This window comes from Gobio gobio (assembly GCF_949357685.1).
Source record: "Gobio gobio genome assembly, chromosome: 3".
NCBI lineage: Eukaryota > Metazoa > Chordata > Actinopteri > Cypriniformes > Gobionidae > Gobio > Gobio gobio.
In genome coordinates, this window is record NC_137099.1 from 70274108 (window position 1) to 70418286 (window position 144179).

Consider the following 144179-nt stretch of genomic DNA (forward strand, 5'->3'; position numbering starts at 1 on the left):
GGATCCAACAGCAGCTCTGCTTTCTGGTCGGGTGTCAGGGTTTCCAAAACTGCCAGCTAATGTAAACAAAACACCAAGGAAATAGCACTTGACTGTCAGAGCTTTGCTTTCTGCCCAAAACTAAGCACAAGTACTGGTGCCAATCAAAGGCTCTCTTAAAGCTGTGTGACAACAGAAACATAACAGAAGGTAGGTATTTTACCCCGCTGACGTTCAAGTCCTTTAGGTCTGAGTAGCTGGCCACTTTGGTGAACGGGCCCAAGTTGACTTGAAGCCATTCAGCATCGCTGCTAACGTTCTGTCTGCAATCTGTTTATAAAGATAGGAGTGGAGGAAGATCAGTCTGCATCCCTGCACTGTTATGAAGTTGACACAAAACTATGGTGAGCTGTCAGCTGGAACAAAATACGATACTGCAACGCACTCTATTCTGGCAATAGAGGGATGCTGGCAAAGCGTGCTCCGGGAGGGCCTACCTGGACTGCTAAATTGGGAGGCAAATATCTTCAGGTGCTCCACCAGAACTTTGGTTATCTCCTGCGTCCTGATGAGTGTCATGTTGAGGAACACAGATCCCAGTCCTTTAACGCTGCAACAGAAAGCCACCAAGGGTGATTATGTGGACGTATTGGTGCAGATCTACAAACTTCCTGTCTCCAAATTCAGGCACTCACATCACATGGTAGTTGGTGCAATTGATGTCAGCCGTGACTGTGACCAGCATTTCTGCTGTGAAACTGGGGAGGATAGGGATGAGCTTCACAGTGAACCACACAACCCAGTCAGGGGTCTCAAATTCCTGGATCTTCAAACTGATTATTACGAAGGTTCGGTTCATCATCACGTCTCTCACAGCAGGGCTGATATCGGGAATCTGCAGACACAAATCCAGAGTTGTGAACGGTACTGTAAGTGAGCATCGTGCTCTGGCTTATTCTCCATGGCATCATTGCCATCTCTGTCAGACACTTTGACTTATCCACTTGCCTCATGATTTGGGCTCAGCGCTGTCAAAAACTCCTCTACGTTCTTGAGAGCGTTGCCTTCCTCCAGTCGGTTGAACACATCGCTGATCTGTTTGGTGTTGTTCAGTACTCCAGAGCTCAGTGTGAGTTCAGCTACTTGGGTAGGGGTCAGCAGTGCCAATGATTCAAACTGAAGCACATCACGGACAACAGAAGTTATCACAAATTAATAGTTTATTAAAAAACAAGAAATAAAACAAAATAATGTCAGTTCACATAAGCAACTGGAGCAAGCCAAAAGTTACTCACACTGGAGAAATTTTCATTCAGGGACCGCAAATCGTCCAAGGTAGCATAGCTGGAGAAATTGCCCAAGTTCTTCTCAAGCCAGTCAGCACTGCTCGTGGTTTTGGAAAGGCAGGCAGGATCTGGATTAAAAAAAAGAGCATTGGGGGAATTCATCAGAACACCAGTGAATTTTGAGCAAGCTGAAATAACTGTGACAAGCTGAGCCGTAGAAGGATGTTTAGAGAAGTTCAGCATGAAAGATGACAACTCAAGACAGCGATAGCATTAAAAAGTACCTGGTAGGTCATCTCTCGACAGGAAGGGATGGACAAATTGAGTGAAGACGGCCTGTTTTTGCTCCTCCTCCATGAGGAAGGCTTGATGCCCGAGAGCCTGCACCCTGAATTGGGAAAGATCAGCGGCCGTTACGGATTGCCCCAACTTTTTCTCTGCTAAACACAACTCGAGGATTTCCACAGCACTGAGCATACTTACACAACTTGGTAGGTGTTGCAACTGAAGTTCTTGGAGCTAAGGCAGGACAGAAAGTCCCTGGAGACTGCTGGCAAAAAGGGCCTCAGCCTGTCCTGGAACCAGGCGGCAACGAAGCTGGCATCCGTCAGCTGTTCAGCGCTGAAGTTGTTGACTTTCACCTCTCCAATGGCATCGAGAACATGGGACTGAGGCTGACCGTTGCTTAGGGTCTGTGAAAGTAATGGGGCGTGTCAATTCAGAGCTCCGAGGCAGCACTGTATTTTCTGTCCCAGAGAAATCAGGGGTGTCGCCTACCTTGTCGGAGATCTTTGACAGAGCATCCTCCAGGACTCCTGCGACTCTCTGGAAGAACAGCTTCCACGTCTCTGTGCTGTCGCTCATGCCGCTTGGTACCTTGCAGGTCAGCAGTGTGGAGACGTCATCAGAGGATAGAGATGATGCAACCTTGAAATAGGTAGAGAGATTTATGCAGTCAGAAACACAGGACACTTTGCAAAGGGGCAGACAGTCGGGTGCAAAGCTCATCAAGGAATTACCGAAGAGCAGGCATATTCAGAAATGCTGAAGTCGCACAGCCGAGCCGAGAAATTTGCAGAAGAACGCTGAGCCTCAAGTTGAACACTGCAAGGCACAAAAGAATGATTCACATTTAGACCACTTTCTGAAGCCTACCTCTGCTTTCAGTAGACACCAAACCGATACTCACCGGTCAACATCTTGACACAGCCTCGTTTCTGTAAAGGAAGACCAAATAATAATAAAAAAGATCAGATGGAGAACTTTCATGCTAAATTATCTCATGAGTTTCTTGCAAAATGACTAAATTCTATCAATCACAAGCTACCGTTGTGTGTTCTGACTTACCATCTACTAATGTTTCGTTGCACTATTGCCAGAGAAGATGAAGCAAGAAGAGAAGAGAAATCAATTGTGATAGATTTCCTTAGGATTTAACACAACTCATAAGCCATCTAAAACAATAATGCACTTACCAAACCCACGGGGCGAGGAGGCTTGCAATCTGAAGAGATGCCAAGAATAAAGAGACTTCTGTCAATAGGAGGCCACTGGCATATGGCGTACATTCACATACATTTTGTCAGAATTCTTTTGTTTTCCTTTGGTCATGCCATACCTTCTGGTCGTGACTGTAGAAGTCGGTCTACACTTGACTTGAGCTCCCCTTCAAGTCCAGATGGGAGAACTGCCAAAGCCGTCTCCAGGCCTTTCAATCTGAAGAAACAAACAAAATGTAGGTTTTCAACGCTTATTTCTACAGACTGCGCAAAAACATCAAACCAAAGGAACCAGATTTCTCACATTGCTTTGTAAGAGTCACAGGTGAGGTTGGTGGGGATCACCACCAGAACTGAAGGACGGAAGCTGGCCAACAGGACCACGAGATTGATTTGAAACCACAGCTCGTAGTCACTCGTTTGGAAGAAGGGGAATTTCGGAGCAAGAGCAGACAAAGTTAGGTTCAGCATTTTGTCTCGGACCTCCACGTTTGTGATATAGGTTACGTTTCGCTGGGGGAGGGAGGGAAAGAGACACTTTCAGCATCAAGATGGGAACTTCTAACATGGCCTTCTTGTTCAAAAGCATTACATTCATGGCCATTGAGGATAATCATGTTCATCAAGGAAAAAAAAACAACAACAAAAACGCTCACCTCTTTGCTGACCTCCACTAATTTTTCAAAGAATTTCTCAAGCTGCTCCTCATCTGAGGATTTTAGGACGCTGCTTAACACCTCCTTCACCACGGTCACATTTTCAAGAGCACCGGTGGACGGATCCAACAGCAGCTCTGCTTTCTGGTCGGGTGTCAGGGTTTCCAAAACTGCCAGCTAATGTAAACAAAACACCAAGGAAATAGCACTTGACTGTCAGAGCTCTGCTTTCTGCCCAAAACTAAGCACAAGTACTGGTGCCAATCAAAGGCTCTCTTAAAGCTGTGCGACAACAGAAACATAACAGAAGGTAGGTATTTTACCCCGCTGACGTTCAAGTCCTTTAGGTCTGAGTAGCTGGCCACTTTGGTGAACGGGCCCAAGTTGACTTGAAGCCATTCAGCATCGCTGCTAACGTTCTGTCTGCAATCTGTTTATAAAGATAGGAGTGGAGGAAGATCAGTCTGCATCCCTGCACTGTTATGAAGTTGACACAAAACTATGGTGAGCTGTCAGCTGGAACAAAATACGATTCTGCAACGCACTCTATTCTGGCAATAGAGGGATGCTGGCAAAGCGTGCTCCGGGAGGGCCTACCTGGACTGCTAAATTGGGAGGCAAATATCTTCAGGTGCTCCACCAGAACTTTGGTTATCTCCTGCGTCCTGATGAGTGTCATGTTGAGGAACACAGATCCCAGTCCTTTAACGCTGCAACAGAAAGCCACCAAGGGTGATTATGTGGACGTATTGGTGCAGATCTACAAACTTCCTGTCTCCAAATTCAGGCACTCACATCACATGGTAGTTGGTGCAGTTGATGTCAGCCGTGACTGTGACCAGCATTTCTGCTGTGAAACTGGGGAGGATAGGGATGAGCTTCACAGTGAACCACACAACCCAGTCAGGGGTCTCAAATTCCTGGATCTTCAAACTGATTATTACGAAGGTTCGGTTCATCATCACGTCTCTCACAGCAGGGCTGATATCGGGAATCTGCAGACACAAATCCAGAGTTGTGAACGGTACTGTAAGTGAGCATCGTGCTCTGGCTTATTCTCCATGGCATCATTGCCATCTCTGTCAGACACTTTGACTTATCCACTTGCCTCATGATTTGGGCTCAGCGCTGTCAAAAACTCCTCTACGTTCTTGAGAGCGTTGCCTTCCTCCAGTCGGTTGAACACATCGCTGATCTGTTTGGTGTTGTTCAGTACTCCAGAGCTCAGTGTGAGTTCAGCTACTTGGGTAGGGGTCAGCAGTGCCAATGATTCAAACTGAAGCACATCACGGACAACAGAAGTTATCACAAATTAATAGTTTATTAAAAAACAAGAAATAAAACAAAATAATGTCAGTTCACATGAGCAACTGGAGCAAGCCAAAAGTTACTCACACTGGAGAAATTTTCATTCAGGGACCGCAAATCGTCCAAGGTAGCATAGCTGGAGAAATTGCCCAAGTTCTTCTCAAGCCAGTCAGCACTGCTCGTGGTTTTGGAAAGGCAGGCAGGATCTGGATTAAAAAAAAGAGCATTGGGGGAATTCATCAGAACACCAGTGAATTTTGAGCAAGCTGAAATAACTGTGACAAGCTGAGCCGTAGAAGGATGTTTAGAGAAGTACAGCATGAAAGATGACAACTCAAGACAGCGATAGCATTAAAAAGTACCTGGTAGGTCATCTCTCGACAGGAAGGGATGGACAAATTGAGTGAAGACGGCCTGTTTTTGCTCCTCCTCCATGAGGAAGGCTTGATGCCCGAGAGCCTGCACCCTGAATTGGGAAAGATCAGCGGCCGTTACGGATTGCCCCGACTTTTTCTCTGCTAAACACAACTCGAGGATTTCCACAGCACTGAGCATACTTACACAACTTGGTAGGTGTTGCAACTGAAGTTCTTGGAGCTAAGGCAGGACAGAAAGTCCCTGGAGACTGCTGGCAAAAAGGGCCTCAGCCTGTCCTGGAACCAGGCGGCAACGAAGCTGGCATCCGTCAGCTGTTCAGCGCTGAAGTTGTTGACTTTCACCTCTCCAATGGCATCGAGAACATGGGACTGAGGCTGACCGTTGCTTAGGGTCTGTGAAAGTAATGGGGCGTGTCAATTCAGAGCTCCGAGGCAGCACTGTATTTTCTGTCCCAGAGAAATCAGTGGTGTCGCCTACCTTGTCGGAGATCTTTGACAGAGCATCCTCCAGGACTCCTGCGACTCTCTGGAAGAACAGCTTCCACGTCTCTGTGCTGTCGCTCATGCCGCTTGGTACCTTGCAGGTCAGCAGTGTGGAGACGTCATCAGAGGATAGAGATGATGCAACCTTGAAATAGGTAGAGAGATTTATGCAGTCAGAAACACAGGACACTTTGCAAAGGGGCAGACAGTCGGGTGCAAAGCTCATCAAGGAATTACCGAAGAGCAGGCATATTCAGAAACGCTGAAGTCGCACAGCCGAGCCGAGAAATTTGCAGAAGAACGCTGAGCCTCAAGTTGAACACTGCAAGGCACAAAAGAATGATTCACATTTAGACCACTTTCTGAAGCCTACCTCTGCTTTCAGTAGACACCAAACCGATACTCACCGGTCAACATCTTGACACAGCCTCGTTTCTGTAAAGGAAGACCAAATAATGATAAAAAAGATCAGATGGAGAACTTTCATGCTACATTATGTCATGAGTTTCTTGCAAAATGACTAAATTCTATCAATCACAAGCTACCGTTGTGTGTTCTGACTTACCATCTACTAATGTTTCGTTGCACTATTGCCAGAGAAGATGAAGCAAGAAGAGAAGAGAAATCAATTGTGACAGATTTCCTTAGGATTTAACACAACTCATAAGCCATCTAAAACAATAATGCACTTACCAAACCCACGGGGCGAGGAGGCTTGCAATCTGAAGAGATGCCAAGAATAAAGAGACTTCTGTCAATAGGAGGCCACTGGCATATGGCGTACATTCACATACATTTTGTCAGAATTCTTTTGTTTTCCTTTGGTCATGCCATACCTTCTGGTCGTGACTGTAGAAGTCGGTCTACACTTGACTTGAGCTCCCCTTCAAGTCCAGATGGGAGAACTGCCAAAGCCGTCTCCAGGCCTTTCAATCTGAAGAAACAAACAAAATGTAGGTTTTCAACGCTTATTTCTACAGACTGCGCAAAAACATCAAACCAAAGGAACCAGATTTCTCACATTGCTTTGTAAGAGTCACAGGTGAGGTTGGTGGGGATCACCACCAGAACTGAAGGACGGAAGCTGGCCAGCAGGACCACGAGATTGATTTGAAACCACAGCTCGTAGTCACTCGTTTGGAAGAAGGGGAATTTCGGAGCAAGAGCAGACAAAGTCAGGTTCAGCATTGTGTCTCGGACCTCCACGTTTGTGATATAGGTTACGTTTCGCTGGGGGAGGGAGGGAAAGAGACACTTTCAGCATCAAGATGGGAACTTCTAACATGGCCTTCTTGTTCAAAAGCATTACATTCATGGCCATTGAGGATAATCATGTTCATCAAGGAAAAAAAAACAACAACAAAAACGCTCACCTCTTTGCTGACCTCCACTAATTTTTCAAAGAATTTCTCAAGCTGCTCCTCATCTGAGGATTTTAGGACGCTGCTTAACACCTCCTTCACCACGGTCACATTTTCAAGAGCACCGGTGGACGGATCCAACAGCAGCTCTGCTTTCTGGTCGGGTGTCAGGGTTTCCAAAACTGCCAGCTAATGTAAACAAAACACCAAGGAAATAGCACTTGACTGTCAGAGCTTTGCTTTCTGCCCAAAACTAAGCACAAGTACTGGTGCCAATCAAAGGCTCTCTTAAAGCTGTGTGACAACAGAAACATAACAGAAGGTAGGTATTTTACCCCGCTGACGTTCAAGTCCTTTAGGTCTGAGTAGCTGGCCACTTTGGTGAACGGGCCCAAGTTGACTTGAAGCCATTCAGCATCGCTGCTAACGTTCTGTCTGCAATCTGTTTATAAAGATAGGAGTGGAGGAAGATCAGTCTGCATCCCTGCACTGTTATGAAGTTGACACAAAACTATGGTGAGCTGTCAGCTGGAACAAAATACGATACTGCAACGCACTCTATTCTGGCAATAGAGGGATGCTGGCAAAGCGTGCTCCGGGAGGGCCTACCTGGACTGCTAAATTGGGAGGCAAATATCTTCAGGTGCTCCACCAGAACTTTGGTTATCTCCTGCGTCCTGATGAGTGTCATGTTGAGGAACACAGATCCCAGTCCTTTAACGCTGCAACAGAAAGCCACCAAGGGTGATTATGTGGACGTATTGGTGCAGATCTACAAACTTCCTGTCTCCAAATTCAGGCACTCACATCACATGGTAGTTGGTGCAATTGATGTCAGCCGTGACTGTGACCAGCATTTCTGCTGTGAAACTGGGGAGGATAGGGATGAGCTTCACAGTGAACCACACAACCCAGTCAGGGGTCTCAAATTCCTGGATCTTCAAACTGATTATTACGAAGGTTCGGTTCATCATCACGTCTCTCACAGCAGGGCTGATATCGGGAATCTGCAGACACAAATCCAGAGTTGTGAACGGTACTGTAAGTGAGCATCGTGCTCTGGCTTATTCTCCATGGCATCATTGCCATCTCTGTCAGACACTTTGACTTATCCACTTGCCTCATGATTTGGGCTCAGCGCTGTCAAAAACTCCTCTACGTTCTTGAGAGCGTTGCCTTCCTCCAGTCGGTTGAACACATCGCTGATCTGTTTGGTGTTGTTCAGTACTCCAGAGCTCAGTGTGAGTTCAGCTACTTGGGTAGGGGTCAGCAGTGCCAATGATTCAAACTGAAGCACATCACGGACAACAGAAGTTATCACAAATTAATAGTTTATTAAAAAACAAGAAATAAAACAAAATAATGTCAGTTCACATAAGCAACTGGAGCAAGCCAAAAGTTACTCACACTGGAGAAATTTTCATTCAGGGACCGCAAATCGTCCAAGGTAGCATAGCTGGAGAAATTGCCCAAGTTCTTCTCAAGCCAGTCAGCACTGCTCGTGGTTTTGGAAAGGCAGGCAGGATCTGGATTAAAAAAAAGAGCATTGGGGGAATTCATCAGAACACCAGTGAATTTTGAGCAAGCTGAAATAACTGTGACAAGCTGAGCCGTAGAAGGATGTTTAGAGAAGTTCAGCATGAAAGATGACAACTCAAGACAGCGATAGCATTAAAAAGTACCTGGTAGGTCATCTCTCGACAGGAAGGGATGGACAAATTGAGTGAAGACGGCCTGTTTTTGCTCCTCCTCCATGAGGAAGGCTTGATGCCCGAGAGCCTGCACCCTGAATTGGGAAAGATCAGCGGCCGTTACGGATTGCCCCAACTTTTTCTCTGCTAAACACAACTCGAGGATTTCCACAGCACTGAGCATACTTACACAACTTGGTAGGTGTTGCAACTGAAGTTCTTGGAGCTAAGGCAGGACAGAAAGTCCCTGGAGACTGCTGGCAAAAAGGGCCTCAGCCTGTCCTGGAACCAGGCGGCAACGAAGCTGGCATCCGTCAGCTGTTCAGCGCTGAAGTTGTTGACTTTCACCTCTCCAATGGCATCGAGAACATGGGACTGAGGCTGACCGTTGCTTAGGGTCTGTGAAAGTAATGGGGCGTGTCAATTCAGAGCTCCGAGGCAGCACTGTATTTTCTGTCCCAGAGAAATCAGGGGTGTCGCCTACCTTGTCGGAGATCTTTGACAGAGCATCCTCCAGGACTCCTGCGACTCTCTGGAAGAACAGCTTCCACGTCTCTGTGCTGTCGCTCATGCCGCTTGGTACCTTGCAGGTCAGCAGTGTGGAGACGTCATCAGAGGATAGAGATGATGCAACCTTGAAATAGGTAGAGAGATTTATGCAGTCAGAAACACAGGACACTTTGCAAAGGGGCAGACAGTCGGGTGCAAAGCTCATCAAGGAATTACCGAAGAGCAGGCATATTCAGAAATGCTGAAGTCGCACAGCCGAGCCGAGAAATTTGCAGAAGAACGCTGAGCCTCAAGTTGAACACTGCAAGGCACAAAAGAATGATTCACATTTAGACCACTTTCTGAAGCCTACCTCTGCTTTCAGTAGACACCAAACCGATACTCACCGGTCAACATCTTGACACAGCCTCGTTTCTGTAAAGGAAGACCAAATAATAATAAAAAAGATCAGATGGAGAACTTTCATGCTAAATTATCTCATGAGTTTCTTGCAAAATGACTAAATTCTATCAATCACAAGCTACCGTTGTGTGTTCTGACTTACCATCTACTAATGTTTCGTTGCACTATTGCCAGAGAAGATGAAGCAAGAAGAGAAGAGAAATCAATTGTGATAGATTTCCTTAGGATTTAACACAACTCATAAGCCATCTAAAACAATAATGCACTTACCAAACCCACGGGGCGAGGAGGCTTGCAATCTGAAGAGATGCCAAGAATAAAGAGACTTCTGTCAATAGGAGGCCACTGGCATATGGCGTACATTCACATACATTTTGTCAGAATTCTTTTGTTTTCCTTTGGTCATGCCATACCTTCTGGTCGTGACTGTAGAAGTCGGTCTACACTTGACTTGAGCTCCCCTTCAAGTCCAGATGGGAGAACTGCCAAAGCCGTCTCCAGGCCTTTCAATCTGAAGAAACAAACAAAATGTAGGTTTTCAACGCTTATTTCTACAGACTGCGCAAAAACATCAAACCAAAGGAACCAGATTTCTCACATTGCTTTGTAAGAGTCACAGGTGAGGTTGGTGGGGATCACCACCAGAACTGAAGGACGGAAGCTGGCCAACAGGACCACGAGATTGATTTGAAACCACAGCTCGTAGTCACTCGTTTGGAAGAAGGGGAATTTCGGAGCAAGAGCAGACAAAGTCAGGTTCAGCATTTTGTCTCGGACCTCCACGTTTGTGATATAGGTTACGTTTCGCTGGGGGAGGGAGGGAAAGAGACACTTTCAGCATCAAGATGGGAACTTCTAACATGGCCTTCTTGTTCAAAAGCATTACATTCATGGCCATTGAGGATAATCATGTTCATCAAGGAAAAAAAAACAACAACAAAAACGCTCACCTCTTTGCTGACCTCCACTAATTTTTCAAAGAATTTCTCAAGCTGCTCCTCATCTGAGGATTTTAGGACGCTGCTTAACACCTCCTTCACCACGGTCACATTTTCAAGAGCACCGGTGGACGGATCCAACAGCAGCTCTGCTTTCTGGTCGGGTGTCAGGGTTTCCAAAACTGCCAGCTAATGTAAACAAAACACCAAGGAAATAGCACTTGACTGTCAGAGCTCTGCTTTCTGCCCAAAACTAAGCACAAGTACTGGTGCCAATCAAAGGCTCTCTTAAAGCTGTGCGACAACAGAAACATAACAGAAGGTAGGTATTTTACCCCGCTGACGTTCAAGTCCTTTAGGTCTGAGTAGCTGGCCACTTTGGTGAACGGGCCCAAGTTGACTTGAAGCCATTCAGCATCGCTGCTAACGTTCTGTCTGCAATCTGTTTATAAAGATAGGAGTGGAGGAAGATCAGTCTGCATCCCTGCACTGTTATGAAGTTGACACAAAACTATGGTGAGCTGTCAGCTGGAACAAAATACGATTCTGCAACGCACTCTATTCTGGCAATAGAGGGATGCTGGCAAAGCGTGCTCCGGGAGGGCCTACCTGGACTGCTAAATTGGGAGGCAAATATCTTCAGGTGCTCCACCAGAACTTTGGTTATCTCCTGCGTCCTGATGAGTGTCATGTTGAGGAACACAGATCCCAGTCCTTTAACGCTGCAACAGAAAGCCACCAAGGGTGATTATGTGGACGTATTGGTGCAGATCTACAAACTTCCTGTCTCCAAATTCAGGCACTCACATCACATGGTAGTTGGTGCAGTTGATGTCAGCCGTGACTGTGACCAGCATTTCTGCTGTGAAACTGGGGAGGATAGGGATGAGCTTCACAGTGAACCACACAACCCAGTCAGGGGTCTCAAATTCCTGGATCTTCAAACTGATTATTACGAAGGTTCGGTTCATCATCACGTCTCTCACAGCAGGGCTGATATCGGGAATCTGCAGACACAAATCCAGAGTTGTGAACGGTACTGTAAGTGAGCATCGTGCTCTGGCTTATTCTCCATGGCATCATTGCCATCTCTGTCAGACACTTTGACTTATCCACTTGCCTCATGATTTGGGCTCAGCGCTGTCAAAAACTCCTCTACGTTCTTGAGAGCGTTGCCTTCCTCCAGTCGGTTGAACACATCGCTGATCTGTTTGGTGTTGTTCAGTACTCCAGAGCTCAGTGTGAGTTCAGCTACTTGGGTAGGGGTCAGCAGTGCCAATGAAACAAACTGAAGCACATCACGGACAACAGAAGTTATCACAAATTAATAGTTTATTAAAAAACAAGAAATAAAACAAAATAATGTCAGTTCACATGAGCAACTGGAGCAAGCCAAAAGTTACTCACACTGGAGAAATTTTCATTCAGGGACCGCAAATCGTCCAAGGTAGCATAGCTGGAGAAATTGCCCAAGTTCTTCTCAAGCCAGTCAGCACTGCTCGTGGTTTTGGAAAGGCAGGCAGGATCTGGATTAAAAAAAAGAGCATTGGGGGAATTCATCAGAACACCAGTGAATTTTGAGCAAGCTGAAATAACTGTGACAAGCTGAGCCGTAGAAGGATGTTTAGAGAAGTACAGCATGAAAGATGACAACTCAAGACAGCGATAGCATTAAAAAGTACCTGGTAGGTCATCTCTCGACAGGAAGGGATGGACAAATTGAGTGAAGACGGCCTGTTTTTGCTCCTCCTCCATGAGGAAGGCTTGATGCCCGAGAGCCTGCACCCTGAATTGGGAAAGATCAGCGGCCGTTACGGATTGCCCCGACTTTTTCTCTGCTAAACACAACTCGAGGATTTCCACAGCACTGAGCATACTTACACAACTTGGTAGGTGTTGCAACTGAAGTTCTTGGAGCTAAGGCAGGACAGAAAGTCCCTGGAGACTGCTGGCAAAAAGGGCCTCAGCCTGTCCTGGAACCAGGCGGCAACGAAGCTGGCATCCGTCAGCTGTTCAGCGCTGAAGTTGTTGACTTTCACCTCTCCAATGGCATCGAGAACATGGGACTGAGGCTGACCGTTGCTTAGGGTCTGTGAAAGTAATGGGGCGTGTCAATTCAGAGCTCCGAGGCAGCACTGTATTTTCTGTCCCAGAGAAATCAGTGGTGTCGCCTACCTTGTCGGAGATCTTTGACAGAGCATCCTCCAGGACTCCTGCGACTCTCTGGAAGAACAGCTTCCACGTCTCTGTGCTGTCGCTCATGCCGCTTGGTACCTTGCAGGTCAGCAGTGTGGAGACGTCATCAGAGGATAGAGATGATGCAACCTTGAAATAGGTAGAGAGATTTATGCAGTCAGAAACACAGGACACTTTGCAAAGGGGCAGACAGTCGGGTGCAAAGCTCATCAAGGAATTACCGAAGAGCAGGCATATTCAGAAACGCTGAAGTCGCACAGCCGAGCCGAGAAATTTGCAGAAGAACGCTGAGCCTCAAGTTGAACACTGCAAGGCACAAAAGAATGATTCACATTTAGACCACTTTCTGAAGCCTACCTCTGCTTTCAGTAGACACCAAACCGATACTCACCGGTCAACATCTTGACACAGCCTCGTTTCTGTAAAGGAAGACCAAATAATGATAAAAAAGATCAGATGGAGAACTTTCATGCTACATTATGTCATGAGTTTCTTGCAAAATGACTAAATTCTATCAATCACAAGCTACCGTTGTGTGTTCTGACTTACCATCTACTAATGTTTCGTTGCACTATTGCCAGAGAAGATGAAGCAAGAAGAGAAGAGAAATCAATTGTGACAGATTTCCTTAGGATTTAACACAACTCATAAGCCATCTAAAACAATAATGCACTTACCAAACCCACGGGGCGAGGAGGCTTGCAATCTGAAGAGATGCCAAGAATAAAGAGACTTCTGTCAATAGGAGGCCACTGGCATATGGCGTACATTCACATACATTTTGTCAGAATTCTTTTGTTTTCCTTTGGTCATGCCATACCTTCTGGTCGTGACTGTAGAAGTCGGTCTACACTTGACTTGAGCTCCCCTTCAAGTCCAGATGGGAGAACTGCCAAAGCCGTCTCCAGGCCTTTCAATCTGAAGAAACAAACAAAATGTAGGTTTTCAACGCTTATTTCTACAGACTGCGCAAAAACATCAAACCAAAGGAACCAGATTTCTCACATTGCTTTGTAAGAGTCACAGGTGAGGTTGGTGGGGATCACCACCAGAACTGAAGGACGGAAGCTGGCCAGCAGGACCACGAGATTGATTTGAAACCACAGCTCGTAGTCACTCGTTTGGAAGAAGGGGAATTTCGGAGCAAGAGCAGACAAAGTCAGGTTCAGCATTGTGTCTCGGACCTCCACGTTTGTGATATAGGTTACGCTTCGCTGGGGGAGGGAGGGAAAGAGACACTTTCAGCATCAAGATGGGAACTTCTAACATGGCCTTCTTGTTCAAAAGCATTACATTCATGGCCATTGAGGATAATCATGTTCATCAAGGAAAAAACAACAACAACAAAAACGCTCACCTCTTTGCTGACCTCCACTAATTTTTCAAAGAATTTCTCAAGCTGCTCCTCATCTGAGGATTTTAGGACGCTGCTTAACACCTCCTTCACCACGGTCACATTTTCAAGAGCACCGGTGGACGGATCCAACAGCAGCTCTGCTTTCTGGTCGGGTGTCAGGGTTTCCAAAACTGCCAGCTAATGTAAACAAAACACCAAGGAAATAGCACTTGACTGTCAGAGCTTTGCTTTCTGCCCAAAACTAAGCACAAGTACTGGTGCCAATCAAAGGCTCTCTTAAAGCTGTGTGACAACAGAAACATAACAGAAGGTAGGTATTTTACCCCGCTGACGTTCAAGTCCTTTAGGTCTGAGTAGCTGGCCACTTTGGTGAACGGGCCCAAGTTGACTTGAAGCCATTCAGCATCGCTGCTAACGTTCTGTCTGCAATCTGTTTATAAAGATAGGAGTGGAGGAAGATCAGTCTGCATCCCTGCACTGTTATGAAGTTGACACAAAACTATGGTGAGCTGTCAGCTGGAACAAAATACGATACTGCAACGCACTCTATTCTGGCAATAGAGGGATGCTGGCAAAGCGTGCTCCGGGAGGGCCTACCTGGACTGCTAAATTGGGAGGCAAATATCTTCAGGTGCTCCACCAGAACTTTGGTTATCTCCTGCGTCCTGATGAGTGTCATGTTGAGGAACACAGATCCCAGTCCTTTAACGCTGCAACAGAAAGCCACCAAGGGTGATTATGTGGACGTATTGGTGCAGATCTACAAACTTCCTGTCTCCAAATTCAGGCACTCACATCACATGGTAGTTGGTGCAATTGATGTCAGCCGTGACTGTGACCAGCATTTCTGCTGTGAAACTGGGGAGGATAGGGATGAGCTTCACAGTGAACCACACAACCCAGTCAGGGGTCTCAAATTCCTGGATCTTCAAACTGATTATTACGAAGGTTCGGTTCATCATCACGTCTCTCACAGCAGGGCTGATATCGGGAATCTGCAGACACAAATCCAGAGTTGTGAACGGTACTGTAAGTGAGCATCGTGCTCTGGCTTATTCTCCATGGCATCATTGCCATCTCTGTCAGACACTTTGACTTATCCACTTGCCTCATGATTTGGGCTCAGCGCTGTCAAAAACTCCTCTACGTTCTTGAGAGCGTTGCCTTCCTCCAGTCGGTTGAACACATCGCTGATCTGTTTGGTGTTGTTCAGTACTCCAGAGCTCAGTGTGAGTTCAGCTACTTGGGTAGGGGTCAGCAGTGCCAATGATTCAAACTGAAGCACATCACGGACAACAGAAGTTATCACAAATTAATAGTTTATTAAAAAACAAGAAATAAAACTAAATAATGTCAGTTCACATAAGCAACTGGAGCAAGCCAAAAGTTACTCACACTGGAGAAATTTTCATTCAGGGACCGCAAATCGTCCAAGGTAGCATAGCTGGAGAAATTGCCCAAGTTCTTCTCAAGCCAGTCAGCACTGCTCGTGGTTTTGGAAAGGCAGGCAGGATCTGGATTAAAAAAAAGAGCATTGGGGGAATTCATCAGAACACCAGTGAATTTTGAGCAAGCTGAAATAACTGTGACAAGCTGAGCCGTAGAAGGATGTTTAGAGAAGTTCAGCATGAAAGATGACAACTCAAGACAGCGATAGCATTAAAAAGTACCTGGTAGGTCATCTCTCGACAGGAAGGGATGGACAAATTGAGTGAAGACGGCCTGTTTTTGCTCCTCCTCCATGAGGAAGGCTTGATGCCCGAGAGCCTGCACCCTGAATTGGGAAAGATCAGCGGCCGTTACGGATTGCCCCAACTTTTTCTCTGCTAAACACAACTCGAGGATTTCCACAGCACTGAGCATACTTACACAACTTGGTAGGTGTTGCAACTGAAGTTCTTGGAGCTAAGGCAGGACAGAAAGTCCCTGGAGACTGCTGGCAAAAAGGGCCTCAGCCTGTCCTGGAACCAGGCGGCAACGAAGCTGGCATCCGTCAGCTGTTCAGCGCTGAAGTTGTTGACTTTCACCTCTCCAATGGCATCGAGAACATGGGACTGAGGCTGACCGTTGCTTAGGGTCTGTGAAAGTAATGGGGCGTGTCAATTCAGAGCTCCGAGGCAGCACTGTATTTTCTGTCCCAGAGAAATCAGGGGTGTCGCCTACCTTGTCGGAGATCTTTGACAGAGCATCCTCCAGGACTCCTGCGACTCTCTGGAAGAACAGCTTCCACGTCTCTGTGCTGTCGCTCATGCCGCTTGGTACCTTGCAGGTCAGCAGTGTGGAGACGTCATCAGAGGATAGAGATGATGCAACCTTGAAATAGGTAGAGAGATTTATGCAGTCAGAAACACAGGACACTTTGCAAAGGGGCAGACAGTCGGGTGCAAAGCTCATCAAGGAATTACCGAAGAGCAGGCATATTCAGAAATGCTGAAGTCGCACAGCCGAGCCGAGAAATTTGCAGAAGAACGCTGAGCCTCAAGTTGAACACTGCAAGGCACAAAAGAATGATTCACATTTAGACCACTTTCTGAAGCCTACCTCTGCTTTCAGTAGACACCAAACCGATACTCACCGGTCAACATCTTGACACAGCCTCGTTTCTGTAAAGGAAGACCAAATAATAATAAAAATGATCAGATGGAGAACTTTCATGCTACATTATCTCATGAGTTTCTTGCAAAATGACTAAATTCTATCAATCACAAGCTACCGTTGTGTGTTCTGACTTACCATCTACTAATGTTTCGTTGCACTATTGCCAGAGAAGATGAAGCAAGAAGAGAAGAGAAATCAATTGTGATAGATTTCCTTAGGATTTAACACAACTCATAAGCCATCTAAAACAATAATGCACTTACCAAACCCACGGGGCGAGGAGGCTTGCAATCTGAAGAGATGCCAAGAATAAAGAGACTTCTGTCAATAGGAGGCCACTGGCATATGGCGTACATTCACATACATTTTGTCAGAATTCTTTTGTTTTCCTTTGGTCATGCCATACCTTCTGGTCGTGACTGTAGAAGTCGGTCTACACTTGACTTGAGCTCCCCTTCAAGTCCAGATGGGAGAACTGCCAAAGCCGTCTCCAGGCCTTTCAATCTGAAGAAACAAACAAAATGTAGGTTTTCAACGCTTATTTCTACAGACTGCGCAAAAACATCAAACCAAAGGAACCAGATTTCTCACATTGCTTTGTAAGAGTCACAGGTGAGGTTGGTGGGGATCACCACCAGAACTGAAGGACGGAAGCTGGCCAACAGGACCACGAGATTGATTTGAAACCACAGCTCGTAGTCACTCGTTTGGAAGAAGGGGAATTTCGGAGCAAGAGCAGACAAAGTCAGGTTCAGCATTTTGTCTCGGACCTCCACGTTTGTGATATAGGTTACGTTTCGCTGGGGGAGGGAGGGAAAGAGACACTTTCAGCATCAAGATGGGAACTTCTAACATGGCCTTCTTGTTCAAAAGCATTACATTCATGGCCATTGAGGATAATCATGTTCATCAAGGAAAAAAAAACAACAACAAAAACGCTCACCTCTTTGCTGACCTCCACTAATTTTTCAAAGAATTTCTCAAGCTGCTCCTCATCTGAGGATTTTAGGACGCTGCTTAACACCTCCTTCACCACGGTCACATTTTCAAGAGCACCGGTGGACGGATCCAACAGCAGCTCTGCTTTCTGGTCGGGTGTCAGGGTTTCCAAAACTGCCAGCTAATGTAAACAAAACACCAAGGAAATAGCACTTGACTGTCAGAGCTCTGCTTTCTGCCCAAAACTAAGCACAAGTACTGGTGCCAATCAAAGGCTCTCTTAAAGCTGTGCGAAAACAGAAACATAACAGAAGGTAGGTATTTTACCCCGCTGACGTTCAAGTCCTTTAGGTCTGAGTAGCTGGCCACTTTGGTGAACGGGCCCAAGTTGACTTGAAGCCATTCAGCATCACTGCTAACGTTCTGTCTGCAATCTGTTTATAAAGATAGGAGTGGAGGAAGATCAGTCTGCATCCCTGCACTGTTATGAAGTTGACACAAAACTATGGTGAGCTGTCAGCTGGAACAAAATACGATTCTGCAACGCACTCTATTCTGGCAATAGAGGGATGCTGGCAAAGCGTGCTCCGGGAGGGCCTACCTGGACTGCTAAATTGGGAGGCAAATATCTTCAGGTGCTCCACCAGAACTTTGGTTATCTCCTGCGTCCTGATGAGTGTCATGTTGAGGAACACAGATCCCAGTCCTTTAACGCTGCAACAGAAAGCCACCAAGGGTGATTATGTGGACGTATTGGTGCAGATCTACAAACTTCCTGTCTCCAAATTCAGGCACTCACATCACATGGTAGTTGGTGCAGTTGATGTCAGCCGTGACTGTGACCAGCATTTCTGCTGTGAAACTGGGGAGGATAGGGATGAGCTTCACAGTGAACCACACAACCCAGTCAGGGGTCTCAAATTCCTGGATCTTCAAACTGATTATTACGAAGGTTCGGTTCATCATCACGTCTCTCACAGCAGGGCTGATATCGGGAATCTGCAGACACAAATCCAGAGTTGTGAACGGTACTGTAAGTGAGCATCGTGCTCTGGCTTATTCTCCATGGCATCATTGCCATCTCTGTCAGACACTTTGACTTATCCACTTGCCTCATGATTTGGGCTCAGCGCTGTCAAAAACTCCTCTACGTTCTTGAGAGCGTTGCCTTCCTCCAGTCGGTTGAACACATCGCTGATCTGTTTGGTGTTGTTCAGTACTCCAGAGCTCAGTGTGAGTTCAGCTACTTGGGTAGGGGTCAGCAGTGCCAATGATTCAAACTGAAGCACATCACGGACAACAGAAGTTATCACAAATTAATAGTTTATTAAAAAACAAGAAATAAAACAAAATAATGTCAGTTCACATGAGCAACTGGAGCAAGCCAAAAGTTACTCACACTGGAGAAATTTTCATTCAGGGACCGCAAATCGTCCAAGGTAGCATAGCTGGAGAAATTGCCCAAGTTCTTCTCAAGCCAGTCAGCACTGCTCGTGGTTTTGGAAAGGCAGGCAGGATCTGGATTAAAAAAAAGAGCATTGGGGGAATTCATCAGAACACCAGTGAATTTTGAGCAAGCTGAAATAACTGTGACAAGCTGAGCCGTAGAAGGATGTTTAGAGAAGTACAGCATGAAAGATGACAACTCAAGACAGCGATAGCATTAAAAAGTACCTGGTAGGTCATCTCTCGACAGGAAGGGATGGACAAATTGAGTGAAGACGGCCTGTTTTTGCTCCTCCTCCATGAGGAAGGCTTGATGCCCGAGAGCCTGCACCCTGAATTGGGAAAGATCAGCGGCCGTTACGGATTGCCCCGACTTTTTCTCTGCTAAACACAACTCGAGGATTTCCACAGCACTGAGCATACTTACACAACTTGGTAGGTGTTGCAACTGAAGTTCTTGGAGCTAAGGCAGGACAGAAAGTCCCTGGAGACTGCTGGCAAAAAGGGCCTCAGCCTGTCCTGGAACCAGGCGGCAACGAAGCTGGCATCCGTCAGCTGTTCAGCGCTGAAGTTGTTGACTTTCACCTCTCCAATGGCATCGAGAACATGGGACTGAGGCTGACCGCTGCTTAGGGTCTGTGAAAGTAATGGGGCGTGTCAATTCAGAGCTCCGAGGCAGCACTGTATTTTCTGTCCCAGAGAAATCAGGGGTGTCGCCTACCTTGTCGGAGATCTTTGACAGAGCATCCTCCAGGACTCCTGCGACTCTCTGGAAGAACAGCTTCCACGTCTCTGTGCTGTCGCTCATGCCGCTTGGTACCTTGCAGGTCAGCAGTGTGGAGACGTCATCAGAGGATAGAGATGATGCAACCTTGAAATAGGTAGAGAGATTTATGCAGTCAGAAACACAGGACACTTTGCAAAGGGGCAGACAGTCGGGTGCAAAGCTCATCAAGGAATTACCGAAGAGCAGGCATATTCAGAAACGCTGAAGTCGCACAGCCGAGCCGAGAAATTTGCAGAAGAACGCTGAGCCTCAAGTTGAACACTGCAAGGCACAAAAGAATGATTCACATTTAGACCACTTTCTGAAGCCTACCTCTGCTTTCAGTAGACACCAAACCGATACTCACCGGTCAACATCTTGACACAGCCTCGTTTCTGTAAAGGAAGACCAAATAATGATAAAAAAGATCAGATGGAGAACTTTCATGCTACATTATCTCATGAGTTTCTTGCAAAATGACTAAATTCTATCAATCACAAGCTACCGTTGTGTGTTCTGACTTACCATCTACTAATGTTTCGTTGCACTATTGCCAGAGAAGATGAAGCAAGAAGAGAAGAGAAATCAATTGTGACAGATTTCCTTAGGATTTAACACAACTCATAAGCCATCTAAAACAATAATGCACTTACCAAACCCACGGGGCGAGGAGGCTTGCAATCTGAAGAGATGCCAAGAATAAAGAGACTTCTGTCAATAGGAGGCCACTGGCATATGGCGTACATTCACATACATTTTGTCAGAATTCTTTTGTTTTCCTTTGGTCATGCCATACCTTCTGGTCGTGACTGTAGAAGTCGGTCTACACTTGACTTGAGCTCCCCTTCAAGTCCAGATGGGAGAACTGCCAAAGCCGTCTCCAGGCCTTTCAATCTGAAGAAACAAACAAAATGTAGGTTTTCAACGCTTATTTCTACAGACTGCGCAAAAACATCAAACCAAAGGAACCAGATTTCTCACATTGCTTTGTAAGAGTCACAGGTGAGGTTGGTGGGGATCACCACCAGAACTGAAGGACGGAAGCTGGCCAGCAGGACCACGAGATTGATTTGAAACCACAGCTCGTAGTCACTCGTTTGGAAGAAGGGGAATTTCGGAGCAAGAGCAGACAAAGTCAGGTTCAGCATTGTGTCTCGGACCTCCACGTTTGTGATGTAGGTTACGTTTCGCTGGGGGAGGGAGGGAAAGAGACACTTTCAGCATCAAGATGGGAACTTCTAACATGGCCTTCTTGTTCAAAAGCATTACATTCATGGCCATTGAGGATAATCATGTTCATCAAGGAAAAAACAACAACAACAAAAACGCTCACCTCTTTGCTGACCTCCACTAATTTTTCAAAGAATTTCTCAAGCTGCTCCTCATCTGAGGATTTTAGGACGCTGCTTAACACCTCCTTCACCACGGTCACATTTTCAAGAGCACCGGTGGACGGATCCAACAGCAGCTCTGCTTTCTGGTCGGGTGTCAGGGTTTCCAAAACTGCCAGCTAATGTAAACAAAACACCAAGGAAATAGCACTTGACTGTCAGAGCTTTGCTTTCTGCCCAAAACTAAGCACAAGTACTGGTGCCAATCAAAGGCTCTCTTAAAGCTGTGTGACAACAGAAACATAACAGAAGGTAGGTATTTTACCCCGCTGACGTTCAAGTCCTTTAGGTCTGAGTAGCTGGCCACTTTGGTGAACGGGCCCAAGTTGACTTGAAGCCATTCAGCATCGCTGCTAACGTTCTGTCTGCAATCTGTTTATAAAGATAGGAGTGGAGGAAGATCAGTCTGCATCCCTGCACTGTTATGAAGTTGACACAAAACTATGGTGAGCTGTCAGCTGGAACAAAATACGATACTGCAACGCACTCTATTCTGGCAATAGAGGGATGCTGGCAAAGCGTGCTCCGGGAGGGCCTACCTGGACTGCTAAATTGGGAGGCAAATATCTTCAGGTGCTCCACCAGAACTTTGGTTATCTCCTGCGTCCTGATGAGTGTCATGTTGAGGAACACAGATCCCAGTCCTTTAACGCTGCAACAGAAAGCCACCAAGGGTGATTATGTGGACGTATTGGTGCAGATCTACAAACTTCCTGTCTCCAAATTCAGGCACTCACATCACATGGTAGTTGGTGCAATTGATGTCAGCCGTGACTGTGACCAGCATTTCTGCTGTGAAACTGGGGAGGATAGGGATGAGCTTCACAGTGAACCACACAACCCAGTCAGGGGTCTCAAATTCCTGGATCTTCAAACTGATTATTACGAAGGTTCGGTTCATCATCACGTCTCTCACAGCAGGGCTGATATCGGGAATCTGCAGACACAAATCCAGAGTTGTGAACGGTACTGTAAGTGAGCATCGTGCTCTGGCTTATTCTCCATGGCATCATTGCCATCTCTGTCAGACACTTTGACTTATCCACTTGCCTCATGATTTGGGCTCAGCGCTGTCAAAAACTCCTCTACGTTCTTGAGAGCGTTGCCTTCCTCCAGTCGGTTGAACACATCGCTGATCTGTTTGGTGTTGTTCAGTACTCCAGAGCTCAGTGTGAGTTCAGCTACTTGGGTAGGGGTCAGCAGTGCCAATGATTCAAACTGAAGCACATCACGGACAACAGAAGTTATCACAAATTAATAGTTTATTAAAAAACAAGAAATAAAACAAAATAATGTCAGTTCACATAAGCAACTGGAGCAAGCCAAAAGTTACTCACACTGGAGAAATTTTCATTCAGGGACCGCAAATCGTCCAAGGTAGCATAGCTGGAGAAATTGCCCAAGTTCTTCTCAAGCCAGTCAGCACTGCTCGTGGTTTTGGAAAGGCAGGCAGGATCTGGATTAAAAAAAAGAGCATTGGGGGAATTCATCAGAACACCAGTGAATTTTGAGCAAGCTGAAATAACTGTGACAAGCTGAGCCGTAGAAGGATGTTTAGAGAAGTTCAGCATGAAAGATGACAACTCAAGACAGCGATAGCATTAAAAAGTACCTGGTAGGTCATCTCTCGACAGGAAGGGATGGACAAATTGAGTGAAGACGGCCTGTTTTTGCTCCTCCTTCATGAGGAAGGCTTGATGCCCGAGAGCCTGCACCCTGAATTGGGAAAGATCAGCGGCCGTTACGGATTGCCCCAACTTTTTCTCTGCTAAACACAACTCGAGGATTTCCACAGCACTGAGCATACTTACACAACTTGGTAGGTGTTGCAACTGAAGTTCTTGGAGCTAAGGCAGGACAGAAAGTCCCTGGAGACTGCTGGCAAAAAGGGCCTCAGCCTGTCCTGGAACCAGGCGGCAACGAAGCTGGCATCCGTCAGCTGTTCAGCGCTGAAGTTGTTGACTTTCACCTCTCCAATGGCATCGAGAACATGGGACTGAGGCTGACCGTTGCTTAGGGTCTGTGAAAGTAATGGGGCGTGTCAATTCAGAGCTCCGAGGCAGCACTGTATTTTCTGTCCCAGAGAAATCAGGGGTGTCGCCTACCTTGTCGGAGATCTTTGACAGAGCATCCTCCAGGACTCCTGCGACTCTCTGGAAGAACAGCTTCCACGTCTCTGTGCTGTCGCTCATGCCGCTTGGTACCTTGCAGGTCAGCAGTGTGGAGACGTCATCAGAGGATAGAGATGATGCAACCTTGAAATAGGTAGAGAGATTTATGCAGTCAGAAACACAGGACACTTTGCAAAGGGGCAGACAGTCGGGTGCAAAGCTCATCAAGGAATTACCGAAGAGCAGGCATATTCAGAAATGCTGAAGTCGCACAGCCGAGCCGAGAAATTTGCAGAAGAACGCTGAGCCTCAAGTTGAACACTGCAAGGCACAAAAGAATGATTCACATTTAGACCACTTTCTGAAGCCTACCTCTGCTTTCAGTAGACACCAAACCGATACTCACCGGTCAACATCTTGACACAGCCTCGTTTCTGTAAAGGAAGACCAAATAATGATAAAAAAGATCAGATGGAGAACTTTCATGCTACATTATCTCATGAGTTTCTTGCAAAATGACTAAATTCTATCAATCACAAGCTACCGTTGTGTGTTCTGACTTACCATCTACTAATGTTTCGTTGCACTATTGCCAGAGAAGATGAAGCAAGAAGAGAAGAGAAATCAATTGTGACAGATTTCCTTAGGATTTAACACAACTCATAAGCCATCTAAAACAATAATGCACTTACCAAACCCACGGGGCGAGGAGGCTTGCAATCTGAAGAGATGCCAAGAATAAAGAGACTTCTGTCAATAGGAGGCCACTGGCATATGGCGTACATTCACATACATTTTGTCAGAATTCTTTTGTTTTCCTTTGGTCATGCCATACCTTCTGGTCGTGACTGTAGAAGTCGGTCTACACTTGACTTGAGCTCCCCTTCAAGTCCAGATGGGAGAACTGCCAAAGCCGTCTCCAGGCCTTTCAATCTGAAGAAACAAACAAAATGTAGGTTTTCAACGCTTATTTCTACAGACTGCGCAAAAACATCAAACCAAAGGAACCAGATTTCTCACATTGCTTTGTAAGAGTCACAGGTGAGGTTGGTGGGGATCACCACCAGAACTGAAGGACGGAAGCTGGCCAGCAGGACCACGAGATTGATTTGAAACCACAGCTCGTAGTCACTCGTTTGGAAGAAGGGGAATTTCGGAGCAAGAGCAGACAAAGTCAGGTTCAGCATTGTGTCTCGGACCTCCACGTTTGTGATATAGGTTACGTTTCGCTGGGGGAGGGAGGGAAAGAGACACTTTCAGCATCAAGATGGGAACTTCTAACATGGCCTTCTTGTTCAAAAGCATTACATTCATGGCCATTGAGGATAATCATGTTCATCAAGGAAAAAAAAACAACAACAAAAACGCTCACCTCTTTGCTGACCTCCACTAATTTTTCAAAGAATTTCTCAAGCTGCTCCTCATCTGAGGATTTTAGGACGCTGCTTAACACCTCCTTCACCACGGTCACATTTTCAAGAGCACCGGTGGACGGATCCAACAGCAGCTCTGCTTTCTGGTCGGGTGTCAGGGTTTCCAAAACTGCCAGCTAATGTAAACAAAACACCAAGGAAATAGCACTTGACTGTCAGAGCTCTGCTTTCTGCCCAAAACTAAGCACAAGTACTGCTGCCAATCAAAGGCTCTCTTAAAGCTGTGTGACAACAGAAACATAACAGAAGGTAGGTATTTTACCCCGCTGACGTTCAAGTCCTTTAGGTCTGAGTAGCTGGCCACTTTGGTGAACGGGCCCAAGTTGACTTGAAGCCATTCAGCATCGCTGCTAACGTTCTGTCTGCAATCTGTTTATAAAGATAGGAGTGGAGGAAGATCAGTCTGCATCCCTGCACTGTTATGAAGTTGACACAAAACTATGGTGAGCTGTCAGCTGGAACAAAATACGATACTGCAACGCACTCTATTCTGGCAATAGAGGGATGCTGGCAAAGCGTGCTCCGGGAGGGCCTACCTGGACTGCTAAATTGGGAGGCAAATATCTTCAGGTGCTCCACCAGAACTTTGGTTATCTCCTGCGTCCTGATGAGTGTCATGTTGAGGAACACAGATCCCAGTCCTTTAACGCTGCAACAGAAAGCCACCAAGGGTGATTATGTGGACGTATTGGTGCAGATCTACAAACTTCCTGTCTCCAAATTCAGGCACTCACATCACATGGTAGTTGGTGCAGTTGATGTCAGCCGTGACTGTGACCAGCATTTCTGCTGTGAAACTGGGGAGGATAGGGATGAGCTTCACAGTGAACCACACAACCCAGTCAGGGGTCTCAAATTCCTGGATCTTCAAACTGATTATTACGAAGGTTCGGTTCATCATCACGTCTCTCACAGCAGGGCTGATATCGGGAATCTGCAGACACAAATCCAGAGTTGTGAACGGTACTGTAAGTGAGCATCGTGCTCTGGCTTATTCTCCATGGCATCATTGCCATCTCTGTCAGACACTTTGACTTATCCACTTGCCTCATGATTTGGGCTCAGCGCTGTCAAAAACTCCTCTACGTTCTTGAGAGCGTTGCCTTCCTCCAGTCGGTTGAACACATCGCTGATCTGTTTGGTGTTGTTCAGTACTCCAGAGCTCAGTGTGAGTTCAGCTACTTGGGTAGGGGTCAGCAGTGCCAATGATTCAAACTGAAGCACATCACGGACAACAGAAGTTATCACAAATTAATAGTTTATTAAAAAACAAGAAATAAAACAAAATAATGTCAGTTCACATGAGCAACTGGAGCAAGCCAAAAGTTACTCACACTGGAGAAATTTTCATTCAGGGACCGCAAATCGTCCAAGGTAGCATAGCTGGAGAAATTGCCCAAGTTCTTCTCAAGCCAGTCAGCACTGCTCGTGGTTTTGGAAAGGCAGGCAGGATCTGGATTAAAAAAAAGAGCATTGGGGGAATTCATCAGAACACCAGTGAATTTTGAGCAAGCTGAAATGACTGTGACAAGCTGAGCCGTAGAAGGATGTTTAGAGAAGTACAGCATGAAAGATGACAACTCAAGACAGCGATAGCATTAAAAAGTACCTGGTAGGTCATCTCTCGACAGGAAGGGATGGACAAATTGAGTGAAGACGGCCTGTTTTTGCTCCTCCTCCATGAGGAAGGCTTGATGCCCGAGAGCCTGCACCCTGAATTGGGAAAGATCAGCGGCCGTTACGGATTGCCCCGACTTTTTCTCTGCTAAACACAACTCGAGGATTTCCACAGCACTGAGCATACTTACACAACTTGGTAGGTGTTGCAACTGAAGTTCTTGGAGCTAAGGCAGGACAGAAAGTCCCTGGAGACTGCTGGCAAAAAGGGCCTCAGCCTGTCCTGGAACCAGGCGGCAACGAAGCTGGCATCCGTCAGCTGTTCAGCGCTGAAGTTGTTGACTTTCACCTCTCCAATGGCATCGAGAACATGGGACTGAGGCTGACCGTTGCTTAGGGTCTGTGAAAGTAATGGGGCGTGTCAATTCAGAGCTCCGAGGCAGCACTGTATTTTCTGTCCCAGAGAAATCAGGGGTGTCGCCTACCTTGTCGGAGATCTTTGACAGAGCATCCTCCAGGACTCCTGCGACTCTCTGGAAGAACAGCTTCCACGTCTCTGTGCTGTCGCTCATGCCGCTTGGTACCTTGCAGGTCAGCAGTGTGGAGACGTCATCAGAGGATAGAGATGATGCAACCTTGAAATAGGTAGAGAGATTTATGCAGTCAGAAACACAGGACACTTTGCAAAGGGGCAGACAGTCGGGTGCAAAGCTCATCAAGGAATTACCGAAGAGCAGGCATATTCAGAAACGCTGAAGTCGCACAGCCGAGCCGAGAAATTTGCAGAAGAACGCTGAGCCTCAAGTTGAACACTGCAAGGCACAAAAGAATGATTCACATTTAGACCACTTTCTGAAGCCTACCTCTGCTTTCAGTAGACACCAAACCGATACTCACCGGTCAACATCTTGACACAGCCTCGTTTCTGTAAAGGAAGACCAAATAATAATAAAAAAGATCAGATGGAGAACTTTCATGCTACATTATCTCATGAGTTTCTTGCAAAATGACTAAATTCTATCAATCACAAGCTACCGTTGTGTGTTCTGACTTACCATCTACTAATGTTTCGTTGCACTATTGCCAGAGAAGATGAAGCAAGAAGAGAAGAGAAATCAATTGTGACAGATTTCCTTAGGATTTAACACAACTCATAAGCCATCTAAAACAATAATGCACTTACCAAACCCACGGGGCGAGGAGGCTTGCAATCTGAAGAGATGCCAAGAATAAAGAGACTTCTGTCAATAGGAGGCCACTGGCATATGGCGTACATTCACATACATTTTGTCAGAATTCTTTTGTTTTCCTTTGGTCATGCCATACCTTCTGGTCGTGACTGTAGAAGTCGGTCTACACTTGACTTGAGCTCCCCTTCAAGTCCAGATGGGAGAACTGCCAAAGCCGTCTCCAGGCCTTTCAATCTGAAGAAACAAACAAAATGTAGGTTCTCAACGCTTATTTCTACAGACTGCGCAAAAACATCAAACCAAAGGAACCAGATTTCTCACATTGCTTTGTAAGAGTCACAGGTGAGGTTGGTGGGGATCACCACCAGAACTGAAGGACGGAAGCTGGCCAGCAGGACCACGAGATTGATTTGAAACCACAGCTCGTAGTCACTCGTTTGGAAGAAGGGGAATTTCGGAGCAAGAGCAGACAAAGTCAGGTTCAGCATTGTGTCTCGGACCTCCACGTTTGTGATGTAGGTTACGTTTCCCTGGGGGAGGGAGGGAAAGAGACACTTTCAGCATCAAGATGGGAACTTCTAACATGGCCTTCTTGTTCAAAAGCATTACATTCATGGCCATTGAGGATAATCATGTTCATCAAGGAAAAAAAAACAACAACAAAAACGCTCACCTCTTTGCTGACCTCCACTAATTTTTCAAAGAATTTCTCAAGCTGCTCCTCATCTGAGGATTTTAGGACGCTGCTTAACACCTCCTTCACCACGGTCACATTTTCAAGAGCACCGGTGGACGGATCCAACAGCAGCTCTGCTTTCTGGTCGGGTGTCAGGGTTTCCAAAACTGCCAGCTAATGTAAACAAAACACCAAGGAAATAGCACTTGACTGTCAGAGCTCTGCTTTCTGCCCAAAACTAAGCACAAGTACTGGTGCCAATCAAAGGCTCTCTTAAAGCTGTGCGACAACAGAAACATGACAGAAGGTAGGTATTTTACCCCGCTGACGTTCAAGTCCTTTAGGTCTGAGTAGCTGGCCACTTTGGTGAACGGGCCCAAGTTGACTTGAAGCCATTCAGCATCGCTGCTAACGTTCTGTCTGCAATCTGTTTATAAAGATAGGAGTGGAGGAAGATCAGTCTGCATCCCTGCACTGTTATGAAGTTGACACAAAACTATGGTGAGCTGTCAGCTGGAACAAAATACGATACTGCAACGCACTCTATTCTGGCAATAGAGGGATGCTGGCAAAGCGTGCTCCGGGAGGGCCTACCTGGACTGCTAAATTGGGAGGCAAATATCTTCAGGTGCTCCACCAGAACTTTGGTTATCTCCTGCGTCCTGATGAGTGTCATGTTGAGGAACACAGATCCCAGTCCTTTAACGCTGCAACAGAAAGCCACCAAGGGTGATTATGTGGACGTATTGGTGCAGATCTACAAACTTCCTGTCTCCAAATTCAGGCACTCACATCACATGGTAGTTGGTGCAGTTGATGTCAGCCGTGACTGTGACCAGCATTTCTGCTGTGAAACTGGGGAGGATAGGGATGAGCTTCACAGTGAACCACACAACCCAGTCAGGGGTCTCAAATTCCTGGATCTTCAAACTGATTATTACGAAGGTTCGGTTCATCATCACGTCTCTCACAGCAGGGCTGATATCGGGAATCTGCAGACACAAATCCAGAGTTGTGAACGGTACTGTAAGTGAGCATCGTGCTCTGGCTTATTCTCCATGGCATCATTGCCATCTCTGTCAGACACTTTGACTTATCCACTTGCCTCATGATTTGGGCTCAGCGCTGTCAAAAACTCCTCTACGTTCTTGAGAGCGTTGCCTTCCTCCAGTCGGTTGAACACATCGCTGATCTGTTTGGTGTTGTTCAGTACTCCAGAGCTCAGTGTGAGTTCAGCTACTTGGGTAGGGGTCAGCAGTGCCAATGATTCAAACTGAAGCACATCACGGACAACAGAAGTTATCACAAATTAATAGTTTATTAAAAAACAAGAAATAAAACTAAATAATGTCAGTTCACATGAGCAACTGGAGCAAGCCAAAAGTTACTCACACTGGAGAAATTTTCATTCAGGGACCGCAAATCGTCCAAGGTAGCATAGCTGGAGAAATTGCCCAAGTTCTTCTCAAGCCAGTCAGCACTGCTCGTGGTTTTGGAAAGGCAGGCAGGATCTGGATTAAAAAAAAGAGCATTGGGGGAATTCATCAGAACACCAGTGAATTTTGAGCAAGCTGAAATAACTGTGACAAGCTGAGCCGTAGAAGGATGTTTAGAGAAGTACAGCATGAAAGATGACAACTCAAGACAGCGATAGCATTAAAAAGTACCTGGTAGGTCATCTCTCGACAGGAAGGGATGGACAAATTGAGTGAAGACGGCCTGTTTTTGCTCCTCCTCCATGAGGAAGGCTTGATGCCCGAGAGCCTGCACCCTGAATTGGGAAAGATCAGCGGCCGTTACGGATTGCCCCGACTTTTTCTCTGCTAAACACAACTCGAGGATTTCCACAGCACTGAGCATACTTACACAACTTGGTAGGTGTTGCAACTGAAGTTCTTGGAGCTAAGGCAGGACAGAAAGTCCCTGGAGACTGCTGGCAAAAAGGGCCTCAGCCTGTCCTGGAACCAGGCGGCAACGAAGCTGGCATCCGTCAGCTGTTCAGCGCTGAAGTTGTTGACTTTCACCTCTCCAATGGCATCGAGAACATGGGACTGAGGCTGACCGTTGCTTAGGGTCTGTGAAAGTAATGGGGCGTGTCAATTCAGAGCTCCGAGGCAGCACTGTATTTTCTGTCCCAGAGAAATCAGGGGTGTCGCCTACCTTGTCGGAGATCTTTGACAGAGCATCCTCCAGGACTCCTGCGACTCTCTGGAAGAACAGCTTCCACGTCTCTGTGCTGTCGCTCATGCCGCTTGGTACCTTGCAGGTCAGCAGTGTGGAGACGTCATCAGAGGATAGAGATGATGCAACCTTGAAATAGGTAGAGAGATTTATGCAGTCAGAAACACAGGACACTTTGCAAAGGGGCAGACAGTCGGGTGCAAAGCTCATCAAGGAATTACCGAAGAGCAGGCATATTCAGAAACGCTGAAGTCGCACAGCCGAGCCGAGAAATTTGCAGAAGAACGCTGAGCCTCAAGTTGAACACTGCAAGGCACAAAAGAATGATTCACATTTAGACCACTTTCTGAAGCCTACCTCTGCTTTCAGTAGACACCAAACCGATACTCACCGGTCAACATCTTGACACAGCCTCGTTTCTGTAAAGGAAGACCAAATAATAATAAAAAAGATCAGATGGAGAACTTTCATGCTACATTATGTCATGAGTTTCTTGCAAAATGACTAAATTCTATCAATCACAAGCTACCGTTGTGTGTTCTGACTTACCATCTACTAATGTTTCGTTGCACTATTGCCAGAGAAGATGAAGCAAGAAGAGAAGAGAAATCAATTGTGACAGATTTCCTTAGGATTTAACACAACTCATAAGCCATCTAAAACAATAATGCACTTACCAAACCCACGGGGCGAGGAGGCTTGCAATCTGAAGAGATGCCAAGAATAAAGAGACTTCTGTCAATAGGAGGCCACTGGCATATGGCGTACATTCACATACATTTTGTCAGAATTCTTTTGTTTTCCTTTGGTCATGCCATACCTTCTGGTCGTGACTGTAGAAGTCGGTCTACACTTGACTTGAGCTCCCCTTCAAGTCCAGATGGGAGAACTGCCAAAGCCGTCTCCAGGCCTTTCAATCTGAAGAAACAAACAAAATGTAGGTTTTCAACGCTTATTTCTACAGACTGCGCAAAAACATCAAACCAAAGGAACCAGATTTCTCACATTGCTTTGTAAGAGTCACAGGTGAGGTTGGTGGGGATCACCACCAGAACTGAAGGACGGAAGCTGGCCAGCAGGACCACGAGATTGATTTGAAACCACAGCTCGTAGTCACTCGTTTGGAAGAAGGGGAATTTCGGAGCAAGAGCAGACAAAGTCAGGTTCAGCATTGTGTCTCGGACCTCCACGTTTGTGATATAGGTTACGTTTCGCTGGGGGAGGGAGGGAAAGAGACACTTTCAGCATCAAGATGGGAACTTCTAACATGGCCTTCTTGTTCAAAAGCATTACATTCATGGCCATTGAGGATAATCATGTTCATCAAGGAAAAAAAAACAACAACAAAAACGCTCACCTCTTTGCTGACCTCCACTAATTTTTCAAAGAATTTCTCAAGCTGCTCCTCATCTGAGGATTTTAGGACGCTGCTTAACACCTCCTTCACCACGGTCACATTTTCAAGAGCACCGGTGGACGGATCCAACAGCAGCTCTGCTTTCTGGTCGGGTGTCAGGGTTTCCAAAACTGCCAGCTAATGTAAACAAAACACCAAGGAAATAGCACTTGACTGTCAGAGCTCTGCTTTCTGCCCAAAACTAAGCACAAGTACTGCTGCCAATCAAAGGCTCTCTTAAAGCTGTGTGACAACAGAAACATAACAGAAGGTAGGTATTTTACCCCGCTGACGTTCAAGTCCTTTAGGTCTGAGTAGCTGGCCACTTTGGTGAACGGGCCCAAGTTGACTTGAAGCCATTCAGCATCGCTGCTAACGTTCTGTCTGCAATCTGTTTATAAAGATAGGAGTGGAGGAAGATCAGTCTGCATCCCTGCACTGTTATGAAGTTGACACAAAACTATGGTGAGCTGTCAGCTGGAACAAAATACGATACTGCAACGCACTCTATTCTGGCAATAGAGGGATGCTGGCAAAGCGTGCTCCGGGAGGGCCTACCTGGACTGCTAAATTGGGAGGCAAATATCTTCAGGTGCTCCACCAGAACTTTGGTTATCTCCTGCGTCCTGATGAGTGTCATGTTGAGGAACACAGATCCCAGTCCTTTAACGCTGCAACAGAAAGCCACCAAGGGTGATTATGTGGACGTATTGGTGCAGATCTACAAACTTCCTGTCTCCAAATTCAGGCACTCACATCACATGGTAGTTGGTGCAGTTGATGTCAGCCGTGACTGTGACCAGCATTTCTGCTGTGAAACTGGGGAGGATAGGGATGAGCTTCACAGTGAACCACACAACCCAGTCAGGGGTCTCAAATTCCTGGATCTTCAAACTGATTATTACGAAGGTTCGGTTCATCATCACGTCTCTCACAGCAGGGCTGATATCGGGAATCTGCAGACACAAATCCAGAGTTGTGAACGGTACTGTAAGTGAGCATCGTGCTCTGGCTTATTCTCCATGGCATCATTGCCATCTCTGTCAGACACTTTGACTTATCCACTTGCCTCATGATTTGGGCTCAGCGCTGTCAAAAACTCCTCTACGTTCTTGAGAGCGTTGCCTTCCTCCAGTCGGTTGAACACATCGCTGATCTGTTTGGTGTTGTTCAGTACTCCAGAGCTCAGTGTGAGTTCAGCTACTTGGGTAGGGGTCAGCAGTGCCAATGATTCAAACTGAAGCACATCACGGACAACAGAAGTTATCACAAATTAATAGTTTATTAAAAAACAAGAAATAAAACAAAATAATGTCAGTTCACATGAGCAACTGGAGCAAGCCAAAAGTTACTCACACTGGAGAAATTTTCATTCAGGGACCGCAAATCGTCCAAGGTAGCATAGCTGGAGAAATTGCCCAAGTTCTTCTCAAGCCAGTCAGCACTGCTCGTGGTTTTGGAAAGGCAGGCAGGATCTGGATTAAAAAAAAGAGCATTGGGGGAATTCATCAGAACACCAGTGAATTTTGAGCAAGCTGAAATAACTGTGACAAGCTGAGCCGTAGAAGGATGTTTAGAGAAGTACAGCATGAAAGATGACAACTCAAGACAGCGATAGCATTAAAAAGTACCTGGTAGGTCATCTCTCGACAGGAAGGGATGGACAAATTGAGTGAAGACGGCCTGTTTTTGCTCCTCCTCCATGAGGAAGGCTTGATGCCCGAGAGCCTGCACCCTGAATTGGGAAAGATCAGCGGCCGTTACGGATTGCCCCGACTTTTTCTCTGCTAAACACAACTCGAGGATTTCCACAGCACTGAGCATACTTACACAACTTGGTAGGTGTTGCAACTGAAGTTCTTGGAGCTAAGGCAGGACAGAAAGTCCCTGGAGACTGCTGGCAAAAAGGGCCTCAGCCTGTCCTGGAACCAGGCGGCAACGAAGCTGGCATCCGTCAGCTGTTCAGCGCTGAAGTTGTTGACTTTCACCTCTCCAATGGCATCGAGAACATGGGACTGAGGCTGACCGTTGCTTAGGGTCTGTGAAAGTAATGGGGCGTGTCAATTCAGAGCTCCGAGGCAGCACTGTATTTTCTGTCCCAGAGAAATCAGGGGTGTCGCCTACCTTGTCGGAGATCTTTGACAGAGCATCCTCCAGGACTCCTGCGACTCTCTGGAAGAACAGCTTCCACGTCTCTGTGCTGTCGCTCATGCCGCTTGGTACCTTGCAGGTCAGCAGTGTGGAGACGTCATCAGAGGATAGAGATGATGCAACCTTGAAATAGGTAGAGAGATTTATGCAGTCAGAAACACAGGACACTTTGCAAAGGGGCAGACAGTCGGGTGCAAAGCTCATCAAGGAATTACCGAAGAGCAGGCATATTCAGAAACGCTGAAGTCGCACAGCCGAGCCGAGAAATTTGCAGAAGAACGCTGAGCCTCAAGTTGAACACTGCAAGGCACAAAAGAATGATTCACATTTAGACCACTTTCTGAAGCCTACCTCTGCTTTCAGTAGACACCAAACCGATACTCACCGGTCAACATCTTGACACAGCCTCGTTTCTGTAAAGGAAGACCAAATAATGATAAAAAAGATCAGATGGAGAACTTTCATGCTACATTATCTCATGAGTTTCTTGCAAAATGACTAAATTCTATCAATCACAAGCTACCGTTGTGTGTTCTGACTTACCATCTACTAATGTTTCGTTGCACTATTGCCAGAGAAGATGAAGCAAGAAGAGAAGAGAAATCAATTGTGACAGATTTCCTTAGGATTTAACACAACTCATAAGCCATCTAAAACAATAATGCACTTACCAAACCCACGGGGCGAGGAGGCTTGCAATCTGAAGAGATGCCAAGAATAAAGAGACTTCTGTCAATAGGAGGCCACTGGCATATGGCGTACATTCACATACATTTTGTCAGAATTCTTTTGTTTTCCTTTGGTCATGCCATACCTTCTGGTCGTGACTGTAGAAGTCGGTCTACACTTGACTTGAGCTCCCCTTCAAGTCCAGATGGGAGAACTGCCAAAGCCGTCTCCAGGCCTTTCAATCTGAAGAAACAAACAAAATGTAGGTTTTCAACGCTTATTTCTACAGACTGCGCAAAAACATCAAACCAAAGGAACCAGATTTCTCACATTGCTTTGTAAGAGTCACAGGTGAGGTTGGTGGGGATCACCACCAGAACTGAAGGACGGAAGCTGGCCAGCAGGACCACGAGATTGATTTGAAACCACAGCTCGTAGTCACTCGTTTGGAAGAAGGGGAATTTCGGAGCAAGAGCAGACAAAGTCAGGTTCAGCATTGTGTCTCGGACCTCCACGTTTGTGATGTAGGTTACGTTTCGCTGGGGGAGGGAGGGAAAGAGACACTTTCAGCATCAAGATGGGAACTTCTAACATGGCCTTCTTGTTCAAAAGCATTACATTCATGGCCATTGAGGATAATCATGTTCATCAAGGAAAAAAAAACAACAACAAAAACGCTCACCTCTTTGCTGACCTCCACTAATTTTTCAAAGAATTTCTCAAGCTGCTCCTCATCTGAGGATTTTAGGACGCTGCTTAACACCTCCTTCACCACGGTCACATTTTCAAGAGCACCGGTGGACGGATCCAACAGCAGCTCTGCTTTCTGGTCGGGTGTCAGGGTTTCCAAAACTGCCAGCTAATGTAAACAAAACACCAAGGAAATAGCACTTGACTGTCAGAGCTCTGCTTTCTGCCCAAAACTAAGCACAAGTACTGGTGCCAATCAAAGGCTCTCTTAAAGCTGTGTGACAACAGAAACATAACAGAAGGTAGGTATTTTACCCCGCTGACGTTCAAGTCCTTTAGGTCTGAGTAGCTGGCCACTTTGGTGAACGGGCCCAAGTTGACTTGAAGCCATTCAGCATCGCTGCTAACGTTCTGTCTGCAATCTGTTTATAAAGATAGGAGTGGAGGAAGATCAGTCTGCATCCCTGCACTGTTATGAAGTTGACACAAAACTATGGTGAGCTGTCAGCTGGAACAAAATACGATACTGCAACGCACTCTATTCTGGCAATAGAGGGATGCTGGCAAAGCGTGCTCCGGGAGGGCCTACCTGGACTGCTAAATTGGGAGGCAAATATCTTCAGGTGCTCCACCAGAACTTTGGTTATCTCCTGCGTCCTGATGAGTGTCATGTTGAGGAACACAGATCCCAGTCCTTTAACGCTGCAACAGAAAGCCACCAAGGGTGATTATGTGGACGTATTGGTGCAGATCTACAAACTTCCTGTCTCCAAATTCAGGCACTCACATCACATGGTAGTTGGTGCAATTGATGTCAGCCGTGACTGTGACCAGCATTTCTGCTGTGAAACTGGGGAGGATAGGGATGAGCTTCACAGTGAACCACACAACCCAGTCAGGGGTCTCAAATTCCTGGATCTTCAAACTGATTATTACGAAGGTTCGGTTCATCATCACGTCTCTCACAGCAGGGCTGATATCGGGAATCTGCAGACACAAATCCAGAGTTGTGAACGGTACTAAAAGTGAGCATCGTGCTCTGGCTTATTCTCCATGGCATCATTGCCATCTCTGTCAGACACTTTGACTTATCCACTTGCCTCATGATTTGGGCTCAGCGCTGTCAAAAACTCCTCTACGTTCTTGAGAGCGTTGCCTTCCTCCAGTCGGTTGAACACATCGCTGATCTGTTTGGTGTTGTTCAGTACTCCAGAGCTCAGTGTGAGTTCAGCTACTTGGGTAGGGGTCAGCAGTGCCAATGATTCAAACTGAAGCACATCACGGACAACAGAAGTTATCACAAATTAATAGTTTATTAAAAAACAAGAAATAAAACAAAATAATGTCAGTTCACATGAGCAACTAGAGCAAGCCAAAAGTTACTCACACTGGAGAAATTTTCATTCAGGGACCGCAAATCGTCCAAGGTAGCATAGCTGGAGAAATTGCCCAAGTTCTTCTCAAGCCAGTCAGCACTGCTCGTGGTTTTGGAAAGGCAGGCAGGATCTGGATTAAAAAAAAGAGCATTGGGGGAATTCATCAGAACACCAGTGAATTTTGAGCAAGCTGAAATAACTGTGACAAGCTGAGCCGTAGAAGGATGTTTAGAGAAGTACAGCATGAAAGATGACAACTCAAGACAGCGATAGCATTAAAAAGTACCTGGTAGGTCATCTCTCGACAGGAAGGGATGGACAAATTGAGTGAAGACGGCCTGTTTTTGCTCCTCCTCCATGAGGAAGGCTTGATGCCCGAGAGCCTGCACCCTGAATTGGGAAAGATCAGCGGCCGTTACGGATTGCCCCGACTTTTTCTCTGCTAAACACAACTCGAGGATTTCCACAGCACTGAGCATACTTACACAACTTGGTAGGTGTTGCAACTGAAGTTCTTGGAGCTAAGGCAGGACAGAAAGTCCCTGGAGACTGCTGGCAAAAAGGGCCTCAGCCTGTCCTGGAACCAGGCGGCAACGAAGCTGGCATCCGTCAGCTGTTCAGCGCTGAAGTTGTTGACTTTCACCTCTCCAATGGCATCGAGAACATGGGACTGAGGCTGACCGTTGCTTAGGGTCTGTGAAAGTAATGGGGCGTGTCAATTCAGAGCTCCGAGGCAGCACTGTATTTTCTGTCCCAGAGAAATCAGGGGTGTCGCCTACCTTGTCGGAGATCTTTGACAGAGCATCCTCCAGGACTCCTGCGACTCTCTGGAAGAACAGCTTCCACGTCTCTGTGCTGTCGCTCATGCCGCTTGGTACCTTGCAGGTCAGCAGTGTGGAGACGTCATCAGAGGATAGAGATGATGCAACCTTGAAATAGGTAGAGAGATTTATGCAGTCAGAAACACAGGACACTTTGCAAAGGGGCAGACAGTCGGGTGCAAAGCTCATCAAGGAATTACCGAAGAGCAGGCATATTCAGAAACGCTGAAGTCGCACAGCCGAGCCGAGAAATTTGCAGAAGAACGCTGAGCCTCAAGTTGAACACTGCAAGGCACAAAAGAATGATTCACATTTAGACCACTTTCTGAAGCCTACCTCTGCTTTCAGTAGACACCAAACCGATACTCACCGGTCAACATCTTGACACAGCCTCGTTTCTGTAAAGGAAGACCAAATAATAATAAAAAAGATCAGATGGAGAACTTTCATGCTACATTATCTCATGAGTTTCTTGCAAAATGACTAAATTCTATCAATCACAAGCTACCGTTGTGTGTTCTGACTTACCATCTACTAATGTTTCGTTGCACTATTGCCAGAGAAGATGAAGCAAGAAGAGAAGAGAAATCAATTGTGACAGATTTCCTTAGGATTTAACACAACTCATAAGCCATCTAAAACAATAATGCACTTACCAAACCCACGGGGCGAGGAGGCTTGCAATCTGAAGAGATGCCAAGAATAAAGAGACTTCTGTCAATAGGAGGCCACTGGCATATGGCGTACATTCACATACATTTTGTCAGAATTCTTTTGTTTTCCTTTGGTCATGCCATACCTTCTGGTCGTGACTGTAGAAGTCGGTCTACACTTGACTTGAGCTCCCCTTCAAGTCCAGATGGGAGAACTGCCAAAGCCGTCTCCAGGCCTTTCAATCTGAAGAAACAAACAAAATGTAGGTTCTCAACGCTTATTTCTACAGACTGCGCAAAAACATCAAACCAAAGGAACCAGATTTCTCACATTGCTTTGTAAGAGTCACAGGTGAGGTTGGTGGGGATCACCACCAGAACTGAAGGACGGAAGCTGGCCAGCAGGACCACGAGATTGATTTGAAACCACAGCTCGTAGTCACTCGTTTGGAAGAAGGGGAATTTCGGAGCAAGAGCAGACAAAGTCAGGTTCAGCATTGTGTCTCGGACCTCCACGTTTGTGATGTAGGTTACGTTTCCCTGGGGGAGGGAGGGAAAGAGACACTTTCAGCATCAAGATGGGAACTTCTAACATGGCCTTCTTGTTCAAAAGCATTACATTCATGGCCATTGAGGATAATCATGTTCATCAAGGAAAAAAAAACAACAACAAAAACGCTCACCTCTTTGCTGACCTCCACTAATTTTTCAAAGAATTTCTCAAGCTGCTCCTCATCTGAGGATTTTAGGACGCTGCTTAACACCTCCTTCACCACGGTCACATTTTCAAGAGCACCGGTGGACGGATCCAACAGCAGCTCTGCTTTCTGGTCGGGTGTCAGGGTTTCCAAAACTGCCAGCTAATGTAAACAAAACACCAAGGAAATAGCACTTGACTGTCAGAGCTCTGCTTTCTGCCCAAAACTAAGCACAAGTACTGGTGCCAATCAAAGGCTCTCTTAAAGCTGTGCGACAACAGAAACATGACAGAAGGTAGGTATTTTACCCCGCTGACGTTCAAGTCCTTTAGGTCTGAGTAGCTGGCCACTTTGGTGAACGGGCCCAAGTTGACTTGAAGCCATTCAGCATCGCTGCTAACGTTCTGTCTGCAATCTGTTTATAAAGATAGGAGTGGAGGAAGATCAGTCTGCATCCCTGCACTGTTATGAAGTTGACACAAAACTATGGTGAGCTGTCAGCTGGAACAAAATACGATACTGCAACGCACTCTATTCTGGCAATAGAGGGATGCTGGCAAAGCGTGCTCCGGGAGGGCCTACCTGGACTGCTAAATTGGGAGGCAAATATCTTCAGGTGCTCCACCAGAACTTTGGTTATCTCCTGCGTCCTGATGAGTGTCATGTTGAGGAACACAGATCCCAGTCCTTTAACGCTGCAACAGAAAGCCACCAAGGGTGATTATGTGGACGTATTGGTGCAGATCTACAAACTTCCTGTCTCCAAATTCAGGCACTCACATCACATGGTAGTTGGTGCAGTTGATGTCAGCCGTGACTGTGACCAGCATTTCTGCTGTGAAACTGGGGAGGATAGGGATGAGCTTCACAGTGAACCACACAACCCAGTCAGGGGTCTCAAATTCCTGGATCTTCAAACTGATTATTACGAAGGTTCGGTTCATCATCACGTCTCTCACAGCAGGGCTGATATCGGGAATCTGCAGACACAAATCCAGAGTTGTGAACGGTACTGTAAGTGAGCATCGTGCTCTGGCTTATTCTCCATGGCATCATTGCCATCTCTGTCAGACACTTTGACTTATCCACTTGCCTCATGATTTGGGCTCAGCGCTGTCAAAAACTCCTCTACGTTCTTGAGAGCGTTGCCTTCCTCCAGTCGGTTGAACACATCGCTGATCTGTTTGGTGTTGTTCAGTACTCCAGAGCTCAGTGTGAGTTCAGCTACTTGGGTAGGGGTCAGCAGTGCCAATGATTCAAACTGAAGCACATCACGGACAACAGAAGTTATCACAAATTAATAGTTTATTAAAAAACAAGAAATAAAACAAAATAATGTCAGTTCACATGAGCAACTGGAGCAAGCCAAAAGTTACTCACACTGGAGAAATTTTCATTCAGGGACCGCAAATCGTCCAAGGTAGCATAGCTGGAGAAATTGCCCAAGTTCTTCTCAAGCCAGTCAGCACTGCTCGTGGTTTTGGAAAGGCAGGCAGGATCTGGATTAAAAAAAAGAGCATTGGGGGAATTCATCAGAACACCAGTGAATTTTGAGCAAGCTGAAATAACTGTGACAAGCTGAGCCGTAGAAGGATGTTTAGAGAAGTACAGCATGAAAGATGACAACTCAAGACAGCGATAGCATTAAAAAGTACCTGGTAGGTCATCTCTCGACAGGAAGGGATGGACAAATTGAGTGAAGACGGCCTGTTTTTGCTCCTCCTCCATGAGGAAGGCTTGATGCCCGAGAGCCTGCACCCTGAATTGGGAAAGATCAGCGGCCGTTACGGATTGCCCCGACTTTTTCTCTGCTAAACACAACTCGAGGATTTCCACAGCACTGAGCATACTTACACAACTTGGTAGGTGTTGCAACTGAAGTTCTTGGAGCTAAGGCAGGACAGAAAGTCCCTGGAGACTGCTGGCAAAAAGGGCCTCAGCCTGTCCTGGAACCAGGCGGCAACGAAGCTGGCATCCGTCAGCTGTTCAGCGCTGAAGTTGTTGACTTTCACCTCTCCAATGGCATCGAGAACATGGGACTGAGGCTGACCGTTGCTTAGGGTCTGTGAAAGTAATGGGGCGTGTCAATTCAGAGCTCCGAGGCAGCACTGTATTTTCTGTCCCAGAGAAATCAGGGGTGTCGCCTACCTTGTCGGAGATCTTTGACAGAGCATCCTCCAGGACTCCTGCGACTCTCTGGAAGAACAGCTTCCACGTCTCTGTGCTGTCGCTCATGCCGCTTGGTACCTTGCAGGTCAGCAGTGTGGAGACGTCATCAGAGGATAGAGATGATGCAACCTTGAAATAGGTAGAGAGATTTATGCAGTCAGAAACACAGGACACTTTGCAAAGGGGCAGACAGTCGGGTGCAAAGCTCATCAAGGAATTACCGAAGAGCAGGCATATTCAGAAACGCTGAAGTCGCACAGCCGAGCCGAGAAATTTGCAGAAGAACGCTGAGCCTCAAGTTGAACACTGCAAGGCACAAAAGAATGATTCACATTTAGACCACTTTCTGAAGCCTACCTCTGCTTTCAGTAGACACCAAACCGATACTCACCGGTCAACATCTTGACACAGCCTCGTTTCTGTAAAGGAAGACCAAATAATGATAAAAAAGATCAGATGGAGAACTTTCATGCTACATTATCTCATGAGTTTCTTGCAAAATGACTAAATTCTATCAATCACAAGCTACCGTTGTGTGTTCTGACTTACCATCTACTAATGTTTCGTTGCACTATTGCCAGAGAAGATGAAGCAAGAAGAGAAGAGAAATCAATTGTGACAGATTTCCTTAGGATTTAACACAACTCATAAGCCATCTAAAACAATAATGCACTTACCAAACCCACGGGGCGAGGAGGCTTGCAATCTGAAGAGATGCCAAGAATAAAGAGACTTCTGTCAATAGGAGGCCACTGGCATATGGCGTACATTCACATACATTTTGTCAGAATTCTTTTGTTTTCCTTTGGTCATGCCATACCTTCTGGTCGTGACTGTAGAAGTCGGTCTACACTTGACTTGAGCTCCCCTTCAAGTCCAGATGGGAGAACTGCCAAAGCCGTCTCCAGGCCTTTCAATCTGAAGAAACAAACAAAATGTAGGTTTTCAACGCTTATTTCTACAGACTGCGCAAAAACATCAAACCAAAGGAACCAGATTTCTCACATTGCTTTGTAAGAGTCACAGGTGAGGTTGGTGGGGATCACCACCAGAACTGAAGGACGGAAGCTGGCCAGCAGGACCACGAGATTGATTTGAAACCACAGCTCGTAGTCACTCGTTTGGAAAAAGGGGAATTTCGGAGCAAGAGCAGACAAAGTCAGGTTCAGCATTGTGTCTCGGACCTCCACGTTTGTGATGTAGGTTACGTTTCGCTGGGGGAGGGAGGGAAAGAGACACTTTCAGCATCAAGATGGGAACTTCTAACATGGCCTTCTTGTTCAAAAGCATTACATTCATGGCCATTGAGGATAATCATGTTCATCAAGGAAAAAAAAAACAACAACAAAAACGCTCACCTCTTTGCTGACCTCCACTAATTTTTCAAAGAATTTCTCAAGCTGCTCCTCATCTGAGGATTTTAGGACGCTGCTTAACACCTCCTTCACCACGGTCACATTTTCAAGAGCACCGGTGGACGGATCCAACAGCAGCTCTGCTTTCTGGTCGGGTGTCAGGGTTTCCAAAACTGCCAGCTAATGTAAACAAAACACCAAGGAAATAGCACTTGACTCTCAGAGCTCTGCTTTCTGCCCAAAACTAAGCACAAGTACTGGTGCCAATCAAAGGCTCTCTTAAAGCTGTGTGACAACAGAAACATAACAGAAGGTAGGTATTTTACCCCGCTGACGTTCAAGTCCTTTAGGTCTGAGTAGCTGGCCACTTTGGTGAACGGGCCCAAGTTGATTTGAAGCCATTCAGCATCGCTGCTAACGTTCTGTCTGCAATCTGTTTATAAAGATAGGAGTGGAGGAAGATCAGTCTGCATCCCTTCACTGTTATGAAGTTGACACAAAACTATGGTGAGCTGTCAGCTGGAACAAAATACGATACTGCAACGCACTCTATTCGGGCAATAGAGGGATGCTGGCAAAGCGTGCTCCGGGAGGGCCTACCTGGACTGCTAAATTGGGAGGCAAATGTCTTCAGGTGCTCCACCAGAACTTTGGTTATCTCCTGCGTCCTGATGAGTGTCATGTTGAGGAACACAGATCCCAGTCCTTTAACGCTGCAACAGAAAGCCACCAAGGGTGATTATGTGGACGTATTGGTGCAGATCTACAAACTTCCTGTCTCCAAATTCAGGCACTCACATCACATGGTAGTTGGTGCAGTTGATGTCAGCCGTGACTGTGACCAGCATTTCTGCGGTGAAACTGGGGAGGATAGGGATGAGCTTCACAGTGAACCACACAACCCAGTCAGGGGTCTCAAATTCCTGGATCTTCAAACTGATTATTACAAAGGTTCGGTTCATCATCACGTCTCTCACAGCAGGGCTGATATCGGGAATCTGCAGACACAAATCCAGAGTTGTGAACGGTACTGTAAGTGAGCATCGTGCTCTGGCTTATTCTCCATGGCATCATTGCCATCTCTGTCAGACACTTTGACTTATCCACTTGCCTCATGATTTGGGCTCAGCGCTGTCAAAAACTCCTCTACGTTCTTGAGAGCGTTGCCTTCCTCCAGTCGGTTGAACACATCGCTGATCTGTTTGGTGTTGTTCAGTACTCCAGAGCTCAGTGTGAGTTCAGCTACTTGGGTAGGGGTCAGCAGTGCCAATGATTCAAACTGAAGCACATCACGGACAACAGAAGTTATCACAAATTAATAGTTTATTAAAAAACAAGAAATAAAACAAAATAATGTCAGTTCACATGAGCAACTGGAGCAAGCCAAAAGTTACTCACACTGGAGAAATTTTCATTCAGGGACCGCAAATCGTCCAAGGTAGCATAGCTGGAGAAATTGCCCAAGTTCTTCTCAAGCCAGTCAGCACTGCTCGTGGTTTTGGAAAGGCAGGCAGGATCTGGATTAAAAAAAAGAGCATTGGGGGAATTCATCAGAACACCAGTGAATTTTGAGCAAGCTGAAATAACTGTGACAAGCTGAGCCGTAGAAGGATGTTTAGAGAAGTACAGCATGAAAGATGACAACTCAAGACAGCGATAGCATTAAAAAGTACCTGGTAGGTCATCTCTCGACAGGAAGGGATGGACAAATTGAGTGAAGACGGCCTGTTTTTGCTCCTCCTCCATGAGGAAGGCTTGATGCCCGAGAGCCTGCACCCTGAATTGGGAAAGATCAGCGGCCGTTACGGATTGCCCCGACTTTTTCTCTGCTAAACACAACTCGAGGATTTCCACAGCACTGAGCATACTTACACAACTTGGTAGGTGTTGCAACTGAAGTTCTTGGAGCTAAGGCAGGACAGAAAGTCCCTGGAGACTGCTGGCAAAAAGGGCCTCAGCCTGTCCTGGAACCAGGCGGCAACGAAGCTGGCATCCGTCAGCTGTTCAGCGCTGAAGTTGTTGACTTTCACCTCTCCAATGGCATCGAGAACATGGGACTGAGGCTGACCGCTGCTTAGGGTCTGTGAAAGTAATGGGGCGTGTCAATTCAGAGCTCCGAGGCAGCACTGTATTTTCTGTCCCAGAGAAATCAGGGGTGTCGCCTACCTTGTCGGAGATCTTTGACAGAGCATCCTCCAGGACTCCTGCGACTCTCTGGAAGAACAGCTTCCACGTCTCTGTGCTGTCGCTCATGCCGCTTGGTACCTTGCAGGTCAGCAGTGTGGAGACGTCATCAGAGGATAGAGATGATGCAACCTTGAAATAGGTAGAGAGATTTATGCAGTCAGAAACACAGGACACTTTGCAAAGGGGCAGACAGTCGGGTGCAAAGCTCATCAAGGAATTACCGAAGAGCAGGCATATTCAGAAATGCTGAAGTCGCACAGCCGAGCCGAGAAATTTGCAGAAGAACGCTGAGCCTCAAGTTGAACACTGCAAGGCACAAAAGAATGATTCACATTTAGACCACTTTCTGAAGCCTACCTCTGCTTTCAGTAGACACCAAACCGATACTCACCGGTCAACATCTTGACACAGCCTCGTTTCTGTAAAGGAAGACCAAATAATAATAAAAATGATCAGATGGAGAACTTTCATGCTACATTATCTCATGAGTTTCTTGCAAAATGACTAAATTCTATCAATCACAAGCTACCGTTGTGTGTTCTGACTTACCATCTACTAATGTTTCGTTGCACTATTGCCAGAGAAGATGAAGCAAGAAGAGAAGAGAAATCAATTGTGATAGATTTCCTTAGGATTTAACACAACTCATAAGCCATCTAAAACAATAATGCACTTACCAAACCCACGGGGCGAGGAGGCTTGCAATCTGAAGAGATGCCAAGAATAAAGAGACTTCTGTCAATAGGAGGCCACTGGCATATGGCGTACATTCACATACATTTTGTCAGAATTCTTTTGTTTTCCTTTGGTCATGCCATACCTTCTGGTCGTGACTGTAGAAGTCGGTCTACACTTGACTTGAGCTCCCCTTCAAGTCCAGATGGGAGAACTGCCAAAGCCGTCTCCAGGCCTTTCAATCTGAAGAAACAAACAAAATGTAGGTTTTCAACGCTTATTTCTACAGACTGCGCAAAAACATCAAACCAAAGGAACCAGATTTCTCACATTGCTTTGTAAGAGTCACAGGTGAGGTTGGTGGGGATCACCACCAGAACTGATGGACGGAAGCTGGCCAACAGGACCACGAGATTGATTTGAAACCACAGCTCGTAGTCACTCGTTTGGAAGAAGGGGAATTTCGGAGCAAGAGCAGACAAAGTCAGGTTCAGCATTTTGTCTCGGACCTCCACGTTTGTGATATAGGTTACGTTTCGCTGGGGGAGGGAGGGAAAGAGACACTTTCAGCATCAAGATGGGAACTTCTAACATGGCCTTCTTGTTCAAAAGCATTACATTCATGGCCATTGAGGATAATCATGTTCATCAAGGAAAAAAAAACAACAACAAAAACGCTCACCTCTTTGCTGACCTCCACTAATTTTTCAAAGAATTTCTCAAGCTGCTCCTCATCTGAGGATTTTAGGACGCTGCTTAACACCTCCTTCACCACGGTCACATTTTCAAGAGCACCGGTGGACGGATCCAACAGCAGCTCTGCTTTCTGGTCGGGTGTCAGGGTTTCCAAAACTGCCAGCTAATGTAAACAAAACACCAAGGAAATAGCACTTGACTGTCAGAGCTCTGCTTTCTGCCCAAAACTAAGCACAAGTACTGGTGCCAATCAAAGGCTCTCTTAAAGCTGTGCGACAACAGAAACATAACAGAAGGTAGGTATTTTACCCCGCTGACGTTCAAGTCCTTTAGGTCTGAGTAGCTGGCCACTTTGGTGAACGGGCCCAAGTTGACTTGAAGCCATTCAGCATCACTGCTAACGTTCTGTCTGCAATCTGTTTATAAAGATAGGAGTGGAGGAAGATCAGTCTGCATCCCTGCACTGTTATGAAGTTGACACAAAACTATGGTGAGCTGTCAGCTGGAACAAAATACGATTCTGCAACGCACTCTATTCTGGCAATAGAGGGATGCTGGCAAAGCGTGCTCCGGGAGGGCCTACCTGGACTGCTAAATTGGGAGGCAAATATCTTCAGGTGCTCCACCAGAACTTTGGTTATCTCCTGCGTCCTGATGAGTGTCATGTTGAGGAACACAGATCCCAGTCCTTTAACGCTGCAACAGAAAGCCACCAAGGGTGATTATGTGGACGTATTGGTGCAGATCTACAAACTTCCTGTCTCCAAATTCAGGCACTCACATCACATGGTAGTTGGTGCAGTTGATGTCAGCCGTGACTGTGACCAGCATTTCTGCTGTGAAACTGGGGAGGATAGGGATGAGCTTCACAGTGAACCACACAACCCAGTCAGGGGTCTCAAATTCCTGGATCTTCAAACTGATTATTACGAAGGTTCGGTTCATCATCACGTCTCTCACAGCAGGGCTGATATCGGGAATCTGCAGACACAAATCCAGAGTTGTGAACGGTACTGTAAGTGAGCATCGTGCTCTGGCTTATTCTCCATGGCATCATTGCCATCTCTGTCAGACACTTTGACTTATCCACTTGCCTCATGATTTGGGCTCAGCGCTGTCAAAAACTCCTCTACGTTCTTGAGAGCGTTGCCTTCCTCCAGTCGGTTGAACACATCGCTGATCTGTTTGGTGTTGTTCAGTACTCCAGAGCTCAGTGTGAGTTCAGCTACTTGGGTAGGGGTCAGCAGTGCCAATGATTCAAACTGAAGCACATCACGGACAACAGAAGTTATCACAAATTAATAGTTTATTAAAAAACAAGAAATAAAACAAAATAATGTCAGTTCACATGAGCAACTGGAGCAAGCCAAAAGTTACTCACACTGGAGAAATTTTCATTCAGGGACCGCAAATCGTCCAAGGTAGCATAGCTGGAGAAATTGCCCAAGTTCTTCTCAAGCCAGTCAGCACTGCTCGTGGTTTTGGAAAGGCAGGCAGGATCTGGATTAAAAAAAAGAGCATTGGGGGAATTCATCAGAACACCAGTGAATTTTGAGCAAGCTGAAATAACTGTGACAAGCTGAGCCGTAGAAGGATGTTTAGAGAAGTACAGCATGAAAGATGACAACTCAAGACAGCGATAGCATTAAAAAGTACCTGGTAGGTCATCTCTCGACAGGAAGGGATGGACAAATTGAGTGAAGACGGCCTGTTTTTGCTCCTCCTCCATGAGGAAGGCTTGATGCCCGAGAGCCTGCACCCTGAATTGGGAAAGATCAGCGGCCGTTACGGATTGCCCCGACTTTTTCTCTGCTAAACACAACTCGAGGATTTCCACAGCACTGAGCATACTTACACAACTTGGTAGGTGTTGCAACTGAAGTTCTTGGAGCTAAGGCAGGACAGAAAGTCCCTGGAGACTGCTGGCAAAAAGGGCCTCAGCCTGTCCTGGAACCAGGCGGCAACGAAGCTGGCATCCGTCAGCTGTTCAGCGCTGAAGTTGTTGACTTTCACCTCTCCAATGGCATCGAGAACATGGGACTGAGGCTGACCGCTGCTTAGGGTCTGTGAAAGTAATGGGGCGTGTCAATTCAGAGCTCCGAGGCAGCACTGTATTTTCTGTCCCAGAGAAATCAGGGGTGTCGCCTACCTTGTCGGAGATCTTTGACAGAGCATCCTCCAGGACTCCTGCGACTCTCTGGAAGAACAGCTTCCACGTCTCTGTGCTGTCGCTCATGCCGCTTGGTACCTTGCAGGTCAGCAGTGTGGAGACGTCATCAGAGGATAGAGATGATGCAACCTTGAAATAGGTAGAGAGATTTATGCAGTCAGAAACACAGGACACTTTGCAAAGGGGCAGACAGTCGGGTGCAAAGCTCATCAAGGAATTACCGAAGAGCAGGCATATTCAGAAACGCTGAAGTCGCACAGCCGAGCCGAGAAATTTGCAGAAGAACGCTGAGCCTCAAGTTGAACACTGCAAGGCACAAAAGAATGATTCACATTTAGACCACTTTCTGAAGCCTACCTCTGCTTTCAGTAGACACCAAACCGATACTCACCGGTCAACATCTTGACACAGCCTCGTTTCTGTAAAGGAAGACCAAATAATGATAAAAAAGATCAGATGGAGAACTTTCATGCTACATTATCTCATGAGTTTCTTGCAAAATGACTAAATTCTATCAATCACAAGCTACCGTTGTGTGTTCTGACTTACCATCTACTAATGTTTCGTTGCACTATTGCCAGAGAAGATGAAGCAAGAAGAGAAGAGAAATCAATTGTGACAGATTTCCTTAGGATTTAACACAACTCATAAGCCATCTAAAACAATAATGCACTTACCAAACCCACGGGGCGAGGAGGCTTGCAATCTGAAGAGATGCCAAGAATAAAGAGACTTCTGTCAATAGGAGGCCACTGGCATATGGCGTACATTCACATACATTTTGTCAGAATTCTTTTGTTTTCCTTTGGTCATGCCATACCTTCTGGTCGTGACTGTAGAAGTCGGTCTACACTTGACTTGAGCTCCCCTTCAAGTCCAGATGGGAGAACTGCCAAAGCCGTCTCCAGGCCTTTCAATCTGAAGAAACAAACAAAATGTAGGTTTTCAACGCTTATTTCTACAGACTGCGCAAAAACATCAAACCAAAGGAACCAGATTTCTCACATTGCTTTGTAAGAGTCACAGGTGAGGTTGGTGGGGATCACCACCAGAACTGAAGGACGGAAGCTGGCCAGCAGGACCACGAGATTGATTTGAAACCACAGCTCGTAGTCACTCGTTTGGAAGAAGGGGAATTTCGGAGCAAGAGCAGACAAAGTCAGGTTCAGCATTGTGTCTCGGACCTCCACGTTTGTGATGTAGGTTACGTTTCGCTGGGGGAGGGAGGGAAAGAGACACTTTCAGCATCAAGATGGGAACTTCTAACATGGCCTTCTTGTTCAAAAGCATTACATTCATGGCCATTGAGGATAATCATGTTCATCAAGGGAAAAAAAACAACAACAAAAACGCTCACCTCTTTGCTGACCTCCACTAATTTTTCAAAGAATTTCTCAAGCTGCTCCTCATCTGAGGATTTTAGGACGCTGCTTAACACCTCCTTCACCACGGTCACATTTTCAAGAGCACCGGTGGACGGATCCAACAGCAGCTCTGCTTTCTGGTCGGGTGTCAGGGTTTCCAAAACTGCCAGCTAATGTAAACAAAACACCAAGGAAATAGCACTTGACTGTCAGAGCTTTGCTTTCTGCCCAAAACTAAGCACAAGTACTGGTGCCAATCAAAGGCTCTCTTAAAGCTGTGTGACAACAGAAACATAACAGAAGGTAGGTATTTTACCCCGCTGACGTTCAAGTCCTTTAGGTCTGAGTAGCTGGCCACTTTGGTGAACGGGCCCAAGTTGACTTGAAGCCATTCAGCATCGCTGCTAACGTTCTGTCTGCAATCTGTTTATAAAGATAGGAGTGGAGGAAGATCAGTCTGCATCCCTGCACTGTTATGAAGTTGACACAAAACTATGGTGAGCTGTCAGCTGGAACAAAATACGATACTGCAACGCACTCTATTCTGGCAATAGAGGGATGCTGGCAAAGCGTGCTCCGGGAGGGCCTACCTGGACTGCTAAATTGGGAGGCAAATATCTTCAGGTGCTCCACCAGAACTTTGGTTATCTCCTGCGTCCTGATGAGTGTCATGTTGAGGAACACAGATCCCAGTCCTTTAACGCTGCAACAGAAAGCCACCAAGGGTGATTATGTGGACGTATTGGTGCAGATCTACAAACTTCCTGTCTCCAAATTCAGGCACTCACATCACATGGTAGTTGGTGCAATTGATGTCAGCCGTGACTGTGACCAGCATTTCTGCTGTGAAACTGGGGAGGATAGGGATGAGCTTCACAGTGAACCACACAACCCAGTCAGGGGTCTCAAATTCCTGGATCTTCAAACTGATTATTACGAAGGTTCGGTTCATCATCACGTCTCTCACAGCAGGGCTGATATCGGGAATCTGCAGACACAAATCCAGAGTTGTGAACGGTACTGTAAGTGAGCATCGTGCTCTGGCTTATTCTCCATGGCATCATTGCCATCTCTGTCAGACACTTTGACTTATCCACTTGCCTCATGATTTGGGCTCAGCGCTGTCAAAAACTCCTCTACGTTCTTGAGAGCGTTGCCTTCCTCCAGTCGGTTGAACACATCGCTGATCTGTTTGGTGTTGTTCAGTACTCCAGAGCTCAGTGTGAGTTCAGCTACTTGGGTAGGGGTCAGCAGTGCCAATGATTCAAACTGAAGCACATCACGGACAACAGAAGTTATCACAAATTAATAGTTTATTAAAAAACAAGAAATAAAACAAAATAATGTCAGTTCACATAAGCAACTGGAGCAAGCCAAAAGTTACTCACACTGGAGAAATTTTCATTCAGGGACCGCAAATCGTCCAAGGTAGCATAGCTGGAGAAATTGCCCAAGTTCTTCTCAAGCCAGTCAGCACTGCTCGTGGTTTTGGAAAGGCAGGCAGGATCTGGATTAAAAAAAAGAGCATTGGGGGAATTCATCAGAACACCAGTGAATTTTGAGCAAGCTGAAATAACTGTGACAAGCTGAGCCGTAGAAGGATGTTTAGAGAAGTTCAGCATGAAAGATGACAACTCAAGACAGCGATAGCATTAAAAAGTACCTGGTAGGTCATCTCTCGACAGGAAGGGATGGACAAATTGAGTGAAGACGGCCTGTTTTTGCTCCTCCTTCATGAGGAAGGCTTGATGCCCGAGAGCCTGCACCCTGAATTGGGAAAGATCAGCGGCCGTTACGGATTGCCCCAACTTTTTCTCTGCTAAACACAACTCGAGGATTTCCACAGCACTGAGCATACTTACACAACTTGGTAGGTGTTGCAACTGAAGTTCTTGGAGCTAAGGCAGGACAGAAAGTCCCTGGAGACTGCTGGCAAAAAGGGCCTCAGCCTGTCCTGGAACCAGGCGGCAACGAAGCTGGCATCCGTCAGCTGTTCAGCGCTGAAGTTGTTGACTTTCACCTCTCCAATGGCATCGAGAACATGGGACTGAGGCTGACCGTTGCTTAGGGTCTGTGAAAGTAATGGGGCGTGTCAATTCAGAGCTCCGAGGCAGCACTGTATTTTCTGTCCCAGAGAAATCAGGGGTGTCGCCTACCTTGTCGGAGATCTTTGACAGAGCATCCTCCAGGACTCCTGCGACTCTCTGGAAGAACAGCTTCCACGTCTCTGTGCTGTCGCTCATGCCGCTTGGTACCTTGCAGGTCAGCAGTGTGGAGACGTCATCAGAGGATAGAGATGATGCAACCTTGAAATAGGTAGAGAGATTTATGCAGTCAGAAACACAGGACACTTTGCAAAGGGGCAGACAGTCGGGTGCAAAGCTCATCAAGGAATTACCGAAGAGCAGGCATATTCAGAAATGCTGAAGTCGCACAGCCGAGCCGAGAAATTTGCAGAAGAACGCTGAGCCTCAAGTTGAACACTGCAAGGCACAAAAGAATGATTCACATTTAGACCACTTTCTGAAGCCTACCTCTGCTTTCAGTAGACACCAAACCGATACTCACCGGTCAACATCTTGACACAGCCTCGTTTCTGTAAAGGAAGACCAAATAATGATAAAAAAGATCAGATGGAGAACTTTCATGCTACATTATCTCATGAGTTTCTTGCAAAATGACTAAATTCTATCAATCACAAGCTACCGTTGTGTGTTCTGACTTACCATCTACTAATGTTTCGTTGCACTATTGCCAGAGAAGATGAAGCAAGAAGAGAAGAGAAATCAATTGTGACAGATTTCCTTAGGATTTAACACAACTCATAAGCCATCTAAAACAATAATGCACTTACCAAACCCACGGGGCGAGGAGGCTTGCAATCTGAAGAGATGCCAAGAATAAAGAGACTTCTGTCAATAGGAGGCCACTGGCATATGGCGTACATTCACATACATTTTGTCAGAATTCTTTTGTTTTCCTTTGGTCATGCCATACCTTCTGGTCGTGACTGTAGAAGTCGGTCTACACTTGACTTGAGCTCCCCTTCAAGTCCAGATGGGAGAACTGCCAAAGCCGTCTCCAGGCCTTTCAATCTGAAGAAACAAACAAAATGTAGGTTTTCAACGCTTATTTCTACAGACTGCGCAAAAACATCAAACCAAAGGAACCAGATTTCTCACATTGCTTTGTAAGAGTCACAGGTGAGGTTGGTGGGGATCACCACCAGAACTGAAGGACGGAAGCTGGCCAGCAGGACCACGAGATTGATTTGAAACCACAGCTCGTAGTCACTCGTTTGGAAGAAGGGGAATTTCGGAGCAAGAGCAGACAAAGTCAGGTTCAGCATTGTGTCTCGGACCTCCACGTTTGTGATATAGGTTACGTTTCGCTGGGGGAGGGAGGGAAAGAGACACTTTCAGCATCAAGATGGGAACTTCTAACATGGCCTTCTTGTTCAAAAGCATTACATTCATGGCCATTGAGGATAATCATGTTCATCAAGGAAAAAAAAACAACAACAAAAACGCTCACCTCTTTGCTGACCTCCACTAATTTTTCAAAGAATTTCTCAAGCTGCTCCTCATCTGAGGATTTTAGGACGCTGCTTAACACCTCCTTCACCACGGTCACATTTTCAAGAGCACCGGTGGACGGATCCAACAGCAGCTCTGCTTTCTGGTCGGGTGTCAGGGTTTCCAAAACTGCCAGCTAATGTAAACAAAACACCAAGGAAATAGCACTTGACTGTCAGAGCTCTGCTTTCTGCCCAAAACTAAGCACAAGTACTGCTGCCAATCAAAGGCTCTCTTAAAGCTGTGTGACAACAGAAACATAACAGAAGGTAGGTATTTTACCCCGCTGACGTTCAAGTCCTTTAGGTCTGAGTAGCTGGCCACTTTGGTGAACGGGCCCAAGTTGACTTGAAGCCATTCAGCATCGCTGCTAACGTTCTGTCTGCAATCTGTTTATAAAGATAGGAGTGGAGGAAGATCAGTCTGCATCCCTGCACTGTTATGAAGTTGACACAAAACTATGGTGAGCTGTCAGCTGGAACAAAATACGATACTGCAACGCACTCTATTCTGGCAATAGAGGGATGCTGGCAAAGCGTGCTCCGGGAGGGCCTACCTGGACTGCTAAATTGGGAGGCAAATATCTTCAGGTGCTCCACCAGAACTTTGGTTATCTCCTGCGTCCTGATGAGTGTCATGTTGAGGAACACAGATCCCAGTCCTTTAACGCTGCAACAGAAAGCCACCAAGGGTGATTATGTGGACGTATTGGTGCAGATCTACAAACTTCCTGTCTCCAAATTCAGGCACTCACATCACATGGTAGTTGGTGCAGTTGATGTCAGCCGTGACTGTGACCAGCATTTCTGCTGTGAAACTGGGGAGGATAGGGATGAGCTTCACAGTGAACCACACAACCCAGTCAGGGGTCTCAAATTCCTGGATCTTCAAACTGATTATTACGAAGGTTCGGTTCATCATCACGTCTCTCACAGCAGGGCTGATATCGGGAATCTGCAGACACAAATCCAGAGTTGTGAACGGTACTGTAAGTGAGCATCGTGCTCTGGCTTATTCTCCATGGCATCATTGCCATCTCTGTCAGACACTTTGACTTATCCACTTGCCTCATGATTTGGGCTCAGCGCTGTCAAAAACTCCTCTACGTTCTTGAGAGCGTTGCCTTCCTCCAGTCGGTTGAACACATCGCTGATCTGTTTGGTGTTGTTCAGTACTCCAGAGCTCAGTGTGAGTTCAGCTACTTGGGTAGGGGTCAGCAGTGCCAATGATTCAAACTGAAGCACATCACGGACAATAGAAGTTATCACAAATTAATAGTTTATTAAAAAACAAGAAATAAAACAAAATAATGTCAGTTCACATGAGCAACTGGAGCAAGCCAAAAGTTACTCACACTGGAGAAATTTTCATTCAGGGACCGCAAATCGTCCAAGGTAGCATAGCTGGAGAAATTGCCCAAGTTCTTCTCAAGCCAGTCAGCACTGCTCGTGGTTTTGGAAAGGCAGGCAGGATCTGGATTAAAAAAAAGAGCATTGGGGGAATTCATCAGAACACCAGTGAATTTTGAGCAAGCTGAAATGACTGTGACAAGCTGAGCCGTAGAAGGATGTTTAGAGAAGTACAGCATGAAAGATGACAACTCAAGACAGCGATAGCATTAAAAAGTACCTGGTAGGTCATCTCTCGACAGGAAGGGATGGACAAATTGAGTGAAGACGGCCTGTTTTTGCTCCTCCTCCATGAGGAAGGCTTGATGCCCGAGAGCCTGCACCCTGAATTGGGAAAGATCAGCGGCCGTTACGGATTGCCCCGACTTTTTCTCTGCTAAACACAACTCGAGGATTTCCACAGCACTGAGCATACTTACACAACTTGGTAGGTGTTGCAACTGAAGTTCTTGGAGCTAAGGCAGGACAGAAAGTCCCTGGAGACTGCTGGCAAAAAGGGCCTCAGCCTGTCCTGGAACCAGGCGGCAACGAAGCTGGCATCCGTCAGCTGTTCAGCGCTGAAGTTGTTGACTTTCACCTCTCCAATGGCATCGAGAACATGGGACTGAGGCTGACCGTTGCTTAGGGTCTGTGAAAGTAATGGGGCGTGTCAATTCAGAGCTCCGAGGCAGCACTGTATTTTCTGTCCCAGAGAAATCAGGGGTGTCGCCTACCTTGTCGAAGATCTTTGACAGAGCATCCTCCAGGACTCCTGCGACTCTCTGGAAGAACAGCTTCCACGTCTCTGTGCTGTCGCTCATGCCGCTTGGTACCTTGCAGGTCAGCAGTGTGGAGACGTCATCAGAGGATAGAGATGATGCAACCTTGAAATAGGTAGAGAGATTTATGCAGTCAGAAACACAGGACACTTTGCAAAGGGGCAGACAGTCGGGTGCAAAGCTCATCAAGGAATTACCGAAGAGCAGGCATATTCAGAAACGCTGAAGTCGCACAGCCGAGCCGAGAAATTTGCAGAAGAACGCTGAGCCTCAAGTTGAACACTGCAAGGCACAAAAGAATGATTCACATTTAGACCACTTTCTGAAGCCTACCTCTGCTTTCAGTAGACACCAAACCGATACTCACCGGTCAACATCTTGACACAGCCTCGTTTCTGTAAAGGAAGACCAAATAATAATAAAAAAGATCAGATGGAGAACTTTCATGCTACATTATCTCATGAGTTTCTTGCAAAATGACTAAATTCTATCAATCACAAGCTACCGTTGTGTGTTCTGACTTACCATCTACTAATGTTTCGTTGCACTATTGCCAGAGAAGATGAAGCAAGAAGAGAAGAGAAATCAATTGTGACAGATTTCCTTAGGATTTAACACAACTCATAAGCCATCTAAAACAATAATGCACTTACCAAACCCACGGGGCGAGGAGGCTTGCAATCTGAAGAGATGCCAAGAATAAAGAGACTTCTGTCAATAGGAGGCCACTGGCATATGGCGTACATTCACATACATTTTGTCAGAATTCTTTTGTTTTCCTTTGGTCATGCCATACCTTCTGGTCGTGACTGTAGAAGTCGGTCTACACTTGACTTGAGCTCCCCTTCAAGTCCAGATGGGAGAACTGCCAAAGCCGTCTCCAGGCCTTTCAATCTGAAGAAACAAACAAAATGTAGGTTCTCAACGCTTATTTCTACAGACTGCGCAAAAACATCAAACCAAAGGAACCAGATTTCTCACATTGCTTTGTAAGAGTCACAGGTGAGGTTGGTGGGGATCACCACCAGAACTGAAGGACGGAAGCTGGCCAGCAGGACCACGAGATTGATTTGAAACCACAGCTCATAGTCACTCGTTTGGAAGAAGGGGAATTTCGGAGCAAGAGCAGACAAAGTCAGGTTCAGCATTGTGTCTCGGACCTCCACGTTTGTGATGTAGGTTACGTTTCCCTGGGGGAGGGAGGGAAAGAGACACTTTCAGCATCAAGATGGGAACTTCTAACATGGCCTTCTTGTTCAAAAGCATTACATTCATGGCCATTGAGGATAATCATGTTCATCAAGGAAAAAAAAACAACAACAAAAACGCTCACCTCTTTGCTGACCTCCACTAATTTTTCAAAGAATTTCTCAAGCTGCTCCTCATCTGAGGATTTTAGGACGCTGCTTAACACCTCCTTCACCACGGTCACATTTTCAAGAGCACCGGTGGACGGATCCAACAGCAGCTCTGCTTTCTGGTCGGGTGTCAGGGTTTCCAAAACTGCCAGCTAATGTAAACAAAACACCAAGGAAATAGCACTTGACTGTCAGAGCTCTGCTTTCTGCCCAAAACTAAGCACAAGTACTGGTGCCAATCAAAGGCTCTCTTAAAGCTGTGCGACAACAGAAACATGACAGAAGGTAGGTATTTTACCCCGCTGACGTTCAAGTCCTTTAGGTCTGAGTAGCTGGCCACTTTGGTGAACGGGCCCAAGTTGACTTGAAGCCATTCAGCATCGCTGCTAACGTTCTGTCTGCAATCTGTTTATAAAGATAGGAGTGGAGGAAGATCAGTCTGCATCCCTGCACTGTTATGAAGTTGACACAAAACTATGGTGAGCTGTCAGCTGGAACAAAATACGATACTGCAACGCACTCTATTCTGGCAATAGAGGGATGCTGGCAAAGCGTGCTCCGGGAGGGCCTACCTGGACTGCTAAATTGGGAGGCAAATATCTTCAGGTGCTCCACCAGAACTTTGGTTATCTCCTGCGTCCTGATGAGTGTCATGTTGAGGAACACAGATCCCAGTCCTTTAACGCTGCAACAGAAAGCCACCAAGGGTGATTATGTGGACGTATTGGTGCAGATCTACAAACTTCCTGTCTCCAAATTCAGGCACTCACATCACATGGTAGTTGGTGCAGTTGATGTCAGCCGTGACTGTGACCAGCATTTCTGCTGTGAAACTGGGGAGGATAGGGATGAGCTTCACAGTGAACCACACAACCCAGTCAGGGGTCTCAAATTCCTGGATCTTCAAACTGATTATTACGAAGGTTCGGTTCATCATCACGTCTCTCACAGCAGGGCTGATATCGGGAATCTGCAGACACAAATCCAGAGTTGTGAACGGTACTGTAAGTGAGCATCGTGCTCTGGCTTATTCTCCATGGCATCATTGCCATCTCTGTCAGACACTTTGACTTATCCACTTGCCTCATGATTTGGGCTCAGCGCTGTCAAAAACTCCTCTACGTTCTTGAGAGCGTTGCCTTCCTCCAGTCGGTTGAACACATCGCTGATCTGTTTGGTGTTGTTCAGTACTCCAGAGCTCAGTGTGAGTTCAGCTACTTGGGTAGGGGTCAGCAGTGCCAATGATTCAAACTGAAGCACATCACGGACAACAGAAGTTATCACAAATTAATAGTTTATTAAAAAACAAGAAATAAAACTAAATAATGTCAGTTCACATGAGCAACTGGAGCAAGCCAAAAGTTACTCACACTGGAGAAATTTTCATTCAGGGACCGCAAATCGTCCAAGGTAGCATAGCTGGAGAAATTGCCCAAGTTCTTCTCAAGCCAGTCAGCACTGCTCGTGGTTTTGGAAAGGCAGGCAGGATCTGGATTAAAAAAAAGAGCATTGGGGGAATTCATCAGAACACCAGTGAATTTTGAGCAAGCTGAAATAACTGTGACAAGCTGAGCCGTAGAAGGATGTTTAGAGAAGTACAGCATGAAAGATGACAACTCAAGACAGCGATAGCATTAAAAAGTACCTGGTAGGTCATCTCTCGACAGGAAGGGATGGACAAATTGAGTGAAGACGGCCTGTTTTTGCTCCTCCTCCATGAGGAAGGCTTGATGCCCGAGAGCCTGCACCCTGAATTGGGAAAGATCAGCGGCCGTTACGGATTGCCCCGACTTTTTCTCTGCTAAACACAACTCGAGGATTTCCACAGCACTGAGCATACTTACACAACTTGGTAGGTGTTGCAACTGAAGTTCTTGGAGCTAAGGCAGGACAGAAAGTCCCTGGAGACTGCTGGCAAAAAGGGCCTCAGCCTGTCCTGGAACCAGGCGGCAACGAAGCTGGCATCCGTCAGCTGTTCAGCGCTGAAGTTGTTGACTTTCACCTCTCCAATGGCATCGAGAACATGGGACTGAGGCTGACCGTTGCTTAGGGTCTGTGAAAGTAATGGGGCGTGTCAATTCAGAGCTCCGAGGCAGCGCTGTATTTTCTGTCCCAGAGAAATCAGGGGTGTCGCCTACCTTGTCGGAGATCTTTGACAGAGCATCCTCCAGGACTCCTGCGACTCTCTGGAAGAACAGCTTCCACGTCTCTGTGCTGTCGCTCATGCCGCTTGGTACCTTGCAGGTCAGCAGTGTGGAGACGTCATCAGAGGATAGAGATGATGCAACCTTGAAATAGGTAGAGAGATTTATGCAGTCAGAAACACAGGACACTTTGCAAAGGGGCAGACAGTCGGGTGCAAAGCTCATCAAGGAATTACCGAAGAGCAGGCATATTCAGAAACGCTGAAGTCGCACAGCCGAGCCGAGAAATTTGCAGAAGAACGCTGAGCCTCAAGTTGAACACTGCAAGGCACAAAAGAATGATTCACATTTAGACCACTTTCTGAAGCCTACCTCTGCTTTCAGTAGACACCAAACCGATACTCACCGGTCAACATCTTGACACAGCCTCGTTTCTGTAAAGGAAGACCAAATAATGATAAAAAAGATCAGATGGAGAACTTTCATGCTACATTATCTCATGAGTTTCTTGCAAAATGACTAAATTCTATCAATCACAAGCTACCGTTGTGTGTTCTGACTTACCATCTACTAATGTTTCGTTGCACTATTGCCAGAGAAGATGAAGCAAGAAGAGAAGAGAAATCAATTGTGACAGATTTCCTTAGGATTTAACACAACTCATAAGCCATCTAAAACAATAATGCACTTACCAAACCCACGGGGCGAGGAGGCTTGCAATCTGAAGAGATGCCAAGAATAAAGAGACTTCTGTCAATAGGAGGCCACTGGCATATGGCGTACATTCACATACATTTTGTCAGAATTCTTTTGTTTTCCTTTGGTCATGCCATACCTTCTGGTCGTGACTGTAGAAGTCGGTCTACACTTGACTTGAGCTCCCCTTCAAGTCCAGATGGGAGAACTGCCAAAGCCGTCTCCAGGCCTTTCAATCTGAAGAAACAAACAAAATGTAGGTTTTCAACGCTTATTTCTACAGACTGCGCAAAAACATCAAACCAAAGGAACCAGATTTCTCACATTGCTTTGTAAGAGTCACAGGTGAGGTTGGTGGGGATCACCACCAGAACTGAAGGACGGAAGCTGGCCAGCAGGACCACGAGATTGATTTGAAACCACAGCTCGTAGTCACTCGTTTGGAAGAAGGGGAATTTCGGAGCAAGAGCAGACAAAGTCAGGTTCAGCATTGTGTCTCGGACCTCCACGTTTGTGATGTAGGTTACGTTTCGCTGGGGGAGGGAGGGAAAGAGACACTTTCAGCATCAAGATGGGAACTTCTAACATGGCCTTCTTGTTCAAAAGCATTACATTCATGGCCATTGAGGATAATCATGTTCATCAAGGAAAAAACAACAACAACAAAAACGCTCACCTCTTTGCTGACCTCCACTAATTTTTCAAAGAATTTCTCAAGCTGCTCCTCATCTGAGGATTTTAGGACGCTGCTTAACACCTCCTTCACCACGGTCACATTTTCAAGAGCACCGGTGGACGGATCCAACAGCAGCTCTGCTTTCTGGTCGGGTGTAAGGGTTTCCAAAACTGCCAGCTAATGTAAACAAAACACCAAGGAAATAGCACTTGACTCTCAGAGCTCTGCTTTCTGCCCAAAACTAAGCACAAGTACTGGTGCCAATCAAAGGCTCTCTTAAAGCTGTGTGACAACAGAAACATAACAGAAGGTAGGTATTTTACCCCGCTGACGTTCAAGTCCTTTAGGTCTGAGTAGCTGGCCACTTTGGTGAACGGGCCCAAGTTGATTTGAAGCCATTCAGCATCGCTGCTAACGTTCTGTCTGCAATCTGTTTATAAAGATAGGAGTGGAGGAAGATCAGTCTGCATCCCTTCACTGTTATGAAGTTGACACAAAACTATGGTGAGCTGTCAGCTGGAACAAAATACGATACTGCAACGCACTCTATTCGGGCAATAGAGGGATGCTGGCAAAGCGTGCTCCGGGAGGGCCTACCTGGACTGCTAAATTGGGAGGCAAATGTCTTCAGGTGCTCCACCAGAACTTTGGTTATCTCCTGCGTCCTGATGAGTGTCATGTTGAGGAACACAGATCCCAGTCCTTTAACGCTGCAACAGAAAGCCACCAAGGGTGATTATGTGGACGTATTGGTGCAGATCTACAAACTTCCTGTCTCCAAATTCAGGCACTCACATCACATGGTAGTTGGTGCAGTTGATGTCAGCCGTGACTGTGACCAGCATTTCTGCGGTGAAACTGGGGAGGATAGGGATGAGCTTCACAGTGAACCACACAACCCAGTCAGGGGTCTCAAATTCCTGGATCTTCAAACTGATTATTACGAAGGTTCGGTTCATCATCACGTCTCTCACAGCAGGGCTGATATCGGGAATCTGCAGACACAAATCCAGAGTTGTGAACGGTACTGTAAGTGAGCATCGTGCTCTGGCTTATTCTCCATGGCATCATTGCCATCTCTGTCAGACACTTTGACTTATCCACTTGCCTCATGATTTGGGCTCAGCGCTGTCAAAAACTCCTCTACGTTCTTGAGAGCGTTGCCTTCCTCCAGTCGGTTGAACACATCGCTGATCTGTTTGGTGTTGTTCAGTACTCCAGAGCTCAGTGTGAGTTCAGCTACTTGGGTAGGGGTCAGCAGTGCCAATGATTCAAACTGAAGCACATCACGGACAACAGAAGTTATCACAAATTAATAGTTTATTAAAAAACAAGAAATAAAACTAAATAATGTCAGTTCACATGAGCAACTGGAGCAAGCCAAAAGTTACTCACACTGGAGAAATTTTCATTCAGGGACCGCAAATCGTCCAAGGTAGCATAGCTGGAGAAATTGCCCAAGTTCTTCTCAAGCCAGTCAGCACTGCTCGTGGTTTTGGAAAGGCAGGCAGGATCTGGATTAAAAAAAAGAGCATTGGGGGAATTCATCAGAACACCAGTGAATTTTGAGCAAGCTGAAATAACTGTGACAAGCTGAGCCGTAGAAGGATGTTTAGAGAAGTACAGCATGAAAGATGACAACTCAAGACAGCGATAGCATTAAAAAGTACCTGGTAGGTCATCTCTCGACAGGAAGGGATGGACAAATTGAGTGAAGACGGCCTGTTTTTGCTCCTCCTCCATGAGGAAGGCTTGATGCCCGAGAGCCTGCACCCTGAATTGGGAAAGATCAGCGGCCGTTACGGATTGCCCCGACTTTTTCTCTGCTAAACACAACTCGAGGATTTCCACAGCACTGAGCATACTTACACAACTTGGTAGGTGTTGCAACTGAAGTTCTTGGAGCTAAGGCAGGACAGAAAGTCCCTGGAGACTGCTGGCAAAAAGGGCCTCAGCCTGTCCTGGAACCAGGCGGCAACGAAGCTGGCATCCGTCAGCTGTTCAGCGCTGAAGTTGTTGACTTTCACCTCTCCAATGGCATCGAGAACATGGGACTGAGGCTGACCGTTGCTTAGGGTCTGTGAAAGTAATGGGGCGTGTCAATTCAGAGCTCCGAGGCAGCACTGTATTTTCTGTCCCAGAGAAATCAGGGGTGTCGCCTACCTTGTCGGAGATCTTTGACAGAGCATCCTCCAGGACTCCTGCGACTCTCTGGAAGAACAGCTTCCACGTCTCTGTGCTGTCGCTCATGCCGCTTGGTACCTTGCAGGTCAGCAGTGTGGAGACGTCATCAGAGGATAGAGATGATGCAACCTTGAAATAGGTAGAGAGATTTATGCAGTCAGAAACACAGGACACTTTGCAAAGGGGCAGACAGTCGGGTGCAAAGCTCATCAAGGAATTACCGAAGAGCAGGCATATTCAGAAACGCTGAAGTCGCACAGCCGAGCCGAGAAATTTGCAGAAGAACGCTGAGCCTCAAGTTGAACACTGCAAGGCACAAAAGAATGATTCACATTTAGACCACTTTCTGAAGCCTACCTCTGCTTTCAGTAGACACCAAACCGATACTCACCGGTCAACATCTTGACACAGCCTCGTTTCTGTAAAGGAAGACCAAATAATGATAAAAAAGATCAGATGGAGAACTTTCATGCTACATTATCTCATGAGTTTCTTGCAAAATGACTAAATTCTATCAATCACAAGCTACCGTTGTGTGTTCTGACTTACCATCCACTAATGTTTCGTTGCACTATTGCCAGAGAAGATGAAGCAAGAAGAGAAGAGAAATCAATTGTGACAGATTTCCTTAGGATTTAACACAACTCATAAGCCATCTAAAACAATAATGCACTTACCAAACCCACGGGGCGAGGAGGCTTGCAATCTGAAGAGATGCCAAGAATAAAGAGACTTCTGTCAATAGGAGGCCACTGGCATATGGCGTACATTCACATACATTTTGTCAGAATTCTTTTGTTTTCCTTTGGTCATGCCATACCTTCTGGTCGTGACTGTAGAAGTCGGTCTACACTTGACTTGAGCTCCCCTTCAAGTCCAGATGGGAGAACTGCCAAAGCCGTCTCCAGGCCTTTCAATCTGAAGAAACAAACAAAATGTAGGTTTTCAACGCTTATTTCTACAGACTGCGCAAAAACATCAAACCAAAGGAACCAGATTTCTCACATTGCTTTGTAAGAGTCACAGGTGAGGTTGGTGGGGATCACCACCAGAACTGAAGGACGGAAGCTGGCCAGCAGGACCACGAGATTGATTTGAAACCACAGCTCGTAGTCACTCGTTTGGAAGAAGGGGAATTTCGGAGCAAGAGCAGACAAAGTCAGGTTCAGCATTGTGTCTCGGACCTCCACGTTTGTGATGTAGGTTACGTTTCGCTGGGGGAGGGAGGGAAAGAGACACTTTCAGCATCAAGATGGGAACTTCTAACATGGCCTTCTTGTTCAAAAGCATTACATTCATGGCCATTGAGGATAATCATTTTCATCAAGGAAAAAAAAACAACAACAAAAACGCTCACCTCTTTGCTGACCTCCACTAATTTTTCAAAGAATTTCTCAAGCTGCTCCTCATCTGAGGATTTTAGGACGCTGCTTAACACCTCCTTCACCACGGTCACATTTTCAAGAGCACCGGTGGACGGATCCAACAGCAGCTCTGCTTTCTGGTCGGGTGTCAGGGTTTCCAAAACTGCCAGCTAATGTAAACAAAACACCAAGGAAATAGCACTTGACTCTCAGAGCTCTGCTTTCTGCCCAAAACTAAGCACAAGTACTGGTGCCAATCAAAGGCTCTCTTAAAGCTGTGTGACAACAGAAACATGACAGAAGGTAGGTATTTTACCCCGCTGACGTTCAAGTCCTTTAGGTCTGAGTAGCTGGCCACTTTGGTGAACGGGCCCAAGTTGACTTGAAGCCATTCAGCATCGCTGCTAACGTTCTGTCTGCAATCTGTTTATAAAGATAGGAGTGGAGGAAGATCAGTCTGCATCCCTTCACTGTTATGAAGTTGACACAAAACTATGGTGAGCTGTCAGCTGGAACAAAATACGATACTGCAACGCACTCTATTCGGGCAATAGAGGGATGCTGGCAAAGCGTGCTCCGGGAGGGCCTACCTGGACTGCTAAATTGGGAGGCAAATATCTTCAGGTGCTCCACCAGAACTTTGGTTATCTCCTGCGTCCTGATGAGTGTCATGTTGAGGAACACAGATCCCAGTCCTTTAACGCTGCAACAGAAAGCCACCAAGGGTGATTATGTGGACGTATTGGTGCAGATCTACAAACTTCCTGTCTCCAAATTCAGGCACTCACATCACATGGTAGTTGGTGCAGTTGATGTCAGCCGTGACTGTGACCAGCATTTCTGCGGTGAAACTGGGGAGGATAGGGATGAGCTTCACAGTGAACCACACAACCCAGTCAGGGGTCTCAAATTCCTGGATCTTCAAACTGATTATTACGAAGGTTCGGTTCATCATCACGTCTCTCACAGCAGGGCTGATATCGGGAATCTGCAGACACAAATCCAGAGTTGTGAACGGTACTGTAAGTGAGCATCGTGCTCTGGCTTATTCTCCATGGCATCATTGCCATCTCTGTCAGACACTTTGACTTATCCACTTGCCTCATGATTTGGGCTCAGCGCTGTCAAAAACTCCTCTACGTTCTTGAGAGCGTTGCCTTCCTCCAGTCGGTTGAACACATCGCTGATCTGTTTGGTGTTGTTCAGTACTCCAGAGCTCAGTGTGAGTTCAGCTACTTGGGTAGGGGTCAGCAGTGCCAATGATTCAAACTGAAGCACATCACGGACAACAGAAGTTATCACAAATTAATAGTTTATTAAAAAACAAGAAATAAAACTAAATAATGTCAGTTCACATGAGCAACTGGAGCAAGCCAAAAGTTACTCACACTGGAGAAATTTTCATTCAGGGACCGCAAATCGTCCAAGGTAGCATAGCTGGAGAAATTGCCCAAGTTCTTCTCAAGCCAGTCAGCACTGCTCGTGGTTTTGGAAAGGCAGGCAGGATCTGGATTAAAAAAAAGAGCATTGGGGGAATTCATCAGAACACCAGTGAATTTTGAGCAAGCTGAAATAACTGTGACAAGCTGAGCCGTAGAAGGATGTTTAGAGAATTACAGCATGAAAGATGACAACTCAAGACAGCGATAGCATTAAAAAGTACCTGGTAGGTCATCTCTCGACAGGAAGGGATGGACAAATTGAGTGAAGACGGCCTGTTTTTGCTCCTCCTCCATGAGGAAGGCTTGATGCCCGAGAGCCTGCACCCTGAATTGGGAAAGATCAGCGGCCGTTACGGATTGCCCCGACTTTTTCTCTGCTAAACACAACTCGAGGATTTCCACAGCACTGAGCATACTTACACAACTTGGTAGGTGTTGCAACTGAAGTTCTTGGAGCTAAGGCAGGACAGAAAGTCCCTGGAGACTGCTGGCAAAAAGGGCCTCAGCCTGTCCTGGAACCAGGCGGCAACGAAGCTGGCATCCGTCAGCTGTTCAGCGCTGAAGTTGTTGACTTTCACCTCTCCAATGGCATCGAGAACATGGGACTGAGGCTGACCGTTGCTTAGGGTCTGTGAAAGTAATGGGGCGTGTCAATTCAGAGCTCCGAGGCAGCGCTGTATTTTCTGTCCCAGAGGAATCAGGGGTGTCGCCTACCTTGTCGGAGATCTTTGACAGAGCATCCTCCAGGACTCCTGCGACTCTCTGGAAGAACAGCTTCCACGTCTCTGTGCTGTCGCTCATGCCGCTTGGTACCTTGCAGGTCAGCAGTGTGGAGACGTCATCAGAGGATAGAGATGATGCAACCTTGAAATAGGTAGAGAGATTTATGCAGTCAGAAACACAGGACACTTTGCAAAGGGGCAGACAGTCGGGTGCAAAGCTCATCAAGGAATTACCGAAGAGCAGGCATATTCAGAAACGCTGAAGTCGCACAGCCGAGCCGAGAAATTTGCAGAAGAACGCTGAGCCTCAAGTTGAACACTGCAAGGCACAAAAGAATGATTCACATTTAGACCACTTTCTGAAGCCTACCTCTGCTTTCAGTAGACACCAAACCGATACTCACCGGTCAACATCTTGACACAGCCTCGTTTCTGTAAAGGAAGACCAAATAATAATAAAAAAGATCAGATGGAGAACTTTCATGCTACATTATCTCATGAGTTTCTTGCAAAATGACTAAATTCTATCAATCACAAGCTACCGTTGTGTGTTCTGACTTACCATCTACTAATGTTTCGTTGCACTATTGCCAGAGAAGATGAAGCAAGAAGAGAAGAGAAATCAATTGTGACAGATTTCCTTAGGATTTAACACAACTCATAAGCCATCTAAAACAATAATGCACTTACCAAACCCACGGGGCGAGGAGGCTTGCAATCTGAAGAGATGCCAAGAATAAAGAGACTTCTGTCAATAGGAGGCCACTGGCATATGGCGTACATTCACATACATTTTGTCAGAATTCTTTTGTTTTCCTTTGGTCATGCCATACCTTCTGGTCGTGACTGTAGAAGTCGGTCTACACTTGACTTGAGCTCCCCTTCAAGTCCAGATGGGAGAACTGCCAAAGCCGTCTCCAGGCCTTTCAATCTGAAGAAACAAACAAAATGTAGGTTCTCAACGCTTATTTCTACAGACTGCGCAAAAACATCAAACCAAAGGAACCAGATTTCTCACATTGCTTTGTAAGAGTCACAGGTGAGGTTGGTGGGGATCACCACCAGAACTGAAGGACGGAAGCTGGCCAGCAGGACCACGAGATTGATTTGAAACCACAGCTTGTAGTCACTCGTTTGGAAGAAGGGGAATTTCGGAGCAAGAGCAGACAAAGTCAGGTTCAGCATTGTGTCTCGGACCTCCACGTTTGTGATGTAGGTTACGTTTCGCTGGGGGAGGGAGGGAAAGAGACACTTTCAGCATCAAGATGGGAACTTCTAACATGGCCTTCTTGTTCAAAAGCATTACATTCATGGCCATTGAGGATAATCATTTTCATCAAGGAAAAAAAAACAACAACAAAAACGCTCACCTCTTTGCTGACCTCCACTAATTTTTCAAAGAATTTCTCAAGCTGCTCCTCATCTGAGGATTTTAGGACGCTGCTTAACACCTCCTTCACCACGGTCACATTTTCAAGAGCACCGGTGGACGGATCCAACAGCAGCTCTGCTTTCTGGGCGGGTGTCAGGGTTTCCAAAACTGCCAGCTAATGTAAACAAAACACCAAGGAAATAGCACTTGACTGTCAGAGCTCTGCTTTCTGCCCAAAACTAAGCACAAGTACTGGTGCCAATCAAAGGCTCTCTTAAAGCTGTGTGACAACAGAAACATAACAGAAGGTAGGTATTTTACCCCGCTGACGTTCAAGTCCTTTAGGTCTGAGTAGCTGGCCACTTTGGTGAACGGGCCCAAGTTGACTTGAAGCCATTCAGCATCGCTGCTAACGTTCTGTCTGCAATCTGTTTATAAAGATAGGAGTGGAGGAAGATCAGTCTGCATCCCTGCACTGTTATGAAGTTGACACAAAACTATGGTGAGCTGTCAGCTGGAACAAAATACGATACTGCAACGCACTCTATTCTGGCAATAGAGGGATGCTGGCAAAGCGTGCTCCGGGAGGGCCTACCTGGACTGCTAAATTGGGAGGCAAATATCTTCAGGTGCTCCACCAGAACTTTGGTTATCTCCTGCGTCCTGATGAGTGTCATGTTGAGGAACACAGATCCCAGTCCTTTAACGCTGCAACAGAAAGCCACCAAGGGTGATTATGTGGACGTATTGGTGCAGATCTACAAACTTCCTGTCTCCAAATTCAGGCACTCACATCACATGGTAGTTGGTGCAGTTGATGTCAGCCGTGACTGTGACCAGCATTTCTGCTGTGAAACTGGGGAGGATAGGGATGAGCTTCACAGTGAACCACACAACCCAGTCAGGGGTCTCAAATTCCTGGATCTTCAAACTGATTATTACGAAGGTTCGGTTCATCATCACGTCTCTCACAGCAGGGCTGATATCGGGAATCTGCAGACACAAATCCAGAGTTGTGAACGGTACTGTAAGTGAGCATCGTGCTCTGGCTTATTCTCCATGGCATCATTGCCATCTCTGTCAGACACTTTGACTTATCCACTTGCCTCATGATTTGGGCTCAGCGCTGTCAAAAACTCCTCTACGTTCTTGAGAGCGTTGCCTTCCTCCAGTCGGTTGAACACATCGCTGATCTGTTTGGTGTTGTTCAGTACTCCAGAGCTCAGTGTGAGTTCAGCTACTTGGGTAGGGGTCAGCAGTGCCAATGATTCAAACTGAAGCACATCACGGACAACAGAAGTTATCACAAATTAATAGTTTATTAAAAAACAAGAAATAAAACAAAATAATGTCAGTTCACATGAGCAACTGGAGCAAGCCAAAAGTTACTCACACTGGAGAAATTTTCATTCAGGGACCGCAAATCGTCCAAGGTAGCATAGCTGGAGAAATTGCCCAAGTTCTTCTCAAGCCAGTCAGCACTGCTCGTGGTTTTGGAAAGGCAGGCAGGATCTGGATTAAAAAAAAGAGCATTGGGGGAATTCATCAGAACACCAGTGAATTTTGAGCAAGCTGAAATAACTGTGACAAGCTGAGCCGTAGAAGGATGTTTAGAGAAGTACAGCATGAAAGATGACAACTCAAGACAGCGATAGCATTAAAAAGTACCTGGTAGGTCATCTCTCGACAGGAAGGGATGGACAAATTGAGTGAAGACGGCCTGTTTTTGCTCCTCCTCCATGAGGAAGGCTTGATGCCCGAGAGCCTGCACCCTGAATTGGGAAAGATCAGCGGCCGTTACGGATTGCCCCGACTTTTTCTCTGCTAAACACAACTCGAGGATTTCCACAGCACTGAGCATACTTACACAACTTGGTAGGTGTTGCAACTGAAGTTCTTGGAGCTAAGGCAGGACAGAAAGTCCCTGGAGACTGCTGGCAAAAAGGGCCTCAGCCTGTCCTGGAACCAGGCGGCAACGAAGCTGGCATCCGTCAGCTGTTCAGCGCTGAAGTTGTTGACTTTCACCTCTCCAATGGCATCGAGAACATGGGACTGAGGCTGACCGTTGCTTAGGGTCTGTGAAAGTAATGGGGCGTGTCAATTCAGAGCTCCGAGGCAGCACTGTATTTTCTGTCCCAGAGAAATCAGGGGTGTCGCCTACCTTGTCGGAGATCTTTGACAGAGCATCCTCCAGGACTCCTGCGACTCTCTGGAAGAACAGCTTCCACGTCTCTGTGCTGTCGCTCATGCCGCTTGGTACCTTGCAGGTCAGCAGTGTGGAGACGTCATCAGAGGATAGAGATGATGCAACCTTGAAATAGGTAGAGAGATTTATGCAGTCAGAAACACAGGACACTTTGCAAAGGGGCAGACAGTCGGGTGCAAAGCTCATCAAGGAATTACCGAAGAGCAGGCATATTCAGAAACGCTGAAGTCGCACAGCCGAGCCGAGAAATTTGCAGAAGAACGCTGAGCCTCAAGTTGAACACTGCAAGGCACAAAAGAATGATTCACATTTAGACCACTTTCTGAAGCCTACCTCTGCTTTCAGTAGACACCAAACCGATACTCACCGGTCAACATCTTGACACAGCCTCGTTTCTGTAAAGGAAGACCAAATAATAATAAAAAAGATCAGATGGAGAACTTTCATGCTACATTATCTCATGAGTTTCTTGCAAAATGACTAAATTCTATCAATCACAAGCTACCGTTGTGTGTTCTGACTTACCATCTACTAATGTTTCGTTGCACTATTGCCAGAGAAGATGAAGCAAGAAGAGAAGAGAAATCAATTGTGACAGATTTCCTTAGGATTTAACACAACTCATAAGCCATCTAAAACAATAATGCACTTACCAAACCCACGGGGCGAGGAGGCTTGCAATCTGAAGAGATGCCAAGAATAAAGAGACTTCTGTCAATAGGAGGCCACTGGCATATGGCGTACATTCACATACATTTTGTCAGAATTCTTTTGTTTTCCTTTGGTCATGCCATACCTTCTGGTCGTGACTGTAGAAGTCGGTCTACACTTGACTTGAGCTCCCCTTCAAGTCCAGATGGGAGAACTGCCAAAGCCGTCTCCAGGCCTTTCAATCTGAAGAAACAAACAAAATGTAGGTTCTCAACGCTTATTTCTACAGACTGCGCAAAAACATCAAACCAAAGGAACCAGATTTCTCACATTGCTTTGTAAGAGTCACAGGTGAGGTTGGTGGGGATCACCACCAGAACTGAAGGACGGAAGCTGGCCAGCAGGACCACGAGATTGATTTGAAACCACAGCTTGTAGTCACTCGTTTGGAAGAAGGGGAATTTCGGAGCAAGAGCAGACAAAGTCAGGTTCAGCATTGTGTCTCGGACCTCCACGTTTGTGATGTAGGTTACGTTTCCCTGGGGGAGGGAGGGAAAGAGACACTTTCAGCATCAAGATGGGAACTTCTAACATGGCCTTCTTGTTCAAAAGCATTACATTCATGGCCATTGAGGATAATCATGTTCATCAAGGAAAAAAAAACAACAACAAAAACGCTCACCTCTTTGCTGACCTCCACTAATTTTTCAAAGAATTTCTCAAGCTGCTCCTCATCTGAGGATTTTAGGACGCTGCTTAACACCTCCTTCACCACGGTCACATTTTCAAGAGCACCGGTGGACGGATCCAACAGCAGCTCTGCTTTCTGGTCGGGTGTCAGGGTTTCCAAAACTGCCAGCTAATGTAAACAAAACACCAAGGAAATAGCACTTGACTGTCAGAGCTCTGCTTTCTGCCCAAAACTAAGCACAAGTACTGGTGCCAATCAAAGGCTCTCTTAAAGCTGTGTGACAACAGAAACATGACAGAAGGTAGGTTTTTTACCCTGCTGACGTTCAAGTCCTTTAGGTCTGAGTAGCTGGCCACTTTGGTGAACGGGCCCAAGTTGACTTGAAGCCATTCAGCATCGCTGCTAACGTTCTGTCTGCAATCTGTTTATAAAGATAGGAATGGAGGAAGATCAGTCTGCATCCCTGCACTGTTATGAAGTTGACACAAAACTATGGTGAGCTGTCAGCTGGAACAAAATACGATACTGCAACGCACTCTATTCTGGCAATAGAGGGATGCTGGCAAAGCGTGCTCCGGGAGGGCCTACCTGGACTGCTAAATTGGGAGGCAAATATCTTCAGGTGCTCCACCAGAACTTTGGTTATCTCCTGCGTCCTGATGAGTGTCATGTTGAGGAACACAGATCCCAGTCCTTTAACGCTGCAACAGAAAGCCACCAAGGGTGATTATGTGGACGTATTGGTGCAGATCTACAAACTTCCTGTCTCCAAATTCAGGCACTCACATCACATGGTAGTTGGTGCAGTTGATGTCAGCCGTGACTGTGACCAGCATTTCTGCGGTGAAACTGGGGAGGATAGGGATGAGCTTCACAGTGAACCACACAACCCAGTCAGGGGTCTCAAATTCCTGGATCTTCAAACTGATTATTACGAAGGTTCGGTTCATCATCACGTCTCTCACAGCAGGGCTGATATCGGGAATCTGCAGACACAAATCCAGAGTTGTGAACGGTACTGTAAGTGAGCATCGTGCTCTGGCTTATTCTCCATGGCATCATTGCCATCTCTGTCAGACACTTTGACTTATCCACTTGCCTCATGATTTGGGCTCAGCGCTGTCAAAAACTCCTCTACGTTCTTGAGAGCGTTGCCTTCCTCCAGTCGGTTGAACACATCGCTGATCTGTTTGGTGTTGTTCAGTACTCCAGAGCTCAGTGTGAGTTCAGCTACTTGGGTAGGGGTCAGCAGTGCCAATGATTCAAACTGAAGCACATCACGGACAACAGAAGTTATCACAAATTAATAGTTTATTAAAAAACAAGAAATAAAACAAAATAATGTCAGTTCACATGAGCAACTGGAGCAAGCCAAAAGTTACTCACACTGGAGAAATTTTCATTCAGGGACCGCAAATCGTCCAAGGTAGCATAGCTGGAGAAATTGCCCAAGTTCTTCTCAAGCCAGTCAGCACTGCTCGTGGTTTTGGAAAGGCAGGCAGGATCTGGATTAAAAAAAAGAGCATTGGGGGAATTCATCAGAACACCAGTGAATTTTGAGCAAGCTGAAATAACTGTGACAAGCTGAGCCGTAGAAGGATGTTTAGAGAAGTACAGCATGAAAGATGACAACTCAAGACAGCGATAGCATTAAAAAGTACCTGGTAGGTCATCTCTCGACAGGAAGGGATGGACAAATTGAGTGAAGACGGCCTGTTTTTGCTCCTCCTCCATGAGGAAGGCTTGATGCCCGAGAGCCTGCACCCTGAATTGGGAAAGATCAGCGGCCGTTACGGATTGCCCCGACTTTTTCTCTGCTAAACACAACTCGAGGATTTCCACAGCACTGAGCATACTTACACAACTTGGTAGGTGTTGCAACTGAAGTTCTTGGAGCTAAGGCAGGACAGAAAGTCCCTGGAGACTGCTGGCAAAAAGGGCCTCAGCCTGTCCTGGAACCAGGCGGCAACGAAGCTGGCATCCGTCAGCTGTTCAGCGCTGAAGTTGTTGACTTTCACCTCTCCAATGGCATCGAGAACATGGGACTGAGGCTGACCGTTGCTTAGGGTCTGTGAAAGTAATGGGGCGTGTCAATTCAGAGCTCCGAGGCAGCGCTGTATTTTCTGTCCCAGAGGAATCAGGGGTGTCGCCTACCTTGTCGGAGATCTTTGACAGAGCATCCTCCAGGACTCCTGCGACTCTCTGGAAGAACAGCTTCCACGTCTCTGTGCTGTCGCTCATGCCGCTTGGTACCTTGCAGGTCAGCAGTGTGGAGACGTCATCAGAGGATAGAGATGATGCAACCTTGAAATAGGTAGAGAGATTTATGCAGTCAGAAACACAGGACACTTTGCAAAGGGGCAGACAGTCGGGTGCAAAGCTCATCAAGGAATTACCGAAGAGCAGGCATATTCAGAAACGCTGAAGTCGCACAGCCGAGCCGAGAAATTTGCAGAAGAACGCTGAGCCTCAAGTTGAACACTGCAAGGCACAAAAGAATGATTCACATTTAGACCACTTTCTGAAGCCTACCTCTGCTTTCAGTAGACACCAAACCGATACTCACCGGTCAACATCTTGACACAGCCTCGTTTCTGTAAAGGAAGACCAAATAATAATAAAAAAGATCAGATGGAGAACTTTCATGCTACATTATCTCATGAGTTTCTTGCAAAATGACTAAATTCTATCAATCACAAGCTACCGTTGTGTGTTCTGACTTACCATCTACTAATGTTTCGTTGCACTATTGCCAGAGAAGATGAAGCAAGAAGAGAAGAGAAATCAATTGTGACAGATTTCCTTAGGATTTAACACAACTCATAAGCCATCTAAAACAATAATGCACTTACCAAACCCACGGGGCGAGGAGGCTTGCAATCTGAAGAGATGCCAAGAATAAAGAGACTTCTGTCAATAGGAGGCCACTGGCATATGGCGTACATTCACATACATTTTGTCAGAATTCTTTTGTTTTCCTTTGGTCATGCCATACCTTCTGGTCGTGACTGTAGAAGTCGGTCTACACTTGACTTGAGCTCCCCTTCAAGTCCAGATGGGAGAACTGCCAAAGCCGTCTCCAGGCCTTTCAATCTGAAGAAACAAACAAAATGTAGGTTCTCAACGCTTATTTCTACAGACTGCGCAAAAACATCAAACCAAAGGAACCAGATTTCTCACATTGCTTTGTAAGAGTCACAGGTGAGGTTGGTGGGGATCACCACCAGAACTGAAGGACGGAAGCTGGCCAGCAGGACCACGAGATTGATTTGAAACCACAGCTTGTAGTCACTCGTTTGGAAGAAGGGGAATTTCGGAGCAAGAGCAGACAAAGTCAGGTTCAGCATTGTGTCTCGGACCTCCACGTTTGTGATGTAGGTTACGTTTCCCTGGGGGAGGGAGGGAAAGAGACACTTTCAGCATCAAGATGGGAACTTCTAACATGGCCTTCTTGTTCAAAAGCATTACATTCATGGCCATTGAGGATAATCATGTTCATCAAGGAAAAAAAAACAACAACAAAAACGCTCACCTCTTTGCTGACCTCCACTAATTTTTCAAAGAATTTCTCAAGCTGCTCCTCATCTGAGGATTTTAGGACGCTGCTTAACACCTCCTTCACCACGGTCACATTTTCAAGAGCACCGGTGGACGGATCCAACAGCAGCTCTGCTTTCTGGTCGGGTGTCAGGGTTTCCAAAACTGCCAGCTAATGTAAACAAAACACCAAGGAAACAGCACTTGACTGTCAGAGCTCTGCTTTCTGCCCAAAACTAAGCACAAGTACTGGTGCCAATCAAAGGCTCTCTTAAAGCTGTGTGACAACAGAAACATGACAGAAGGTAGGTATTTTACCCCGCTGACGTTCAAGTCCTTTAGGTCTGAGTAGCTGGCCACTTTGGTGAACGGGCCCAAGTTGACTTGAAGCCATTCAGCATCGCTGCTAACGTTCTGTCTGCAATCTGTTTATAAAGATAGGAGTGGAGGAAGATCAGTCTGCATCCCTGCACTGTTATGAAGTTGACACAAAACTATGGTGAGCTGTCAGCTGGAACAAAATACGATACTGCAACGCACTCTATTCTGGCAATAGAGGGATGCTGGCAAAGCATGCTCCGGGAGGGCCTACCTGGACTGCTAAATTGGGAGGCAAATATCTTCAGGTGCTCCACCAGAACTTTGGTTATCTCCTGCGTCCTGATGAGTGTCATGTTGAGGAACACAGATCCCAGTCCTTTAACGCTGCAACAGAAAGCCACCAAGGGTGATTATGTGGACGTATTGGTGCAGATCTACAAACTTCCTGTCTCCAAATTCAGGCACTCACATCACATGGTAGTTGGTGCAGTTGATGTCAGCCGTGACTGTGACCAGCATTTCTGCGGTGAAACTGGGGAGGATAGGGATGAGCTTCACAGTGAACCACACAACCCAGTCAGGGGTCTCAAATTCCTGGATCTTCAAACTGATTATTACGAAGGTTCGGTTCATCATCACGTCTCTCACAGCAGGGCTGATATCGGGAATCTGCAGACACAAATCCAGAGTTGTGAACGGTACTGTAAGTGAGCATCGTGCTCTGGCTTATTCTCCATGGCATCATTGCCATCTCTGTCAGACACTTTGACTTATCCACTTGCCTCATGATTTGGGCTCAGCGCTGTCAAAAACTCCTCTACGTTCTTGAGAGCGTTGCCTTCCTCCAGTCGGTTGAACACATCGCTGATCTGTTTGGTGTTGTTCAGTACTCCAGAGCTCAGTGTGAGTTCAGCTACTTGGGTAGGGGTCAGCAGTGCCAATGATTCAAACTGAAGCACATCACGGACAACAGAAGTTATCACAAATTAATAGTTTATTAAAAAACAAGAAATAAAACTAAATAATGTCAGTTCACATGAGCAACTGGAGCAAGCCAAAAGTTACTCACACTGGAGAAATTTTCATTCAGGGACCGCAAATCGTCCAAGGTAGCATAGCTGGAGAAATTGCCCAAGTTCTTCTCAAGCCAGTCAGCACTGCTCGTGGTTTTGGAAAGGCAGGCAGGATCTGGATTAAAAAAAAGAGCATTGGGGGAATTCATCAGAACACCAGTGAATTTTGAGCAAGCTGAAATAACTGTGACAAGCTGAGCCGTAGAAGGATGTTTAGAGAAGTACAGCATGAAAGATGACAACTCAAGACAGCGATAGCATTAAAAAGTACCTGGTAGGTCATCTCTCGACAGGAAGGGATGGACAAATTGAGTGAAGACGGCCTGTTTTTGCTCCTCCTCCATGAGGAAGGCTTGATGCCCGAGAGCCTGCACCCTGAATTGGGAAAGATCAGCGGCCGTTACGGATTGCCCCGACTTTTTCTCTGCTAAACACAACTCGAGGATTTCCACAGCACTGAGCATACTTACACAACTTGGTAGGTGTTGCAACTGAAGTTCTTGGAGCTAAGGCAGGACAGAAAGTCCCTGGAGACTGCTGGCAAAAAGGGCCTCAGCCTGTCCTGGAACCAGGCGGCAACGAAGCTGGCATCCGTCAGCTGTTCAGCGCTGAAGTTGTTGACTTTCACCTCTCCAATGGCATCGAGAACATGGGACTGAGGCTGACCGTTGCTTAGGGTCTGTGAGAGTAATGGGGCGTGTCAATTCAGAGCTCCGAGGCAGCACTGTATTTTCTGTCCCAGAGAAATCAGGGGTGTCGCCTACCTTGTCGGAGATCTTTGACAGAGCATCCTCCAGGACTCCTGCGACTCTCTGGAAGAACAGCTTCCACGTCTCTGTGCTGTCGCTCATGCCGCTTGGTACCTTGCAGGTCAGCAGTGTGGAGACGTCATCAGAGGATAGAGATGATGCAACCTTGAAATAGGTAGAGAGATTTATGCAGTCAGAAACACAGGACACTTTGCAAAGGGGCAGACAGTCGGGTGCAAAGCTCATCAAGGAATTACCGAAGAGCAGGCATATTCAGAAACGCTGAAGTCGCACAGCCGAGCCGAGAAATTTGCAGAAGAACGCTGAGCCTCAAGTTGAACACTGCAAGGCACAAAAGAATGATTCACATTTAGACCACTTTCTGAAGCCTACCTCTGCTTTCAGTAGACACCAAACCGATACTCACCGGTCAACATCTTGACACAGCCTCGTTTCTGTAAAGGAAGACCAAATAATAATAAAAAAGATCAGATGGAGAACTTTCATGCTACATTATCTCATGAGTTTCTTGCAAAATGACTAAATTCTATCAATCACAAGCTACCGTTGTGTGTTCTGACTTACCATCTACTAATGTTTCGTTGCACTATTGCCAGAGAAGATGAAGCAAGAAGAGAAGAGAAATCAATTGTGACAGATTTCCTTAGGATTTAACACAACTCATAAGCCATCTAAAACAATAATGCACTTACCAAACCAACGGGGCGAGGAGGCTTGCAATCTGAAGAGAAGCCAAGAATAAAGAGACTTCTGTCAATAGGAGGCCACTGGCATATGGCGTGCATTCACATACATTTTGTCAGAATTCTTTTGTTTTCCTTTGGTCATGCCATACCTTCTGGTCGTGACTGTAGAAGTCGGTCTACACTTGACTTGAGCTCCCCTTCAAGTCCAGATGGGAGAACTGCCAAAGCCGTCTCCAGGCCTTTCAATCTAAAGAAACATAAAATAATGCAGATTTTCAATGCTTATTTTTACAGACTGCATAAAAACAAGAAACCAAAGGAGCCAGATTTCTCACATTGCTTTGTAAGAGTCACAGGTGAGGTTGGTGGGGATCACCACCAGAACTGAAGGGCGGAAGCTGGCCAGCAGGACCACGAGATTGATTTGAAACCACAGCTCGTAGTCACTCGTTTGGAAGAGGGGGAATTTGGGAGCCAGAGCACTCAAAGTCAGGTTCAGCATTGTGTCTCGGACATCCGCGTTTGTGATGTAGGTAATGTTTTTCTTGGGGGAGGGAGGGAAACACACAAGACAGGAACTTCTAATACTGCCTTCTTGTTCAAAAGCATCACATTCGTGGTCTAGGCCATTTAGGTTAATCAGGTTCATCATCATACTTTTTTTTTTTTTTTAAACACTCACCACTTTGCTGACCTCCGCTAATTTTTCAAAGAATGTCTCAAGCTGCTCCTCATCTGGGGATTTTAGGATGCTGCTCAACACCTCCTTCACCACGGTCACATTTTCTAGAGCACCGGTGGACGGATCCAACAGCAGCTCTGCTTTCTGAGTGGGTGACAGGGTTTCCAGAGCTGCCAGCTAATGTGAACAAAAACACCAAAGAAATTGCACATGACTGTCAGAGCTCTGCTTTCTGCCCAACACAAAGCACAAATACCGGTGCCAATCAAAGGATCTCTTAAAGCTGTTTGACAAAAGAAATATAACAGAAGCTAGGTATTTTACCATGCTGATGTTCAACTCCTTAAGGTCTGAGTAACTGGCCACTGTGGTGAACAGGCCCATGTTGACTTCAAGCCATTCAGCATCTCTGTAAATGTTCTGAGTGCAGCCTGTTTTTAAAGATAGGGGTGGAGAAAGATCAGTCTGCAAACCTGCACTGTTATGAAGTCGACACAAAACTACGGTGAGCTGTCAGCTGCAAAAAAAACCCCACTTCAACACGCTCAATTCAGGCAATAAAGGGATGCCGCAAAAGGGAGGGCCTACCTGGACTCCTAAAAAGGGGGGCAAATTTCTTCAGGTGCCCCAACAGAACTTTTGTTATCTCCTGTCTCCTGATGAGTGTCATTTTGGGGATCACAGATCCCAGTCCTTTAATGCTGCAACAGAAAGCCACAGAGGGTGATTATGTGGACGTATTGGTGCAGATCTACAAACTTCCTGTCTCCAAATTCAGGCACTCACATCACTTGGTAGTTGTTGCAGCTGATTTCAGCTGTGACTGTGACCAGCATTTCTGCAGTGAAACTGGGGAGGATAGGGATGAGCTTCACAGTGAACCACACAACCCAGTCAGAGGCCTTAAATTCCTTGATCTTCGATCTGATGATTACGAAGGTTCGGTTCATCATCACATCTCTCACGGCAGGGGTGATATCGGGAATCTGCGGAAACACAAAACCAGGGTTGTGAACGGCACTGTAAGAGAGCAGCGTACTTTGGGCTATTCTCCACGGCATCAGTGCCATCTCTGTCAGACACTTTCACTTATTGACTTGCCTCATGAGCTGTGCTCAGCACCGTCAGAAACTCCTCTACGCTCTTGAAAGCATCGTCTGCCTCCAGTCGGTCGAACACAGCGCTGATCAGATTGGTGTTGTTCAGTACTCCGGAGCTCAGTGTGAGTTCAGCTACTTGGGTAGGGGTCAGCAGTGCCAACGATTCAAACTGAAGCACATCATGGACAAAAGAAGTTATTACAAATTAAGTAGTTCGTTAAAAAAAAAGAGAAAGATAGAAATAAAACAAAACAATGACAGTTTACTTGAGCAACTGGAGCAGGCCAAAAGTTACTCACACGAGAGAAATTTTTATTCAGGGACTTCAAATCCTCCAAGGTGGCATAGCTGGAGAAATTGCCTATGTTCTTCTTAAGCCAGTCAGCACTGCTCGTGGTTTTGGAAAGACAGGCACGGTCTGGATTGAATACAGAGCATTGGGGGAATTCATCAGAACACCAGTGAATGGTGAGCAAGCTGAAATAACTGTGACGAGCTGAGACGTAAAAGGGTATTTAGGGAACTAAATCATGAGAGATGACAACTCAGGGCAGTGATAGCACTAAAAAAGTACCTGGTAGGTCATCTCTCGACAGGAAGCCAATGATGAAATCAGTGAAGGCGGCCCGTTTTTGATCCTCCGCCATGAGGGATGCTTGGCGACCGAGAGCCTGCACCCTGAATCGGGAAAGATCAGCGGAAGTTACGGGTTGCCGAACTTCACTCCGCTAAACACCACTTGAGGATTTCCAAAGCACTGAGCATACTTACACAACTTGGTAGGTGTCGCAACTGTAGTTCTTGGTGCTAAGGCAGGACAGAAAGTCCCTAGAGAATGCTGACAAAAATGGCCTCAGCCTGTCCTGGAACCAGGCGGCAACGAAGCTGGCATCCGTCAGCTGTGCAGCGCTGAGGTTGTTGACTTTCACCTCTCCAATGGCATCGAGAACATTGGACTGAAGCCGACCGTTGCTTTGGGTCTGTGAAAACAATCGGGCATGTCAATTCAGAGCTCCGAGGCAGCACTCCATTTTCTGTTCCAGAGAAAGCAGGGGGTGTCGCCTACCTTGTTGGAGAACTTTGACAGAGCATCCTCCAGGACTCCTGCGACTTTCTGGAAGAAAAGCTTCCACGTCGCTGTGCTGTCGCTCATGCCGCTTAGCGCCTTGCAAGCCAGCAGCGTGGAGATGTCATCAGAGGACAGAGATGACGCAACCTTGAAAGAGGTGGAGAGATTTAGGCAGTCAGAGACACAGGACACTTCAGAAAGTCAAGCACTCGTGTGCACAGCTCATGGAAGACTTACCGAAGAGCAGGCATAATAAGAGATGTTGAAGTCACACAGCTGAGCCGAGAAATTAGCAGATGAATGCTGAGTCTCAAGTTGACCACTGCAAGGTACAAAAGCATGATTCCCATTTACACCACTTTCTGAAGCCTACCTCTGCTTTCAGAAGACACCAATCTAACACTCACCTGTTAACATCTTGACACAGCCTCGTTTCTGTGAAGGAATACCAAAAAATAGATCAGATGGAGAACTTTCGAGCTATCTTATGAGCTTATTGCCAGACAACAAAATTATATTAATCACAAACTACCATTGTGTGTTCTGACTTACCATCGACTAATGTTTCTATGCACTATTGTGAGAGAAAATGAAGCAGAAAGAAAAGAGAAAACAATTATGAACAGCTTCTCTTGGGCTTTAACCCAACTCATAAGCCATGTAAAACAATCTAGTTCTTACCAAACCGACGGGGCGAGGAGGCGTGCAGCCTGAAGAGAAGCCAAAAAAAAAGAGAACGAGATTTCTGTCATTAGGAGGCCACTGGCCTATGTCTTACATTCACATACATTTTGTCAGAATCCTTTTGTTGTACTTTGGTCGTGCCATACCTTCTGGTGGTGACTGTAGAAGTCGGTCTACGCTTGACTTGAGCTCCAATTTAAGTCCAGATGGGAGAACTGCCAAAGCCGTCTCCAGGCCTTTCAATCTAAAGAAACATAAAATAATGCAGATTTTCAATGCTTATTTTTACAGACTGCATAAAAACAAGAAACCAAAGGAGCCAGATTTCTCACATTGCTTTGTAAGAGTCACAGGTGAGGTTGGTGGGGATCACCACCAGAACTGAAGGGCGGAAGCTGGCCAGCAGGACCACGAGATTGATTTGAAACCACAGCTCGTAGTCACTCGTTTGGAAGAGGGGGAATTTGGGAGCCAGAGCAGTCAAAGTCAGGTTCAGCATTGTGTCTCGGACATCCGCGTTTGTGATGTAGGTAATGTTTTTCTTGGGGGAGGGAGGGAAACACACAAGACAGGAACTTCTAATACTGCCTTCTTGTTCAAAAGCATCACATTCGTGGTCTAGGCCATTTAGGTTAATCAGGTTCATCATCATACTTTTTTTTTTTTTTTAAACACTCACCACTTTGCTGACCTCCGCTAATTTTTCAAAGAATGTCTCAAGCTGCTCCTCATCTGGGGATTTTAGGATGCTGCTCAACACCTCCTTCACCACGGTCACATTTTCTAGAGCACCGGTGGACGGATCCAACAGCAGCTCTGCTTTCTGAGTGGGTGACAGGGTTTCCAGAGCTGCCAGCTAATGTGAACAAAACACCAAAGAAATTGCACATGACTGTCAGAGCTCTGCTTTCTGCCCAACACAAAGCACAAATACCGGTGCCAATCAAAGGATCTCTTAAAGCTGTTTGACAAAAGAAATATAACAGAAGCTAGGTATTTTACCATGCTGATGTTCAACTCCTTAAGGTCTGAGTAACTGGCCACTGTGGTGAACAGGCCCATGTTGACTTCAAGCCATTCAGCATCTCTGTGAATGTTCTGACTGCAGCCTGTTTTTAAAGATAGGGGTGGAGAAAGATCAGTCTGCAAACCTGCACTGTTATGAAGTCGACACAAAACTACGGTGAGCTGTCAGCTGCAAAAAAAACCCCACTTCAACACGCTCAATTCAGGCAATAAAGGGATGCCGCAAAAGGGAGGGCCTACCTGGACTCCTAAAAAGGGGGGCAAATTTCTTCAGGTGCCCCAACAGAACTTTGGTTATCTCCTGTATCCTGATGAGTGTCATTTTGGGGATCACAGATCCCAGTCCTTTAATGCTGCAACAGAAAGCCACAGAGGGTGATTATGTGGACGTATTGGTGCAGATCTACAAACTTCCTGTCTCCAAATTCAGGCACTCACATCACTTGGTAGTTGTTGCAGCTGATTTCAGCTGTGACTGTGACCAGCATTTCTGCAGTGAAACTGGGGAGGATAGGGATGAGCTTCACAGTGAACCACACAACCCAGTCAGAGGCCTTAAATTCCTTGATCTTCGATCTGATGATTACGAAGGTTCGGTTCATCATCACGTCTCTCACGGCAGGGGTGATATCGGGAATCTGCGGAAACACAAAACCAGGGTTGTGAACGGCACTGTAAGAGAGCAGCGTACTTTGGGCTATTCTCCACGGCATCAGTGCCATCTCTGTCAGACACTTTCACTTATTGACTTGCCTCATGAGCTGTGCTCAGCACCGTCAGAAACTCCTCTACGCTCTTGAAAGCATCGTCTGCCTCCAGTCGGTCGAACACAGCGCTGATCAGATTGGTGTTGTTCAGTACTCCGGAGCTCAGTGTGAGTTCAGCTACTTGGGTAGGGGTCAGCAGTGCCAACGATTCAAACTGAAGCACATCATGGACAAAATAAGTTATTACAAATTAAGTAGTTCGTTAAAAAAAAAAGAGAAAGAGGGAAATAAAACAAAACAATGACAGTTTACTTGAGCAACTGGAGCAGGCCAAAAGTTACTCACACGAGAGAAATTTTTATTCAGGGACTTCAAATCCTCCAAGGTGGCATAGCTGGAGAAATTGCCTATGTTCTTCTTAAGCCAGTCAGCACTGCTCGTGGTTTTGGAAAGACAGGCACGGTCTGGATTGAATACAGAGCATTGGGGGAATTCATCAGAACACCAGTGAATGGTGAGCAAGCTGAAATAACTGTGACGAGCTGAGATGTAAAAGGGTATTTAGGGAACTAAATCATGAGAGATGACAACTCAGGGCAGTGATAGCACTAAAAAAGTACCTGGTAGGTCATCTCTCGACAGGAAGCCAAGGATGAAATCAGTGAAGGCGGCCCGTTTTTGATCCTCCGCCATGAGGGATGCTTGGCGACCGAGAGCCTGCACCCTGAATCGGGAAAGATCAGCGGAAGTTACGGGTTGCCGAACTTCCCTCCGCTAAACACCACTTGAGGATTTCCAAAGCACTGAGCATACTTACACAACTTGGTAGGTGTCGCAACTGTAGTTCTTGGTGCTAAGGCAGGACAGAAAGTCCCTAGAGACTGCTGACAAAAATGGCCTCAGCCTGTCCTGGAACCAGGCGGCAACGAAGCTGGCATCCGTCAGCTGTGCAGCGCTGAGGTTGTTGACTTTCACCTCTCCAATGGCATCGAGAACATTGGACTGAAGCCGACCGTTGCTTTGGGTCTGTGAAAACAACCGGGCATGTCATTTCAGAGCTCCGAGGCAGCACTCCATTTTCTGTTCCAGAGAAAGCAGGGGTTGTCACCTACCTTGTTGGAGAACTTTGACAGAGCATCCTCCAGGACTCCTGCGACTTTCTGAAAGAAAAGCTTCCACGTCGCTCTGCTGTCGCTCATGCCGCTTAGCGCCTTGCAAGCCAGCAGCGTGGAGATGTCATCAGAGGACAGAGATGACGCAACCTTGAAAGAGGTGGAGAGATTTAGGCAGTCAGAGACACAGGACACTTCAGAAAGTCAAGCACTCGTGTTTACAGCTCATGGAAGACTTACCGAAGAGCAGGCATAATAAGAGATGTTGAAGTCACACAGCTGAGCCGAGAAATTAGCAGATGAATGCTGAGTCTCAAGTTGACCACTGCAAGGTACAAAAGCATGATTCCCATTTACACCACTTTCTGAAGCCTACCTCTGCTTTCAGAAGACACCAATCTAACACTCACCTGTTAACATCTTGACACAGCCTCGTTTCTGTGAAGGAATACCAAAAAATAGATCAGATGGAGAACTTTCGAGCTATCTTATGAGCTTATTGCCAGACGACAAAATTATATTAATCGCAAACTACCATTGTGTGTTCTGACTTACCATCGACTAATGTTTCTATGCACTATTGTGAGAGAAAATGAAGCAGAAAGAAAAGAGAAAACAATTATGAACAGCTTCTCTTGGGCTTTAACCCAACTCATAAGCCATGTAAAACAATCTAGTTCTTACCAAACCGACGGGGCGAGGAGGCGTGCAGCCTGAAGAGAAGCCAAAAAAAAAGAGAACGAGATTTCTGTCATTAGGAGGCCACTGGCCTATGTCTTACATTCACATACATTTTGTCAGAATCCTTTTGTTGTACTTTGGTCGTGCCATACCTTCTGGTGGTGACTGTAGAAGTCGGTCTACGCTTGACTTGAGCTCCAATTTAAGTCCAGATGGGAGAACTGCCAAAGCCGTCTCCAGGCCTTTCAATCTAAAGAAACATAAAATAATGCAGATTTTCAATGCTTATTTTTACAGACTGCATAAAAACAAGAAACCAAAGGAGCCAGATTTCTCACATTGCTTTGTAAGAGTCACAGGTGAGGTTGGTGGGGATCACCACCAGAACTGAAGGGCGGAAGCTGGCCAGCAGGACCACGAGATTGATTTGAAACCACAGCTCGTAGTCACTCGTTTGGAAGAGGGGGAATTTGGGAGCCAGAGCAGTCAAAGTCAGGTTCAGCATTGTGTCTCGGACATCCGCGTTTGTGATGTAGGTAATGTTTTTCTTGGGGGAGGGAGGGAAACACACAAGACAGGAACTTCTAATACTGCCTTCTTGTTCAAAAGCATCACATTCGTGGTCTAGGCCATTTAGGTTAATCAGTTTCATCATCATACTTTTTTTTTTTTTTAAACACTCACCACTTTGCTGACCTCCGCTAATTTTTCAAAGAATGTCTCAAGCTGCTCCTCATCTGGGGATTTTAGGATGCTGCTCAACACCTCCTTCACCACGGTCACATTTTCTAGAGCACCGGTGGACGGATCCAACAGCAGCTCTGCTTTCTGAGTGGGTGACAGGGTTTCCAGAGCTGCCAGCTAATGTGAACAAAACACCAAAGAAATTGCACATGACTGTCAGAGCTCTGCTTTCTGCCCAACACAAAGCACAAATACCGGTGCCAATCAAAGGATCTCTTAAAGCTGTTTGACAAAAGAAATATAACAGAAGCTAGGTATTTTACCATGCTGATGTTCAACTCCTTAAGGTCTGAGTAACTGGCCACTGTGGTGAACAGGCCCATGTTGACTTCAAGCCATTCAGCATCTCTGTGAATGTTCTGACTGCAGCCTGTTTTTAAAGATAGGGGTGGAGAAAGATCAGTCTGCAAACCTGCACTGTTATGAAGTCGACACAAAACTACGGTGAGCTGTCAGCTGCAAAAAAAACCCCACTTCAACACGCTCAATTCAGGCAATAAAGGGATGCCGCAAAAGGGAGGGCCTACCTGGACTCCTAAAAAGGGGGGCAAATTTCTTCAGGTGCCCCAACAGAACTTTGGTTATCTCCTGTATCCTGATGAGTGTCATTTTGGGGATCACAGATCCCAGTCCTTTAATGCTGCAACAGAAAGCCACAGAGGGTGATTATGTGGACGTATTGGTGCAGATCTACAAACTTCCTGTCTCCAAATTCAGGCACTCACATCACTTGGTAGTTGTTGCAGCTGATTTCAGCTGTGACTGTGACCAGCATTTCTGCAGTGAAACTGGGGAGGATAGGGATGAGCTTCACAGTGAACCACACAACCCAGTCAGAGGCCTTAAATTCCTTGATCTTCGATCTGATGATTACGAAGGTTCGGTTCATCATCACGTCTCTCACGGCAGGGGTGATATCGGGAATCTGCGGAAACACAAAACCAGGGTTGTGAACGGCACTGTAAGAGAGCAGCGTACTTTGGGCTATTCTCCACGGCATCAGTGCCATCTCTGTCAGACACTTTCACTTATTGACTTGCCTCATGAGCTGTGCTCAGCACCGTCAGAAACTCCTCTACGCTCTTGAAAGCATCGTCTGCCTCCAGTCGGTCGAACACAGCGCTGATCAGATTGGTGTTGTTCAGTACTCCGGAGCTCAGTGTGAGTTCAGCTACTTGGGTAGGGGTCAGCAGTGCCAACGATTCAAACTGAAGCACATCATGGACAAAAGAAGTTATTACAAATTAAGTAGTTCGTTAAAAAAAAAAGAGAAAGAGAGAAATAAAACAAAACAATGACAGTTTACTTGAGCAACTGGAGCAGGCCAAAAGTTACTCACACGAGTGAAATTTTTATTCAGGGACTTCAAATCCTCCAAGGTGGCATAGCTGGAGAAATTGCCTATGTTCTTCTTAAGCCAGTCAGCACTGCTCGTGGTTTTGGAAAGACAGGCACGGTCTGGATTGAATACAGAGCATTGGGGGAATTCATCAGAACACCAGTGAATGGTGAGCAAGCTGAAATAACTGTGACGAGCTGAGACGTAAAAGGGTATTTAGGGAACTAAATCATGAGAGATGACAACTCAGGGCAGTGATAGCACTAAAAAAGTACCTGGTAGGTCATCTCTCGACAGGAAGCCAAGGATGAAATCAGTGAAGGCGGCCCGTTTTTGATCCTCCGCCATGAGGGATGCTTGGCGACCGAGAGCCTGCACCCTGAATCGGGAAAGATCAGCGGAAGTTACGGGTTGCCGAACTTCCCTCCGCTAAACACCACTTGAGGATTTCCAAAGCACTGAGCATACTTACACAACTTGGTAGGTGTCGCAACTGTAGTTCTTGGTGCTAAGGCAGGACAGAAAGTCCCTAGAGACTGCTGACAAAAATGGCCTCAGCCTGTCCTGGAACCAGGCGGCAACGAAGCTGGCATCCGTCAACTGTGCAGCGCTGAGGTTGTTGACTTTCACCTCTCCAATGGCATCGAGAACATTGGACTGAAGCCGACCGTTGCTTTGGGTCTGTGAAAACAACCGGGCATGTCAATTCAGAGCTCCGAGGCAGCACTCCATTTTCTGTTCCAGAGAAAGCAGGGGTTGTCGCCTACCTTGTTGGAGAACTTTGACAGAGCATCCTCCAGGACTCCTGCAACTTTCTGGAAGAAAAGCTTCCACGTCGCTGTGCTGTCGCTCATGCCGCTTAGCGCCTTGCAAGCCAGCAGCGTGGAGATGTCATCAGAGGACAGAGATGACGCAACCTTGAAAGAGGTGGAGAGATTTAGGCAGTCAGAGACACAGGACACTTCAGAAAGTCAAGCACTCGTGTGCACAGCTCATGGAAGACTTACCGAAGAGCAGGCATAATAAGAGATGTTGAAGTCACACAGCTGAGCCGAGAAATTAGCAGATGAATGCTGAGTCTCAAGTTGACCACTGCAAGGTACAAAAGCATGATTCCCATTTACACCACTTTCTGAAGCCTACCTCTGCTTTCAGAAGACACCAATCTAACACTCACCTGTTAACATCTTGACACAGCCTCGTTTCTGTGAAGGAATACCAAAAAATAGATCAGATGGAGAACTTTCGAGCTATCTTATGAGCTTATTGCCAGACGACAAAATTATATTAATCGCAAACTACCATTGTGTGTTCTGACTTACCATCGACTAATGTTTCTATGCACTATTGTGAGAGAAAATGAAGCAGAAAGAAAAGAGAAAACAATTATGAACAGCTTCTCTTGGGCTTTAACCCAACTCATAAGCCATGTAAAACAATCTAGTTCTTACCAAACCGACGGGGCGAGGAGGCGTGCAGCCTGAAGAGAAGCCAAAAAAAAAGAGAACGAGATTTCTGTCATTAGGAGGCCACTGGCCTATGTCTTACATTCACATACATTTTGTCAGAATCCTTTTGTTGTACTTTGGTCGTGCCATACCTTCTGGTGGTGACTGTAGAAGTCGGTCTACGCTTGACTTGAGCTCCAATTTAAGTCCAGATGGGAGAACTGCCAAAGCCGTCTCCAGGCCTTTCAATCTAAAGAAACATAAAATAATGCAGATTTTCAATGCTTATTTTTACAGACTGCATAAAAACAAGAAACCAAAGGAGCCAGATTTCTCACATTGCTTTGTAAGAGTCACAGGTGAGGTTGGTGGGGATCACCACCAGAACTGAAGGGCGGAAGCTGGCCAGCAGGACCACGAGATTGATTTGAAACCACAGCTCGTAGTCACTCGTTTGGAAGAGGGGGAATTTGGGAGCCAGAGCAGTCAAAGTCAGGTTCAGCATTGTGTCTCGGACATCCGCGTTTGTGATGTAGGTAATGTTTTTCTTGGGGGAGGGAGGGAAACACACAAGACAGGAACTTCTAATACTGCCTTCTTGTTCAAAAGCATCACATTCGTGGTCTAGGCCATTTAGGTTAATCAGGTTCATCATCATACTTTTTTTTTTTTTTTAAACACTCACCACTTTGCTGACCTCCGCTAATTTTTCAAAGAATGTCTCAAGCTGCTCCTCATCTGGGGATTTTAGGATTCTGCTCAACACCTCCTTCACCACGGTCACATTTTCTAGAGCACCGGTGGACGGATCCAACAGCAGCTCTGCTTTCTGAGTGGGTGACAGGGTTTCCAGAGCTGCCAGCTAATGTGAACAAAACACCAAAGAAATTGCACATGACTGTCAGAGCTCTGCTTTCTGCCCAACACAAAGCACAAATACCGGTGCCAATCAAAGGATCTCTTAAAGCTGTTTGACAAAAGAAATATAACAGAAGCTAGGTATTTTACCATGCTGATGTTCAACTCCTTAAGGTCTGAGTAACTGGCCACTGTGGTGAACAGGCCCATGTTGACTTCAAGCCATTCATCATCTCTGTGAATGTTCTGACTGCAGCCTGTTTTTAAAGATAGGGGTGGAGAAAGATCAGTCTGCAAACCTGCACTGTTATGAAGTCGACACAAAACTACGGTGAGCTGTCAGCTGCAAAAAAAAACCCACTTCAACACGCTCAATTCAGGCAATAAAGGGATGCCGCAAAAGGGAGGGCCTACCTGGACTCCTAAAAAGGGGGGCAAATTTCTTCAGGTGCCCCAACAGAACTTTGGTTATCTCCTGTATCCTGATGAGTGTCATTTTGGGGATCACAGATCCCAGTCCTTTAATGCTGCAACAGAATGCCACAGAGGGTGATTATGTGGACGTATTGGTGCAGATCTAAAAACTTCCTGTCTCCAAATTCAGGCACTCACATCACTTGGTAGTTGTTGCAGCTGATTTCAGCTGTGACTGTGACCAGCATTTCTGCAGTGAAACTGGGGAGGATAGGGATGAGCTTCACAGTGAACCACACAACCCAGTCAGAGGCCTTAAATTCCTTGATCTTCGATCTGATGATTACGAAGGTTCGGTTCATCATCACGTCTCTCACGGCAGGGGTGATATCGGGAATCTGCGGAAACACAAAACCAGGGTTGTGAACGGCACTGTAAGAGAGCAGCGTACTTTGGGCTATTCTCCACGGCATCAGTACCATCTCTGTCAGACACTTTCACTTATTGACTTGCCTCATGAGCTGTGCTCAGCACCGTCAGAAACTCCTCTACGCTCTTGAAAGCATCGTCTGCCTCCAGTCGGTCGAACACAGCGCTGATCAGATTGGTGTTGTTCAGTACTCCGGAGCTCAGTGTGAGTTCAGCTACTTGGGTAGGGGTCAGCAGTGCCAACGATTCAAACTGAAGCACATCATGGACAAAAGAAGTTATTACAAATTAAGTAGTTCGTTAAAAAAAAAAGAGAAAGAGAGAAATAAAACAAAACAATGACAGTTTACTTGAGCAACTGGAGCAGGCCAAAAGTTACTCACACGAGAGAAATTTTTATTCAGGGACTTCAAATCCTCCAAGGTGGCATAGCTGGAGAAATTGCCTATGTTCTTCTTAAGCCAGTCAGCACTGCTCGTGGTTTTGGAAAGACAGGCACGGTCTGGATTGAATACAGAGCATTGGGGGAATTCATCAGAACACCAGTGAATGGTGAGCAAGCTGAAATAACTGTGACGAGCTGAGATGTAAAAGGGTATTTAGGGAACTAAATCATGAGAGATGACAACTCAGGGCAGTGATAGCACTAAAAAAGTACCTGGTAGGTCATCTCTCGACAGGAAGCCAAGGATGAAATCAGTGAAGGCGGCCCGTTTTTGATCCTCCGCCATGAGGGATGCTTGGCGACCGAGAGCCTGCACCCTGAATCGGGAAAGATCAGCGGAAGTTACGGGTTGCCGAACTTCCCTCCGCTAAACACCACTTGAGGATTTCCAAAGCACTGAGCATACTTACACAACTTGGTAGGTGTCGCAACTGTAGTTCTTGGTGCTAAGGCAGGACAGAAAGTCCCTAGAGACTGCTGACAAAAATGGCCTCAGCCTGTCCTGGAACCAGGCGGCAACGAAGCTGGCATCCGTCAGCTGTGCAGCGCTGAGGTTGTTGACTTTCACCTCTCCAATGGCATCGAGAACATTGGACTGAAGCCGACCGTTGCTTTGGGTCTGTGAAAACAACCGGGCATGTCAATTCAGAGCTCCGAGGCAGCACTCCATTTTCTGTTCCAGAGAAAGCAGGGGTTGTCGCCTACCTTGTTGGAGAACTTTGACAGAGCATCCTCCAGGACTCCTGCGACTTTCTGGAAGAAAAGCTTCCACGTCGCTGTGCTGTCGCTCATGCCGCTTAGCGCCTTGCAAGCCAGCAGCGTGGAGATGTCATCAGAGGACAGAGATGACGCAACCTTGAAAGAGGTGGAGAGATTTAGGCAGTCAGAGACACAGGACACTTCAGAAAGTCAAGCACTCGTGTGCACAGCTCATGGAAGACTTACCGAAGAGCAGGCATAATAAGAGATGTTGAAGTCACACAGCTGAGCCGAGAAATTAGCAGATGAATGCTGAGTCTCAAGTTGACCACTGCAAGGTACAAAAGCATGATTCCCATTTACACCACTTTCTGAAGCCTACCTCTGCTTTCAGAAGACACCAATCTAACACTCACCTGTTAACATCTTGACACAGCCTCGTTTCTGTGAAGGAATACCAAAAAATAGATCAGATGGAGAACTTTCGAGCTATCTTATGAGCTTATTGCCAGACGACAAAATTATATTAATCGCAAACTACCATTGTGTGTTCTGACTTACCATCGACTAATGTTTCTATGCACTATTGTGAGAGAAAATGAAGCAGAAAGAAAAGAGAAAACAATTATGAACAGCTTCTCTTGGGCTTTAACCCAACTCATAAGCCATGTAAAACAATCTAGTTCTTACCAAACCGACGGGGCGAGGAGGCGTGCAGCCTGAAGAGAAGCCAAAAAAAAAGAGAACGAGATTTCTGTCATTAGGAGGCCACTGGCCTATGTCTTACATTCACATACATTTTGTCAGAATCCTTTTGTTGTACTTTGGTCGTGCCATACCTTCTGGTGGTGACTGTAGAAGTCGGTCTACGCTTGACTTGAGCTCCAATTTAAGTCCAGATGGGAGAACTGCCAAAGCCGTCTCCAGGCCTTTCAATCTAAAGAAACATAAAATAATGCAGATTTTCAATGCTTATTTTTACAGACTGCATAAAAACAAGAAACCAAAGGAGCCAGATTTCTCACATTGCTTTGTAAGAGTCACAGGTGAGGTTGGTGGGGATCACCACCAGAACTGAAGGGCGGAAGCTGGCCAGCAGGACCACGAGATTGATTTGAAACCACAGCTCGTAGTCACTCGTTTGGAAGAGGGGGAATTTGGGAGCCAGAGCAGTCAAAGTCAGGTTCAGCATTGTGTCTCGGACATCCGCGTTTGTGATGTAGGTAATGTTTTTCTTGGGGGAGGGAGGGAAACACACAAGACAGGAACTTCTAATACTGCCTTCTTGTTCAAAAGCATCACATTCGTGGTCTAGGCCATTTAGGTTAATCAGTTTCATCATCATACTTTTTTTTTTTTTTAAACACTCACCACTTTGCTGACCTCCGCTAATTTTTCAAAGAATGTCTCAAGCTGCTCCTCATCTGGGGATTTTAGGATGCTGCTCAACACCTCCTTCACCACGGTCACATTTTCTAGAGCACCGGTGGACGGATCCAACAGCAGCTCTGCTTTCTGAGTGGGTGACAGGGTTTCCAGAGCTGCCAGCTAATGTGAACAAAACACCAAAGAAATTGCACATGACTGTCAGAGCTCTGCTTTCTGCCCAACACAAAGCACAAATACCGGTGCCAATCAAAGGATCTCTTAAAGCTGTTTGACAAAAGAAATATAACAGAAGCTAGGTATTTTACCATGCTGATGTTCAACTCCTTAAGGTCTGAGTAACTGGCCACTGTGGTGAACAGGCCCATGTTGACTTCAAGCCATTCAGCATCTCTGTGAATGTTCTGACTGCAGCCTGTTTTTAAAGATAGGGGTGGAGAAAGATCAGTCTGCAAACCTGCACTGTTATGAAGTCGACACAAAACTAAGGTGAGCTGTCAGCTGCAAAAAAAACCCCACTTCAACACGCTCAATTCAGGCAATAAAGGGATGCCGCAAAAGGGAGGGCCTACCTGGACTCCTAAAAAGGGGGGCAAATTTCTTCAGGTGCCCCAACAGAACTTTGGTTATCTCCTGTATCCTGATGAGTGTCATTTTGGGGATCACAGATCCCAGTCCTTTAATGCTGCAACAGAAAGCCACAGAGGGTGATTATGTGGACGTATTGGTGCAGATCTACAAACTTCCTGTCTCCAAATTCAGGCACTCACATCACTTGGTAGTTGTTGCAGCTGATTTCAGCTGTGACTGTGACCAGCATTTCTGCAGTGAAACTGGGGAGGATAGGGATGAGCTTCACAGTGAACCACACAACCCAGTCAGAGGCCTTAAATTCCTTGATCTTCGATCTGATGATTACGAAGGTTCGGTTCATCATCACGTCTCTCACGGCAGGGGTGATATCGGGAATCTGCGGAAACACAAAACCAGGGTTGTGAACGGCACTGTAAGAGAGCAGCGTACTTTGGGCTATTCTCCACGGCATCAGTGCCATCTCTGTCAGACACTTTCACTTATTGACTTGCCTCATGAGCTGTGCTCAGCACCGTCAGAAACTCCTCTACGCTCTTGAAAGCATCGTCTGCCTCCAGTCGGTCGAACACAGCGCTGATCAGATTGGTGTTGTTCAGTACTCCGGAGCTCAGTGTGAGTTCAGCTACTTGGGTAGGGGTCAGCAGTGCCAACGATTCAAACTGAAGCACATCATGGACAAAAGAAGTTATTACAAATTAAGTAGTTCGTTAAAAAAAAAAGAGAAAGAGAGAAATAAAACAAAACAATGACAGTTTACTTGAGCAACTGGAGCAGGCCAAAAGTTACTCACACGAGTGAAATTTTTATTCAGGGACTTCAAATCCTCCAAGGTGGCATAGCTGGAGAAATTGCCTATGTTCTTCTTAAGCCAGTCAGCACTGCTCGTGGTTTTGGAAAGACAGGCACGGTCTGGATTGAATACAGAGCATTGGGGGAATTCATCAGAACACCAGTGAATGGTGAGCAAGCTGAAATAACTGTGACGAGCTGAGACGTAAAAGGGTATTTAGGGAACTAAATCATGAGAGATGACAACTCAGGGCAGTGATAGCACTAAAAAAGTACCTGGTAGGTCATCTCTCGACAGGAAGCCAAGGATGAAATCAGTGAAGGCGGCCCGTTTTTGATCCTCCGCCATGAGGGATGCTTGGCGACCGAGAGCCTGCACCCTGAATCGGGAAAGATCAGCGGAAGTTACGGGTTGCCGAACTTCCCTCCGCTAAACACCACTTGAGGATTTCCAAAGCACTGAGCGTACTTACACAACTTGGTAGGTGTCGCAACTGTAGTTCTTGGTGCTAAGGCAGGACAGAAAGTCCCTAGAGACTGCTGACAAAAATGGCCTCAGCCTGTCCTGGAACCAGGTGGCAACGAAGCTGGCATCCGTCAACTGTGCAGCGCTGAGGTTGTTGACTTTCACCTCTCCAATGGCATCGAGAACATTGGACTGAAGCCGACCGTTGCTTTGGGTCTGTGAAAACAACCGGGCATGTCAATTCAGAGCTCCGAGGCAGCACTCCATTTTCTGTTCCAGAGAAAGCAGGGGTTGTCGCCTACCTTGTTGGAGAACTTTGACAGAGCATCCTCCAGGACTCCTGCAACTTTCTGGAAGAAAAACTTCCACGTCGCTGTGCTGTCGCTCATGCCGCTTAGCGCCTTGCAAGCCAGCAGCGTGGAGATGTCATCAGAGGACAGAGATGACGCAACCTTGAAAGAGGTGGAGAGATTTAGGCAGTCAGACACACAGGACACTTCAGAAAGTCAAGCACTCGTGTGCACAGCTCATGGAAGACTTACCGAAGAGCAGGCATAATAAGAGATGTTGAAGTCACACAGCTGAGCCGAGAAATTAGCAGATGAATGCTGAGTCTCAAGTTGACCACTGCAAGGTACAAAAGCATGATTCCCATTTACACCACTTTCTGAAGCCTACCTCTGCTTTCAGAAGACACCAATCTAACACTCACCTGTTAACATCTTGACACAGCCTCGTTTCTGTGAAGGAATACCAAAAAATAGATCAGATGGAGAACTTTCGAGCTATCTTATGAGCTTATTGCCAGACGACAAAATTATATTAATCGCAAACTACCATTGTGTGTTCTGACTTACCATCGACTAATGTTTCTATGCACTATTGTGAGAGAAAATGAAGCAGAAAGAAAAGAGAAAACAATTATGAACAGCTTCTCTTGGGCTTTAACCCAACTCATAAGCCATGTAAAACAATCTAGTTCTTACCAAACCGACGGGGCGAGGAGGCGTGCAGCCTGAAGAGAAGCCAAAAAAAAAGAGAACGAGATTTCTGTCATTAGGAGGCCACTGGCCTATGTCTTACATTCACATACATTTTGTCAGAATCCTTTTGTTGTACTTTGGTCGTGCCATACCTTCTGGTGGTGACTGTAGAAGTCGGTCTACGCTTGACTTGAGCTCCAATTTAAGTCCAGATGGGAGAACTGCCAAAGCCGTCTCCAGGCCTTTCAATCTAAAGAAACATAAAATAATGCAGATTTTCAATGCTTATTTTTACAGACTGCATAAAAACAAGAAACCAAAGGAGCCAGATTTCTCACATTGCTTTGTAAGAGTCACAGGTGAGGTTGGTGGGGATCACCACCAGAACTGAAGGGCGGAAGCTGGCCAGCAGGACCACGAGATTGATTTGAAACCACAGCTCGTAGTCACTCGTTTGGAAGAGGGGGAATTTGGGAGCCAGAGCAGTCAAAGTCAGGTTCAGCATTGTGTCTCGGACATCCGCGTTTGTGATGTAGGTAATGTTTTTCTTGGGGGAGGGAGGGAAACACACAAGACAGGAACTTCTAATACTGCCTTCTTGTTCAAAAGCATCACATTCGTGGTCTAGGCCATTTAGGTTAATCAGGTTCATCATCATACTTTTTTTTTTTTTTTTTAACACTCACCACTTTGCTGACCTCCGCTAATTTTTCAAAGAATGTCTCAAGCTGCTCCTCATCTGGGGATTTTAGGATGCTGCTCAACACCTCCTTCACCACGGTCACATTTTCTAGAGCACCGGTGGACGGATCCAACAGCAGCTCTGCTTTCTGAGTGGGTGACAGGGTTTCCAGAGCTGCCAGCTAATGTGAACAAAACACCAAAGAAATTGCACATGACTGTCAGAGCTCTGCTTTCTGCCCAACACAAAGCACAAATACCGGTGCCAATCAAAGGATCTCTTAAAGCTGTTTGACAAAAGAAATATAACAGAAGCTAGGTATTTTACCATGCTGATGTTCAACTCCTTAAGGTCTGAGTAACTGGCCACTGTGGTGAACAGGCCCAAGTTGACTTCAAGCCATTCAGCATCTCTTTGAATGTTCTGACTGCAGCCTGTTTTTAAAGATAGGGGTGGAGAAAGATCAGTCTGCAAACCTGCACTGTTATGAAGTCGACACAAAACTACGGTGAGCTGTCAGCTGGAAAAAAACCCCCACTTCAACATGCTCAATTCAGGCAGTAAAGGGATGCCGCAAAAGGGAGGGCCTACCTGGACTCCTAAAAAGGGGGGCAAATTTCTTCAGGTGCTCCAACAGAACTTTGGTTATCTCCTGTATCCTGATGAGTGTCATTTTGGGGATCACAGATCCCAGTCCTTTAATGCTGCAACAGAAAGCCACAGAGGGTGATTATGTGGACGTATTGGTGCAGATCTACAAACTTCCTGTCTCCAAATTCAGGCACTCACATCACTTGGTAGTTGTTGCAGCTGATTTCAGCTGTGACTGTGACCAGCATTTCTGCAGTGAAACTGGGGAGGATAGGGATGAGCTTCACAGTGAACCACACAACCCAGTCAGAGGCCTTAAATTCCTTGATCTTCGATCTGATGATTACGAAGGTTCGGTTCATCATCACGTCTCTCACGGCAGGGGTGATATCGGGAATCTGCGGAAACACAAAACCAGGGTTGTGAACGGCTCTGTAAGAGAGCAGCGTACTTTGGGCTATTCTCCACGGCATCAGTGCCATCTCTGTCAGCCACTTTCACTTATTGACTTGCCTCATGAGCTGTGCTCAGCACCGTCAGAAACTCCTCTACGCTCTTGAAAGCATCGTCTGCCTCCAGTCGGTCGAACACAGCGCTGATCAGATTGGTGTTGTTCAGTACTCCGGAGCTCAGTGTGAGTTCAGCTACTTGGGTAGGGGTCAGCAGTGCCAACGATTCAAACTGAAGCACATCATGGACAAAAGAAGTTATTACAAATTAAGTAGTTCGTTAAAAAAAAAAGAGAAAGAGAGAAATAAAACAAAACAATGACAGTTTACTTGAGCAACTGGAGCAGGCCAAAAGTTACTCACACGAGAGAAATTTTTATTCAGGGACTTCAAATCTTCCAAGGTGGCATAGCTGGAGAAATTGCCTATGTTCTTCTTAAGCCAGTCAGCACTGCTCGTGGTTTTGGAAAGACAGGCACGGTCTGGATTGAATACAGAGCATTGGGGGAATTCATCAGAACACCAGTGAATGGTGAGCAAGCTGAAATAACTGTGACGAGCTGAGACGTAAAAGGGTATTTAGGGAACTAAATCATGAGAGATGACAACTCAGGGCAGTGATAGCACTAAAAAAGTACCTGGTAGGTCATCTCTCGACAGGAAGCCAAGGATGAAATCAGTGAAGGCGGCCCGTTTTTGATCCTCCGCCATGAGGGATGCTTGGCGACCGAGAGCCTGCACCCTGAATCGGGAAAGATCAGCGGAAGTTACGGGTTGCCGAACTTCACTCGGCTAAACACCACTTGAGGATTTCCAAAGCACTGAGCATACTTACACAACTTGGTAGGTGTCGCAACTGTAGTTCTTGGTGCTGAGGCAGGACAGAAAGTCCCTAGAGACTGCTGACAAAAATGGCCTCAGCCTGTCCTGGAACCAGGCGGCAACGAAGCTGGCATCCGTCAGCTGTGCAGCGCTGAGGTTGTTGACTTTCACCTCTCCAATGGCATCGAGAACATTGGACTGAAGCCGACCGTTGCTTTGGGTCTGTGAAAACAACCGGGCATGTTAATTCAGAGCTCCGAGGCAGCACTCCATTTTCTGTTCCAGAGAAAGCAGGGGGTGTCACCTACCTTGTTGGAGAACTTTGACAGAGCATCCTCCAGGACTCCTGCGACTTTCTGGAAGAAAAGCTTCCACGTCGCTGTGCTGTCGCTCATGCCGCTTAGCGCTTTGCAAGCCAGCAGCGTGGAGATGTCATCAGAGGACAGAGATGACGCAACCTTGAAAGAGGTGGAGAGATTTAGGCAGTCAGAGACACAGGACACTTCAGAAAGTCAAGCACTCGTGTGCACAGCTCATGGAAGACTTACCGAAGAGCAGGCATAATAAGAGATGTTGAAGTCACACAGCTGAGCCGAGAAATTAGCAGATGAATGCTGAGTCTCAAGTTGACCACTGCAAGGTACAAAAGCATGATTCCCATTTACACCACTTTCTGAAGCCTACCTCTGCTTTCAGAAGACACCAATCTAACACTCACCTGTTAACATCTTGACACAGCCTCGTTTCTGTGAAGGAATACCAAAAAATAGATCAGATGGAGAACTTTCGAGCTATCTTATGAGCTTATTGCCAGACGACAAAATTATATTAATCGCAAACTACCATTGTGTGTTCTGACTTACCATCGACTAATGTTTCTATGCACTATTGTGAGAGAAAATGAAGCAGAAAGAAAAGAGAAAACAATTATGAACAGCTTCTCTTGGGCTTTAACCCAACTCATAAGCCATGTAAAACAATCTAGTTCTTACCAAACCGACGGGGCGAGGAGGCGTGCAGCCTGAAGAGAAGCCAAAAAAAAAGAGAACGAGATTTCTGTCATTAGGAGGCCACTGGCCTATGTCTTACATTCACATACATTTTGTCAGAATCCTTTTGTTGTACTTTGGTCGTGCCATACCTTCTGGTGGTGACTGTAGAAGTCGGTCTACGCTTGACTTGAGCTCCAATTTAAGTCCAGATGGGAGAACTGCCAAAGCCGTCTCCAGGCCTTTCAATCTAAAGAAACATAAAATAATGCAGATTTTCAATGCTTATTTTTACAGACTGCATAAAAACAAGAAACCAAAGGAGCCAGATTTCTCACATTGCTTTGTAAGAGTCACAGGTGAGGTTGGTGGGGATCACCACCAGAACTGAAGGGCGGAAGCTGGCCAGCAGGACCACGAGATTGATTTGAAACCACAGCTCGTAGTCACTCGTTTGGAAGAGGGGGAATTTGGGAGCCAGAGCAGTCAAAGTCAGGTTCAGCATTGTGTCTCGGACATCCGCGTTTGTGATGTAGGTAATGTTTTTCTTGGGGGAGGGAGGGAAACACACAAGACAGGAACTTCTAATACTGCCTTCTTGTTCAAAAGCATCACATTCGTGGTCTAGGCCATTTAGGTTAATCAGGTTCATCATCATACTTTTTTTTTTTTTTTTTAACACTCACCACTTTGCTGACCTCCGCTAATTTTTCAAAGAATGTCTCAAGCTGCTCCTCATCTGGGGATTTTAGGATGCTGCTCAACACCTCCTTCACCACGGTCACATTTTCTAGAGCACCGGTGGACGGATCCAACAGCAGCTCTGCTTTCTGAGTGGGTGACAGGGTTTCCAGAGCTGCCAGCTAATGTGAACAAAACACCAAAGAAATTGCACATGACTGTCAGAGCTCTGCTTTCTGCCCAACACAAAGCACAAATACCGGTGCCAATCAAAGGATCTCTTAAAGCTGTTTGACAAAAGAAATATAACAGAAGCTAGGTATTTTACCATGCTGATGTTCAACTCCTTAAGGTCTGAGTAACTGGCCACTGTGGTGAACAGGCCCAAGTTGACTTCAAGCCATTCAGCATCTCTTTGAATGTTCTGACTGCAGCCTGTTTTTAAAGATAGGGGTGGAGAAAGATCAGTCTGCAAACCTGCACTGTTATGAAGTCGACACAAAACTACGGTGAGCTGTCAGCTGGAAAAAAACCCCCACTTCAACATGCTCAATTCAGGCAGTAAAGGGATGCCGCAAAAGGGAGGGCCTACCTGGACTCCTAAAAAGGGGGGAAAATTTCTTCAGGTGCTCCAACAGAACTTTGGTTATCTCCTGTATCCTGATGAGTGTCATTTTGGGGATCACAGATCCCAGTCCTTTAATGCTGCAACAGAAAGCCACAGAGGGTGATTATGTGGACGTATTGGTGCAGATCTACAAACTTCCTGTCTCCAAATTCAGGCACTCACATCACTTGGTAGTTGTTGCAGCTGATTTCAGCTGTGACTGTGACCAGCATTTCTGCAGTGAAACTGGGGAGGATAGGGATGAGCTTCACAGTGAACCACACAACCCAGTCAGAGGCCTTAAATTCCTTGATCTTCGATCTGATGATTACGAAGGTTCGGTTCATCATCACGTCTCTCACGGCAGGGGTGATATCGGGAATCTGCGGAAACACAAAACCAGGGTTGTGAACGGCTCTGTAAGAGAGCAGCGTACTTTGGGCTATTCTCCACGGCATCAGTGCCATCTCTGTCAGCCACTTTCACTTATTGACTTGCCTCATGAGCTGTGCTCAGCACCGTCAGAAACTCCTCTACGCTCTTGAAAGCATCGTCTGCCTCCAGTCGGTCGAACACAGCGCTGATCAGATTGGTGTTGTTCAGTACTCCGGAGCTCAGTGTGAGTTCAGCTACTTGGGTAGGGGTCAGCAGTGCCAACGATTCAAACTGAAGCACATCATGGACAAAAGAAGTTATTACAAATTAAGTAGTTCGTTAAAAAAAAAAGAGAAAGAGAGAAATAAAACAAAACAATGACAGTTTACTTGAGCAACTGGAGCAGGCCAAAAGTTACTCACACGAGAGAAATTTTTATTCAGGGACTTCAAATCTTCCAAGGTGGCATAGCTGGAGAAATTGCCTATGTTCTTCTTAAGCCAGTCAGCACTGCTCGTGGTTTTGGAAAGACAGGCACGGTCTGGATTGAATACAGAGCATTGGGGGAATTCATCAGAACACCAGTGAATGGTGAGCAAGCTGAAATAACTGTGACGAGCTGAGACGTAAAAGGGTATTTAGGGAACTAAATCATGAGAGATGACAACTCAGGGCAGTGATAGCACTAAAAAAGTACCTGGTAGGTCATCTCTCGACAGGAAGCCAAGGATGAAATCAGTGAAGGCGGCCCGTTTTTGATCCTCCGCCATGAGGGATGCTTGGCGACCGAGAGCCTGCACCCTGAATCGGGAAAGATCAGCGGAAGTTACGGGTTGCCGAACTTCACTCGGCTAAACACCACTTGAGGATTTCCAAAGCACTGAGCATACTTACACAACTTGGTAGGTGTCGCAACTGTAGTTCTTGGTGCTGAGGCAGGACAGAAAGTCCCTAGAGACTGCTGACAAAAATGGCCTCAGCCTGTCCTGGAACCAGGCGGCAACGAAGCTGGCATCCGTCAGCTGTGCAGCGCTGAGGTTGTTGACTTTCACCTCTCCAATGGCATCGAGAACATTGGACTGAAGCCGACCGTTGCTTTGGGTCTGTGAAAACAACCGGGCATGTTAATTCAGAGCTCCGAGGCAGCACTCCATTTTCTGTTCCAGAGAAAGCAGGGGGTGTCACCTACCTTGTTGGAGAACTTTGACAGAGCATCCTCCAGGACTCCTGCGACTTTCTGGAAGAAAAGCTTCCACGTCGCTGTGCTGTCGCTCATGCCGCTTAGCGCTTTGCAAGCCAGCAGCGTGGAGATGTCATCAGAGGACAGAGATGACGCAACCTTGAAAGAGGTGGAGAGATTTAGGCAGTCAGAGACACAGGACACTTCAGAAAGTCAAGCACTCGTGTGCACAGCTCATGGAAGACTTACCGAAGAGCAGGCATAATAAGAGATGTTGAAGTCACACAGCTGAGCCGAGAAATTAGCAGATGAATGCTGAGTCTCAAGTTGACCACTGCAAGGTACAAAAGCATGATTCCCATTTACACCACTTTCTGAAGCCTACCTCTGCTTTCAGAAGACACCAATCTAACACTCACCTGTTAACATCTTGACACAGCCTCGTTTCTGTGAAGGAATACCAAAAAATAGATCAGATGGAGAACTTTCGAGCTATCTTATGAGCTTATTGCCAGACGACAAAATTATATTAATCGCAAACTACCATTGTGTGTTCTGACTTACCATCGACTAATGTTTCTATGCACTATTGTGAGAGAAAATGAAGCAGAAAGAAAAGAGAAAACAATTATGAACAGCTTCTCTTGGGCTTTAACCCAACTCATAAGCCATGTAAAACAATCTAGTTCTTACCAAACCGACGGGGCGAGGAGGCGTGCAGCCTGAAGAGAAGCCAAAAAAAAAGAGAACGAGATTTCTGTCATTAGGAGGCCACTGGCCTATGTCTTACATTCACATACATTTTGTCAGAATCCTTTTGTTGTACTTTGGTCGTGCCATACCTTCTGGTGGTGACTGTAGAAGTCGGTCTACGCTTGACTTGAGCTCCAATTTAAGTCCAGATGGGAGAACTGCCAAAGCCGTCTCCAGGCCTTTCAATCTAAAGAAACATAAAATAATGCAGATTTTCAATGCTTATTTTTACAGACTGCATAAAAACAAGAAACCAAAGGAGCCAGATTTCTCACATTGCTTTGTAAGAGTCACAGGTGAGGTTGGTGGGGATCACCACCAGAACTGAAGGGCGGAAGCTGGCCAGCAGGACCACGAGATTGATTTGAAACCACAGCTCGTAGTCACTCGTTTGGAAGAGGGGGAATTTGGGAGCCAGAGCAGTCAAAGTCAGGTTCAGCATTGTGTCTCGGACATCCGCGTTTGTGATGTAGGTAATGTTTTTCTTGGGGGAGGGAGGGAAACACACAAGACAGGAACTTCTAATACTGCCTTCTTGTTCAAAAGCATCACATTCGTGGTCTAGGCCATTTAGGTTAATCAGGTTCATCATCATACTTTTTTTTTTTTTTTTTAACACTCACCACTTTGCTGACCTCCGCTAATTTTTCAAAGAATGTCTCAAGCTGCTCCTCATCTGGGGATTTTAGGATGCTGCTCAACACCTCCTTCACCACGGTCACATTTTCTAGAGCACCGGTGGACGGATCCAACAGCAGCTCTGCTTTCTGAGTGGGTGACAGGGTTTCCAGAGCTGCCAGCTAATGTGAACAAAACACCAAAGAAATTGCACATGACTGTCAGAGCTCTGCTTTCTGCCCAACACAAAGCACAAATACCGGTGCCAATCAAAGGATCTCTTAAAGCTGTTTGACAAAAGAAATATAACAGAAGCTAGGTATTTTACCATGCTGATGTTCAACTCCTTAAGGTCTGAGTAACTGGCCACTGTGGTGAACAGGCCCAAGTTGACTTCAAGCCATTCAGCATCTCTGTGAATGTTCTGACTGCAGCCTGTTTTTAAAGATAGGGGTGGAGAAAGATCAGTCTGCAAACCTGCACTGTTATGAAGTCGACACAAAACTACGGTGAGCTGTCAGCTGGAAAAAAAACCCCACTTCAACATGCTCAATTCAGGCAGTAAAGGGATGCCGCAAAAGGGAGGGCCTACCTGGACTCCTAAAAAGGGGGGCAAATTTCTTCAGGTGCTCCAACAGAACTTTGGTTATCTCCTGTATCCTGATGAGTGTCATTTTGGGGATCACAGATTCCAGTCCTTTAATGCTGCAACAGAAAGCCACAGAGGGTGATTATGTGGACGTATTGGTGCAGATCTACAAACTTCCTGTCTCCAAATTCAGGCACTCACATCACTTGGTAGTTGTTGCAGCTGATTTCAGCTGTGACTGTGACCAGCATTTCTGCAGTGAAACTGGGGAGGATAGGGATGAGCTTCACAGTGAACCACACAACCCAGTCAGAGGCCTTAAATTCCTTGATCTTCGATCTGATGATTACGAAGGTTCGGTTCATCATCACGTCTCTCACGGCAGGGGTGATATCGGGAATCTGCGGAAACACAAAACCAGGGTTGTGAACGGCTCTGTAAGAGAGCAGCGTACTTTGGGCTATTCTCCACGGCATCAGTGCCATCTCTGTCAGCCACTTTCACTTATTGACTTGCCTCATGAGCTGTGCTCAGCACCGTCAGAAACTCCTCTACGCTCTTGAAAGCATCGTCTGCCTCCAGTCGGTCGAACACAGCGCTGATCAGATTGGTGTTGTTCAGTACTCCGGAGCTCAGTGTGAGTTCAGCTACTTGGGTAGGGGTCAGCAGTGCCAACGATTCAAACTGAAGCACATCATGGACAAAAGAAGTTATTACAAATTAAGTAGTTCGTTTAAAAAAAAGAGAAAGAGAGAAATAAAACAAAACAATGACAGTTTACTTGAGCAACTGGAGCAGGCCAAAAGTTACTCACACGAGAGAAATTTTTATTCAGGGACTTCAAATCTTCCAAGGTGGCATAGCTGGAGAAATTGCCTATGTTCTTCTTAAGCCAGTCAGCACTGCTCGTGGTTTTGGAAAGACAGGCACGGTCTGGATTGAATACAGAGCATTGGGGGAATTCGTCAGAACACCAGTGAATGGTGAGCAAGCTGAAATAACTGTGACGAGCTGAGACGTAAAAGGGTATTTAGGGAACTAAATCATGAGAGATAACAACTCAGGGCAGTGATAGCACTAAAAAAGTACCTGGTAGGTCATCTCTCGACAGGAAGCCAAGGATGAAATCAGTGAAGGCGGCCCGTTTTTGATCCTCCGCCATGAGGGATGCTTGGCGACCGAGAGCCTGCACCCTGAATCGGGAAAGATCAGCGGAAGTTACGGGTTGCCGAACTTCACTCGGCTAAACACCACTTGAGGATTTCCAAAGCACTGAGCATACTTACACAACTTGGTAGGTGTCGCAACTGTAGTTCTTGGTGCTGAGGCAGGACAGAAAGTCCCTAGAGACTGCTGACAAAAATGGCCTCAGCCTGTCCTGGAACCAGGCGGCAACGAAGCTGGCATCCGTCAGCTGTGCAGCGCTGAGGTTGTTGACTTTCACCTCTCCAATGGCATCGAGAACATTGGACTGAAGCCGACCGTTGCTTTGGGTCTGTGAAAACAACCGGGCATGTTAATTCAGAGCTCCGAGGCAGCACTCCATTTTCTGTTCCAGAGAAAGCAGGGGGTGTCGCCTACCTTGTTGGAGAACTTTGACAGAGCATCCTCCAGGACTCCTGCGACTTTCTGGAAGAAAAGCTTCCACGTCGCTGTGCTGTCGCTCATGCCGCTTAGCGCTTTGCAAGCCAGCAGCGTGGAGATGTCATCAGAGGACAGAGATGACGCAACCTTGAAAGAGGTGGAGAGATTTAGGCAGTCAGAGACACAGGACACTTCAGAAAGTCAAGCACTCGTGTGCACAGCTCATGGAAGACTTACCGAAGAGCAGGCATAATAAGAGATGTTGAAGTCACACAGCTGAGCCGAGAAATTAGCAGATGAATGCTGAGTCTCAAGTTGACCACTGCAAGGTACAAAAGCATGATTCCCATTTACACCACTTTCTGAAGCCTACCTCTGCTTTCAGAAGACACCAATCTAACACTCACCTGTTAACATCTTGACACAGCCTCGTTTCTGTGAAGGAATACCAAAAAATAGATCAGATGGAGAACTTTCGAGCTATCTTATGAGCTTATTGCCAGACGACAAAATTATATTAATCGCAAACTACCATTGTGTGTTCTGACTTACCATCGACTAATGTTTCTATGCACTATTGTGAGAGAAAATGAAGCAGAAAGAAAAGAGAAAACAATTATGAACAGCTTCTCTTGGGCTTTAACCCAACTCATAAGCCATGTAAAACAATCTAGTTCTTACCAAACCGACGGGGCGAGGAGGCGTGCAGCCTGAAGAGAAGCCAAAAAAAAAGAGAACGAGATTTCTGTCATTAGGAGGCCACTGGCCTATGTCTTACATTCACATACATTTTGTCAGAATCCTTTTGTTGTACTTTGGTCGTGCCATACCTTCTGGTGGTGACTGTAGAAGTCGGTCTACGCTTGACTTGAGCTCCAATTTAAGTCCAGATGGGAGAACTGCCAAAGCCGTCTCCAGGCCTTTCAATCTAAAGAAACATAAAATAATGCAGATTTTCAATGCTTATTTTTACAGACTGCATAAAAACAAGAAACCAAAGGAGCCAGATTTCTCACATTGCTTTGTAAGAGTCACAGGTGAGGTTGGTGGGGATCACCACCAGAACTGAAGGGCGGAAGCTGGCCAGCAGGACCACGAGATTGATTTGAAACCACAGCTCGTAGTCACTCGTTTGGAAGAGGGGGAATTTGGGAGCCAGAGCAGTCAAAGTCAGGTTCAGCATTGTGTCTCGGACATCCGCGTTTGTGATGTAGGTAATGTTTTTCTTGGGGGAGGGAGGGAAACACACAAGACAGGAACTTCTAATACTGCCTTCTTGTTCAAAAGCATCACATTCGTGGTCTAGGCCATTTAGGTTAATCAGGTTCATCATCATACTTTTTTTTTTTTTTAACACTCACCACTTTGCTGACCTCCGCTAATTTTTCAAAGAATGTCTCAAGCTGCTCCTCATCTGGGGATTTTAGGATGCTGCTCAACACCTCCTTCACCACGGTCACATTTTCTAGAGCACCGGTGGACGGATCCAACAGCAGCTCTGCTTTCTGAGTGGGTGACAGGGTTTCCAGAGCTGCCAGCTAATGTGAACAAAACACCAAAGAAATTGCACATGACTGTCAGAGCTCTGCTTTCTGCCCAACACAAAGCACAAATACCGGTGCCAATCAAAGGATCTCTTAAAGCTGTTTGACAAAAGAAATATAACAGAAGCTAGGTATTTTACCATGCTGATGTTCAACTCCTTAAGGTCTGAGTAACTGGTCACTGTGGTGAACAGGCCCAAGTTGACTTCAAGCCATTCAGCATCTCTGTGAATGTTCTGACTGCAGCCTGTTTTTAAAGATAGGGGTGGAGAAAGATCAGTCTGCAAACCTGCACTGTTATGAAGTCGACACAAAACTACGGTGAGCTGTCAGCTGGAAAAAAAACCCCACTTCAACATGCTCAATTCAGGCAGTAAAGGGATGCCGCAAAAGGGAGGGCCTACCTGGACTCCTAAAAAGGGGGGCAAATTTCTTCAGGTGCTCCAACAGAACTTTGGTTATCTCCTGTATCCTGATGAGTGTCATTTTGGGGATCACAGATCCCAGTCCTTTAATGCTGCAACAGAAAGCCACAGAGGGTGATTATGTGGACGTATTGGTGCAGATCTACAAACTTCCTGTCTCCAAATTCAGGCACTCACATCACTTGGTAGTTGTTGCAGCTGATTTCAGCTGTGACTGTGACCAGCATTTCTGCAGTGAAACTGGGGAGGATAGGGATGAGCTTCACAGTGAACCACACAACCCAGTCAGAGGCCTTAAATTCCTTGATCTTCGATCTGATGATTACGAAGGTTCGGTTCATCATCACGTCTCTCACGGCAGGGGTGATATCGGGAATCTGCGTAAACACAAAACCAGGGTTGTGAACGGCTCTGTAAGAGAGCAGCGTACTTTGGGCTATTCTCCACGGCATCAGTGCCATCTCTGTCAGCCACTTTCACTTATTGACTTGCCTCATGAGCTGTGCTCAGCACCGTCAGAAACTCCTCTACGCTCTTGAAAGCATCGTCTGCCTCCAGTCGGTCGAACACAGCGCTGATCAGATTGGTGTTGTTCAGTACTCCGGAGCTCAGTGTGAGTTCAGCTACTTGGGTAGGGGTCAGCAGTGCCAACGATTCAAACTGAAGCACATCATGGACAAAAGAAGTTATTACAAATTAAGTAGTTCGTTAAAAAAAAAGAGAAAGAGAGAAATAAAACAAAACAATGACAGTTTACTTGAGCAACTGGAGCAGGCCAAAAGTTACTCACACGAGAGAAATTTTTATTCAGAGACTTCAAATCTTCCAAGGTGGCATAGCTGGAGAAATTGCCTATGTTCTTCTTAAGCCAGTCAGCACTGCTCGTGGTTTTGGAAAGACAGGCACGGTCTGGATTGAATACAGAGCATTGGGGGAATTCATCAGAACACCAGTGAATGGTGAGCAAGCTGAAATAACTGTGACGAGCTGAGATGTAAAAGGGTATTTAGGGAACTAAATCATGAGAGATGACAACTCAGGGCAGTGATAGCACTAAAAAAGTACCTGGTAGGTCATCTCTCGACAGGAAGCCAAGGATGAAATCAGTGAAGGCGGCCCGTTTTTGATCCTCCGCCATGAGGGATGCTTGGCGACCGAGAGCCTGCACCCTGAATCGGGAAAGATCAGCGGAAGTTACGGGTTGCCGAACTTCCCTCCGCTAATCACCACTTGAGGATTTCCAAAGCACTGAGCATACTTACACAACTTGGTAGGTGTCGCAACTGTAGTTCTTGGTGCTAAGGCAGGACAGAAAGTCCCTAGAGACTGCTGACAAAAATGGCCTCAGCCTGTCCTGGAACCAGGCGGCAACGAAGTTGGCATCCGTCAGCTGTGCAGCGCTGAGGTTGTTGACTTTCACCTCTCCAATGGCATCGAGAACATTGGACTGAAGCCGACCGTTGCTTTGGGTCTGTGAAAACAACCGGGCATGTCAATTCAGAGCTCCGAGGCAGCACTCCATTTTCTGTTCCAGAGAAAGCAGGGGTTGTCGCCTACCTTGTTGGAGAACTTTGACAGAGCATCCTCCAGGACTCCTGCGACTTTCTGGAAGAAAAGCTTCCACGTCGCTGTGCTGTCGCTCATGCCGCTTAGCGCCTTGCAAGCCAGCAGCGTGGAGATGTCATCAGAGGACAGAGATGACGCAACCTTGAAAGAGGTGGAGAGATTTAGGCAGTCAGAGACACAGGACACTTCAGAAAGTCAAGCACTCGTGTGCACAGCTCATGGAAGACTTACCGAAGAGCAGGCATAATAAGAGATGTTGAAGTCACACAGCTGAGCCGAGAAATTAGCAGATGAATGCTGAGTCTCAAGTTGACCACTGCAAGGTACAAAAGCATGATTCCCATTTACACCACTTTCTGAAGCCTACCTCTGCTTTCAGAAGACACCAATCTAACACTCACCTGTTAACATCTTGACACAGCCTCGTTTCTGTGAAGGAATACCAAAAAATAGATCAGATGGAGAACTTTCGAGCTATCTTATGAGCTTATTGCCAGACAACAAAATTATATTAATCGCAAACTACCATTGTGTGTTCTGACTTACCATCGACTAATGTTTCTATGCACTATTGTGAGAGAAAATGAAACAGAAAGAAAAGAGAAAACAATTATGAACAGCTTCTCTTGGGCTTTAACCCAACTCATAAGCCATGTAAAACAATCTAGTTCTTACCAAACCGACGGGGCGAGGAGGCGTGCAGCCTGAAGAGAAGCCAAAAAAAAAGAGAACGAGATTTCTGTCATTAGGAGGCCACTGGCCTATGTCTTACATTCACATACATTTTGTCAGAATCCTTTTGTTGTACTTTGGTCGTGCCATACCTTCTGGTGGTGACTGTAGAAGTCGGTCTACGCTTGACTTGAGCTCCAATTTAAGTCCAGATGGGAGAACTGCCAAAGCCGTCTCCAGGCCTTTCAATCTAAAGAAACATAAAATAATGCAGATTTTCAATGCTTATTTTTACAGACTGCATAAAAACAAGAAACCAAAGGAGCCAGATTTCTCACATTGCTTTGTAAGAGTCACAGGTGAGGTTGGTGGGGATCACCACCAGAACTGAAGGGCGGAAGCTGGCCAGCAGGACCACGAGATTGATTTGAAACCACAGCTCGTAGTCACTCGTTTGGAAGAGGGGGAATTTGGGAGCCAGAGCAGTCAAAGTCAGGTTCAGCATTGTGTCTCGGACATCCGCGTTTGTGATGTAGGTAATGTTTTTCTTGGGGGAGGGAGGGAAACACACAAGACAGGAACTTCTAATACTGCCTTCTTGTTCAAAAGCATCACATTCGTGGTCTAGGCCATTTAGGTTAATCAGGTTCATCATCATACTTTTTTTTTTTTTTAAACACTCACCACTTTGCTGACCTCCGCTAATTTTTCAAAGAATGTCTCAAGCTGCTCCTCATCTGGGGATTTTAGGATGCTGCTCAACACCTCCTTCACCACGGTCACATTTTCTAGAGCACCGGTGGACGGATCCAACAGCAGCTCTGCTTTCTGAGTGGGTGACAGGGTTTCCAGAGCTGCCAACTAATGTGAACAAAACACCAAAGAAATTGTACATGACTGTCAGAGCTCTGCTTTCTGCCCAACACAAAGCACAAATACCGGTGCCAATCAAAGGATCTCTTAAAGCTGTTTGACAAAAGAAATATAACAGAAGCTAGGTATTTTACCATGCTGATGTTCAACTCCTTAAGGTCTGAGTAACTGGCCACTGTGGTGAACAGGCCCATGTTGACTTCAAGCCATTCAGCATCTCTGTGAATGTTCTGACTGCAGCCTGTTTTTAAAGATAGGGGTGGAGAAAGATCAGTCTGCAAACCTGCACTGTTATGAAGTCGACACAAAACTACGGTGAGCTGTCAGCTGCAAAAAAAAACCCACTTCAACACGCTCAATTCAGGCAATAAAGGGATGCCGCAAAAGGGAGGGCCTACCTGGACTCCTAAAAAGGGGGGCAAATTTCTTCAGGTGCCCCAACAGAACTTTGGTTATCTCCTGTATCCTGATGAGTGTCATTTTGGGGACCACAGATCCCAGTCCTTTAATGCTGCAACAGAAAGCCACAGAGGGTGATTATGTGGACGTATTGGTGCAGATCTACAAACTTCCTGTCTCCAAATTCAGGCACTCACATCACTTGGTAGTTGTTGCAGCTGATTTCAGCTGTGACTGTGACCAGCATTTCTGCAGTGAAACTGGAGAGGATAGGGATGAGCTTCACAGTGAACCACACAACCCAGTCAGAGGCCTTAAATTCCTTGATCTTCGATCTGATGATTACGAAGGTTCGGTTCATCATCACGTCTCTCACGGCAGGGGTGATATCGGGAATCTGCGGAAACACAAAACCAGGGTTGTGAACGGCACTGTAAGAGAGCAGCGTACTTTGGGCTATTCTCCACGGCATCAGTGCCATCTCTGTCAGACACTTTCACTTATTGACTTGCCTCATGAGCTGTGCTCAGCACTGTCAGAAACTCCTCTACGCTCTTGAAAGCATCGTCTGCCTCCAGTCGGTCGAACACAGCGCTGATCAGATTGGTGTTGTTCAGTACTCCGGAGCTCAGTGTGAGTTCAGCTACTTGGGTAGGGGTCAGCAGTGCCAACGATTCAAACTGAAGCACATCATGGACAAAATAAGTTATTACAAATTAAGTAGTTCGTTAAAAAAAAGAGAAAGAGAGAAATAAAACAAAACAATGACAGTTTACTTGAGCAACTGGAGCAGGCCAAAAGTTACTCACTCGAGAGAAATTTTTATTCAGGGACTTCAAATCCTCCAAGGTGGCATAGCTGGAGAAATTGCCTATGTTCTTCTTAAGCCAGTCAGCACTGCTCGTGGTTTTGGAAAGACAGGCACGGTCTGGATTGAATACAGAGCATTGGGGGAATTCATCAGAACACCAGTGAATGGTGAGCAAGCTGAAATAACTGTGACGAGCTGAGACATAAAAGGGAATTTAGGGAACTAAATCATGAGAGATGACAACTCAGGGCAGTGATAGCACTAAAAAAGTACCTGGTAGGTCATCTCTCGACAGGAAGCCAAGGATGAAATCAGTGAAGGCGGCCCGTTTTTGATCCTCCGCCATGAGGGATGCTTGGCGACCGAGAGCCTGCACCCTGAATCGGGAAAGATCAGCGGAAGTTACGGGTTGCCGAACTTCCCTCCGCTAAACACCACTTGAGGATTTCCAAAGCACTGAGCATACTTACACAACTTGGTAGGTGTCGCAACTGTAGTTCTTGGTGCTAAGGCAGGACAGAAAGTCCCTAGAGACTGCTGACAAAAATGGCCTCAGCCTGTCCTGGAACCAGGCGGCAACGAAGCTGGCATCCGTCAGCTGTGCAGCGCTGAGGTTGTTGACTTTCACCTCTCCAATGGCATCGAGAACATTGGACTGAAGCCGACCGTTGCTTTGGGTCTGTGAAAACAACCGGGCATGTCAATTCAGAGCTCCGAGGCAGCACTCCATTTTCTGTTCCAGAGAAAGCAGGGGGTGTCGCCTACCTTGTTGGAGAACTTTGACAGAGCATCCTCCAGGACTCCTGCGACTTTCTGGAAGAAAAGCTTCCACGTCGCTGTGCTGTCGCTCATGCCGCTTAGCGCCTTGCAAGCCAGCAGCGTGGAGATGTCATCAGAGGACAGAGATGACGCAACCTTGAAAGAGGTGGAGAGATTTAGGCAGTCAGAGACACAGGACACTTCAGAAAGTCAAGCACTCGTGTGCACAGCTCATGGAAGACTTACCGAAGAGCAGGCATAATAAGAGATGTTGAAGTCACACAGCTGAGCCGAGAAATTAGCAGATGAATGCTGAGTCTCAAGTTGACCACTGCAAGGTACAAAAGCATGATTCCCATTTACACCACTTTCTGAAGCCTACCTCTGCTTTCAGAAGACACCAATCTAACACTCACCTGTTAACATCTTGACACAGCCTCGTTTCTGTGAAGGAATACCAAAAAATAGATCAGATGGAGAACTTTCGAGCTATCTTATGAGCTTATTGCCAGACGACAAAATTATATTAATCGCAAACTACCATTGTGTGTTCTGACTTACCATCGACTAATGTTTCTATGCACTATTGTGAGAGAAAATGAAGCAGAAAGAAAAGAGAAAACAATTATGAACAGCTTCTCTTGGGCTTTAACCCAACTCATAAGCCATGTAAAACAATCTAGTTCTTACCAAACCGACGGGGCGAGGAGGCGTGCAGCCTGAAGAGAAGCCAAAAAAAAAGAGAACGAGATTTCTGTCATTAGGAGGCCACTGGCCTATGTCTTACATTCACATACATTTTGTCAGAATCCTTTTGTTGTACTTTGGTCGTGCCATACCTTCTGGTGGTGACTGTAGAAGTCGGTCTACGCTTGACTTGAGCTCCAATTTAAGTCCAGATGGGAGAACTGCCAAAGCCGTCTCCAGGCCTTTCAATCTAAAGAAACATAAAATAATGCAGATTTTCAATGCTTATTTTTACAGACTGCATAAAAACAAGAAACCAAAGGAGCCAGATTTCTCACATTGCTTTGTAAGAGTCACAGGTGAGGTTGGTGGGGATCACCACCAGAACTGAAGGGCGGAAGCTGGCCAGCAGGACCACGAGATTGATTTGAAACCACAGCTCGTAGTCACTCGTTTGGAAGAGGGGGAATTTGGGAGCCAGAGCAGTCAAAGTCAGGTTCAGCATTGTGTCTCGGACATCCGCGTTTGTGATGTAGGTAATGTTTTTCTTGGGGGAGGGAGGGAAACACACAAGACAGGAACTTCTAATACTGCCTTCTTGTTCAAAAGCATCACATTCGTGGTCTAGGCCATTTAGGTTAATCAGGTTCATCATCATACTTTTTTTTTTTTTAAACACTCACCACTTTGCTGACCTCCGCTAATTTTTCAAAGAATGTCTCAAGCTGCTCCTCATCTGGGGATTTTAGGATGCTGCTCAACACCTCCTTCACCACGGTCACATTTTCTAGAGCACCGGTGGACGGATCCAACAGCAGCTCTGCTTTCTGAGTGGGTGACAGGGTTTCCAGAGCTGCCAACTAATGTGAACAAAACACCAAAGAAATTGCACATGACTGTCAGAGCTCTGCTTTCTGCCCAACACAAAGCACAAATACCGGTGCCAATCAAAGGATCTCTTAAAGCTGTTTGACAAAAGAAATATAACAGAAGCTAGGTATTTTACCATGCTGATGTTCAACTCCTTAAGGTCTGAGTAACTGGCCACTGTGGTGAACAGGCCCATGTTGACTTCAAGCCATTCAGCATCTCTGTGAATGTTCTGACTGCAGCCTGTTTTTAAAGATAGGGGTGGAGAAAGATCAGTCTGCAAACCTGCACTGTTATGAAGTCGACACAAAACTACGGTGAGCTGTCAGCTGCAAAAAAAAACCCACTTCAACACGCTCAATTCAGGCAATAAAGGGATGCCGCAAAAGGGAGGGCCTACCTGGACTCCTAAAAAGGGGGGCAAATTTCTTCAGGTGCCCCAACAGAACTTTGGTTATCTCCTGTATCCTGATGAGTGTCATTTTGGGGATCACAGATCCCAGTCCTTTAATGCTGCAACAGAAAGCCACAGAGGGTGATTATGTGGACGTATTGGTGCAGATCTACAAACTTCCTGTCTCCAAATTCAGGCACTCACATCACTTGGTAGTTGTTGCAGCTGATTTCAGCTGTGACTGTGACCAGCATTTCTGCAGTGAAACTGGGGAGGATAGGGATGAGCTTCACAGTGAACCACACAACCCAGTCAGAGGCCTTAAATTCCTTGATCTTCGATCTGATGATTACGAAGGTTCGGTTCATCATCACGTCTCTCACGGCAGGGGTGATATCGGGAATCTGCGGAAACACAAAACCAGGGTTGTGAACGGCACTGTAAGAGAGCAGCGTACTTTGGGCTATTCTCCACGGCATCAGTGCCATCTCTGTCAGACACTTTCACTTATTGACTTGCCTCATGAGCTGTGCTCAGCACCGTCAGAAAATCCTCTACGCTCTTGAAAGCATCGTCTGCCTCCAGTCGGTCGAACACAGCGCTGATCAGATTGGTGTTGTTCAGTACTCCGGAGCTCAGTGTGAGTTCAGCTACTTGGGTAGGGGTCAGCAGTGCCAACGATTCAAACTGAAGCACATCATGGACAAAATAAGTTATTACAAATTAAGTAGTTCGTTAAAAAAAAGAGAAAGAGAGAAATAAAACAAAACAATGACAGTTTACTTGAGCAACTGGAGCAGGCCAAAAGTTACTCACACGAGAGAAATTTTTATTCAGGGACTTCAAATCCTCCAAGGTGGCATAGCTGGAGAAATTGCCTATGTTCTTCTTAAGCCAGTCAGCACTGCTCGTGGTTTTGGAAAGACAGGCACGGTCTGGATTGAATACAGAGCATTGGGGGAATTCATCAGAACACCAGTGAATGGTGAGCAAGCTGAAATAACTGTGACGAGCTGAGACGTAAAAGGGAATTTAGGGAACTAAATCATGAGAGATGACAACTCAGGGCAGTGATAGCACTAAAAAAGTACCTGGTAGGTCATCTCTCGACAGGAAGCCAAGGATGAAATCAGTGAAGGCGGCCCGTTTTTGATCCTCCGCCATGAGGGATGCTTGGCGACCGAGAGCCTGCACCCTGAATCGGGAAAGATCAGCGGAAGTTACGGGTTGCCGAACTTCCCTCCGCTAAACACCACTTGAGGATTTCCAAAGCACTGAGCATACTTACACAACTTGGTAGGTGTCGCAACTGTAGTTCTTGGTGCTAAGGCAGGACAGAAAGTCCCTAGAGACTGCTGACAAAAATGGCCTCAGCCTGTCCTGGAACCAGGCGGCAACGAAGCTGGCATCCGTCAGCTGTGCAGCGCTGAGGTTGTTGACTTTCACCTCTCCAATGGCATCGAGAACATTGGACTGAAGCCGACCGTTGCTTTGGGTCTGTGAAAACAATCGGGCATGTCAATTCAGAGCTCCGAGGCAGCACTCCATTTTCTGTTCCAGAGAAAGCAGGGGGTGTCGCCTACCTTGTTGGAGAACTTTGACAGAGCATCCTCCAGGACTCCTGCGACTTTCTGGAAGAAAAGCTTCCACGTCGCTGTGCTGTCGCTCATGCCGCTTAGCGCCTTGCAAGCCAGCAGCGTGGAGATGTCATCAGAGGACAGAGATGACGCAACCTTGAAAGAGGTGGAGAGATTTAGGCAGTCAGAGACACAGGACACTTCAGAAAGTCAAGCACTCGTGTGCACAGCTCATGGAAGACTTACCGAAGAGCAGGCATAATAAGAGATGTTGAAGTCACACAGCTGAGCCGAGAAATTAGCAGATGAATGCTGAGTCTCAAGTTGACCACTGCAAGGTACAAAAGCATGATTCCAATTTACACCACTTTCTGAAGCCTACCTCTGCTTTCAGAAGACACCAATCTAACACTCACCTGTTAACATCTTGACACAGCCTCGTTTCTGTGAAGGAATACCAAAAAATAGATCAGATGGAGAACTTTCGAGCTATCTTATGAGCTTATTGCCAGACGACAAAATTATATTAATCGCAAACTACCATTGTGTGTTCTGACTTACCATCGACTAATGTTTCTATGCACTATTGTGAGAGAAAATGAAGCAGAAAGAAAAGAGAAAACAATTATGAACAGCTTCTCTTGGGCTTTAACCCAACTCATAAGCCATGTAAAACAATCTAGTTCTTACCAAACCGACGGGGCGAGGAGGCGTGCAGCCTGAAGAGAAGCCAAAAAAAAAGAGAACGAGATTTCTGTCATTAGGAGGCCACTGGCCTATGTCTTACATTCACATACATTTTGTCAGAATCCTTTTGTTGTACTTTGGTCGTGCCATACCTTCTGGTGGTGACTGTAGAAGTCGGTCTACGCTTGACTTGAGCTCCAATTTAAGTCCAGATGGGAGAACTGCCAAAGCCGTCTCCAGGCCTTTCAATCTAAAGAAACATAAAATAATGCAGATTTTCAATGCTTATTTTTACAGACTGCATAAAAACAAGAAACCAAAGGAGCCAGATTCCTCACATTGCTTTGTAAGAGTCACAGGTGAGGTTGGTGGGGATCACCACCAGAACTGAAGGGCGGAAGCTGGCCAGCAGGACCACGAGATTGATTTGAAACCACAGCTCGTAGTCACTCGTTTGGAAGAGGGGGAATTTGGGAGCCAGAGCAGTCAAAGTCAGGTTCAGCATTGTGTCTCGGACATCCGCGTTTGTGATGTAGGTAATGTTTTTCTTGGGGGAGGGAGGGAAACACACAAGACAGGAACTTCTAATACTGCCTTCTTGTTCAAAAGCATCACATTCGTGGTCTAGGCCATTTAGGTTAATCAGGTTCATCATCATACTTTTTTTTTTTTTTTTAAACACTCACCACTTTGCTGACCTCTGCTAATTTTTCAAAGAATGTCTCAAGCTGCTCCTCATCTGGGGATTTTAGGATGCTGCTCAACACCTCCTTCACCACGGTCACATTTTCTAGAGCACCGGTGGACGGATCCAACAGCAGCTCTGCTATCTGAGTGGGTGACAGGGTTTCCAGAGCTGCCAGCTAATGTGAACAAAACACCAAAGAAATTGCACATGACTGTCAGAGCTCTGCTTTCTGCCCAACACAAAGCACAAATACCGGTGCCAATCAAAGGATCTCTTAAAGCTGTTTGACAAAAGAAATATAACAGAAGCTAGGTATTTTACCATGCTGATGTTCAACTCCTTAAGGTCTGAGTAACTGGCCACTGTGGTGAACAGGCCCAAGTTGACTTCAAGCCATTCAGCATCTCTGTGAATGTTCTGACTGCAGCCTGTTTTTAAAGATAGGGGTGGAGAAAGATCAGTCTGCAAACCTGCACTGTTATGAAGTCGACACAAAACTATGGTGAGCTGTCAGCTGGAAAAAAAACCCCACTTCAACATGCTCAATTCAGGCAATAAAGGGATGCCGCAAAAGGGAGGGCCTACCTGGACTCCTAAAAAGGGGGGCAAATTTCTTCAGGTGCTCCAACAGAACTTTGGTTATCTCCTGTATCCTGATGAGTGTCATTTTGGGGATCACAGATCCCAGTCCTTTAATGCTGCAACAGAAAGCCACAGAGGGTGATTATGTGGACGTATTGGTGCAGATCTACAAACTTCCTGTCTCCAAATTCAGGCACTCACATCACTTGGTAGTTGTTGCAGCTGATTTCAGCTGTGACTGTGACCAGCATTTCTGCAGTGAAACTGGGGAGGATAGGGATGAGCTTCACAGTGAACCACACAACCCAGTCAGAGGCCTTAAATTCCTTGATCTTCGATCTGATGATTACGAAGGTTCGGTTCATCATCACGTCTCTCACGGCAGGGGTGATATCGGGAATCTGCGGAAACACAAAACCAGGGTTGTGAACGGCTCTGTAAGAGAGCAGCGTACTTTGGGCTATTCTCCACGGCATCAGTGCCATCTCTGTCAGACACTTTCACTTATTGACTTGCCTCATGAGCTGTGCTCAGCACCGTCAGAAACTCCTCTACGCTCTTGAAAGCATCGTCTGCCTCCAGTCGGTCGAACACAGCGCTGATCAGATTGGTGTTGTTCAGTACTCCGGAGCTCAGTGTGAGTTCAGCTACTTGGGTAGGGGTCAGCAGTGCCAACGATTCAAACTGAAGCACATCATGGACAAAAGAAGTTATTACAAATTAAGTAGTTCGTTTAAAAAAAAGAGAAAGAGAGAAATAAAACAAAACAATGACAGTTTACTTGAGCAACTGGAGCAGGCCAAAAGTTACTCACACGAGAGAAATTTTTATTCAGGGACTTCAAATCTTCCAAGGTGGCATAGCTGGAGAAATTGCCTATGTTCTTCTTAAGCCAGTCAGCACTGCTCGTGGTTTTGGAAAGACAGGCACGGTCTGGATTGAATACAGAGCATTGGGGGAATTCATCAGAACACCAGTGAATGGTGAGCAAGCTGAAATAACTGTGACGAGCTGAGATGTAAAAGGGTATTTAGGGAACTAAATCATGAGAGATGACAACTCAGGGCAGTGATAGCACTAAAAAAGTACCTGGTAGGTCATCTCTCGACAGGAAGCCAAGGATGAAATCAGTGAAGGCGGCCCGTTTTTGATCCTCCGCCATGAGGGATGCTTGGCGACCGAGAGCCTGCACCCTGAATCGGGAAAGATCAGCGGAAGTTACGGGTTGCCGAACTTCACTCCGCTAAACACCACTTGAGGATTTCCAAAGCACTGAGCATACTTACACAACTTGGTAGGTGTCGCAACTGAAGTTCTTGGTGCTAAGGCAGGACAGAAAGTCCCTAGAGACTGCTGACAAAAATGGCCTCAGCCTGTCCTGGAACCAGGCGGCAACGAAGCTGGCATCCGTCAGCTGTGCAGCGCTGAGGTTGTTGACTTTCACCTCTCCAATGGCATCGAGAACATTGGACTGAAGCCGACCGTTGCTTTGGGTCTGTGAAAACAACCGGGCATGTCATTTCAGAGCTCCGAGGCAGCACTCCATTTTCTGTTCCAGAGAAAGCAGGGGTTGTCGCCTACCTTGTTGGAGAACTTTGACAGAGCATCCTCCAGGACTCTTGCGACTTTCTGGAAGAAAAGCTTCCACGTCGCTGTGCTGTCGCTCATGCCGCTTAGCGCCTTGCAAGCCAGCAGCGTGGAGATGTCATCAGAGGACAGAGATGACGCAACCTTGAAAGAGGTGGAGAGATTTAGGCAGTCAGAGACACAGGACACTTCAGAAAGTCAAGCACTCCTGTGCACAGCTCATGGAAGACTTACCGAAGAGCAGGCATAATAAGAGATGTTGAAGTCACACAGCTGAGCCGAGAAATTAGCAGATGAATGCTGAGTCTCAAGTTGACCACTGCAAGGTACAAAAGCATGATTCCCATTTACACCACTTTCTGAAGCCTACCTCTGCTTTCAGAAGACACCAATCTAACACTCACCTGTTAACATCTTGACACAGCCTCGTTTCTGTGAAGGAATACCAAAAAATAGATCAGATGGAGAACTTTCGAGCTATCTTATGAGCTTATTGCCAGACGACAAAATTATATTAATCGCAAACTACCATTGTGTGTTCTGACTTACCATCGACTAATGTTTCTATGCACTATTGTGAGAGAAAATGAAGCAGAAAGAAAAGAGAAAACAATTATGAACAGCTTCTCTTGGCCTTTAACCCAACTCATAAGCCATGTAAAACAATCTAGTTCTTACCAAACCGACGGGGCGAGGAGGCGTGCAGCCTGAAGAGAAGCCAAAAAAAAGAGAACGAGATTTCTGTCATTAGGAGGCCACTGGCCTATGTCTTACATTCGCATACATTTTGTCAGAATCCTTTTGTTGTACTTTGGTCGTGCCATACCTTCTGGATGTGACTGTAGAAGTCGGTCTACGCTTGACTTGAGCTCCAATTTAAGTCCAGATGGGAGAACTGCCAAAGCCGTCTCCAGGCCTTTCAATCTAAAGAAACATAAAATAATGCAGATTTTCAATGCTTATTTTTACAGACTGCATAAAAACAAGAAACCAAAGGAGCCAGATTTCTCACATTGCTTTGTAAGAGTCACAGGTGAGGTTGGTGGGGATCACCACCAGAACTGAAGGGCGGAAGCTGGCCAGCAGGACCACGAGATTGATTTGAAACCACAGCTCGTAGTCACTCGTTTGGAAGAGGGGGAATTTGGGAGCCAGAGCAGTCAAAGTCAGGTTCAGCATTGTGTCTCGGACATCCGCGTTTGTGATGTAGGTAATGTTTTTCTTGGGAGAGGGAGGGAAACACACAAGACAGGAACTTCTAATACTGCCTTCTTGTTCAAAAGCATCACATTCGTGGTCTAGGCCATTTAGGTTAATCAGGTTCATCATCATACTTTTTTTTTTTTTTTTAAACACTCACCACTTTGCTGACCTCCGCTAATTTTTCAAAGAATATCTCAAGCTGCTCCTCATCTGGGGATTTTAGGATGCTGCTCAACACCTCCTTCACCACGGTCACATTTTCTAGAGCACCGGTGGACGGATCCAACAGCAACTCTGCTTTCTGAGTGGGTGACAGGGTTTCCAGAGCTGCCAGCTAATGTGAACAAAACACCAAAGAAATTGCATATGACTGTCAGAGCTCTGCTTTCTGCCCAACACAAAGCACAAATACCGGTGCCAATCAAAGGATCTCTTAAAGCTGTTTGACAAAAGAAATATAACAGAAGCTAGGTATTTTACCATGCTGATGTTCAACTCCTTAAGGTCTGAGTAACTGGCCACTGTGGTGAACAGGCCCAAGTTGACTTCAAGCCATTCAGCATCTCTGTGAATGTTCTGACTGCAGCCTGTTTTTAAAGATAGGGGTGGAGAAAGATCAGTCTGCAAACCTGCACTGTTATGAAGTCGACACAAAACTACGGTGAGCTGTCAGCTGGAAAAAAAACCCACTTCAACATGCTCAATTCTGTCAATAAAGGGATGCCGCAAAAGGGAGGGCCTACCTGGACTCCTAAAATGGGTGGCAAATTTCTTCAGGTGCTCCAACAGAACTTTGGTTATCTCCTGTATCCTGATGAGTGTCATTTTGGGGATCACAGATCCCAGTCCTTTAATGCTGCAACAGAAAGCCACAGAGGGTGATTATGTGGACGTATTGGTGCAGATCTATAAACTTCCTGTCTCCAAATTCAGGCACTCACATCACTTGGTAGTTGTTGCAGCTGATTTCAGCTGTGACTGTGACCAGCATTTCTGCAGTGAAACTGGGGAGGATAGGGATGAGCTTCACAGTGAACCACACAACCCAGTCAGAGGCCTTAAATTCCTTGATCTTTGATCTGATGATTACGAAGGTTCGGTTCATCATCACGTCTCTCATGGCAGGGGTGATATCGGGAATCTGCGGAAACACAAAACCAGGGTTGTGAACGGCACTGCAGCGTACTTTGGGCTATTCTCCACGGCATCAGTGCCATCTCTGTCAGACACTTTCACTTATTGACTTGCCTCATGAGCTGTGCTCAGCACCGTCAGAAACTCCTCTACGCTCTTGAAAGCATCGTCTGCCTCCAGTCGGTCGAACACAGCGCTGATCAGATTGGTGTTGTTCAGTACTCCGGAGCTCAGTGTGAGTTCAGCTACTTGGGTAGGGGTCAGCAGTGCCAAAGATTCAAACTGAAGCACATCATGGACAAAAGAAGTTATTACAAATTAAGTAGTTCGTTAAAAAAAAAGAGAAAGAGAGAAATAAAACAAAACAATGACAGTTTACTTGAGCAACTGGAGCAGGCCAAAAGTTACTCACACGAGAGAAATTTTTATTCAGGGACTTCAAATCCTCCAAGGTGGCATAGCTGGAGAAATTGCCTATGTTCTTCTTAAGCCAGTCAGCACTGCTCGTGGTTTTGGAAAGACAGGCACGGTCTGGATTGAACACAGAGCATTGGGGGAATTCATCAGAACACCAGTGAATGGTGAGCAAGCTGAAATAACTTTGCAAAAGATCTTGCTCATAATGTGTGTGTGTGTGTGTGTGTGTGTGTGTGTGTGTGTGTGTGTGTGTGTGTGTGTGTGTGTGTGTGTGTGTGTGTGTGTGTGTGTGTGTGTGTGTGTGTGTGTGTGTGTGTGTGTGTGTGTGTGTGTGTGTGTGTGTTAGTGTTTTAATTAATGCCAATTTACAAATATTTCAAGCACAGGTCATCATGGCAAGCACTTTAGTTTTGTCTTGGCTTTGCATTACTGAAACTTAAACACAACAAGCTGTTCTGCACCTGAAATTTCTCTAGAGAGGAACGGCAGAATGAATTGTTTGTAGATGGAGGACCTCAAAGTTCCATTCACTAGATTCACTCGCTCACTGAATGTTTTGACTCTGTAAACAAATAAATGTTCAAAAATAAGCCATAATTTCAATGTGTCGCTCTGAAATGTATCCCATATTTTGACTCATACATTGCCTGGTAGCTGGCACATGAAAAGTTAATCTTGCTCATGTTGGAGATGAACTCTGTGGTAATGAACGGGAGGATTGGAATAAGTCTGACACACATCCATGCGTGAACAAACTCCACGTTCTGCGCATTCTCCACAGTCAGTGTGTGCAAGCCACCAAAACCGCCAGCGATGCCGTCGATCGAAGACACTCCCTGCAATAAAAATAAGCTTGATCACTCACATCAAATTTAATGATAATTTACAAACTGATTAAGGAGAAGTGATGAAGCATCCAGGCTGAAGAGACAGCATCACTTTGCACCATGCATGTAGTGATTATTAATAATGACACAAATAAATTTGACTCCTTAACATCTCTAAGAAGGGAAATCCACCAGCAAAGCTTCAGTACTTTAAGTTTTTAAGAAAGTGTGAAGAAAAAAAACGCTGAAAGTCTGAGGATATTCTCAAAAATAATGTAATATATAGATTTATCAACTAAATGCTATTACCTAAATCAAAATGACCACCCATTGCTTTTAAAAGATCTTGTATCGTACGCTATGCTTGTGTTCTAAAGTAGCTTTGTAGGTGGATTTCTCGAAAAGCATGAGAAATGGCAACCACTTTATGGCTCTGCCTTTTCTGTCTCTTCCTATTATCCCCGACTGACTCGATGATGGTGAGATCAATAACAGCAGCATTTAGCATACAGTAGATTTACACAGCATTTGTTTTCTTGAAAGCAGAACATTCAGAGGATCTGCTGGACTTAACATGCAGCCTCATCACTCAAGAACAAAAGCTATTGAAGTCTGAAGTCCATCTCTGAGTACACCAGTCACGTCCACCATTTTATACTCTATTCTACAGACTGTAGACAAACAGAGTCGGTTCTAAACACATTTCTTTCCAGCATGTGTCAGAATTCCACCTGAACTGTAAAATTCATAGGACAAGCAATGATCAATTTGCAGATTGCTTCCTTCTATAATCCATATATTTGCATATCAATCCATATTTGAAATGTATTGTTGTTCCTCAAAAGCATGCATTTTATTCTTACAGCCTGATTCTGAGTAACAGTGCATTTGTCCTTAATGTGTTAGTTTATGAATAATATCACAACAGTGCATTGTTTTAGAGAGAGAGAGAGAGAGAGAGAGACAGAGAGAGAGAGAGAGAGAGAGAGAGAGAGAGAGAGAGAGAATCCCTCACCAGAGAGCTGAAATTCTTCAGGCTATTCAGATTGCAGTTGTCCAGAGTTTGATTGCTGGTTGTTCTGTAACAGGGGAAATCAAATATACGTGGGATTAGAATTACTATTGGAATCTTATTTATTAGTGTTAACTAAGAGGAATACTCACTCGGTAGTCAGACCGCATGATCCTGTTTCTGGGGAAAGCCATATATATTTATTCATTAGATTCAGACTCTGACTATTGCATCTTAAAAAATTAACTCGCTGCCTTGACTCTCCCAAAATCCCTGTTTAACTGTTCACAAACAGATCTTTCAGAAGTGTTGCAGCGAAACTAGTAAATAGTAGTTGGGTAACAACTACAGACCAATCTCAAATATACCTTTCATTGGCAAGATCATTACGAAAGTAAAAAAAAACCCAAAACAAATCTGAATATATGACAACTGTTGTATTTACTCTGATTTTCCTTCCTTATTTGTTTTAATAAATACCAAACCTATTTCTATCATTTTTGTTTTTTATTAAAAATGATTATCTAACTTTTATTAAGCTCTAAAGCTTATTTTGTTTTACCGCCTGATCAAAATGCGAAGCCTGCCCTTACCCACATACAGTTGAGTACATAAATAAAATTGGTGTAAATTTAAAGGAAACCCCTCAAAGAAATGAAAACAAATGCTAAAATCATAAATATTATTGTACGTGTCTAAAATATTATAAATGCCATGTTTTAGGACACGCTCAAGAGCGTACAATGATAACAAATGCGAATCACCAGAGGGAAAAAACAACTGTATTTACGTTAATACTTTTTAAAAACTGCTTGCACTCACTTAGAATGAATGGACTAATATTTGAATCTCTTACATACATGAGCGGCAAGGACATTGCACATATTCATCACGTTAATATTCATAATGCTTTAGCCTACTACAGTACTAAAACATTTTACTGGACTTAAATGGAAAAAGTACAATATTCCTTCAACTGAGAGAAGCTGAACAATGAAGCATTTCTAGATGCGTTTCATGCATTATTTATGGTGTAAGCACATACAAGCGGTTCAGAAATTATTAATCTATAATACAGTATATATGTTATAAATAATACATATATAAATACAAATTATAAAGGCATATTTTGATCATATTTTTTAAGTTGTTTACATCTTACTTTAGTAATTTGAGTTTTACTTTAACTTTCTCTCGTTATTTCCAAGCTGGTAAACTGACGTTTTTCACGCAGGTTGTGAGAGCGGCTATGGCAGTTCAACACAGCAAGCGTTGACCATTCTAATGTGTTTTTAACTGAATAATACAAGTTTTAAAGTCTACCTCCACTACTACTCATTCTCTAATGTAGTGACTGTGTGTCATAAAGTCCATGAATGCATTGCGCTGCTGACGTCACGTTCCCATTCTCTATTATTTCAACAAAATAAACCATAATCCTGAGAATAATCTTGAGCTTTTGTTTACTATATGGCTTGTTTATGACCATCAAATTTGAACAATATTGAAATGAATGCAAATTTGTCATCATATGTACTTTTTAATCTGTATATTTGTTGCGGAAATGTGAATTTGAACATTCAAATGCTGTGTTTTGTCACTTTTTTTGTTTATTTTCAAAGACCACCACTCGCCACTGCTTATTTTAGATGATTTAGTGTTTGACTATATTTTGCACTATATTTTGTAATTGTTTGCTAATGCCACCAGGCCTAATGTGTCTGGACCTATCCACTAGGGCACCACCTTAATGTCAACTAGTGTCCTTGATGAAATGCTTTTCCATGTATTGACTGTGCTCTCACTGATCTCCTTCATATGATGTATCTCTCATGCACATGACTTACAGTAAGGGAATGTATAATAATCTCACCATTTGAATGTGTTGTGTTGCACTGGAAAAAAAAGGTAAATATAAAATATTAATAATAAATATATATAAATATATAAAATGTTCATATTACACCAAAAGCTTAGTTAAAACAATAATTAATTATTTATTCTGATTTATACATTTTTTAACCGTACTCATATGATGTGTAAAGGCAACAAACATGGAGCAAAATATAAAAAAAATTCCTGACTAACCTGTGCATTAGTCACAGTCACAGATGTTGCTGTGGACAGGGCGAGAAAATATATCATTAGTAATCTTTGAGAAACGTCTTATGAACTTACAGGAGACACTTACATTTTTAAAGCTGCACTGTACAAAATGTACAAAAAAAAGTACAAAATGTATATAATGAGCGGAAACATCAAGAATCCATTTTCCAAACTGTGTTTTTGTCTTATCCTGAATCAGTACAGTACACCTATAATAACTGTTTATATTCTGACTATTTATAAGTTAATATATTTAGGTGACAAGTCAAATATATGATTCAAAATATGCATTTCTTTTGTGCTGTGTGCGCGTGTGTGTGCGCGCGTGCATGTGTGTGTGTGTGTGTGTGTGTGCGCGCATAACACTCAGTTATGCGCATACCTGGGCTCAGGGTATCGGTCGATACCGAGTACTGATCCGATACCTGGTTGTGGATCTGTATATGCAGCTGTATACACTACTAGCCCTGCATGAATTGCTAGAATTATTTTATGGTGTGCTTCATACTTATCCCTTAATAAAACATGAACAAATACATACAGTGAACTACTGTATTTATTACAGTATTTTTATTATCTGACATGCATTTGACAGTAATATTAAAATAATATCTTTACAACAAAACAAGTGAAAAATAAGCAACCATCTAGGCATTATTATTATTAGTAGAGACGTATTATTATTACATAGAGACGTAGCTAAATCTACTGTACAACAGTAGCCTAATATATTCTGTCAATTAAAAAACCAAACCAAAAATTTAAACCAAACTTTTATTTTGACGGGTTGCCGTGAAGATATTTCAGTGTCTGTGTTCATTGTTCATTATATGACAGTTTTCTCAAATGAAACGGTAAATTCTCCTGAAGTGACAGTTTATGCATTCGTGTCCTCATATAGTGACCATAGACCATAAACTGGAGGGGTTGCCGCTTGATAGTGACACACGGCAGAGATTACAAAGATAGTGAGCGAGTGTCACGCGCGTGTGTGCGCTCGCGGGCGCCCGCCACCCACACAGAGACGAAATACTGCTAAACAGCGGACCCTATGCAGCGGACATACTGCTAACCACTGCTAACCATAGACAGTGGCTGCTAACGCGTTTTCATTTCGTGTTCTGAACCGTGCAAAGCTCGCGGTCATAAATAATAAATAGGTCTTGTTTAAGAAAATGGTATTGGATCGGTACATGTGTTCAAGTACTCACCGATACCGATGCCAGAATTTGTTGTGGTATCGGTGATATTTCCGATACTAGTATCAGAATCGGAACAACTCTAGTTAGTGCACATGTGTAACTCACTGATCCAGACACTAGTTAGAGCTGTGGGGTTTGTATGGAAAATAGATGCTGCTTCAGGTGTTGCAGAGACAGTAGGTTTTGCTCCTTTAGTTGTTTCGGTGACTGTCTTTGTTGGATTTGAGGGTTTAGTGATATATTGGGTTGCATGTTCAATAGTTATTAGTTCTCCTGAAGTCTTAACAACGGTAGGTTTTGGTTCTTCTTGAGTAACAGAAACAGTTAAATTTGCAGTAGACTGATGTTGTAAATGTTGTTTTAGAAAATGTGGCCAATACATTTGTTAGCATTGCAGGTGTTTTATCACTAGTAATTTTTGCAAATTGTGTTTTATATCAAGAGTATTTGATACTACAGGTGTGGTTAATCTTGCAGATGTAGTAAGAAGTAGTTTTTGGTGTTGCAAGCGATTAGGGCTGCCCTTTTCTAGTTGACTAGTAGTCGTTCATTTAAGCCATTAGTCGACTAATCGCACGTATATTATTTTAATAACTTAAATCTGAGGAGAATACTAAACCATAATGAACGTTTGATGTATAGGCTATAGGCATAATCTAGCTTATTCCGTGCTCAAGTTCACACATAAAGCTTGCTGCAAAGCACTGTAAAAAGTAAGGATTATGAATGTGTAATAATTAGGTTAGTTTAAAATTAGAAGTTTAAAGCTTTCTATAGACGTATTTCTCATGTCTGTGAGGCAAGTAGCCTATATGCTGAATTTCAGTTCTTTTTTGTGATGCACCCCAGTCATAGGCCGTAAAAAAATATGGATGACGCAACTTCATTGATTTCTGCTGACCAGAGTTGAAGCTTTCGTAGGCCCGCTCACGCCGCTAACATCTTGAAATGTAAAAATGAAAGCTAAAGCTCCAATATCCTCCCAAAAATCCCGAAAAAAGTTTGGTAGTGCCTCAGTGACAACTTCACTCAGAGAAGCCATCAATCTCAGCTGTCAATCATGACGTCACACTCCCGTTTTTATAGCATCAAATAACGAACTAAAACTAAACTTATTTAAAAAACGAACACTTTAAATGAAATCATCGTGATAAAAACTGCCTAAAATGAGAGAAACCATCTTTAGGAAACAATTATTTGAAGTGTAATTTGATTGTTTAGTGTGTCTCGCTTATATATGGAGAGGTGGAGTTTATGAGCTATACTGGGACCAACCACTGGGGGGCGATCAAGGTGCGGAGGCTTCAGTTTCTGAGAGGAGTGCTGCAGGCTTGGCCCCAGTTGACGGAGACGGCTGAGATGGCAGAAAGCGCATCCTGTTTCTTTTCTTTATTTTACAAAGACACAACGTTTTCTTGTTTTTGTGAGTTTACACAAATAAAAGTAGAGAGTTTCGAATGATTTATTACTCTGATCTGAGTATTTTAAGATTCCACTGTTATCAGGAAAAAATGCAAGTGATCGCGTCGGCGCATCCATGTTGTGCAGTAAGCACGCTATACTTCATCTTTTTTGGATTTCCTGCCCAACATACTGTAATTACCACAAAGAAACCACAAAGTTAACTATCTGTCACTCATGGACTGCGCGACATCGCACCAAGTTTTAGCAGCATTTGTAGATGCCTCAGAAATATGAACAGGAGTTATTGCTGCTACGTTTGTTGTAAAGTAATTATTGATTCTCAAAATTTTGTAGAGACAGTATTGTTATTTGCTCCAGTTTGTAACATTGGCAGTAGTTTGTCGTAATGCAGATTTTGTAAGATGAACCATTTTGCTTTTGAGGTTGTAATACTATTAGTAGTTGTGTGTGTTTGATGTGTAGCAGGGAAATTACTTGTTTCAGAATTTCCAAAGAAGGTTGTAATTGGTTCTTCAGATGTTTTACTGATAGAAGTCAGCATTGCAGATGTTATTTCAGAAGTAGTCTGTGTTGCACCAACAGTATTTGTTGGTTTTGTTGGTATTGTATGTGCAGTTGCAGTTTGTTCTCCTGTGGTCATAGGTGTTGAAGTCATTATACCACCAGTAGTTGCTGTATGTAGAGTACACTCAGTTATTGCAGTTGTAATAGGGATGGAGGTTTCTGCTGTTGTGTGTAGTACATTAGCAGGAATTGTTGAGGCTTGAGGCGTTTTAGGCACAACAGTTGTTCCTTCAGTTGTTGAAGTTGCAGTGTTTGGTACTTCAGTTGTTGTAGCAGTAGTGGAAGTTAGATCTGCAAGTGTTGTAGGCACAGCAGTTGATCCTTCAGTTGTTGAAGTAGCAGTGTTTGGTACCTCAGTTGTAGCAGTAATGAACGTTAGTTCTGCAAGTGTTGTAGGCACAGCAGTTGTTCCTTCAGTTGTTGAAGTGGCAGTGTTTGGTACCTCAGTTGTAGCAGTAATGGTCGTTAGTTCTGCAAGTGTTGTAGGCACAGTAGTGGTTCCTTCGGTTGTTGAAGTAGCAGTATTTGGTACCTCAGTTGTTGTAGCAGTAATGGATGTCAGTTCTGCAAATGTTGTAGGCACAGCAGTTGTTCCTTCAGTTGTTGAAGTAGCAGTGTTTGGTACCTCAGTTGTTGTAGTAATGGATGTCAGTTCTGCAAGTGTTGTAGGCACAGCAGTTGTTCCTTCAGTTGTTGAAGTAGCAGTGTTTGGTACCTCAGTTGTTGTAGTAATGGATGTTAATTCTGCAAGTGTTTTAGGCACAGCAGTTGTTCCTTCAGTTGTTGAAGTGGCAGTGTTTAGTACCTCAGTTGTAGCAGTAATGGATGTTAGTTCTGCAAGTGTTGTAGACACAGCAGTTGTTCCTTCAGTTGTTGAAGTAGCAGTGTTTGGTACCTCAGTTGTTGTAGTAATGGATGTTAATTCTGCAAGTGTTGTAGGCACAGCAGTTGTTCCTTCGGTTGTTGAAGTAGCAGTATTTGGTACCTCAGTTGTAGCAGGAATGGACGTTAGTACTGCAAGTTTTGTAGGCACAACAGTTGTTCCTTCAGTTGTTGAAGTAGCAGTGTTTGGTATCTCAGTTGTTGTAGCAGTAATAGATGTTAGTTCTGCAAGTGTTGTAGGCACAGCAGTTGTTCCTTCGGTTGTTAAAGTAGCAGTATTTGGTACCCCAAGTGTTGTAGCAGTAATGGATGTTAGATCTGCAAGTGTTGTAGGCACATCAGTTGTTCCTTCAGTTGTTGAAGTAGCAGTGTTTGGTACCTCAGTTGTTGTAGCAGTAATAGATGTTAGTTCTGCAAGTGTTGTAGGCACATCAGTTGTTCCTTCAGTTGTTGAAGTGGCAGTGATTGGTACTTCAGTTGTAGCAGTAATGAACGTTAGTTCTGCAAGTGTTGTAGGCACAGCAGTTGTTCCTTCAGTTGTTGAAGTAGCAGAGTTTGGTACCTCAGTTGTTGTAGTAATGGATGTTAGTTCTGCAAGTGTTGTAGGCAAAGCAATTGTTCCTTCAGTTGTTGAAGTAGCAGTGTTTGGTAACTCCGTTGTTGTAGTAGTAATTGATGTTAGTTCTGCAAGTGTTGTAGGCACAGCAGTTGTTCCTTCAGTTGTTGAAGTGGCAGTGTTTGGTACCTCAGTTGTTGTAGCAGTAATAGATGTTAGTTCTGCAAGTGTTGTAGGCACATCAGTTGTTCCTTCAGTTGTTGAAGTGGCAGTGTTTGGTACCTCAGTTGTTGTAGCAGTAATGGACGTCAGATCTTCAAGTGTTGTAGGAACAGCAGTTGGTCCTTCAGTTGTTGAAGAAGCAGTGTTTGGTACCTCAGTTGTAGCAGTAATGAACGTTAGTTCTGCAAGTGTTGTAGGCACAGCAGTTGTTCCTTCAGTTGTTGAAGTGGCAGTGTTTGGTACCTCAGTTGTAGCAGTAATGGTCGTTAGTTCTGCAAGTGTTGTAGGCACAGTAGTGGTTCCTTCGGTTGTTGAAGTAGCAGTATTTTGTACCTCAGTTGTTGTAGCAGTAATGGATGTAAGTTCTGCAAATGTTGTAGGCACAGCAGTTGTTCCTTCAGTTATTGAAGTAGCAGTGTTTGGTACCTCAGTTGTTGTAGTAATGGATGTTAGTTCTGCAAGTGTTGTAGGCACAGCAGTTGTTCCTTCAGTTGTTGAAGTAGCAGTGTTTGGTACCTCAGTTGTTGTAGTAATGGATGTTAGTTCTGCAAGTGTTGTAGGCACAGCAGTTGTTCCTTCAGTTGTTGAAGTGGCAGTGTTTGGTACCTCAGTTGTAGCAGTAATGGATGTTAGTTCTGCAAGTGTTGTAGGCACAGCAGTTGTTCCTTCGGTTGTTGAAGTAGCAGTATTTGGTACCTCAGTTGTAGCAGGAATGGACGTTAGTACTGCAAGTGTTGTAGGCACAACAGTTGTTCCTTCAGTTGTTGAAGTAGCAGTGTTTGGTATCTCAGTTGTTGTAGCAGTAATAGATGTTAGTTCTGCAAGTGTTGTAGGCACAGCAGTTGTTCCTTCGGTTGTTAAAGTAGCAGTATTTGGTACCCCAAGTGTTGTAGCAGTAATGGATGTTAGATCTGGAAGTGTTGTAGGCACAGCAGTTGTTCCTTCAGTTGTTGAAGTAGCAGTGTTTGGTACCTCAGTTGTTGTAGCAGTAATAGATGTTAGTTCTGCAAGTGTTGTAGGCACATCAGTTGTTCCTTCAGTTGTTGAAGTAGCAGTGTTTGGTACCTCAGTTGTTGTAGCAGTAATAGATTTTAGTTCTGCAAGTGTTGTAGGCACAGCAGTTGTTCCTTCAGTTGTTGAAGTGGCAGTGTTTGGTACCTCAGTTGTAGCAGTAATGGTCGTTAGTTCTGCAAGTGTTGTAGGCACAGTAGTGGTTCCTTCGGTTGTTGAAGTAGCAGTATTTGGTACCTCAGTTGTTGTAGCAGTAATGGATGTAAGTTCTGCAAATGTTGTAGGCACAGCAGTTGTTCCTTCAGTTATTGAAGTAGCAGTGTTTGGTACCTCAGTTGTTGTAGTAGTAATGGATGTTAGTTCTGCAAGTGTTGTAGGCACAGCAGTTGTTCCTTCAGTTGTTGAAGTGGCAGTGTTTGGTACCTCAGTTGTAGCAGTAATGGATGTTAGTTCTGCAAGTGTTGTAGGCACAGCAGTTGTTCCTTCGGTTGTTGAAGTAGCAGTATTTGGTACCTCAGTTGTAGCAGGAATAGACGTTAGTACTGCAAGTGTTGTAGGCACAACAGTTGTTCCTTCAGTTGTTGAAGTAGCAGTGTTTGGTATCTCAGTTGTTGTAGCAGTAATAGATGTTAGTTCTGCAAGTGTTGTAGGCACAGCAGTTGTTCCTTCGGTTGTTAAAGTAGCAGTATTTGGTACCCCAAGTGTTGTAGCAGTAATAGATGTTAGTTCTGCAAGTGTTGTAGGCACATCAGTTGTTCCTTCAGTTGTTGAAGTAGCAGTGTTTGGTACCTCAGTTGTTGTAGCAGTAATAGATGTTAGTTCTGCAAGTGTTGTAGGCACATCAGTTGTTCCTTCAGTTGTTGAAGTGGTTGTGATTGGTACCTCAGTTGTTGTAGTAATGGATGTTAGTTCTGCAAGTGTTGTAGGCACAGCAATTGTTCCTTCAGTTGTTGAAGTAGCAGTGTTTGGTAACTCCGTTGTTGTAGCAGTAATTGATGTTAGTTCTGCAAGTGTTGTAGGCACAGCAGTTGTTCCTTCAGTTGTTGAAGTGGCAGTGTTTGGTACCTCAGTTGTTGTAGCAGTAATAGATGTTAGTTCTGCAAGTGTTGTAGGCACATCAGTTGTTCCTTCAGTTGTTGAAGTGGCAGTGGTTGGTACCTCAGTTGTTGTAGCAGTAATGGACGTCAGATCTTCAAGTGTTGTAGGAACAGCAGTTGTTCCTTCAGTTGTTGAAGTAGCAGTGTTTGGTACCTCAGTTGTAGCAGTAATGAACGTTCGTTCTGCAAGTGTTGTAGGCACATCAGTTGTTCCTTCAGTTGTTGAAGTGGCAGTGATTGGTACCTCAGTTGTAGCAGTAATGAACATTAGTTCTGCAAGTGTTGTAGGCACAGCAGTTTTTCCTTCAGTTGTTGAAGTAGCAGTGTTTGGGACCTCAGTTGTAGCAGTAATGGATGTTAGATCTGCAAGTGTTGTAGGCACAGCAGTTTTTCCTTCAGTTGTTGAAGTGGCAGTGTTTGGTACCTCAGTTGTTGTAGCAGTAATAGATGTTAGTTCTGCAAGTGTTGTAGGCACATCAGTTGTTCCTTCAGTTGTTGAAGTAGCAGTGTTTGGTACCTCAGTTGTTGTAGCAGTAATAGATGTTAGTTCTGCAAGTGTTGTAGGCACATCAGTTGTTCCTTCAGTTGTTGAAGTGGCAGTGATTGGTACTTCAGTTGTAGCAGTAATGAACGTTAGTTCTGCAAGTGTTGTAGGCACAGCAGTTGTTCCTTCAGTTGTTGAAGTAGCAGAGTTTGGTACCTCAGTTGTTGTAGTAATGGATGTTAGTTCTGCAAGTGTTGTAGGCAAAGCAATTGTTCCTTCAGTTGTTGAAGTAGCAGTGTTTGGTAACTCCGTTGTTGTAGTAGTAATTGATGTTAGTTCTGCAAGTGTTGTAGGCACAGCAGTTGTTCCTTCAGTTGTTGAAGTGGCAGTGTTTGGTACCTCAGTTGTTGTAGCAGTAATAGATGTTAGTTCTGCAAGTGTTGTAGGCACATCAGTTGTTCCTTCAGTTGTTGAAGTGGCAGTGTTTGGTACCTCAGTTGTTGTAGCAGTAATGGACGTCAGATCTTCAAGTGTTGTAGGAACAGCAGTTGGTCCTTCAGTTGTTGAAGAAGCAGTGTTTGGTACCTCAGTTGTAGCAGTAATGAACGTTAGTTCTGCAAGTGTTGTAGGCACAGCAGTTGTTCCTTCAGTTGTTGAAGTGGCAGTGTTTGGTACCTCAGTTGTAGCAGTAATGGTCGTTAGTTCTGCAAGTGTTGTAGGCACAGTAGTGGTTCCTTCGGTTGTTGAAGTAGCAGTATTTTGTACCTCAGTTGTTGTAGCAGTAATGGATGTAAGTTCTGCAAATGTTGTAGGCACAGCAGTTGTTCCTTCAGTTATTGAAGTAGCAGTGTTTGGTACCTCAGTTGTTGTAGTAATGGATGTTAGTTCTGCAAGTGTTGTAGGCACAGCAGTTGTTCCTTCAGTTGTTGAAGTAGCAGTGTTTGGTACCTCAGTTGTTGTAGTAATGGATGTTAGTTCTGCAAGTGTTGTAGGCACAGCAGTTGTTCCTTCAGTTGTTGAAGTGGCAGTGTTTGGTACCTCAGTTGTAGCAGTAATGGATGTTAGTTCTGCAAGTGTTGTAGGCACAGCAGTTGTTCCTTCGGTTGTTGAAGTAGCAGTATTTGGTACCTCAGTTGTAGCAGGAATGGACGTTAGTACTGCAAGTGTTGTAGGCACAACAGTTGTTCCTTCAGTTGTTGAAGTAGCAGTGTTTGGTATCTCAGTTGTTGTAGCAGTAATAGATGTTAGTTCTGCAAGTGTTGTAGGCACAGCAGTTGTTCCTTCGGTTGTTAAAGTAGCAGTATTTGGTACCCCAAGTGTTGTAGCAGTAATGGATGTTAGATCTGGAAGTGTTGTAGGCACAGCAGTTGTTCCTTCAGTTGTTGAAGTAGCAGTGTTTGGTACCTCAGTTGTTGTAGCAGTAATAGATGTTAGTTCTGCAAGTGTTGTAGGCACATCAGTTGTTCCTTCAGTTGTTGAAGTAGCAGTGTTTGGTACCTCAGTTGTTGTAGCAGTAATAGATTTTAGTTCTGCAAGTGTTGTAGGCACAGCAGTTGTTCCTTCAGTTGTTGAAGTGGCAGTGTTTGGTACCTCAGTTGTAGCAGTAATGGTCGTTAGTTCTGCAAGTGTTGTAGGCACAGTAGTGGTTCCTTCGGTTGTTGAAGTAGCAGTATTTGGTACCTCAGTTGTTGTAGCAGTAATGGATGTAAGTTCTGCAAATGTTGTAGGCACAGCAGTTGTTCCTTCAGTTATTGAAGTAGCAGTGTTTGGTACCTCAGTTGTTGTAGTAGTAATGGATGTTAGTTCTGCAAGTGTTGTAGGCACAGCAGTTGTTCCTTCAGTTGTTGAAGTGGCAGTGTTTGGTACCTCAGTTGTAGCAGTAATGGATGTTAGTTCTGCAAGTGTTGTAGGCACAGCAGTTGTTCCTTCGGTTGTTGAAGTAGCAGTATTTGGTACCTCAGTTGTAGCAGGAATAGACGTTAGTACTGCAAGTGTTGTAGGCACAACAGTTGTTCCTTCAGTTGTTGAAGTAGCAGTGTTTGGTATCTCAGTTGTTGTAGCAGTAATAGATGTTAGTTCTGCAAGTGTTGTAGGCACAGCAGTTGTTCCTTCGGTTGTTAAAGTAGCAGTATTTGGTACCCCAAGTGTTGTAGCAGTAATAGATGTTAGTTCTGCAAGTGTTGTAGGCACATCAGTTGTTCCTTCAGTTGTTGAAGTAGCAGTGTTTGGTACCTCAGTTGTTGTAGCAGTAATAGATGTTAGTTCTGCAAGTGTTGTAGGCACATCAGTTGTTCCTTCAGTTGTTGAAGTGGTTGTGATTGGTACCTCAGTTGTTGTAGTAATGGATGTTAGTTCTGCAAGTGTTGTAGGCACAGCAATTGTTCCTTCAGTTGTTGAAGTAGCAGTGTTTGGTAACTCCGTTGTTGTAGCAGTAATTGATGTTAGTTCTGCAAGTGTTGTAGGCACAGCAGTTGTTCCTTCAGTTGTTGAAGTGGCAGTGTTTGGTACCTCAGTTGTTGTAGCAGTAATAGATGTTAGTTCTGCAAGTGTTGTAGGCACATCAGTTGTTCCTTCAGTTGTTGAAGTGGCAGTGGTTGGTACCTCAGTTGTTGTAGCAGTAATGGACGTCAGATCTTCAAGTGTTGTAGGAACAGCAGTTGTTCCTTCAGTTGTTGAAGTAGCAGTGTTTGGTACCTCAGTTGTAGCAGTAATGAACGTTCGTTCTGCAAGTGTTGTAGGCACATCAGTTGTTCCTTCAGTTGTTGAAGTGGCAGTGATTGGTACCTCAGTTGTAGCAGTAATGAACATTAGTTCTGCAAGTGTTGTAGGCACAGCAGTTTTTCCTTCAGTTGTTGAAGTAGCAGTGTTTGGGACCTCAGTTGTAGCAGTAATGGATGTTAGATCTGCAAGTGTTGTAGGCACAGCAGTTGTTCCTTCAGTTGTTGAAGTAGCAGTGTTTGGTACCTCAGTTGTAGCAGTAATGAACGTTCGTTCTGCAAGTGTTGTAGGCACATCAGTTGTTCCTTCAGTTGTTGAAGTGGCAGTGATTGGTACCTCAGTTGTAGCAGTAATGAACATTAGTTCTGCAAGTGTTGTAGGCACAGCAGTTTTTCCTTCAGTTGTTGAAGTAGCAGTGTTTGGGACCTCAGTTGTAGCAGTAATGGATGTTAGATCTGCAAGTGTTGTAGGCACAGCAGTTGATCCTTCAGTTGTTGAAGTAGCAGTGTTTGGTACCTCAGTTGTTGTAGCAGTAATGGACGTTAGTTCTGCCAGTGTTGTAGGCACAGCAGTTGTTCCTTCAGTTGTTGAAGCAGCAGTATTTGGTACATCAGTTTTTGTAATAGTAATGGATGTTAGATCTACAAGTGTTGTAGGTACATCAGTTGTTCCTTCAGTTGTTGAAGTGGCAGTGTTTGGTACCTCAGTTGTTGTAGTAATGGACGTTAGTTCTGCAAGTGTTGTAGGCACAGCAGTTGTTCCTTCAGTTGTTGAAGTAGCAGTGTTTGGTACTTCAGTTGTTGTAGCAGTAATGGACGTTAGTTCTGTAAGTGCTGTAGGCACAGTTGTTCCTTCAAAATATGAACGATATTGAAAATATGCATATTTTTAGTCATACAGTGCATTCGGAAGTATTCACAGCACTTCACTTTTTCCACATTTTGTTATGTTACAGCCTTATTCCAAAATGGATTAAACTCCTTATTTTCCTCAAAATTCTACAAACAATACCCATAATGACATTTCTATGGACAAAGTGCATCTAAAAATAATAGAGTGGAAATAGAGTGAGATGCTGTGGGAAAGGTAGGGTAAACATACCTATTAAGCTCATTAAGCACACTACTATCTTGAGCTCAGATTATTAAAAAAAAAAAAAATTGTATCATCCTACTTGATGTCTTAACCAATTGATGTGTTTTCGAAAGCCTTCTGAAAACTTTCACCAAAAGAGGAGCCCCTTAAATGTGCATTTTTTAAAGATGTTTAAGACTTTATTTTCAATATGTATAACTTCTTAATGCAAAATTAAGAGATTAATGTTTAGACTTTTGCCTATTATAACCTGGAACCTGGATGTGCGAAGCAATTACAGTTAGATCCATAATTTTAGCAACATAGCGCAGGTGCTGCAGAACATTGTTTGCTTACTAGCTGTATAAGATTATGTGCTACACTAATATAGTACTTCAAAGGCATTACTGGCTTGTGCTTTTAAATTCATCATATTATAAATGTACAGTTTATTGATGTTCTGTGGTTTTACACTGCTGGGTTTTTTTTAAAGACTTCATATTATTGTAAGGTGAGCTTAAAGTATGAAAATCACAGCTTCAGTGTGACATCAATATGAAAAAGTATTATTTTCAATAATAGCTGTTCATATTAAAATATGTATGAACTTAATACATGACCTAGATTATTTATTTAGCAAAATTGTCCTTTTAAATTTAATGTAATAATATTTATTAATTAAAAATTCTGCATTAGTTCAGGCAGGCCAAGTAGTCAAGCGCCGCTATCAGCTGATTAGAAATATTCCAACCCAGCCCATATCAGCTGATCCGATTCCTATGCACTCAATTGGCAACTCTCAAACAGGGCGCCTTACTTAAGCGTTGCTTCAGTTCAAACAGACAGAATGCATTTGAGAGGGCGACAATTAATATTCAGCGCAAAAACATTCATTTAGCTGAATTTTCTGCTTTAGGCGCTAAATTTTGGTTTAAAAGTCAACATGTAATTCAAGTATTTTGTGAAAGTAGTAACCGTAAAGGGATAACAGTGTGTAATTGAATATAAATGTAAGACGTTTCTTATAGCCTATTTAAAGGTTTAATGGCAATAAAGGGTTTTGTGTGTGTGTGTGTGTGTGTGTGTGTGTGTGTGTGTGTGTGTGTGTGTGTGTGTGTGTGTGTGTGTGTGTGTGTGTGTGTGTGTGTGTGTGTGTGTGTGTGTGTGTGTGTGTTTCTGCAGAATATTCTTCTTATCTGCTAACACTGAGTTTGATATTTTTTGTTTTTCTTTAACATCATTTTAATGTAGGGATTTAAACTGTCCTTTTGCTTAGTAACTTTTGCACATAATATATAACACAAACATACCATTACGAAAATTAACCATGGTTTTATACTTTATATTAGTTGGCCTTAACTACTATGTACTTACATCAAAAAATAAGTACAATGTACTTACTGTGTTCAAATTATATTGCAAAACACCTTTGCTGATATTGAGGTGGTTTACGGGTAGGGTTAGGGACAGGTGTGGTGGTATGGGTAAGTTTAAGGGTAGGGTTAGGTATAAGGGAAGTGTCAACTGTGTAATTACAAATGTAACTACAGAAATTAATTACAGATGTAATTACATGCGGTATTTTTTTTAAATGTAAGTACAATGTAAAAACATGTATGTACACAATAAGTGCATTGTATCAAATGATTAATTAAAATGTTAGTACATAGTAGTTAAGGCCACCTAATATAAAGTGGGTCCTAATAGTAGAACCATGTTTTTTTGACGTATTGATTACCATTTGTATAACCACACAAATAGCCTACCATAGTTAAACTATGGATTTGAAGCAAAACTATGGTTAATTTGCGGTTACCATTGAATAACTACAATAACCCTGTTATTTATTTATTAATTTTTTTTTTTGTTGCTTGTTTTATTTGTTGTAAAATCATGGTTCATTTTTTAAATGGTAGATATATTCACTATGCATGTTTTCATAGCACTCATCTGACACGTTTGTTTGAAGGACAGCATTGGGCAGGATGTGGAAAAGTGTGTTTTGTCAATAAAACAAGAGGTTTTGTCCGATTAATCGAAAAAATAATCGGCTGGTGTGAAAACGTGACTTAACAGTTATTAACAAACAACATAGAGGAATTATGCTTATATTCTTATTGTATTGTTTGAAGCAATGTAAAACAAAATAAAATGTAAAACTCAAATCTTAAGCTTTAGGTGTCATTACACTTAAATACTTAGTATGTTAATATAAACATAAAAACGTTGCACGATTAGTTTGCTAATGTTATAAGGCAAATTGAGCTGAATATGCTTATCTGGAAACTTTAGATTGAATTTACATTTGTCTTAAACACATATGTTTTGTCACTTTTTTGTCTAATGTTTATTTTTAAAGACCACCACTCACCACTGCTTATTTTAGATGATGTAGTGTTTGACTATATTTTGCAAATATAGACCATATTTTGTAATTGTTTGCTTATGCCCCCCATGCCTAATGTGTCTGGACCTATCCACAAGAGGGCACCACCTTAATGATAACTTGTGTCCTTGATGAAATGCTTTTCCATGTATGGACTGTGCTCTCACTGATCTCCTTCATATGATGTATCTCTCATGCATGCACATGACTTACAGTAAGGGAATGTAAAATGATCTCACCATATGAATGTGTTGTGTTGCCCTGAAAAAAAGATACATATACAAAGTTTTAGTATTAGTGTTTCATATTATCATAGTAAAAGCTTAGTTTAAACAATAATTGACGAAGTGTTATTTTTTTTTATTTTCTAGATTTTTAACTGTACACATATGATTTGTGAAGACTACAACCATGGAGCAAAATATAAAATATCTCCTTTTGGATTTTTCCTGACTTACCTGTGCATTAGTCACAGTCACAAATGTTGCTGTGGACAGGGCGAGAAAATATATAATTAGTAATATTTGAGAAACGTCTTATGAACTTACAGGAGACACTTACATTTTTAAAGCTGCAGTGTGTAACTTTTTTGTGTTCAAAATGTACAAAATGTATATAATGAGTGAGTACATCAAGAATCCAATTTCCAAAAAGTGTGAGTGCGTGTGTGTGTACGTGCGTGTGTGTGCATGTTTGTGTGCGTGCGTATGTGTGTGTGTGTGCGCGTGTGTGTGCGTGCGTGCATGCGCGTGCGTGTGTGTGCCGCGATACACCACCCATGGTTCAAACTGCGATACTCACTTCAGCTTATGCCACAAAAAAATAATTCTTCCTTGACATTAGATTAAATAGTAATTAGTACACTTTTAACAACTAATAAGAGCTGTATTTTTACTAAATAGTATTATAATAATATTATTTACTAAGTATACACTAACTTTTGTCTTCCAAGTGCATGTCACGTCACTTTGGGCGATCGCTCAAGCTCATGGTGGAAGGACAAAGAGAGTCAGTTTCTCCAGTTAGCCAGGTTGGCTAATGCTACCTTGGAGTCCCAGCAACATCGTCATTTTCGTAGCTTGTTACAAAATAAAAAATCTCTCTCACCTCAGAAAACCGCTTTCCTGTCCTTTTCCACTCTTTAGTTACACGCGTGCGCGCGCCCTATCACGCCGTATATTATTAGTGCAAGAGAAACTGAACATGCAATGTTACGATGTTAATATGTAAGTCATGAATTAAAAGAAAAGTACCAATAAATCACATAACTGGTTCGACATGTGTGAGCTGGGAAGGATTTGTAAGAATTTGCAGTTATGGTGTGCATTCTGATCATTAGGAGCAGTTTTCATATTTCATTAACAGTTCATGATGTAGGCTAGTGTGTATTCGCCATGCTAACTGTTGTTTCTATAACTACAAAATGCCACTTTATTTTCACTTTATGTTATTTTGTTTATTTTTAAATTAGTGTGGTGGCTACTTTATAGTATTAACAAAAACTGAAAAATTTAAAATCTTTAACTTATAGGCCTATACTGCCCTACAAAGGCTAAGTGTAGTAACTACGCAAACACTGAAACTGAGAAAAATGGCTTTAAAGTTTTTACACCAGCCAGACAAACATGTTGTGGGTAGATTAGTGGTAATGCATTCATGTATTGCCTTCTTAGGAAGAAATTTTTTATAGATAAAAACCATGACCACCGATGTGATCTTTGACCCCCAAAATGCAGATACTGCACTCTGCCTTTGGATGACCTTAAACAACTAAAACACTATTGCAAAGGCAAAGTGCAGTATCTACAAACTAAATGTGTTCATCCAACTTTTTTTCATGCATCTTAATACATGTTTATAGTAATAATAAACTTTATATAATACAGAATTTTCATTTTCGGTTGAACTATCCCTTTAATATGGCCATACATAATTTCCTAGAATTAGAGGTTAGAGAGTAAGTTAATTTACGTATTTCTTCTCCCTTTAGCCTAACTTCTAAGCTATTCTCAAACATGTACATTTCCTATTTATGCTATCTACACCCTTAAAGCTATAATTAATAATTAAAATATAATTATTATGTATTCTTAGCTAGCCTATCTGTGAAATCCAAAAAACTGATTGGCACTTTTTTTTGTATATTAAGTGTATGAAGTATATTTGTATATTAAGAAAATAGAGTACTTTCAGTACATTATGCAAGTGTACTTTTTCTCCTAGTGTGCTTGCTGTCGGCCCGGCTGCGCTCGTCCGGTTGTCCGGTTGTAACCTGCTGACTGGCGCCGCTAACTTCTAGAGTAACTTTGTCTAACAAGATAACTTTACCAGACCCAGCTAACTTTTGAAGGAGTAACCCCTGTCAATACAATTGGATTAGCTGCTTGAAACGGAGAGATGTCGAATCAACAAACACCAACGTGATTAAATCGGAATATCATTACGTTGTCAGAGGATATTGCCTTTAATAGAGCAGCACAGGTTAGTCAAAATTTGCTAGAGGCTGGCTAGTAAATGTTAACTGAATATAAAGCTGTCAGTTGCCTTACTATGAGTTATTATTTTGCTATCTTCCTTACCAGTCTTTGAATATTTGCGTTTTAACGCGAGTTCAAACATCATATGGCTGCGGGATTGTTTCTGTGTGTTATGATCGGGGCAAACCGCATAAGTTGAAACCGCAGTATCTGCTGTGTCAAGAACGGGGAAACAAAGCTAGAACGCAGTAACATCACTTACTGCGGTTTGCCTTGGTATTGGCTTGGATTTTGTAGTTACTGCAATTTTGACATGCTCGTTTCTCTAAAACTGGACAAAATTGAACCTGCAAACTTTGTCACAAGACAGAACCGATGTCACAAAGCCCATTTCAAGTCTTAACTCAATTTTGACCAAATGTGTAGTTACTGCGCTTAGCCTTTGGACGGCAGTATAGGCCTCATCAGTAATAGTCATATTCATACAATTAATGTTTGTTAAGTAGGCTAGAGTGGGAAATTACTTGTGTGTGTCATACATTTTTATGAAATAAATGTGCTTTTTTTTTAACATTATGGTAATTGGTAAAATGAGTAAATTATTTCTGACTAGTCTACAGTGCAGACATTTATTTCATTTGAGTTTACGCAGGTATGCTAACTGCTCTAAAGGAAACGTGAAGCTAATGTATAAAGTTAAATTATTGCTGTTGTTATTATTAATTTAAAAGTGAATCTAGTGTTATTATTGCTGGTGCCCGCCATGAACCATGACTCCACAGCAAACGGAACAGAACCGAACCGTAGCTCCAAAACCGTGACATGAACTGAACCGTGGCATAGGTGTATCGTTACACACCTAGTGTGTGTGTTTGTTAGAGCACATGTGTAACTCACTGATCCAGACACTTGTTAGAGCTGTGGGGTTTGTATGGAAAATAGATGCTTTTCAGTTACTGTCTTTGTTGGATTTGAGGGGTTAGTGTTATTGGGTTGTATGTTCAGTAGTTATTAGTTCTCCAGAAGTCTTAACAACAGTAGGTTTTGGTTCTTCATGAGTTACAGAAACAGTTAAAGTTGCGGTAGACATTGTACTTGTTTGTGTACTTGCAGTAATTGTTGACGTTTCAAAGGTTAGAGCAGTTCTTAATCTTTAGTGATTTTAGAAAATAATTCTGTTAAAATATCAGGTTTTGAACTAGTAGGAGTTTGTACTCTTATCACTGATGGGATTGTACCGAAGATTGTCGATGGTTCTACATGGGTCAGTACTTCAGTTGTTGTAGTAATGGACGTTAGTTCTGTAAGTGTTGTAGGCACAGCAGTTGTTCCTTCAGTTGTTGAAGTAGCAGTGTTTGGTACTTCAGTTGTTGTAGAAATGGACGTTAGTTCTGTAAGTGTTGTAGGCACAGCAGTTGATCCTTCAGTTGTTGAAGTAGCAGTGTTTGGTACCTCAGTTGTTGTAGCAGTAATGGATGTTAGTTCTGCAAGTGTTGTAGGCACAGCAGTTGTTCCTTCAGTTGTTGAAGTAGCAGTGTTTGGCACTTCAGTTGTTGTAGCAGTAATGGATGTTAGTTCTGCAAGTGTTGTAGGCACAGCAGTTGTTCCTTCAGTTGTTGAAGTGGCAGTGTTTGGTACCTCAGTTGTTGTAGCAGTAATGGACGTTAGTACTGCAAGTGTTGTAGGCACAGTAGCTGTTCCTTCACTTGTTGAAGTGGCAGTGTTTGGTACCTCAGTTGTTTTAGCAGTAATGGACGTTAGTTCTGCAAGTGTTGTAGGCACAGTAATTGTTCCTTCACTTGTTGAAGTAGCAGTGTTTGGTACTTCAGTTGTTGTAGAAATGGACGTTAGTTCTGTAAGTGTTGTAGGCACAGCAGTTGATCCTTCAGTTGTTGAAGTAGCAGTGTTTGGTACCTCAGTTGTTGTAGCAGTAATGGATGTTAGTTCTGCAAGTGTTGTAGGCACAGCAGTTGTTCCTTCAGTTGTTGAAGTAGCAGTGTTTGGCACTTCAGTTGTTGTAGCAGTAATGGATGTTAGTTCTGCAAGTGTTGTAGGCACAGCAGTTGTTCCTTCAGTTGTTGAAGTGGCAGTGTTTGGTACCTCAGTTGTTGTAGCAGTAATGGACGTTAGTACTGCAAGTGTTGTAGGCACAGTAGCTGTTCCTTCACTTGTTGAAGTGGCAGTGATTGGTACCTCAGTTGTTTTAGCAGTAATGGACGTTAGTTCTGCAAGTGTTGTAGGCACAGCAGTTGTTCCTTCAGTTGTTGAAGTAGCAGTGTTTGGTACTTCAGTTGTTTTAGCAGTAATGGACGTTAGTTCTGCAAGTGTTGTAGGCACAGCAGTTGATCCTTCAGTTGTTGAAGAAGCAGTGTTTGGTACCTCAGTTGTTGTAGTAGTAATGGATGTTAGTTCTGCAAGTGTTGTAGGCACAGCAGTTGATCCTTCAGTTGTTGAAGTAGCAGTGTTTGGTACATCAGTTGTTTTAGCAGTAATGGACGTTAGTTCTGCAAGTGTTGTAGGCACAGCAGTCGTTCCTTCAGTTGTTGAAGTGGCAGTGTTTGGTACCTCAGTTGTTGTAGCAATAATGGAC